Raw genomic sequence first — 136,021 nt, 5'->3', positions numbered from 1 at the left:
TGTTGTGGGGTAGGGATTGTCTATTTTGTTGCTGAATTGTACTTTCCAAGTGCTTAGTATAGTGCTCTGCACACCGTAAGCAATCAATAAATACGATTGAATGACTGAATGAAAATAGGAAAAAGAGACCCCTATGTAGGTGTTATTCTGGTTAGTTTCTATACAGGGCTCTCTGCTCCCCTTTCCCTCCCCTTCGCCCCGACTCCCTCCCTCTGCTCTACCCCCTTCCCTGCCCCCCAGCACTTATGTATATTTGTACATATTTATTATTCTATTTATTTTATTAATGATGTGTATATATCTATAATTCTATTTATCTATTTTGATGCTTTTGATGCCTGTCTACTTGTTTTGTTGTCTATCTCCCCCTTTACACTAGGAGTCTGTTGTGGGGCAGGGATGGTCTCTATCTGTTACCAAATTGTACTTTCCAAGCCCTTAGTACAGTGCTCTGCACATAGTAAGCGCTCAATAAATACGATTGAATGAATGCTTCGACCAGCTTTGCTGCTCAAAGAAGCAGGAACTACATGGCGTAGTGGATAGAGAACAGGGCTGGGAGTCACAAGGTTATGGGTTCTTATCCTGGCTCTGCCACTTGTTAGCTCTGTGGCCTTGGGCATGTCGCTTAACTTCTCTGTGCCACAGTTATCTCATCTGTAAAATGGGGATGAAGAATGTGAGCCCCCCATGGGACATCTACTGTGTCCAACTGGATTTGCTCGTATCCACTCCAGCGCTTAATACAGGGCCTGGCACACAGCGTGGCTCAGTGGAAAGAGCACGGGCTTTGGAGTCAGAGCTCATGAGTTCGAATCCCAGCTCTGCCACTTGTCAGCTGTGTGACTGTGGGCAAGTCACTTAACTTCTCTGTGCCTCAGTTCCCTCATCTGTAAAATGGGGATTAAGACTGTGAGCCCCACGTGGGACAACCTGATTCCCCTGTGTCTACCCCAGCGCTTAGAACAGTGCTCGGCACATAGTAAGCGCTTAACAAATACCAACATTATTATTATTAAGAGCTTAACAAATACCATAATTATGAATTGTATTTTCCAAGAGCTTAGAACAGTGCTCTGGACACAGTAAGCGCTCAATAAATATGACTGAGTAAATGAATTGTCTGTAATACATTTCTCTTCAAGGACCTTGGTCACATGGAGGCTAGAACATTTTCCAGAGGTCTGACACATTTTTGAACATCTCGGAGATAAATGTAACTGTTCTGTCAGAACATGTGCTCCAGCTACACATTTTATGAAGGAATCAACAGAACGAGGGGGACATTCTTTTGGACTGCTTGAGTCTTCTTGACAGAGCATGCTATAGTGTCAGAGAAAAGGTATTAATGATAATAATAATTGTAATATTTGTTTAAGCACTTACTGTGCTAAGCTAAGTGCTAAGCAAATAGGGTTGGGCAGAGTCTCCTGTCCCACGTGGGGCTCTCAGTCTCAATCCTCATTTTTCAGATGAGGTAACTGAGGCACAGAGAAATGAAGTGACTTGCCCAAGGTCACACAGCAGTCAAGTGGCCAAGGTCGGATTAGAACAAGAGTCTTCTCTAACCCAGGGTTTTTCAAGAACACACTCCTGTGTTACCAGAAAACTGGATCCATGAGTTAACGAATTGAGTTCCAAGGAAAAGTAGATTCTTAATCGGACCCCCAAACTTAAGGCATTCATTCTTTAAATGACACATAGAGGGACATTTTAAGGGTCAAACTGGCTACTGTAATGGAAGGTCTTCCTTAGCAACTCTGTTGCCTTGAAAGAGGGGTGACAAGACCCTGGGTTACTTGGCTTCTGAAGGACTGTACGTGTGAGACAGAGACACAAAAATCATCAATACACACAGTACGGTCAAGCAAGCATTTGATTTTATAATACTGCTGCTACTAGGATGCAAAAGGGATTTGTTAGGATAATTGCAGTCAATTCATATACATATAATTAGGAGAGTAGGTCATAAAGAGAGAGGTATAAAGGAGGAATAATACCACAGCAGCATTCTTCTGGCTTGAGGGAGCACCGGGTTCTCAAGTGCACTTTCTGCTCTCACGCTGTTCTGGGTTGCCTGACGTCAGCTACAGCAATTCTGGACCCAAGGTCAAGTCTCAACTCCCTAGATCTTTCCAAGGTCTTATATATCGTTTGGCTAACAAGAGTATATGAGCAGCTGGACATCCGGTGCTTATCAGCCTGTTACCTCCCTGCATGCTGAATCAATTGAGAAACATTTCATCCTGTCCTGGGTCCTTTCAACTGTGTGGAGGACTGCTCAGTGCCTTTGGGTAAGGCCACAAATCAAAGAGTTAGGTCAATTGTGTGTTGGGCCCTCAGGATGTGGGGTCAGCATTCAGGCACAACTCCCTTCTGAGTCACCCTAACTTGCTCCCTTTATTCAAAACCCCCTCCCACCAAGCCCCACAGCACTTATATACATACCTATCATTTATTTATATTAATGTCTGTCTGCCCCTGCAAGCTAGTTGTGGGAAGGGAATGTGTCTGTTTATTGTTGTATTGTATTCTGCCAAGAGCTCAATACAGTGCTCTATAGGCAGTAAGTGCTCATGTGGCTCAGAGTCTTGAATTCCATTTTCGGATGAGATAACTGAGGCTCAGAGAAGTGAAGTGACTTACCCAGGTTCACACAGAGGAAAAGGCAAGCCAGGATTAGATCCCAAGTCCTCTTGATTCTCAGGCCTGTGCTCTATCCACTGGGCCACGCTGCTTCTCCCAGGGATGTTTCCAGGACCTGGGGCGGAGGGGTAGGGTGGGTGGTGGCAGGGTATGAATAGAAATAGTAGAGGAAGGTTGCATGGCAAAAGGAGTCCTACTGAAAGGCACTGATTGGATCCACTGGGGCCGATTGAAAGCTGGGGACAGGAGAGCTGCAGTGAGACTCTCCCTCGCCCTTGGAGCCCACTTTCAGTAGTGACTACCAGCCCACCCAGCCGCCACCCACTGCCCGAGAAAGGCGGGAATGTGATCTAAAGCTCCAGTTACTGAAGGGAGGGCAGAGAGTCTCTGCTTCAAACCCACAAGCTGAGTTTCATGGCAGAGCAGAGGAAGAGGGCCTGCTTGACTTACTAACAAGTCGGCCGATGTTCCAGAGGCTTCTCTGGTGCTCTGAGGACAGATGGGAGACTGTTTCACATGTGCGTAGCCCCCCTGGTACTACCCTGAGCCCTGGCCTGGGACTCCCCATCCACATGTACCCAGAGATCGCCGTTAGGGTGCTGAGCCCGTCCATTTCCTTGCCGGTTTGAACCTTACCGACTGCTCGGGAGAGGCCGTTTGGGGTGAAATTAGACAAGGGACCTAGTTTACAAATCTCAGAGAAGAGGTTGCCATTGACCAAACTTGCAGAATCAGGGTCTCACCTATTGGAAAGGTCCTCAAACTCAACACCACCTCCCCAAAACACCATACACCTGCCCCTTTACTAATCTGGGGAATTTAGTCAAGAACCGGATATCGTGTAAAATATCCCAAATAGGATAGGAAAAAAAAAAAGCCACCCTTACTTTTAGCAATTCAATGTCAAATGCAACATCTGCTGAGAGAGCAGGTTGGGGGTTTGCACCTCCTGAGAACTGGCACCTGGAAGGAAATATTGCATGTTTAACATTTCTCAGCGCCAAATGGATCAGAAGTATTATAGAGAGGCAGTGGGGTCTAGAAGAAAGACCCGGGCCCGAGAGGCAGAGGACCTGGGTTCTCATCCCAGTTCCACCACGTGCCGCTGCATGATGCTGGGGAAGACATTTCACTTCTCTGTGCTTCCATTTCTTCACCTGTACCTGTTCTCCTTCCCTGTTAGACTGGGAGTCCCATGTGGGACAGGGACTATGTCCGTCCTGACTATCTTGCATCTACTCTGCTGCTTAGTAGAGGGCTGGACATGTAGTAAGCTCTTAAATAGCATTATTATTATATTATTACTGTGCCCAAAGAAATGGCTATAGATATGTCAGAAGAGGGCCACACTTCTGGCGTTTTTTTCATCCTGGCCCCACCAAGCTACCTCACAAGCCCTTCCCTCGCATTAAATGCAGATGTCCTTGAGGCAGCATAACCTATTTATTTTGTTAATGAGGTGTACATCCCCTTGATTCTATTTATCTTGATAATGTTGTCTTGTTTTTGTTTTGTTCTGTTTTGCTCTGCTGTCTGTCTCCCTCGTTTAGACTGTGAGCTCGTCACTGGGCAGGGATTGTCTCTATCTGTTGCCGAATTGTACATTCCAAGCGCTTAGTACAGTGTTCTGCACATAGTAAGCACTCAATAAATACTACTGAATGAATTAATAAACTCAATCATTAAAGACACGCCCCATAAAACAGAAAATGGCGATTTTGCAGCACAGTTAAAGGGAAAATGAAACTGGCAGACTGTAATTAACACTATCGGTACTTGGCCAAACTGCCACGATAAAACATGTCCCCGGGGGAACGCCCTGGGGCGTCTGGGAGGAGCCACAGGACCTCGGAGGATGAGTCCCCCCCACCCCCCACCCCCCAGTCAGCCCCAGACCTACCCGGCCCACCAAAATACCACTGCCATTGTTAGGGACCAAGTCATCCCCCTGGCTTCCACAATCCAACTCGGTTCTTTGATTCTAACTAGTATTTCTGGCTGCTCTCAAATCTCTAGAGCGCTTCTTGAATCTTGAGAAGCCACTTGTTTACAGGGACAACCTTACAGGTAGTTCAGAGAACCCATCAAGATGAACACTGGTTAGAATCCTTGTAAGACCAAGAGCCATTTCCTGCCCTTCTCGTCAGTGGAGCTTTAAGCGGCTTTTGGGAGCAAAAAGGGCATTCTAACCTGATGCATTTCACTTCCCGAGGTTCCTCCAAAATACCACCATCACCACAATAATGGCAATAACTCTTACTAGTAGACATTGCTGGCTGTGGCTGACCTACACCGGTCCCTTATGGAGACAAGTGGCGGCATGCCTGGAGCATTTGGTAACATGCTCTATTTCTGGAGTCTAGTCCTCCGATTCTCTTCCAGTTCCTTCTGCATCTTATAGAGCTTCTCGGATACCAGGTGATAGTACGCTGCCTTTACAATTTTGGGGGTGAAGGAGCAAAGGGAGGAAAACAGGTTAAACATAGAACATTTATTATTAAGTGCCGCCAAGTCGTTTCCAATTCGTAGCAACTCCATGGATATACTTTCTCCAGAACATCTTGTCCTCTGCCATAATCTGCAAACTTTCTCATGGTTCTTCCGTTATCCTTATTTTAGTCTCTATCCATCTAGCTGCTGGTCTGCCTCTTCCACAGTTTCCCTGGACTTTTCCTAGCATTAGTGTCTTCATCAGAGAATTAGTTCTCCTCATTATGTTTCCAAAATATGCTAATCTAATTTGGCCTTCCAAGGATCACTTTGGTTTAATTTGCTCCAAAATCTATTTGGTTTTTTTTCAGACAGTCCACGGTATTCGCAAAAGCCTTCTCCACCACCACATTTCAAAAGAATCGATGTTCTTTCTATCCTGCTTTTTCATTGTCTGGCTTTCGGATCCATACATTGTCACTGGAAACACCATAAAGTTGCCAATTTGCATTTTACGTGGAGATGAATTTACTCATTGGCTTCATCTGAGTAGATTTGCTGGCAAGGAGGAGAGGGAGATGAGACTTTGGCCTGTTAGCTTGTCAGTGGTCTCTCCATTTCTTTAAACACATGTTGGGTTAAAAAGTATTACACTGCTACAAGGTATCTGCTTTAACATTTCTTTTCAGCATTTTTAACGGTTACAGGAATGAAATATTTCAGCTAAACTACCCTCTCCCATGGAGCATAGTTCTAGCTTTTTCCAGTGAAAAAGATCGTATATCACAACTGTAATTCATTCATTCAATCATATTTACCCAGCTGGATTTACTACCATAAGCCATCATATCAGACAATCAGGCTCAATCAGGCTTAATATGACCACAGAAAGAGTGAAGTCTGTATGTGGAGAGCAGATACTTACTCGGCTATTTGTTGATTTGTATGTGTCATCTTCTATCTTTTGAGCATATGCAACCAAGTCTTCCATCCACCTGTCTTTCAAAGCTGCAGGATCAGGAGTAGAAAATACAGCTTGGACACTGAAATAGAAAAATAAGTGGTGTTTTCCATTATGTAAAAAAAATCTTCCCAGCTTGTCGCTAAACTAAATGGATGGAACCACATCTCCGAGATTTATTTTAAGAATGAGTTATACAAAGAACAACTTCTAGAGGGACAGATAAAGGGATAGCAAAAGCAGACATGAAGACATGAAAGCAGATACAATAACAACCACTTCATACACCCAACTGTTCTCCTTAATTCCATTCCTATAATTTCCCAAACCCATTAAGTAGTTAAAAATGGGTACCAGGCATGACTGTCATGAATACTGAAGCAAAATTCCCTAAAAATAATAAATTACTAATTTAATTAAAAAAACCCGACCCACTTTCTATTGCTCCCCAAGAAACCCCCAATTTCCATTTGCTATTTCTTAAGCACCCTCTCAAGAGGCAGAATGAAATACAATGATGTTTCCCTTGCATGGAGAACATACAAAGAGCCAAACAGGTCCTTGCAAAGCTGGGTGAGATTTTCAATTAGAAAACTGGGAATTTAGGGTGGGAGCAGGAAGGAAACAAGGATGTTGGGAGGGAGATGGAATAGAAGATAAAATAAAAGTAGAAGATAATAAAAATACCTACTTTTTAGGATTCACATCCTATTTCCTGTAGAGCAAAAGGGGGATGAGAATGAGGATCACAGTTAGGTACGAATGGAAGAGAGATGGGGAAAGAAGGAGAAGCCAAAGGAGGAATAGAAGGAGCAGCAGCAAGGAGGGGAACTAAATGTTGTTAATCAGGGTTCTATTAGCAGCATGCATGGGAAAGAATGAAATCATGCCAGTGCGCTTACAGTTTATGAACAAGGTGATTTCAGAGGGCCTGAGTAATATCTTCATGCCATGGTTTCTGATTTCCAGTACTGGATGGTGGGGCTGCTGTTTGCATGGCCCCCAAGTTGGCAACACTGGCATTTCGCTCAACACTGTGCTTTAAAAAAGGAGTTCAAAAAATAATTTGTCAAGTAGAGGTGGGCTAGAAAAAAGACTGAGAGAGAGGAGATGGTCAAACTAGAGTTCCCATAATATTCACTATGATTTGAGGCACAAAGGCTGACACGGCCATTCTCTGTCTGCAGCCCTAAAATGCCCAGAGATTTCTCGCACCACAGGACTCCCTAGCATTAGGGTTAAAGGTATAAGTTCACTTCCCGGCTCTGCCACTTGTCAGCTGTGTGACTGTGGGCAAGTCACTTAACTTCTCTGTGCCTCAGTTCCCTCATCTGTAAAATGGGGATTAACTGTGAGCCTCACGTGGGATGACCTGATTACCCTGTATCTCCCCCAGTGCTTAGAACAGTGCTCAGCACATAGTAAGCGCTTAACAAATACCAACACTGTTATTATTATTATTCCAACATCTGGGTCAAGGAACTACCAAGGCTTTTCCAGCATGTATATAGCCAGTCCAATTCCTTAGTAGATGGGTCCATGAAGTCTAGTTCAACAAAAGGTTAAATGACATTTTCCCTGGGGAATTATAAAACACATCTACACAGATCCCTGGCCAGAGCCTTTGGACTGAGGGAGGGCTCTTCAGTTTCTTCTGCCAGTGCAGGATTTCCTGTTGGCCTGAGGTCTGAGGCTGCTGACTTGGTCTTCCTCTTATCCCAGCCCTGCTCTTTCTAGTGTAATGAGAGAAATCATGTTGAGGGAAGGAAAAATCTTTCATTTTATTTTGGGGAATCCAATCAAGTATCAAAAAATCATCTCATGTATTAGAAATAGAATAGAAAACTTACTTCCAAGAATTCATCGCTGAATGAAATATTGAATCAGAAAGCAGACTGGGGGTTTGAACCCCCACTCCTCCATTTACTTCCATGGGATTGGCAACTACCTAACAAAGAGAAGACCTGCATTTAGACACTTTCTTTTCTCAAGACATTATTTTATACAGCACATAAAAATAACAAAGGGAAAAGCCATCCCCAAAATGTTACATTTGTGAAGGAACTATTATGTGTTTCGATTGAAGCGAATGATTCCTGTTTACTTCTTTTCCCCCCAACAAAGGAATTGTGAGGCTTGTCCTGCAGTGGTTCCGGTCAATTCAGGCTCACTTCCCTGGGTCCCGCTCCCCATCCCAGCCACCATCTGGGGTCTTGGCAAGGACCTGTTGGCATCCAGAATCGCAGCTTTGGTTTAATTCGTTAGCCACCGAGAGCTAGATGGCTCGCAAAAGCTACATCTACGGCCTGACACCTTTCACTGTTCTCTGCCAAATCGCCGGTAGACCCTTCTAAGACTGTAAGATCACTGTGGGCAGGGAACATGTCTACAAACTCTGTTACATCTTACTCTTTGCACTGTCCCAAGCACTTAATACATTTCCCTGTGCACAGTAAGTGCTCAATAAATGTGATTCACCACCTGATCACTGGGAGAACTCAGTTCTGGTGGGATGCCCTCCCCCTGAGGGATTCTGATCAGCACAGGCAGAAGCCGCTCTCCAAAGGGGCCCCATTCAGGCAGGCAGGACACCCTCCCCCTGAGAGACACCACTTGTCAGTGGTGTTCTATCCAGCCTTGCTGAATCCAAGCTCTGGAAGACTGAAACATCATGCCTGGCCCCCAGCAACCTTCCCTGCCAGCTCCAACTGCAAATGGCTTTCAGCTGCTCCATGTCAGAGGAGGGATCTCTTCCTCCCTCCCCAACCCCTCCGTCCAGAGTTTGTGTCTCGTCAATCTCAGGCAATTTCGTTACACAACCAATAGTTGGGTGTGTGTTACACCTACTTTGGTGGCTGGGGAGGGGAATCTCTCTCCTCTTTTCCCAGTCGCTCTGCTGCTCTGCTCTCTACTTGCTTGACCCAGACCTGCCACTACTCTGTACTATTCACTACGCTCCTACTACATCCCAGTCTGCCCTCTTTGTTCCTCTAATGCCAACTTTCTCACTGTACTTCAATCTCAACTATCTGGCTGCTGACCTCTCACTCACACCCTGCCTCTGGCCTGGAATGCCCTCCTCTTCATATCTGACAGACAATGACTCTCCCCCACTTCAAATCTTAATTGAAGACACATTTCCTCCAAGAGGCCTTCCCTGACTAAGTCCTCTTTTCCTTTTCTTCACCTCCCTTCTGTGTCGCCCTGACTTGCTTCCTTTATTCATCCCCCCTCACAGGCTGCGGCACTTGTGTACATATCTCTAATTTATTGATTTATATTAATGTCTGTCTCCCTGTCTAGACTGTAAGCTCGTTGTGGGTGGGCTTATTATGTGTCAAGCACTGTCTTAAGCACTGGGGAAGATACAGAATCATCAAGTCAATCACAGTCCCTGTCCCACACAGGACTCACAATCTGAGTAGGAGGGAGAACAGGAGAACAAAATCCACATTTTACAGATGAGATAACTGAGGCACAGAGAAGTGAAGTATCTTGCCCAACGTCCCATAGCAGGCACGAGGCAGAGGTGGGCTCAGAACCCAGGTCCTTTGACTCCCAGGGCCAGGCTCTTTCTATTTAGCCACACTGCTCCTCAGATGGCTGGAGGGTGCAGTGGGATTCTGAAAAACTTTCTTGGCATGGGAGAGAGGTGAGTGTGTTTGAAGGTGGGGGAAAGATCCAGAGACAGGGGAGTTGAAGATGGCAGAAGAGTGGGCATATGTTCTTTTTGGAAGATGAGAGGGGTTGGGATCAGAAGGGATATATTTTGTACAACGCAATAGTGGCCCACTTTTATGTCAGTGCTTAGACTGTGAGTCTCATCTGATACATGGACTGTGAGCAACTCGATTGACTTGTATCTACCAAAGGCCTTGGAACAGTGGTTGACCCATAGGAAGTGCTTAACAAATACCATAATTATTATAATTACAGTGCAGGATCTCTATAATTACAGACCAGAGCAGGGTCTCCAGCTACCAGCTCACCACAGAAATTGTCCCTTTCAACCAGCAGACTCACTCAATTTCCAAACGGAGCAGAAAGAGACGGGCATAGGCTGTGACTCACCTGACTCCGGGCTGATTCGGATCAGACCTTTTCCACTTTCTGAGCATATGCAGTGAGGCTGTTGTCTTGCGTGCGCTTCTCTAGGAGCTGAAGAGAAATGGTTAGGAATCATGGCTTGGACTCTGAAGATGGAAAGACACTGCTTCAATCAACGGTATTTAATGGAATCCTTACTGGGCACAGGACACAGCATTTGAGAGGAGCACAGGGTAAATCGGCCCAATATCTGCCCTCAAGGGGCTTATAAACCAGTGGATTGTTTGTTTGCTATTGCTATAAGATTCTCTCCAATCTCCTCCCAGCTGCTCGATCAATCAATCAATCAATCAATTGTATTTAATAAGTGCTTACTATGTGCAGAGCACTGTGCTAAGCCCTTGGAGAGTACAGTGGAATTAGCAGACATGTTCCATGCCCATAATGAGGGGTAACAGTATGTCAAAGATTTGTGAATTAAAGTAAAGAAAGAGCAATGGATTGGGCAGCGGGAGTTTGGGAGTCAGGAGAACTGGCTTCCAACTCTGCCGTAGCCTGCTGGGATATCATTTAACCTCTCTGTGCTTACTTCCTAATCTGTAAAGTGGGGATGATTATGGCTGCTTCTCTCTATCAATCAGCCAGTGGCATTTATTAAGCGCTTCAATGTGCACAGCACTGTACTAAGCACTCGGGAGAGAACAATATAACAGCGTTGGCAGACCTGTTCCCTGCCCATAGTAAGCTTACAATCTAGAGGATGTGTGAGGATGAGAAAAGTAATGAGAGAGAGCTTTAGAAAAATGGGAATCGTTTTTCGAGGTATTATTAATAGCAGTTTGAATAATCCAAATAGTCAATGCCTCGGTCTCATTTATCATCAATGAAGTATGCTTGGTTTATAGTATCATTGCACACTGCACTGAAAGCAAGTTTCTTCTAGAAAGGACTGATTCGGCAGTGGCACTTGGAGCACTAAGTTATTTCTTGAGCATTATTGTGAAATGGAAATTAGGAGGCCTTCTTGCTTTCACTCTCGCCCCTCTCCAATCCACACTTCCTTAGGCTGGAGGGTAAACGCCCAGGCCGCATGCAATAGTAATAATTTGGGTATCTGTTTAGAATGGTGTGTTCCCGAAGCCCGAATCGCCTTTCCGCCTCCATAAATTGGGGCATCGCCATCCCGTTCCGGCTGCCGGTTGCCGGGGCAACGGCAGGTCCAGCTCCGCTTCCGGAAGGATGGAGAGGAGCTGGCGGGGCCTTCGGCCTGGGCCTCCAGACTGTCAGCGAGCCCAGCCGCTCCTCAGACCTACCGCCGCCTCCCCTGCCCTGCCCTGCCCTGCCCTCCCCTCCCCTGCCCTGGGAGGAAGCTACTCACTTGCGGCAGCAAGATTTCCTCCCACTCTTCTCTTCCCCCTTTCCTTTCTCCTCCCCCTGTCCCTCGTCCTCCCCCCTTTTCCCTCCTCCTCCCCTTCCATCTTTCCTCCTCCCCTTTCCATCTTTCCTCCTCCCCTTTCCTCCTCCTCCCCGTTTTTCCTCCTCCTCCTCCTTTTTCCTCCTCCTCCCCCTTTTTCCTCCTCCCCCCTTTCCCCCTCCTCCTTCCTCTTTCCCTTCTCCTCCCCTTTCCATCCTTCCTCCTCCGCCTTTCCTCCTCCTCCTTCTTTCCCTCCTCCCCTTTCCATCCTTCCTCCTCCCCCTTTCCTCCTCCCCCTTTCCCCTTTTTCCCTCCTTCTCCCTCTTTCCCTCCTCCTCTCCTTTCCATCTTTCCTCCTCCCCCTTTCCTTCTCCTCTCCCTTTCCCTCCTCTTCTCTCTTTCCTTCCTCCTCCCCTTTCCATCCTTCCTCCTCCCCCTTTCCTTCTCCTCTCCCTTTCCCTCCTCTTCTCTCTTTCCTTCCTCCTCCCCTTTCCATCCTTTCTCCTCCCCCTTTCTTCCTCCTTCCCCTTCCCCCCTCCTTCCTACCTTTCCCTCCTCCTCCCCTTTCCATCCTTTCTCCTCCCCCTTTCCTCCTCCTCCTCTTCCCTTCCTTCTCCTCCTCCACCCTCTTTCTCCAATACCTAAAACCATGCATCTATTCAACTGTAGAGTCGGGGAAGGAAGGAGAGAAAGCAGCACAGCTTAATGGATAGAACACAGGCTTGGGAGTCAGAGGACCTGGGTTCTAGTCCCAGGCTCTCCCACTTGTTTGTTATATGACCCTGGGTAAGTCATTTCACTTCTCCGGGTCAGGTACCTCGTCTGTGAAATGAGGATTAAGACTTGAGCCCCATGTGGGACAGGGACTGCTTTGCTCGTATCCACGCCAGTGCTTAGCAGAGTGCCCATCATATAGTAAGTGCCTAAATTCCATTTTTATTACTACATGGACTGTGTTTAACCTGATTTTCTTCTATCTAGGCCGGTGCTTAGTAGAGTGGCTGGCACATAATAACCACTTAATAGATACCTTTAAAAAGGTGCGCGGGGGGGTGGGGAATGGAGATCCTTTGCATTCTCCCCTCTTTCTCTTCACTTCTTTATTTTTGTCCTTCCTCTTTCCTCTCTTCCTCCCTTGTCTTTTCTTTTCCCTCCCTATCTCTTAATGATCATAATTGTGGAAATTAAGCACTTACTATATGCCAAGCACTGTGGTAGATACAAGTTAATCAGGTTAGATACAGTCCCTGTCCACGTGGAACTGCTGGTCCTCTTCTCCCCCCCCCCCACCCTTCTCCTTCATGAGTAGTGCTAGGGTAGGTACAAACTAATTAGGTTGGATACAGTCCCTGTCCTACTTGGAGCTCACAGTCTAATAGGGAGAACAGGTATTAAACTCCCATTTTCAGTTGTGGAAACTGAGGTTCAGAGCAGTTAAGTAACTTGCCCAAGGTCATACATCAGTCAAATGGTGGAATTCAGGATTAGAACTCAGGTCTTCTGACTCTCAAGACCCTGCTTTTTCCACTAGGCCACACTGCTTCCTTAACAGCCAGGCTTTCCTCCTGCCCCCTGGTCAGTGTTGCCGGGAGATAGGGAAGGGCCAGGGGCTTGTCACTTGCGAACTCTGGCAGGAAGGAAGGGAGAGAGGGAGAGGAGGAGGAGGAGGAGACAATTTCTAGTTGCCTCCTGTGCTGAGGTTTTCATGCCCTGCAGATCTCTGCCCCTGTTTTCTGGACACTTGGCATTGCTTAACTATGGGCCAAATAGATGCCACAGATAATACCCAATTATATTATGCAAAATTGTTTGTTTGAAAATCAGTGATCTTTTTCATACTGCTTGTTTAAAAAAAAAGAGAGATATAACATGGCCTTGTGGAAAAAGCACAGGACCGAGAGTCAAGGGATCTGAGTTTTAATCCCTGCTTACTGTGTGATCTTGGGAAAGTCATTTAACTTCTCTCTGTTTGTCTCCTCATCTGTAAAATGAAAATTAAATACCTGTTCTCCCTCCCTCTGGACTGTGAGCTCCATGTGGAACAGGGATTGTGCCCAATCTGTTTATCTTGTATCTATCCCAGCACTTAGCACAGTGCATTGTAGGTAGAAAGTGTTAAATGCCGCAACCATCATTATTAGCAGCTGGCATCTCTGCTCTATTGCCGGGATACTTTTCTAAACATGTCGTCCTGCTCGCATCTCCCCACGTTCTGTGAAGCTGTAGGAACGAGAGCCTGCGTGTTTCCATGGCAACCCCTGCCAATGCACCACCTTCCCCTTCCCTGAGGAAAGGGCTTGTTCTCCTCTCTAAAATCTGCCTTTTGGCAACCCTGTTACTTCTATGAAAAATGAATGAGATTTTTTGAGACCATCAGGGGATGGAAGAAGGGGGACTAGGAGGGAAGGGCAGGGGTTCGTGGACCAGCCTTTTCCCCCAAATATTGCTGGGCCGTTTTTTCCATCCCCAGATCCCACCTTCTTCAGCATCCTCACTCCGACCCTGGGAGGAATGGGCAGGATTGGTCTCTAGATGGAGAAACGGAATCAGGATGGTGGAGGGACTTACTCAAGGTCACCTAGCAAGTGGAAGTTGAAAGAATCTAGATCCTAAAGGCTGCTGAGACTAACTTTGGGATATATATTTGTGTGTTTGAAGAAGGCAGCCTGCCCTTATCCCATCTCCCCTGATTAACCTCTCCAACCCTCACCCTATTTTCCCACCTTATCCCCTTCACCCTCGTATTTAGTCCCACCCACTAAGCACTTTGCTACTCCCCTGTTCCCACCTCACTTATGTACGTGTCCTTACCCTGTATTGCTTCCCCTACAGCAACAATAGTAATTGTGGAATTGATAATTTATTTTAGAGAGCAGGGATGGTGTCTACTAACTATGGTACTCTGCCAAGCGCTTTGAGCAGTGCTCAGCACAGAATAAGGGTTCAGTAAGTATCACTGATCTACTGATTGCTCGGTGGAATGCGACCGAACGTGGCAGGAAGCTCCCTGCGAGTCCTGCTGGGGAGGGGCCGGCTTCCCGGACCCCCCGCAGGAGGGGAGGCTGTGCTCGGACCATGTGCCCAAAATGTCATCTGAGCAAGTATGTGCGGGAATATCTTGGCCACTGCCACCTCATGACCCTTGGCCCAAAGCTTGGGTCGTAAGCCAGCATACCAGCCCACCTTTCTGGGACCTGCCCAGTGTCTAGGCAGAGCTGCCCCTTCGCCCCCCCCCCCCCCCCGCCCATCCCAGTTCCACACAAATGGTGGAGGAAGGTCTCTGGCTTCCGACGGAATGAACGACTTCACGGGTGCACGTTGGGCCAGGCCGGGCTGCCCTATTTTTAACAGGCGGCCTGCCTGGGGCCCAGCCTCCTGTCTTTCCCACTGGACCGACAGTAAAAGTGAAAAAAAAATGATGACAAACTGGTGACCGCCTCTTCCCTCCACCACACACCCCTCTGGTGACTAGAGGGCTTGGCGGGGGAGGATGTGGCTAGCCACACACAAAAAAAGACCAAATGGTCTACTCCGCCTACTTGAGATGGAGTAAGACTGGAGAAAAAAGTCGGGGCTGGGCTGAGGCACCATCCCTCCCCACTTCCACTTTGGCTTCCTCGCCACCACCCCAGAACGCTCATTCCGGGTCTACCCCATTCCGCTTACTTCCAGCCCCCACCATGGGTCTGACCCCTAGCTCCCCAAGTTTACACCAACCCACGGAGAAGCACCTCGAGGCCACCTTTGGGTTGGGCATCATTTTGTTCATTTATTATTCAACCCTCCGTCCTGCCTTCCGCTGCTGCGATAAGTGGCCTGCTCATCCGGGCTCCAGGTCACTTCACGTGATGAAAGTCCAGTAAGCGACGATCACGTCTCTTACTTCTCGAATGCAGTCTCAAGCTTTTAGACCAATGCCCCGTACCTAACCCATGCTCTGGATTATGATGAATAATAATAGTGGCATTTGTTAAGTGCTTGTGTGCCGAGCTCTACGCTAAGCCCTGGGGTAGACCAAAGATAATCAGGTTGGATAAGGTCCCTGGCCCACACTGGGCTTTCGGTTTCTAGGGGGAGAGAGAACAGGCATTTAATTCCCATTTTAAAGATGGAGAACTGAGGCCCAGAGAAGTGAAGGGATTCGCCCAAGGCCAGACAGTAGCTATATGGTGGAGCGGGGATTAGAACCCAAGTGCTCCAGCACCCAGGCTCTTTCCCCTAGGTAGGCCATCCTGCTGACCTAATAAACAGGACAGCACATCCTTAGGCGGAGAGGCCTTAACGCCTGACTCCGTCCCCTAATCCGCTCACCGTCACCCCCTCGGCCCTACTCCCGCACCTAAATAGACTCTCCTCCCAGCGCGGCAGCTCGGGCTTGCAGAGGTGGCATGTTTTGCGTGACCGGATTAGGATGCACCATCCCCTGCTGCCCCTGCTGCCCCTGCAAGGTGGGTTGCAGCTGCAGGCCCGGCTGCCCCTGTGGCATGCCAGGCTGCCCGGGCGGGCCCGGTGGGTTCTGGGTCCCCGCGTACTTAGCGGCTCGCTGACTGATGAAAGCAGTGAGCAGCTGGGGGTTGGAACGAAGGATGTTAAGCACCTGTTGCTGCTGCAGGGGAGAGCTGGGGGACCTGAGAGTCCGTAAGAGGTTCTGTAAGGCCGCCCGGGGCAGAGAGCCTTGCTTCGGCCGAACCACGCCGGGCACGGCCACACCGGGCACCTGCCCCGGCCCCTGCTGGGCGGCCTTGGTCACGGGCTGACGCCTTTCCTCTCCTACTCTGGGGGGCTGGCACAGCTCCCGGACCCTCTCCACCAGGCTCCCCAGCTGCTTGTTGGCTCTGAAGTTCTCCTTGCGGTACGGGGTCCGGCAGAGGGGGCACAGCTTGGCCCTGTGGTCCCCGCCCTTCGTGTGGCAGTGCCAGGTGATGCAGCGGCGGCAGAAGTTGTGCCCGCAGTCGACGGTCACCGGGTCGGACAGGAAGTCCAGGCAGATGGGACATTTGGCTTCCTCCTCCAACTTGTCCGTGAGCCCGGCTGTGGCCATTGCTGCTGGGCCCTGGGGCAGGGAGAAGAGATCAGGGGCCCTGTGCCAGGGACAGTTGGGCCCTCCGCTTGATAGGGGACAACTTCTGTCAGGGAGCGGGGAAGGTGGACAACTCCTGGGGAGTTCCCCTGCCCTCCCTGGAAGGGGAGATAGGAGACCCTCCCTTTCTACCACCACCAGAAAATGCTCGCCGGGCATTTTACTGGCAGGCCCAGAACTCCCTCCCCCTAGGCCTGAAAGTTAGGAAAATTCAATGTGCTCTTTCAGGCCACCCTGGCACTCTCCCTCGACCCCTCTGACTTCACGGGGGTTGGCTGGGCACGCATCACTGAAGCCCCTCTGCTCACCTTGTTTTCCAAGCTGAGGATCGGGGCTGGGGAAAGGAGGGAGGCAGGCAGGCAGGCAGGCCGGGCGGGGAGGGAAGTGAAGTGACGGAGCTTCTTCCTAATTCTGCAACGAAGCTCTTCCTGGCTGGGAGGAGTTGGGGGCGGGATCCTTTGGAGATCCCTCTCCTCCCTCCCCTCTTCCAACCAGCCTCTCTCCTGGGGAGGAGCCCGGGGGCCGAAAGGAGGATCAAGCGGTGGAGAGGAGGCATCCCTTCATTCAGTCGTATTTACTGAGCAATTACTGTGTGCAGAGCACTGTACTAAGCGCTTGGGAGAGTACACTCTAACAAGAGATTTTCTGTTGCCCCCGCTTAGGTCTGTCTCTTCTTTCTCTTCTCCTCTCTAGACTGTACATTCCTTGTGGGCGGGAATTGTCGGTTATATTGTACTTTCCCAAGCGCTTAGTTCAGTACTCTGCCCACAGTAAGTGCTCAGTGAATACGATTGACTGGCCTTTTCTTTTTAAAGGGTATTTGTTTAGTGCTTCCTATATGCCAGCTTCTATACTAAGCACAGAGGTACATATAAGCTAATCACGTTGGACACAGTATAAATTCCTTGTGGGGCTCACAGTCTTAGCTCCCATTTTACAAGTAATAATAATGATAAATGGTGGTTGTTAAGCACTTATTTTGTGCCAAGTACTGAACTAAACACTGGGTTAGATGCAAGCTAATCAGGCTGGACACAGTCCATGTCTCACTTGGGGCTCATGGTCTTAATCCCCATTTTACAGTAGAGGTAACTGAGGCCCAGAGAAGTAAAATGACCTGCCCAAGGTCACAGAGCAGATAAGTGGCACTGAACTCACGTCCTTCTGATTCCTAGGCCCATGCTCTATCCATTAGGCCATGCTGCTTCCCTGGTTATTGGGTTACTCTGTCTCCCAGAAGGGCTAGCTACCCCATCTCCGGGGTCTTCGGGGCCAAACTTGAAGTTTGGGGGACTTTAAACCAGGCCCCGGCAAGTGTCTGTGGCAGAGTGCCTGTCTGCAGCTGTTCAGGGGTGGGCACCTCTCCCTCCCTCCCACTCCCCCCCAAGAATTGTGAAGGGATGGATGGGAGCACAACACGGCTTTCCTCCATGCGGGATTCTCCAAGACTGCAACCTCCCCGTTCTTGTACAACCGAATTTCTAGCTGAAATTAATTCACCGGCTCCACTTCACAAGGCTGCGGCCTACGTTTCTGCAGTGACGCCGGTTACGATACCAGGACCACCTAGTTTGACGGGGCAACCCTCGAACAGCAATACTTCCCAAATTCTGACCAGTTTCCTTCAAAATGTGGTGCCTTCAGGAGCGGCAAGAGGCAGGGAGGTCATTAAGGACCTCATTCATTCATTCAAATGTATTTATTGAGTGCTTACTGTGTGCAGAACCCTGTACTAAGTGTTTGGAAAGTACAGTTGGGCAACAAATAGAGACAATCCCTACCCAACAGGCTCACAGGCTGTCTCACACAGTTTAGCAATGGGTAATAAGAAATCTATTTTAACAGTCCATACAGTGATTGAAAGTTTACATTTATTAGTAATCAACTCACTGCATGATTTACATTTGAGGATTTTTTTTTGTTTGTTTTCTATTTTCAAGTTTTACAGAAAGTGGAAGAGGAAGGGATGGGGTAAAGAAGAAAACTTTGGTGTGTTCAAATCATCCTATTGGACTCATTTCTTACCCTCTTTTTTATTTTTTACTTTGTTAGATGTAAAAATAACAAAAAGAAATATTTCAAGAAACAGAAACCACTATATGCTACATCCATTTGGCAGCTTCCCCCTGTATATTTGAAAAAGTCATTTTTTTCTCTACATACACAAATTTTAATACTTGAAGTTTACATGCCGACTTCACATAGAAAATTTTTGGAGGACAAAAGTGGATTTGAGGAGGGGGTTGGGTCACTTCATTTTTTTACATCTTTAAGAGAATTGACATCTTTGCATCCAAAGAGGAAAAATTGATATTTTAATATATGTATATATAATGTATAATGTAATAGATAATGTATTTTTAAAGCAACATTTACCCCATGTCCTCGAAAACATATTCATCTGTGAATGCTATTTTTTGTGCCACGACGAGGAAAAAAATAGGGGAAAATGCCCACCGTCTGCCTCGGTAAATAATATCTCGATACTATATATTTTCATTGATTAAAAACAATTATAAAACCTATTGGAAGTGCAGAGAGGGAGCAACTGAGATTAGAAAAGACTAACCGTGGCCCACCCCTCTAGGGCACACACGCACATGGGAGGATTAGGGAGGGAAAAAAACTAAAAACAAAAAAGAAACAGAAAGAGAAGACTAAACATTTCTGGTCATAAAAATATATTCTTTGTCCTTTATGATCCCTCAGGTTCATTTTCTGTTTGCTTCTTGTTTTGACCTCTAGACCATGAGCTCGTTGTGGGCAGGAATCTGTCTGTTATAGTTTATTCTCCCCAGTGCTTAGTACAGTGTTTTGCACACAGTAAGCACGCAATAAATTCAATTGGATTAATTAATGACCACAGTGCTATTGCTGCACTGTTCAGAATTGTTCTGGGGAAAATTGTCTTTTAGGCTAAGAAAGATTAATAAAAAATTTGTCTTTAGTACGGAGTCTTGTTAAGAGAAAAAAGGGGGTTGGGTTTTTTCCTCCAAAATTCTACAAGGTATCTCTAGTGTATGTCTAGTGTACTATGTGAAAGGCTTAGGTTCAAGTATGAGTTGTCGGTGTCAAGCTCCAGTTCTGTGGCGCTTGTACCATGGAGGCTGGCCAGGCCCGGATAACTAGCGAGCTGAGAAAGGGTCGAACTCTGGTCCGGCCCGTCAAAGCGCCCCTGCTCCATGGGGTGGGCCTGGGCGGCCTCCAGGCCGGGTTGCAGGGAGACGTGCTGCAGAGAGGCCTGGGGCTGCATCCCAGGGGAAGGGACCATCTGCGGACCACGCGCTGGGGTGCTGAGGACGGAGGGCTGCATGGTGGGTTGCAGCTGCAGGCCCAGCTGCCTCTGCATGATGGGTTGCGGTCGCAGGCCCGACTGCCCCTGCGGCGTGCCAGGCTGCCCGGGCCGGCCTTGGGGGTTCCGGGTCCTGGCGTAATTCGTGGCTCGCTGCTTGATGAAAGCCGCCAGCAAGTGGGGGTTGGAACGAAGGATGTTAAGCACCTGTTGCTGCTGCTCTCGCGATCTGGGAGACCTGAGAATCCTCAAGAGGGTCTGTAAATCTTCCTGGGGCAGGGAGCCTTGCTCTGGCCAAGCCTCGCCAGATACGGCCGTGCCGGATCCCCGTCCTGGCCTCTGCCGGAAGGCCTCTGTCACGGGCTGACGTCTTTCCTCTCCAACTGTGGGCGGCTGGCACAGCTCCCGGATGCTCTCCACCAGGCTCCCCAGCTGCTTGTTGGATCTGAAGTTCTCCTTGCGGTACGGGGTCCGGCAGAGGGGACACAAGATGGCCTCGTGGTCCCCGCCCTTCATGTCGCAGTGGTCGGTGATGCAGCGGCGGCAGAAGTTGTGCCCGCAGTCGACGGTCACCGGGTTGGACAGGAAGTCCAGGCAGATGGGACATTTTGCCTTCTCTTCCAACTCGTCCAGAGGCCCGGATGTGGCCATTGCTGCTGGGCCCTGGGGCGGAGAGAACAGATCAGGGGACTTGCGCCAAGGAAGAGCCACGCTTCTTTTAGAGCACCTCTGCTAGGGACAGCTGGGCCCTCCACTGGAGGTGGGGAGAGGGTGGGCAACTCCTGGGGAGTCCCCCGGGGACCCCCTGCCCTCCCTGGAAGGGGAGAAGAGGGACTCCCCTAGTTCCCTCCAATATTAATGTTTGCTGGGCATTTTACTACCAGGCCCAAAACTCCCTCCTCCTAGGCCTGAAAGTTAGGAAAATTCAATTTGCTCTTTCAGGCCACGTTGGCACTCTCCCTCGACCTCTCTGACTTAACAGGGATTGGCTGGGCACGCATCACTGAATCCCCTCTGCTCACCTTGTTTTCCAAGCTGAGGATCGGGGCTGGGGAAGGAGGGAGGCAGGCAGGCCCGGCGGGGAGGGAAGTGAAGTGAGGAGGTTTCTTCCTAATTCTGCAACGAAGCTCTTCCTGGCTGGGAGGAGTTGGGGGCGGGATCCTTTGGAGATCCCTCTCCTCCCTCCCCTCTTCCATCCAGCCTCTCTCCTGCGGAGGGGCCTGGGGACAGAAAAGGAGGATCAAGTGAGGGGGAGGAGGAAGAGAGAGTTTTTCTCTTACACCTGTCTGGGTCTGTCTCTTCTCTGCCTCTCTTCCCTTCTCAGAGTTCAGTGCGGGAGCTGGCTGGCCTGCAGCAGCAGGGACCAAGAAGCAGTGTGGCCTAGTGGATAGCACACCGGCCTGGGAGTCATAAGGACCTGGGATCTAATTCCAGCTCTGCCACTTGTGTGCCTTGTGACCATGGGTAAGTCACTTTACTTCTCTGTGCCTCAGTTCCCTCACCTGTAAAATGGGGATTAAGACTGAGCCCCAGGTGGGACAGGGATTGGGTGCAACTTGATTAATTTGTACCTCCCCCAGCGCTTAGAACAATGCCTGGTGCAGAGTAAGCATTTAACAAGGGTTTTTGTCTCCTGTCCTCTTTCCTGCCTTCTCTCTGCTCTTCTTCCCCTCTCTAGCTTTCTTTTGCTCTTTGCAAGGGCTGACCTGGAACCAGCCCCTCTCCTGGGCAGTGGAGGCAGTTGGGCACTGGGCAAACATGTCAAACAAAGCAACATGGCCTAGTGGCTAGAGCACAGGCCTGGGAGTCAGAAGGATGTGGGTTCTAATCCCTGCTCTGTCACTTGTCTGCTGTGTGACCTTGGGCAAGTCACTTAACTTCTCTGTGCCTATTACCTCATCTGTAAAATGGGGATTAAAACCATGAGCCCTATGTGGGAACTGGACTGTGTCCAACCTGGTTAGCTTCTATCTATCTCAATGCTTGGAACAGTGCAGGATACATCATTATTAGGTCAACCCTCCAGGCTATAGTCCCTGTGGGTACCCGGTTTGGTGGTTAATTTCCAATGGCCACGTATTATCCTTGGCATCAAGAAGCTCTCACTGTTGGTTTCCAAGCTCACTTCCAGCTCTCTCCTGACACAATCTGCCTTCTTCTCTCGTCAGTCTCCCGCTTGCACTCCGGGCTCTTCCCAAACTCACCTTCTTCCACTGTTTACCTCCCAACACTCTGGCCTCGGACCCTTTGCTCGCATCCGTCCCACTGCCCGGAACTCCTCCTCCAAGTCTGCCAGGCGAGCCCTCTTCCTCTTCAAAACTCTCTTAAATCCCACCCACTGCAAAATGGCAATTAATTTTCAACTTACAAAATCTCGTCAACCCAAAAGTCACCTTGGTAGTTGTGTATTATTGATCTATGTGCACTAAATATATGTATTTATTTGCCTTTGCGCAAATCACTAGAGGTTTCTCTTCACACTCCCACTACTCATAAATAATTTGTGTTTACTTGCTTTCCCACTTTGAATAGTAAACACCTTGAAGGCAGGGACTGTGGATATGTTCAGGCTGCACCACACTTCACATATGTGAGACTGCAAGCTCGTCCTCTAGACTGTAAACTCACTGTGGGCAGGGAATGGGTCTGTTTACGGTTATATCGTACTCTCACAAGCGCTTAATACAGTGCTCTCCACACAATATATGCTCAATAAATACGATTGTTTGAATAAATGAATGGATGCATGGCAGATCGACCCCTCAGATTCAACACATCATTGTCAGAAGCCTCCAGCTGACGCAGTTGAGTAAAAGCCTGAAAGTGAGCCCTTGGAAGATGATGCCATCTAATCAATTATTTTGTTAATGAGGTGTATATCTCCTTGATTCTATTTATCTTGATGATGTCTTGTTTTGTTCTGTTTTGCTTTGCAGTCTGTCTCCCCCGTTTAGACTGTGAGCCCGTTATTGGGCAGGGATTGTCTCTCTCTGTTGCCAAATTGTACATTCCAACGCTTAGTACAGTGCTCTGCACATAGTAAATGCTCAATAAATACTACTGAATGAATGAATGAATGAGTGAACGGAATCCTGGGCTTGGAAAGGGCAGCCCTACCATAAAGTGGCCCAATACATTCAACAGTTGCTTCAACTGTTGAGGCAACTAGAGAAACGCAGCTTGGCTTAGTGGATGGAGCACAGGCCTGGGAGTCAGAAGGACTTGGGTTCTAATCCTGGCTTCGCCACTTTTCTGCTGTGTGACCTTGGGTGAGTCGCTTCACTTCTCTGAGCCTCACTTACCTCATCTGTAAAATGGGGATTAAGACTGAGAGCCCCATATAATGTTGGTATTTGTTAAATGCTTACTATGTGCCGAGCACTGTTCTAAGCGCTGGGGTAGACATAGGGGAATCAGGTTGTCCCACGTGGGGCTCACAATCTTAATCCCCATTTTACAAATGAGGTAACGGAGGCACCGAGAAGTTAAGTGACTTGCCCAAAGTCACACAGCTGACAAGTGGCCGAGCCGGGATTCGAACCCATGACCTCTGACTCCAAAGCCCGTGCTCTTTCCACTGAACCACGCTGTGTCCAACCTGGTTTACTTGTATCTACCCTGGTGCTTACAGGACCTGGCACATAGTAAGCACTTAATACCACAATTACTATTATTAATTCCTTCTATCCCTTGCTCTTCAGGGCTCTCCCTTCTTCAAAAAGTTCTTTCTAATGAGGTCAGAGAAGTCAGCGAGAACATAGACTCCTTGGTTCAAGTTTGGAGCACGTGCTTTAGGGTGCTGGCACATAAAATAATCCATTTTGCACGGGGCTTACACATCTCAGCAACCTGGGAGGGTCTGAACCTCTGGCTCATAGCCCAACTTGGAAGATGGAGCACATCACAGCCGGAATGCTCCACCGTGGCCCAAACCGATAATCCTTTGGTGGCTGCATGACAGGCCATCTAAATGCTAGTTCTGGTCACACCCAAATCACTGTGGCCCAAAGATGCCAACTCAGTGGGAGACAAGAGCTCAGGCTCTTGAGTAATAATAGTAGTAATAATAATAATAGTATTCGTTAAGCACTTACTATGTGCCAGGGAATGTACTAAGCACTAAGGTAGATAGAAGCTATTTAGGGTAGACACTGTCCATGCCTCACCATTGGGTTTACAGTCTTAATCTCCATTTTACAGATGAGGTAACTGAGGTCCAGAAAAGTTAAGTAACCTGCTCAGAGTCACACCCCAGACAAGTGGCAGAGTTGAGATTAAAACTCAGATCCTTCTGACTCTCAGGCTTCTGCTCTACTAGGCTACTCTGCTTCTCATAAAATGAAAGTTTTAGTTTAACACAAAGCACTGATCATGCCTTTTACTCCTGTTAATAATGATATTTGTTAGGCACTTATCACGTGCCAAGTTCTGCACTAAGTGCTGCTGAGGAGAAGCGTGGCATAGTAGAAGGAGTACGGACCTGGAAGTCCCAAGACCTGGGTTCAAATTTCAGCTCCGTCACGTCTGCTCAGTGACCTTGAGCAAGTCACTTCTCTATGCCTCAATTACCTCCTTTGTAAAATGGGATTCTCAATACTTGTTCTCCTTCCTACTTAGATTGTGAGCCTTGTGTGAGATAGGGACTGTCTGACCTGATTATCTTGTAACTTCCCCAGTGCTTAGAACAAGGCTTGGGACATGGTAAGCTCTTAACAAATACCACAATTATATAGGATGAGTAGGTCGGTTCTCAAGCACTCAGACCAGTAATCTCCTATCTAGAAATCTGACTGACCTCCTGCTGCGCCTGGTTAAATGGATCCTCCTCTGAGCCCGGCACTACCACAGAAGCTTCACTAACATTTTTTTTTAAATTATTATTCCAGGTGGAGAGGGAAATAAATGCATTCTAAGCACTAGACTATTGTAAGTAGAGAGAGCCTCAGGCAGATGGAGCTTCTTGGAACTGTTTACCGTTAGCTTCTCCTTCCACTTCATCCTGGAGACTCAAGCCAGTCACCCACATGATCTCATTTTAGGTTTTATCCAACTCTGTGGCCCTGTACTCTTCCCAAGTGAATCCAGAGTGTAGAACACAGAACAGGTGTGACACTCCGGGGACAACCACCTGGATTTTTTCGGATCAACAGCTGCCTGCACCCAGCCCTTAGTTTACTCACACCTGAACATTTCCTCTGCTCTCAAGGAGCTGCACACAATTCAGCAATTTAATGATGGAACCACCAAATCGAGCAGTTATTGCTGTTGACAATCTCACCTATGATCTTTAACTTCTCTCCCCTCAAACCCCTCCCTCCCACCTTTTCCCTGTTATCCTATCCCAGTGCCATCTATCATTCCCCTCCCCCTGCACCAGTGGTCAGCTCACTCCCATCCGATCCCTCCTCCCACAGCCTCAGCCAAGTGTGGCTGTGGAAGCAATGCCTGCTCCATTATGGGAAAGATTCCCTTCATCCTAGACCCAATCACTCCTCCTCACCATCAAAAACCTGTCTCTCCCCAGATGATACTGTTTCCCCTGTTGCTCTCTAGGGGTAGGGGACTCATCCCTCCACCCACTGGGAAAGGGGGAGGAGTAGACTTCCTTCTTACTCCCGAGTGCCACTTATGCACCAGTCTTCCCCGCGCACCCTCTTTCCCTTCCTTTGAAGCCCATATCATCCACCTCTACCGCCCAGTCCAGTTACTAACTCATCTACCGCCCCACAGGCCCCATCTCCAACTTTCTGAACCATTTTGATCCCTTTCTCACATTCCTTCTTTCTCCATCCCTACACTGATTCTTGGGGATTTCAATATCCATTTAGATGTACCCGACAACCCTTCCGCTCCCCGCTTTCCAACTCACCTCTCCCACACACTCCATCTCCCCATCTCTGCAATCACCAACTCTGAAATTCCTCTAACCAATCACAATTGCCACACCTGCCTTCTCTCCCATCCACCCTCTCTCCACAAATGTGGCCCATTCCCCCATAAATCTGCAATTTCTGTCCCCACCCAATTTTCTCATCATGTCCCATTCAGTCTCCATACCTAAACTACCTTCTCTTGACACCCTGAATATAACTCTCTCCTGAACTCAACTCACTGCCTCCCCCACCCCCCATCTCTTCATCAATCTCGTACCACTAACAGCCCTGGATCACCTCAGCAGTCCACTTCCTTTGCTCCTATGCATGAGCTACAGATTGCTGCTGGTGGAAATCCAGATATTAGGTTGACCTTATTCACCTCAAGTTAATCTTTGCATATCTTAACTCTGCCCAGCAGAGTTCTCCATCTTTAATAACTCCCGTGCCCATTGTCCTCACCAGTTGTTTTGGATATTTAACTCCCTCCACAAACACCCTGCTTTCCCCTCATCTTTTGCCCCTAATGATCTGGCCAGAGTTTAAGAAAATGGAAATGAACAGGTGTGATCTCCCTAAAGCAGCGTGGCTCACTGGAAAGAGCACGGGCTTTGGAGTCAGAGGTCATGGGTTCAAACCCCGGCTCTGCCACTTGCCAGCTGTGTGACTTTGGGCAAGTCACTTAACTTCTCGGTGCCTCAGTTCCCTCATCTGTAAAATGGGGATTAAGACTGTGAGCCCCACGTGGGACAACCTGATTCCCCTGTGTCTACCCCAGCGCTTAGAACAGTGCTCGGCACATAGTAAGCGCTTAACAAATACCAACATTATTAAAATCTCCTCTATTCCTCTCTAGTCCCTCCTTCCTCCTTCCTCTCATCTTTCCTAAGCAGAATCTCGAGACATTCCACCTCTCAAAATCCACCCCTCCACCTTCACCTCCATATCCATACCTTCACACCTTATCAAAGCACTCACCCCCCAACCCCCAGATTGCCATCTTCTACTTTTCGCTTTCCAATGGCTTCTTCTCCACTGCTTACAAACATTTTCCTGTCTCCCCACCCTCAAAGAACCCTCTCTACCCCACGGCTCCCTCCAGGTATCACCTCACCTCTCTCCTATCATTCCTCTCCAAACTCCTTGAATGAGTTGTCTACACCTTCTGTCTCCCAATTCCCTCTTCCGTGCCCTTCAATCTGGGTTCTGGACCCTTCATTCCACAGAAACTGCCCTCTCAAAGGTCACAAAAGATCTCCTTCTTACCAAATCCAACAGCCTCTACTTTAAGTCTCCTCGACCTCTCAGCTACCTTCGACACTGTCAACCACCCCCTTCTCCTGAAAACATTAACCAACCTCGGCTTTGCTGACACTATCCTCTCCTGGTTCTCATCCCTTCTCTCTTGCCTCTCATCCTTGGTCTCTTTCATGGGCTCCTCTGCCTTCCATTCCCTAACTGTGGGAATCCCTCAAGGTTCACCCACTCTTGGAGAACTCATTCACCCCTATGGTTTCAAATACCATCTCTATGCAGATGCTTGCCAAACCTCCAGCCCTGATCGATCTCTTCTGCTGTCTCACATTTCCTGCCTTCTAGACTTCTCTGCTTGGATATCCCACCCACACCTCAAACTTCACATGTCCCAAACAGAACTCCTTTTCTTACCCAAACCCTGATCTCCCCTTGACTTTCCCATCACTGTAGACAGCACTACCATCCTTCTCTCAAAAGCCCATAACCTTGGCTTTATCCTTGCCTCCTTCCTCTCAATCAACCCACATATCAATCTATCACTAAATCCTGTCGGTTCAACCTTCACAACATTGCTAAATCTGCCCTTTCCTCTCCAATCCAAAATGCTTCCACGTTAATCCAAGCATTCATCCTATCCCACTTGGATTACTGTACCAACTTCCTTGCTGATCGCCCTGCCTCCTGTCTCTTCCCCCCCAAACTCCAGTCCATACTTCACTCTGCTGCCTTGATCATTTTGCTACAAAAACATACAGGCCATGTTTGCCCACTTCTCAGGAACCTCCAGGGGTTGCCCATCCAGCTCGGCATCAAACAGAAACTCCTCACCATCAGCTTTAAGCACTCAATCTCTTTGTCCTCTCCTTCCACTTTCCTACCACCACCGACCTGTGCACTTTGCTCCTTTAGGGCCTACTCAGTGGGCCTCACTCTCTTCTACCTCGCTGCTGGCCTCTTGCCCACATCCTCCCTCCGGCCTTGGAAGACCCTCCCTCTTCATATCTGACAATCGCTTTCTTCACCTTCAAAGCCCTTACTTAGAAGACTTCTCCAAGAGGTCTTCCCTGACTAGGCCCTCTTCTCCCACTCCCTTCTGCATTACCCTAGCACTATGGATTTGCACCCTTCCTTCACCCCTGCCTCCCCCCACAGCACTCACATACATATCTGTAACATTTATATTAAATGTCTGTCTCCCCCTCCAGCCCGAAAGCTGGTTGTGGGCAGGGAAAGGGTCTACCAGTTATATCGTACTCTCCAAAGCACTTAATACAGTGCTCTGCACAGTAAGTGCTCAATAAATACAGATGAGTAAAGGCTTAGTACAGTCCTCGCCCACAGTAAACACTCAATAAATACCATCGATCAATCTATCCAGGGCTTCGGTCCCACCACTTCGTTCTCCTGAGGTCCCAAGGGAACCCCAGCATCACAGCGATGGGCATCGACCTATGAGCAGTCCCTAGGCAGCGGCAGTTAGGGGAGCGGCCAACCGGACCGGTAACGAAACATAAGAAACCCAGCAGAAGAGCCGGTCTGGATGACCTCAACACATCTTTCCGCGATGAACCGGCGACCAACGCTCTTAGCGGTAGCCAGCTAATACGGCAGATTCCGTAGGGCAGGAGACACGGAGGATTGCAGTTCCGCCGTATCACTTCCTCAAGTACGCGTTTGAAAGAACCCAACGGTAGAATTCGAGTCCGTTGATGTGGTGGGAGTTGGGAATGGTTGCGTACGGATGCGTGGCATCGGACACGGTGGAAGCGCAACGCGGATCTCCTCCATGTGGCGTTCTCCGAGACTCCAACCTACCGTTCTCGTACAACCGAAGGTTCTACTGGGTAGGTGAAATCCATTCACAGGCTCCACTTCACAGGGGCTCCGCGGCCCAAGGTTTTCAACGACGCCGGTTACGGTACCAACACCACCTAACACATCTTGGCCGGGACTGCCGACATGGCAACCCTCTAACAACAGACTGCCCAGATTCCAACCGGTTTCCTTCAAGGCACCTTGCCTCCAGGGGTGGCAAGAGACAGGAAGTCATTAAGAACCAAGCTGTCTGTCTCACACAGTTTATTTAACAATGGGTAATAAGAAATCAATTTTAACAGTCTATACAGTGATCGAAAGTTCATATTTATAAGTAATCAACTTTAATTGCATGATTTACAACATTTGAGGGTTTGTTTTTTGTTTTTTTTTGCTTTCTATTTTCAAGTTTTACAGAAAGTGGAAGAGGGAGGGACGGGGGTAAAGAAAGCAAGCGTAAAGAAGAAACCCCAGGGACCTTTTGTGTGTTAAAATCATCCCATTGGACTCGTTTCTTACCCTCTTTTTTTATTTTTTCCTTTGTTAGATGTAAAAATAACGAAAAAAATTCTTTCAAGAAACAGAAACCACAATATATATACTACATCCATTTGGCAGCTGCCCCTGTATATTTGAAAAAGTCATTTTTTCTCTCTACATGTACAAATTATTTTAATACTTGAAGTTTTACGTTCGACTCTTTGTATAGAAAATTTCTGGAGGACAAAAGTGGATCTGAGGAGGGGGACTGGGTCATTTCATTTTTTTACACTTTTAAAAGAATTGACATCTTTGCACCCGAAGAGGAAAAATTGGTATTTTAATATATATTTATATATATATATAGAATGTATTTTTAAAGCAACATTAACCCCTTTGTCCTCTTTCTAGGAAATGTTCGTCTGTGAATGTTATTTTTTTGCGCCATGACGTGAGGAAAAAAATAGGGAAAAATGTCAGCCATTTGCCTCGGTAAATAATAACTATCAATATTACATATTTTCATTAATTTAAAAAAAATAATAAAACCTATTGGAGGTGCAGAGAGGGAGCATCTGAGATCAGAAAATACCAACCGTGGCCCACCCCTCTAGGGCACACACACGCACGCGAGGAGGAGGGGGGGAGGAGGGGGGAACAAAACAAAACAAAAAAACAAAAAAAAAAGGAAAGAAAGAAAAGGACGACTGGACACTTCCAGTCATAACAAAAATATATTCTTTGTACTCTATCATCCCTCAGGTTCATTTTCTGTCTGCTTCTCGTTTCGACCACAACACTACTGCTGCACAGTTCGGATGTGTTCTGGGGAAAATTGTCTTTTAGGCTAAGAAAGATTCAAAAAAATTTTTGTCTTCAGTACAAAAAGTCTTGTTAAGAGAAAATAAGTTCTGTTTTTTTTTCTTTTTTTTTTTCTTTTTTGCTCCCAAAATGCTACAAGGTATCTCTAGTGTATGTCTAGTGTACTCTGTGAAAGGTTTGGGTTCAAGTCTGAGTTGTCGGTGCCGAGCCCCAGTTCCGTGGCGCTTGTACCATGGAGGCCGGCCAGGCCCGGATTGCTAGCGAGCTGAGAAAGCATCGAACTCTGGTCCGGCCCGCCAAAGTGCCCCTGCTCCATGGGGTTGCCCTGGGCGGCCACCAGCCCGGGGTGCGGGGAGCTGGTCTGGGGGGAGACGTGGTGCGGAGAGGGCTGGGGCTGCATCCGCGGGGACGGGCTGGAGTGAGGCGGCTGGGACTGAGGGCGCGGGGAGGGGACCGGCTGAGGAGAGCGCACCTGGTTGCTGAGGGACGAGGGGATCTGCTGGCCCTGCAGGTGAGGGGACTGGGCCTGGCCGGGGAGCATGTGCTGCTGGGGGCTCATGGGGTTGGGCTGCGCCGGGGACCCCATCTGCTGCTGTAGCAACCTCTGCTGGAAAGCCTGCTGCAGACTGGCTCCCGGCTCCGCCCCCATGGCCTGGGGAAGCTGGCTCATCTGTCCCATGGTTCCTTGCTGCATCTGCTGCATGTGATGCTGCATCCGCTGCTGCTGCTGCTGCTGCTGGGGGTAGCCGACGCCCGGGGGCTGCTGGAACTGGCTGTGGTTGGCCAGGCCGGGGCCCAGCCCCGGGCCCGCTCCCTGCTGCTGCTGCTGCTGCTGGTGGCGCTGCTGCTGCTCGAGCATCTGCTGCTGCCGTCTCATTAAGAGTTCCCGGAACTGCGGGGACATTCCCGAGTGATTCATGTTCATCTGCTGGGCCTGAGGGGCCAGCCCCGCCATGGCCTGCGGCGGCTGCGGCGGCTGCGGCGGCAGGCCGCTCCTCTGGACCCCGGCTGGCATGGGCGGCAGGTTCTGCATGGCCGGGTTCGGGTGCACCACCCCGGGCTGCCCCTGCATGGCGGGCTGGGGCTGGAGGCCCGGCTGCCCCTGCGGCATGCCGGCCTGCCCGGGCAGGCCCTGGGGGTTCTGGGCCCCGGCGTACTTGGCCGCTCGCTGCTTGATGAAGGCCGCCAGCAGCTGGGGGTTGGAGTGAAGGATGTTGAGCACCTGCTGCTGCTGCATGGGCGAGCTGGGAGACCTGAGAGTCCGCAAGAGGTTCTGTAAGGCCGCCTGGGGCAGGGAGCCTTGCTTGGGCTGAGCCACGCCGGGCACCTGCCCCATCCCCTGCTGGGGGGCCACGTTCATGGGCTGCCCCGGCTGGGGCACCGACATCATAGACGAGCGCTGCATCCCCGGCTGCAACTGCTGCGGCTGAGGCAACCCGCCCTGGGCCCAGGGCGGGTGCTGCTGCATTCCCGCCGGCCCCATCCCTTGATCCAGGTGCCCGCCGGGCCCGCGGGCCATCGGGGGCGGGTTCATGCCCATGGGGCCCATCTGGGGCATCTGGGCCATCTGGTGCTGGATCGGCCTCTGGAAGATCTGCACCTGGGCCATCTGGCGCTGGGTCTCGGCCGCCCGCTGGATCTGCATGGCCATCTCCACCGCCGCCGGGGGAGGACCCTGGACCGGCGGCTGGGCCACCTGCGGGGGGGTCGGGGGGGTCACCTGGCCACCGGCCTTGCCCTGGGAGACGACGCCGGGGGGCTGAGTTCTGGGGAGGCTGTAGGGCGGCATGCTGTTGGGAGGAGCCGGCGGGGGCTGGGAGGCGGGCTGGGGGGGAGGCTGGGGCTGCGGCGTCTGCGGGGTCGGAGGCTGCTGGCCCGTGGGGGTGGTGGGGGTGGCCGGCGTCGGGGACGGCAGGCCCTGCTGCTGGCCCACCACGCCCGTCCGCTGCATGCTGGCCATCCTCCTCCGGAGCATCTGGGCCTGCTGCAGGCGGTGCTGCAGCTGCTGCTGCCGGAGCTTGTGCTTGATGTTGAGGCAGAAGGGCACCGGGCACTTGTTCTCCTGGCAGTGCTTCGCGTGGTAGCAGCAGAGGGCAATGAGCTGCTTGCAGATGGGGCAGCCGCCGTTGGTCTTGCGCTTGCAGCACTTGGTGTGCAGGACGACCTTCTTCATCTTCTGGCAGGACGGCAGCGAGCAGTTGGCGTTGCGGCACTGGCAGGCGTGGACCAGAGACTGGATGCAGCGCTGGATGCTCAAGCGGCGGGAGTCTCCGGGGCTCTGGGTGGCGGCGGCCTGCTGGTTGTTGCTTTCGTCGTCCAGCCCGAGGCCCAGTTTCTCCATCTTGTGATCGTGTTTCTTAGTGTTATAGCAGGTGATACACAGGTCGTAGTCCTAGAGACGAGACGAAAGAGTGAATACCCCACGTTCCAACGGTCTGACCGAGCTCCCGCTTCCGACCCGCGGCAGCGACGGAAACACAACGCCGCTGACTCGCAAAATGTACACACGAAGCCCCTCCATCCGACTCCGTGATCGACGCTTTCGGCCCTACCTGCCGTCTGGCCTAGGCGCTGAGAGGCTTTGGGCCCCTCTGGAGAATGGACTCATTTAGTTAAATGTCTCTAAAAAGAGTACCGATCCTGCTAGTGACATCGCTATTTTCTCTTTTGGTACACGAGGGATGAGGGGCTAATGTGGGTTGACTGAAATGGCGGGAGGCGGGGGTGAGGTGGGGATCTTCAGCTGGATGCTACTAAAGTTTCTGCTCGTAAGCACGATCAAAAACCAGCAATGGAACGACAGTGATGGCAAGCGGGAAAAACCTAGGCCGATATCTGCCCTCAATGGATACATCATTCACCAACTTGGAATGTGGGGGTTGGGCCAGAGAGCCTCTCGAGGTCCCTTCTGGCTCCTTGAGTTACGATTCCACAAGCTCGTTTTCTGGATGCTCCAGTCACACAGCTGGTCACCCCATCCAGGAAATTTAAATTCCTGAAGGCACTGAAGTATTGAAACGGGATTGGGAGTCAAGAGACCGGGGCTTGGGTTTCGGCCGCACATCTGTGAAATGGGGACAAAATGTCGGTTCCCCCTTCCTCAGACTGTGAGCTCCTCATGGGCAAGGGACCCATTACCTTGCATCTATCCCAACACTTAGCACATAGTAAGCCCTTAATACCATAACTACATATTTTCTCATCACCTTTCCTTACGTGTTTGTCGCCAAGTGCCTGGGCTCCTCCCGTCTTACTCCTCGGATTGTGGCCCCTCGAAGGCCAGGGACTGTGGCTAATTCTCATCCGTATACTTTGTCCCCCAGTGCTTAGTACAGTGCTTTGCACCCAGTAGGTGTGAAATAAAATACCACTACTAAGAATGGCCGCCTCAGAAGGAATTAAACTCATCTCTTCCTAACTATCCTTGGGGAGAGCACCTCCCTCACTCCCCTCCCCGGTTTCTATGTCTTCCCCATTGATACCAAAGGCGTGGGTGGCCCAATATAAATAAGAGCAGTGTAGCCTAGTGGAAAGAGCACTGATCTAGGAGTCAGAGGATACGGGTTCTTATCCCAGCTCTGCCACGTATCCGCTGTGTGACCTTGGGCAAGTCACTTAACTAATCTAGGCCTCAGTTCCCTCATCTCCAAACTGGGGATTCACGATCTGTTTTCCCTCCTACTTAGACTGGGAGCCCATGTGGGAGCTGATCATCTTTCTACCCCAAGGCTTAGTACAGTGCTTGGCACGTACTAAGCGTTTAAAGAATACCACAAAGATTACTATTATTATTATTATGAGTGGCTGGATTCAGATGGGCCACACTGCCACCTGTAGAGTGAAAGCTGGGTTTTTCTCTCTCCCCAATTTCCGGGATTGGGAATAAGGTCCTCCCCAAGGATGGGTGTATACTTTTCCTCTTTTCCCCCATCCCGAGGCTCTGAGGCTGGCCTGCTCACCTCACAGACTGTGCAATGCCATCTGGTCTCCACGTGGTGCTTGCATTCATTGCAGGTGTAGACGAAGCGATCCTGGCTCTGCGTATGCAGCTCCACCAGCATGCACATGGTGGACCACTGAGCCCTGCGCAGGGATGAGAACTCCAGGTGCTTGTCCCTGGCGAGGGTGAGGAAGGCATCGCGACCGTCCATCAGGTCACAGGGGATGAGCGGGTCGGGTTCCACGATGGGTGGCAGAGAGTTGGCAGCGGGGCCAGCGATGAGGCGGATCACGAAGAAGACCTGCAACACAGAACCCAACTCTGACGCCCGTCCACTGCTGATCCATTACGGTTACGCCTGGGATGCTGCAAGCCGGGCCCCTGGAATTCACTTTGATCGATCCCGCACCAACTTGGAGTTTACTGATCCAACTGTCTAAACTTCATATCCCACTACACTTTCACATAAGTACGACTACATGTTGGCTTTGGGCTTGAATGTTCTTTATCTCTAGTCACCTTATTGTGCCACCAGCACAGTGGCAAGCTAACAAATGCCGAGTAAACGTGGCTTACTTTATTCAAAATCTAGTTCGCTCTTAAGTATTACACAACAGCCAAAGGATATGGGAACCAGTTTAACTATCAGTCACCAGAAGCCAAAGGAGGTGAGATAATAAAAGGAGTCTTTTTACTCTCTCCCTCTCCTCCTCTACCTCCCTTCCCTCCCACTCCTTAAATCACCTCATTAGAACAATGATCCAAGAAATTCTGGCACTCAATCCCAGCTACTTCTGTCCGAGTCTCCCCTTCGCTTCCAAGCTGGCCCCTGTGGATCGCCAGGGCAGTGGAGCATCTAAGTGGAGGCCTGCACTGCACTTCAGATGCACCCGTGCTACTACCAACTTGCAGCTCTCCTCCTTTTGCTCCCTCCCACAGTCCTAAATACCATATGTCTGCCTGCCTCCCCACTTAGACCCAGCGAGCCATACCCCTCCAAGCACCCCTCAGAGTGCTCTGCACACGGTAGCCACTCTACAAACACTAATGAAATGACCAAACCCATGATTTCCAAGAAAACGTTTAAGAAGGAGAAATTGGTCTAATTTAAAAGCACATCTTTTTGTGTAGCTCTGAGACAAGGGCCACTTTGTCCCTGGCAGCCCTGACCTGAGGCTGGGAGCTACCTGGGAAGAGGGGCCGCAGATCTGTGCCGCCTGTACTGAGGCAGCAACAGAGATCCTGCAGGAAGTGAACCGACTGGTTTACAGAGTTCTGTCGACTCTCTCAGTAACACTATTTGTTGAGCACCCTGTTTCTGTGGAGCTCAGATCTCCAGAGGGGCTTTCTGAGTGCCATGGGGCTTATCTTGGAGCTAGGAGCATCAGGTGCAGGGAGATTTTCAGAAAAATAGACATCACATTATCTGAAATGTATACCAATCGGGATGGCCACATTTTCTTTATTCGAAGCAGCAGCTCTTAGGGACTCCCTCCCCTGATACAGTTACTGATGAGAGACTGGACAAAAGTCAAATCTTTGCATTTAGTTGATATTTTTAGCACTCTTCCCTTGCTCCTCCAAATCCCCCAAGAAGAGGTCATCCAGTTACTTACGTGTGCACAGTTCCAATTAGTTAGAAAAGAGGAACACTGGGGAATTTTGCTCCAGCCCTCCACTCTCTTCACAAGGGCCAAACCACCCTATAGATCCCGCTGAGATAAACCCCCAACGTCCCTGCTGCTTTCAAGGGAAATTGAAGCCAGCCTTTCTGAAGTGGGTGCTTACCTCTTTGTGCTTCTCCATGGTGGCATACAGCTTTTGGGAGAGATCGTTGGAGACATTGGGCATGCCTGGCTTCTTCTTACTGCCACGACTCAGACTGCTCTTATTTTTGCTCGTCTTCTTATTATTTTTCTTTTTGGCATTTTTGCTGTCTCCCTTGGTCACCTGCAGATGTGTTCAAAGGGGGTGAGCGATGGTTAGTTTTTCAATACTGTCCATGCCTATGCCACACACCATTTCAGGGGAGCATCAGAAACTTCCTCATATATCAATTTCAAGACTTCTTTCACCCTATGCCTTCACATCGGGTCTGGCCGGGATAATTCATCCCAAAGGTAAAAATTTTACATTCATCTTTGTGAGCTTCTCAGAATAGGAATCCACTAGGCCAAATCTGGACTGCATATGTTCACGAGCCCCAAGGAGACCACAACTGATAAAAACCCCTGTCATTTCCTTAGCGGGATGTCTTGGTGGTGATCCCACTCATGTCAAGATAGAGCTGGAGGTCGGCATCTAAATGACCTCTTAGGCTTTAGAACAGTCGTTCCAAACTTTTCAGTTAAGGTATCATTTTACTGGCTTCAAAGTCCTAACAGACCACCTCCAATGCAGAACTGGAACTGCCAGCCATTTCCTCAGGGGAATCAGTTTTATGAAGAGCCTTCAGCAGCCACCCCACTGCAAAAATAGCACTTCAAGTGCCCTGCAAGACTGCACTCTTAAGCAAAGGGACAACAGGCAAGGTAGGGGTGTGGTCTGGGGCCACGAGTGACCCAAAGATGACAAATTGACAAATCTGCTTCAAAAGGATCTCCATTACACCTCACCGAATCACCCACTGTACACACACAGACACATTCAGTAATATTCAGTAATCAGTCCAATTTCCTAGTTCCTAATGATACTCCTCAGTATTACATTAGTCTCTCAGGGGACTGGGAGAATCGGGCTCATTACACCCCGATATTTCTCCTCGTACCACTTCATACCCACCCCAGGACACCTCAAACTCCAGGATGAAAAAAGTCTCATTAAGGCTGGTTGAGAGAATGACAACTTGAGACAGTCGAGAAAAACAGGATGAGATCAAGCAAAGGAAAATTGCTCAACACTACAAGTTAAATTCTCAGCTGCATTTTGGCCTGTAGAATAATCTCTTTCCTGGTTTGAGTTGCTGCAAATTTAACTCCCTGACATCAACCTAATAAGGAATAATCCTACATTTACCAAGGGAAGAGAAGGGGGATAACTAAATGGCCACCAATGTTCACTTCATAAACCCTTCAGACCTTTCTTAAGCAGAGTGGTCTCCCCCTGTAGATTGTAAGCTCTATGGGGGCAGGGGATCTATCTACCAACTCTATTGTATTGTACACTCTTCGCAAGCACTTTGTAGAGAGCTCTGACCACAGTAAGCACTCCATAAATAACATGGATTGAGCAAGCCACAATTTAAGTACTTTTAAGCCCACTGTGATAATCACCTCTTTCCGAAAGTATCTCCTACTCTCATATCTTATAGTAAAACATTCTAAGTGAAGTCCAATCTTTAAAATTTTGAATTCAACTGCTGCTAACAAATGAGAGCTTTCTCAGCAAAGATATCATGACGAGAATGATAAAGGAGTGTGCAAAGCCTATTCTTGGTGGACCCAGAGGATTTCTCCTAGCAATATTAACACCGTCCTGGCTGTCCCACATAGGGGGAGAGGAAAAAAAAAAGGCAGATTGAGGGGTTGGAAATTTTAAAACTCAGACTGACCAGATGAAAAGTGGGGAATCCCTGAAATGTAGCAAGCAAAACACCCGCTTTGTCTCTCTTGTTCCTCTGAATGACATAATTGATAGGAGAGGAAGAATACTAGGGAATTATCTTCCCCTTCTAATTTATTAATATAATAATAATAATCCCTCAGTTTAAAAAGTCAAACCCCCAAAAGGGTACCTGGTGATATTCTTGGCACTTATGACGCTTACAAACAACCTAGGAAGTAGCTTACTCTTTTTCACATTATTAACACTATCAGAAAGAAGGCAGAAATGCATCAGAATGACTATATTCAATCTTAATAGGAATCAGGTATAAAAATTGTTCAAGGCTTCACTGTAGATACAGATCTGATTTCCAGTCACATAAAATTAAGGAGGGTCTTCAACTGGAACTAGTAGAGGGTTACTGGTGGGTTGTATCTGGAGTCAGGAAAGAGTAGTCATTCACCACAAGAAGAGTTCTGCTCTAAAAAGACAAGTTACAGGGGCAAATTTTTTCCTTACATCTGTGCTCTCATTGCTAGTGTTTTCTTCTCGCTTTCTCTCTTCTTCCTCTTGCTCCAGTTCTTTGATGCTCTCCTCTAGCACATTAGGCCAGAAGTCCCCCTCAAAGTAAGGCAGCTCCTTTGCGCTTGTTAATCGGTCTTCTGTTGCTTGTTTAAAGATATCCTGGGAATCCCCCCCCAAAAAAAAAAAAAAAAAAAAATCACACACAACTTAATCACAACCATCACCCTTTCCAGCACACCTGCACCAAGGCAGACATAACTCCAAATACAGGATTAAGATGGATTTATAGTTCAGAATGTGTAAAATCTTTAAATTTACCATTGCATTTTAAAGCAGCCCAACACAAGGCAAGGTGACATTTCCAGGTGAAATGGGTGACTATAAAACTTTTCGTGCCCTCCCTTGTGTTCCAGGAAGCAACGAGGACCACCCAACTGCCACCAAAGCCCATGTGACAGGGACTTGAGTACCTTATGTACTATTGGGGGGAGAATCTTATTTCCACTTGAATATCTCAGCTCAAACCGACAGCCCAACTCCACTTGATGCAGAAAAATAATACTTCCCCACCTCTACCCTGCCCTTCCACAACCAGGACCATAAGGCGCCTAAGACTTCATCTATGGTTCCACCTTCTATATCGGACTGGTTTACCTCGAAAACAAATCCTGTTTTCTTACGGATTCAGCTACGCTGTTTGTGATGGTTTTTAGAGTGGGGAACTTTCCCTCTTTGGCTGTCCAAAGGAGTAATTCAAGGGACGCCCGTGTTGACTTTTTTTTTTACATCAACACCCAGCCAACAGAACGAACCCGTCACTTTTCAACCGACCTTGTAGTCATGGACGATGCGTTCTGACACGGACTTATCCAACATCTTTTTGTACCACTCTTGTAGTCGCTTGGGCTTGGGTATCTTCTGGTCAGGAGGATGGCAGTGGAAGATATAGTCATCTCCTTCGCTTGGCGGGCAAGCCCAGATATGCCCAGTTGTGTATCTAACAACCGGGAGAAGACATTAGTCCAGGAAGATGAAGACGTTTTAAGGTCTTCATGCACGCATTTTTTGGGGGGTGGGGGGAGGAAGAGGTGGTGGAGGAGGAGGAGGAGGAGGAGTAACTATTTTCTCCTAGAAGGCCTGACATACTACAGGAAGCCACCAGGTGGGGCCATTACCAAAAAACATGGCCACTATCACAAGATAACAGCTACCGCAATCACGTTCCGCATCTAAATGCTAGCACTGCAGCTGCGTATGAGCAACCAAGAACCGATGACATTTTGGTTGCCGCTTTACATACATACAAGAGGAGATGGGGAATGGACTGGAAGGGGGCGGGGGCGGGGTTGTATTCATCTTTCATGCAGTTTTCTTATATTTGAGGGGGGAATGTCACACACTCACAAACGAACCGCTGTATTAAACTGACAGAGCTGCAAATTCTCACAGTGGAGGCAAATGGAGGATATTGAGTCAATTTCACAGGATATTCCCACAACTGCCAAGCTGATGAACTGTTGGTCCACCAGGCAGATCAATTTGGGGAGATGAAAGAACATCACCTGGGATCATCACCTGTATACCAAGGTGAAGGGACTGAATACAGTTCAAGGCCCCTAAACCTCGTGTGACAAATAAGGTCATTCTTCTCAAACAGCATTCGCTTTAGGAATTCACTGACGCTTACTCATGCAACTTGCAGGTAGTATTTTAAAATCTTTTTATTTCCTTTTGGGAACCTTAGAATATGCCCCCAAGACTGTGTAATGTGAGGCGTCCCACCAATCCTCCCCTTCCATGGTAATATGACATCACAGAACTGTAAAAGCAAAACAAAACAAAAACAGAAAACCCCTCCAAAATCGAGGGTTAAGAGGCCCCCTCCCCCGGGGATGATGACTGGCTGCACACAAGACAATCCTAGAATCTCCTGGTGCCAGCACGAATATAGATGTCAACAGGTTTGAGCTAGCAATAGTGTACGGTAACCAGGAGACAAATTTGCAACCCTCTTTTCTGAAGGAGCACCTGGTTACAGGTCAGTTTCCCTTTCCCTTCCTGACTACAACTAGTTTAACCATTAATCAACCTGCAGCAATCGACACCTAAAAAACACACAGAAAAGGGGGGCGGGGTTGGGGGGTGGAGGGCAAGGTGAGTGCAGTAATAGGCTTACCCTAATTTCTTGACATATTCTAGGTAGCCAATTAAGATTTCGTGATAAACCGCAGTCCTCAGGCATTTTGGGCGGAAGAAATGAACACTGTCGAGGTAAGATATGTAAACTCTCCTAGAGGGAAAAGGAAAAGCAGAAAAGCGGCACATGTCATTATGTAAAGTTTATATGTTAATGTTCACGTAGATACACACATTTTTTGGCACCCATTACATGAGAAATACTTCAGAGGGTATTTGATCACAATCCCACCTCTTTATGAGATGCTACTGCTTGCTAATTGTTTCTGAAGAGCTCCTATATTTTTTCTTCTTGAAGGATAGATATCTCATCCTCAGCACAGATATTACTGCATCCCTCCTTGCCTTTAGCAGATTTTTGTCCCTCTTGTCTGCCATCAGTTTGCTACAGTTTCCACTTCTCATTCTTGCCCTTCCTTCTCAGCTGGCCCCCAAACTTTATCATCCAGCAGGCCCAGAAATGGCAACAGAAATGCCTGCGAATGAAAACAAAACACCCTTCCCCTAGCCCTCAATTCCCTCCTTCCCAGGACCCCCATGAGGGCTTGGACCGTTCATCTCTTCTCCAAACCTCACAAGTTACCCTTCCCACAGCCGGAGCTTCCAAAGTCAGTCTCACCTCTGATTGGGTGGGGGGCAGTCAGATCCATATTCTTGAACATGCATGCCAAAGAAGCACAAGTCAACCCCATCGATCTCTTCAAAGGCAAAGAGTGCTTTTGTTCGATAAGGAAAGGACTCGGCCATCTCTCCACTATCTACAAACCTAAAAATTACAAATGGGAAGGAAAAGTCACAAAAGAGTCAACTCTTGAATTCCTGGGGTTAATAGGGAAAAGTGTGAATAACGACGACTGGGGAGGTAACTTGAACTTCGGTGCTGAAACAGGGGACCCGACTCAGTGATGGGGAAGACGGTCTTGGGTCAACAGAGCCTAGAAAAAGCTACTTTTGTAGACCCTGGTTGCTACAGGACTGGAGACAGTCAAAAGGGAGGTGGGTGTGCAGCTGGAAAGACATTTAAAAATACACTTGCTTCGGATAAGCCACTTGAGGACCATTAAAAACTGACACACCACACACCTGTGACCGAGTGCATGCACCCTGAATACACAAAGGATTAACTATCTTGTTCCCATTTAAGCATACACTGGGAGCCTGCTGGTCTCTTGCCCATCAGACCGTTTACTCAGAGGGCAGGAAATGAGACTTTTACTGAATGCTCCTAAATGCTTAATCCAGCGCTTTGCACACAGTCAGTGGTCAATACAGAAAACCAAACGAAAGACACTACCTAGTACAGGCAAGAGAAGATCATGTTATTCTGCTGGAGAGTTTCGGTGCTAACGGGGAAATCCTTGGGAGGTAAAACAGGAAAATTAAAAGCCTAAGAAAGAGAAGAATACGCACCTTGCTTTCATTCCAGGTTTAACTTCCACAGTTTTGTCAGAAGCATGAACTACCCGAACAGTGACTTCTCCTGACTCAGGGTGATTTTGCCTCCTAAGAAAGTCATTCACTCGGTTCTCCAGGAAGGTGCCAAGCCTGGTGGATGGTAGCCCTACACATACAAAAACCCCCCATTTCATTAGCATTTCCAATATATGCTATCATCCAACATAATACTTTTCCTTATAGGGGATAAACCCAGTTAAATTCTATTTTGTTTTCAGAGGCAGGTTCAATTTCCAAGGCTGAATTCACAACAGTCTAATTATTCATTCCAACTACTAAACTGAAGTTAAAGTGTCTGACAAACTCCGGGACCGGTTCTAAATATTTGTCAAAGGCGAATGCATTCCAGAGCCTCAGAGAATGCATGCTGCCCATGTGCAGGTAGTGGTTGTAAAAAAGCCTCTTGCTGCTTTCTCTCCCATCTGTCTGGAGCCAAGGCTACCTGGGTGCCTGAGGCTCCCTGAGGTCCTTTTCAAGAATCAGAATTCCACCCAATGAAGTCCCCAAACCAGAAGCCCTGTCCACAGATGGCACTCTTACATGGCATTATTCAGAAAGCATCCCAGTGACCGCCTCTGAGAACAGGACAAAACCACTTCTTCCTTTACAACTCCCTCAAGAAACTTTTTCTTCTCAGCAAATTCAGAAAACCTAAACCGTGGTGGGGCATAACTCTTCAACCTTAAAAAGATTACATGACTATTCGGTTGTCACCCAGGTAGACTTTTCCATGTTTTGAGGTAATTAATAGAAGCCTAGCAAGGTGCAGCAATCCACTCCAGCCCCAGAAGGGAACAAAATGAGTGCTCCAGCAGGTTTTGTTTTGAAATTAAAGATTTGGCTGGTATCTACACAACTAGAAAGAAAATGATGTAATCAAGCCATATTCATTACCCGTTCCTTACTAGTGACAGTACATTTTGGTCAAAGAACTGGGGATAAAGGGAATTAAAATCCATCCCCTCTTTAGCCACTTCTCTGCCTGAAGAAACCTCTCAAAAGGAAAAATGCAAAATACTTTTGTCTCACCCACTGCCTTTTGTCTCACCCACTGCCTTTTGTCTCACCCACTGCCTTTTGATATATGGCCTGGGTGGTAGTTTACAAAAAAGGTATTCTGAACTAAGCCTTGAAGTGACGGCTCTTATCATAAAGTCCATAAGCAGCCATTTCACACTGGAGTGGATATTATTCAAATAAGTTGAGATCATATGCCTTATGGTGAAAGGCTATTTGTCTACCCATCAAGCTCTTCAGAGGTCTCCCTCTAATATACGAGATAACAGGCTTTAAGCTAATGGTCCGAGCTCAAAACGTGCTCGGAATAAGGAAACTTACTTTTAGCAGAGAACTTGTTTTCTTTCCTAGTTCGCCCCGTTTTCTTCAGACATCCATCACAGACAAAGCTAGAGTTGAGGGGGTGGGGGAAGAAAGAAAAAAACGATATATCTCTTCTGCATTACTGGAAAGTACAATTCATGATAGGCTTGAAAACTAAAACCAAGAATCTTCTATAGTGAGGACCTATAGGGAGAAACTAAAATCAGGTGGTCACCATACCTGAATATGTAAATGACCACCAAGCTAGCCAGGAAAGAATCTTCCTCAGGCATGGGGACATTTTCCACAAGTATAAGTCTTCTTTAGACAGTTTTAATGTGAACTCAAGAATACCCAGATGGGGCATCCACTTCCTTCTCCTGCAAGGGTGGGACTAACCGGACACATTCAGGTGCCTGCATGTATACGAATGGCAAATTTTGCAAAAGCAAGATCAGGAATCTGCTTAAAAGTCATTTTTCCCTAAATTTTCTGACGAAATAATCACTCTAGTGCTTAGAGTTGAAACCTTTTGCACACCAGGCAGGAATGAAGTTGAACTGGGACAGGAGCAGGGGTTTTAGGCTTTTCTATAAAACACTACACATCATCATTGCACCCCTCTGATGGTGCCTTGTTAAACACAAATGGCTTCAAAAGGAACTTTTGTATTTAGTTCAGACACCACAGATCACTCCTTACAAAAGGTGACAAAACAAAACTCCTGGTGTCAATCACTTTAGAGAAACCCAAAAAAATCAATAATAGTAAAAAAAAAAAAGTCATTTTATCAAACGACTAATAAAATCAAAATAATCTTAAGTTTGGCAAAGAAACTCTACAAACTTGCAGGCATTTTGTGTCATACAGGAATAACAGTTTTAGAAGCTTACAGAACCAATATAAAAATATGCCCAAGACTGTACAATGTTTGGAATAGAACCAGAACCCTTACCCGGATGGCCAAATGATCTCATTGTGGAGGACACAAATCTGATGCATCTTTCGGCCACACTCAGTACATTCGACAAACCTGAAGGGGACAGAGCATACTTACAGTTATTAACTCAAAATAACTTGCATACCTCACCATCAAACCCATCAAATCTCTTGCACTTCCCTTCTGCTCTGAGAGGATCCATTTAAACAGAAAGAAATACAGGCACAGCAATTTCTAGGGCCCGGGAAACAACAAAAAGATCGGGGATGGGGTGATCACGGAATTGCTATGAACCTAATTTCCCAGACATCAGGAGTGGGTGCTCCTAATAGAGCCTGATTTTGACGGTTCACAACAAGCCAAAGGAGATAATTATAAGCTGAGATCCATAATGATCTTTCAAAATCTGGAACTTACAAGCCTCAATTTTTTAGTATGCCAACCCTTCTGAACCTGTTGAACTAGCTAGTCCAAAGAGCAATGCTCAGTCACTGCAGATGTAAACAAACTTCTAGACGGAAGGATGTCAGAAGGAGAGGGGCGTATGGCTGCTCAATAGGAAAGTCCAGGCCTACTGCCTGGCTAAACCACCGACTGAGCTGCCTGTTAACCAGTTACTATTCAAAGCTTTCAGTTCTGACCATGGTTTCAGCCAGTCACTCTTCCTTCGGATGACCTAGAACACATGGCCGTTGAATAAATTCTGATCCTCTGCGTCACAACGCTATAAACCAGGACGTTACACAATCAGTCCCTCAAGCAGACTGGTGTTCAGTTACTCAAACATTCAGGTAACAGCATCAATGAGAAGATTTGTTTCCCCCTGTGTCACACAATAACGGAAGTGAAATACACTCCCCGGAAAAGGACGATGCAGCTTGGTGCTGAGAAAGGGTGCGGGACTACCTGGTTGACTGACCCCAGCTGTTCAAATAATAAATCAGTACCAATTCTGCCTTTCAACAAAGAGAATGAGACCACTGAAGCAGGTTGGAGGGGGAAAGAATGGGTAGAGGAGAAAGTTTCCGGCAGTATGAAAATGGGAAAACACGTCCAGGCCGTCCAAACGGATTCCTGAGTTACTTACAATTCAGGGTCCAGTGTATCATTTTTTCTTTTGGAAAACTGCTCTTTATTTATTGTACTATGGAGAGAGGAAAAAGGGTGAGTATAAGTTGGGGGGGTGGGGGAGAGACAAAAACACTAGCAATACACATTCCAAAGCCTAACAAAAAGTTCAAGAAGAATACTCTAACTAGAATTTTTTAAGACTGCTGTTCGTAAAAACAGTTTTCACAAATGAAAGAAGCTAGCATAAAATGCATAATCATGGTTGCTGTGGTATTTGGCACTTCCAGTTGTTTTTACCATATTTTAGAAATGACTTGGTGCTGGAGAAAGTTTTAAAAAATCACTCCTGTCCACCATATCAGGGTCTGATGTTTTAATACCCCTCCTTCCCAGCCATCTTTGCTCAGATCTTATAGTCTCACCCATATAAAAAATTCAAAATGGTTCCTGGAGTGAGGTAAGTCAACTAAATTCGATTAATTTTAGTGGAGTCTGTCAATTGAAATGGCTGCTTTTCGGGGGGAAAAGTTGGTCTGTTGGTAACATGCTTATTTAGGGTTTTACTATTTCCAGTACACCAAGTGCTGATTTGGGGGAATAAAATTATGCAGCTCAGTTTTAGTTTACTTAAACAATAATTTTACCATAAATCTGTATTCCCACTACATTACTGACCAGTTTTGGAAACACCAATCCCTCTTTAGATCATGAAGATCTAACAAAATCCCAAGTCAGATGTGTCCCTCTGGTTTTTTGTGATCCATCACGCCCAGTGACTTAGAATGAAATTCTGGACAGTTTTACTACCTTCCTCCCTGACCATTAAGGTCCAACCTTACAGCCAGATGCAACAGACCCTCACAAGGGCTAAGATAGAATGATACCTCCATCAGGATGATTAAATGATCTGCTAAGTGGAGATGTGATTATGCAAACCACTTTCCCATCCAGATTCTGTCACAGTCTGCATGTCTCATACACGATACTTAAAACATTTTCAGCACCGACCACTCCGAGCACCCTTCGCTACTGCTTTTCCTAAAATGGCACTGGCCTGCCTAATGACCAGTCATTAGAAGTCAACACTCTGCTGGCGGTGGCCTTCCCCTATAAAACTCAGGAGAGTGAACATGTCCTGACTCTAGTAATAACTGTTAGCCACAGTTCAACATCAAGCACTGCCTCGACAAAAGGAACAGAAATTCCTCAGAGCTCCTGAATGTGCACATTAAAATCCTAAAATCCTTCACCTGGATGAGCCCTTGAGATGATTTGGCCCTGCCAACTGCCTCCCAGGTAACTAAATAATTCTTACTGGTCTCATGATTACCCATCTTCCTTTTTCTTTAGTTGTTCTATTTATTTTTATAGATTAAGCATGAAGGAAAGGCTCGAGGCCAGAATAAATCAAACTCGATATCAGCAAACAGGTTCAGCTCAAGTCTGGAGAGACTAAGACTTTCAGGAGCTGTTTTAAAGTCAAATCCATTTTGGAGGCTCCCCCACTCTCTGAAACACGCAGTCCCTGCTAGAGAGAAGTAACCTTTGCAAGTTCTTTCTTTTGAGTCAAATCTCAAAGACTAAAGATGGGATGGTCGGGCACTGTAGATGTGACAGGGGAAGCTTTTAGAAAGGTTTCCAAGTCTTTCCTTATTTTTTTTTTTTTAAGGTCAAATTATATTCTCGGGCATTTCAGTAAACTCAACTCCACCACAGTGGAAATGGCTTGGGAGAACGAGAAAGGTCAAATCAACCTTGCCCACAATGATTCAAAGGAATCGCTCGATATTAAACTGACAATTATGAAAATGAATTGGGATAAGAAAAATGCTGCCTCTTATTTATGGTGTTAAGAGGAGCGACATTGTTCATACAACAACGTGACACTGTTCTCTAGAACAAGAACTTGTACAGTTCTAAAGGCATCTAGAGAGAGCTGAGTTGGGATGTGGAGAAACTGAACTGAGGAAGAAGGCCAAACAAGGTAAGACGAAAGCTTTCAAAATGATATACAAGCCACAAGCAGACACACGGTTACTTACGTTTGAGGCTGGGATGGATCATCCCCCAGAGAAACGCTCTCCCCCTGGATTTCATTGAAACACTTCTCACAGAAATGATACCTGTCGGCAAGAAGGCCATATTGGGGTGAACTGTTCCGTTCACACAACACAGCCCAAGCCAAGCAACGGAGCCACCAATCACAGCAGGCCAAGGAGGGGGACGGGAGCAGAGAGCAGGTCATCAACGGCGACAAGGACATTCAATGATGTAGATTTATGGGCCCCCACAGTTTGTGTTTGGATTGTTTGGTTTGTTTTTGTGCAAAGCCAAGTGCAGACAACGACAAGCATGAGGGAGAAATAAAAAAAAAAACAAAACACACAAAAACAAACGAAGAAATGAGGGATTGCAGGACAACAAAAAACACAAAGCAAGACAAGACAACACAAAGCAGAAAGCCAAGGCAAAGCACAGATTAGCATTAAATCTCTTAAATGGGATCACAAGCAGCAAATGATTACAGCAAATAAAACAAAAGAATATTCCATTTAAGCATACCCACACCCTCTCATTTTAATAATCAATGCCACTTGAAGCAAAGAATCAAAATGAGGAAGGGGGAAGAGTGCATCGGCAAAGGGAAGAATTGCGACTTCAACAGTAACTTAAGCCTAGCCATCCTATTTTCCTCAAAACCATCTGCGAGATGAAAGGAATCATCTGTCTTTTTCAAAAATCAGGGATTGGAAAGCCACAGAATTCTCTCTTCAAAGAAGGGAGTAAAGCTTGGACTATTGACGCTTTCACCAATTTAATGGCCAGAACTAATGGTGGTGAAAACCACTCTCATGCATTGACTTGAGCTGCGGACAATTTCAATAGTCAAAAGGCCAAAGAGAAAGGGGGGGTGGTGTGTATGTACATGCTCACACTCACTTCAGTAAGTTGCCAAATAAACAAACATCGGAGTGATCCAATTTAGAAGGAGGAAATAAGACAAATGTCAAGATGGCAAAATGGGGGAGATTTCATGCCAGATACTTCTCGCATTCCAAACCCAACATGTTTTAATGGCTCAATTAAGTAAAACACACCAAAAAAACATAAAAAAAAACAAATGAACAACAAAAAAACAAAACAAAAAAAAAAAAAGGAAAAAAAAAACTGTGGCCCCTCAATCACCACAAATCATGTTTAACTATAGTGCACATAACATCCAAAAAACCCTAATTTTTTTTTTTAAAGGAAAAAGCGACAGTTTATCAAAGCCAGAAATGCACCTATAGCACACAGGTTCAACACAAACCAACAGTAAGGGGTTGCCATCACTAAGGGGATGACAGGTTACTTAATGGAATTCTCCAGCCTTGTCTTCACTTTATTACAGCATGAAAATTGAAACAATGTTTACACTTATATTGTCTGCTAGCTCTTGAAAATGGAAGACAAATTAGAGGAACTAGGGGTGACAAATAACTTCTTTGATTTATTCACTAAAGGAAGGGAGGAAGACTATTTTGGACATAGAATATCCGATTAATTGCTATCTACCCACAGCCCAGCTCCTGGAAGGTGGAACGCATTTAATAAATCCTAAAATTATTAGAGCAAGTCACCAGTTGTTAAGAGAGAAAATAATTTCAACATGTGCACATATAAAAATCAGAATACATCACACACTGCATTGCAACAATCCTCTGGGTAAAGTTCCATTCCTGGAACTTCTCAATGCCAACAGTTTGCCAGAAGCCCCCCTCTACACTCCTGGTTTGAGTTTACAAAGACCCACTGGCTCCACACCCTAATTACTTAAAAATAATTCTAAAAAAAAAATTCAGGCCGTCAACAAGCTTTGAATGAGGATTGCTGGGCACTCAGAGAAAGGAAGAATTGTGCCTGGTACGGTACTAAGTGTTCAGTACAGTGCTCTGCATATAGTGAATGCCCAATAAATACGACTGAGTGAAAAGGAAATCAGGTCAGCATCTTTATTTTGGTGCTCAAATCTAATTCATTTTGAAAATGTCAAACTGCAGAACAAACTGAATAGAAAAACAGAGCTAAACCTCTCCTCTCCCCTCTGCCCCTCGCAGAAAAAACACAGGGCAAGGGAATAAAGGTTCCAAAAGTTTGGCCATAAGGAAGCTACCTGTCTAGCAGACAATATAAGCTAATGCTTTAGGTTTGTAGCACGCATAGGCATGCCTGGCCTCAGACTCTCACAGGGCACAGGAACACTTGCTTTTTTGACCAGAGGTCTTGCTCACCTGTTCTGGTAACTGTAATAAGTGGCATCTCGAGGAATTGTGCATAACTGTTTGCCGTAGCAACAAAGTGTCTGGGGAGAAAACTCCAACTGCAAGAGAAACAGAATTTTAAGTCCCACATTTAGGCATGAATGGCAAATGCTAACACGTGACAAACCAATTTTCTATTTGGCATATTACTTTGCCAAGGCAAGTCCCTTTTCCACAATTATGTAAAGATAGAACTATAATTTTCCCCCAACGAGAGGAGGATAACGTGGGAGAAGATAAGAAATACATTCGCCATCATTCATGTAATCAGAGTTGCTCCAAAATCTATAGGAATGCATACAAAAAGGAGCTCCATTTGAGAAGCACACGATTAAAAGAAATATTATTAAAGGACAAATGCCAAGGGAGTTCAACTTTAGAGCCACATCGGAAGTTTCTCCAAGTCTGAGAGAAAGCTGCAAAGGAGGGGCTGGACCAGCAAGGCCACTTCATCCACAGTGGTGTAGGGTTCACAAGACTGTAAATGCACGGACGTGGTATCCCAGGACCAGGGGAGAAGATGCTCCAAACTCTGGGCCACTTGAGCTACTCGGGTTCATGGAAGTGAACCAACTAGATCCACAGCATTTCCCTTAAAGCTATGGCTCAGGGACAGGCTGGGAAAAAAAATCCTTAGCCAGCCCAACTTGAGCCACATTTGGATGGCAGGTCACATTCTCAGGTGGTGAACAGACTCATGAGCCACTCCAGAAATGCCAGGTGCATGAGTTTGGCTAGGGGTTTTGTATGATCATCACTGTGCCAGGATTTTGGAATGAAAGGCCAGTCTTGGGAGAAGGGGGCAGGGGGGCACGACTAAAAAAACCCTCACAGCTTTATCCCTTGAGGAGAAGAGAAAAAAAAAAAGCATCAAGAGAAATTTCTAAAATCTGAAATCACTGGCAGTTTGAAATGGAGATCTTACCTTTCTCCCACAGCAATAGCCCAAGCTCTGCATTACTGGGTCGATTTCTTGCTCAAACACCTCAGCCAATTTGGAGCAGTATTTATACACCCGGGACGTCTTGCGGTTATACAGCCAGGCGTTGTTGAACATGAGCCAGATGTCATCCACGTACTGCCACGGCTCCTGATACTGCCCAGTGTCTAACTTCCTCTTAATGGTGGAGAGGTCCATGGGGCTCTTTACTATGTCAAAATAATCCTACAAAAACCAAAGGGCACAAAGAAAGACAGTTGGAAGAGGAGACGAGGCGTACTCCCGGAATTCTGGCTAACTTGCTGGGAAACCCTTGGATCTCCTATCTGAAGGTCTCGTCACAGAAGCGATCACATCGACGACTTTCTACTTTACACTTGTGACAATCCAGTAGAGACTGTTTATGCTCCGAAATCCCCACTGGCCATCATCCCGTATTGCAGCCATTTCAGATTCTAGGCAGAGTACCTATGATATTCTGCAGGAAACTAACTGCTTGAGCTCCTCCCTCTGCTGTATCTTTTTACAAGGCATTAATCCCTTTGTCACTTCAAGCTCCACTTGGCCACAGAGCTACCTCTTTCTGTTCCTCTAACAGCACTACCAGCTTCTCTAACAAGTTTGCCCGACCCCTGCAATAAAACATGGGGTCAAGGTCTTTCCACTAGCCAAATACAGAGTCTTTAGGGCTGCTCTCGAGACTGGGGGAGGGGGGGCAAAGGTGAGGGAGACAGCAGGGAAAATGTCAGGGGATGGTTTTGCATCGATTAATTCTTCCAAGTACGGCACCCGAGAATCCTACTGACAAACAGGATATCCTGTAAATGAGGACATTCGTAAGGCTAATGATTTACAGTACTCTCCCACCCAGCCCCCAAAGGGGGGCTTAAACAGTATTGATCAGTTGTATTTATTGAGTGCTTATTATACGTGGAGCACTGTACTAAGCGATTGGGAGAGTACAAAGCAATAGGATTAGCAGACATGCTCCCTGCTCACAATGAGCTTACAGTCTAGCGGGGGAGACCGACATTCGTATGAACAGATACGTAATTGATATCAGAAAAACCTCCACACACTTACAGGAATTCCTAGAAGCTGGGGGTCCACGGGTTGGCGGAAGGGAAGGGATTCCGGATCCTGACGATAAAGTGCCTCCAGTGTTGGCATAAGTGCCTGTCGTAATTCTTCCGGCTTAAAAACTTTGGAAGAACATAAAATGAAATGAGTGGAAAAGCATACAAGCAGGAGTGCCTTTATTTTCATTTATGATCACCGATAAGCGCTTACTAAGTTCCAGGCACTGTACTAAGAGCTGGGGTAGATCATCTCGTCTTCATCCAGGGTATTTACTAAGTGCTTATTAAATGCTGAGCACTGTATTAAGCATTTGGGAGAGTAAGATACAACAGAGTTGGTGGGCACGGATCGTTTACGGTCTAGAAGGAATACAAGACAATCGGGTGGGGCACAGTCCTTGTCCCAAATAGGGCTCCATAGTTTTAATCCCCATTTTATAGATGAGTTTACTGAGATTCCCCCAAAATTAAGCAGCTTGCCCAAGGAGCTGAAGTTCAGTAATAATAACTTTGGTATTTGTTAGGTGCCGTTCTAATGCTGGGGTAGATAGAAGGTACTCAGGTTGTCCCACATGGGGCTCACACTTTTAATCCTATTTTACAGATGAGGTAACCGAGGCACAGAGAAGTTAAGTGACTTGCCCAAGGTCACCCAGCAGCCAAGTGGCGGAGCCGGGATTAGAACCCCTATCCTCTGACTCCCAAGCCCGTGCTCGTGCCACTAAGCGACACTGCTTCTCTAAGAATCTCGACTCTAAAATCTCCAAGCCTCCAAGAGAATTCAGGGAGGCCTAACAAGCTAAGTCAGTAGGGGTTTGGATGTGGCAATACTGCGTTGTGTATAAGGCTCAAATACGCGGTGATATGAACAGTGCCCTCATAGATGGTGCATGGACTTTGGAAGAGACAACAGAAACTGATGGACCACAATAGAACAAGACACCCAGTGGACCCACATCTGCAGATGATAAATTGCCCTGCAAAGGAGGTGTCCTAATTCAGTCAGGCCACTTGGGCACCACTTAGCAAGTGGCTTTGTCAATACTATATTTACACACTAGTGTTCTTTTGTAAATACCCCCTTTCCCCCTGTTTTACTAATAGGGCATAGTAAATCTCTCCTCAAAATCACTAGAGGAGGACTGACATCTCTGAATGCCCCACCCCCTGAGATCTGACACCAGGTATTTTTGAGTGGTTATGTATCAGGGCCTTCTGATCCGTCATCTATCCCTGTACTGCAGCCTCCCTGGCCTAGGTGATCTGAGGGCTGTCCTCAGAGCCCAGGGAGGCTGGAGCAGTGTCTTTGAGCATCAGCTGTGAATTTTGCAGACCGCCCAGGCCAAGCATTAGTTCAGTGCCCTTGACTTTTCTCCACAAACCTGAATGACAGTCTAATGACTCCTGATATATCCCACTAGTCACTAATCTCAGTCGTACGGCTGCATCCCTTGGGCTGTTGAGTAGGCACAACATTTCCTCACATTTCTGCACCTCCGCCTTGCTGGTCCCGCCCACAGACCATAAGCACCACGTGACTCAAATGAGTGTCTTGTATCTGGCACACATTTAAGTACTTAACAAATACCACAATTACTATTACCGGGCAATATGCATAAAAGAGTGTTCCCAATGGTACCTTCGGGGCGATACATATAAATATCTAAGAGTGAGTTTTCTTTCTTCACTCCAACAGGCTCAACCCAATGAATACCTTCACATTTATTTAGAGCTCTACATTTCCCTTTCAAAAACACATGTTCCACGAGACGGTTCTTTCCCTTCCTCCGAGCATACAATCCGGACTGTAAGCACGGTGAGGGCAGGGATTGCTCTTTTTTATTGCTGAACTGTACTTTCCAAGCACTTACTACAGTGCTCTGCACCCAAGCGCTCAATAAATACGATTGAACGGATAAATTAATGGACTTACTTTTTTTCTTGGACTGTCCTGGGGCTGGTGAAGACTGAGTGGCTGGAGTACTTGGTTGGTCTTCCTCTTCTTTTATTTCAGTCTTCCCTTCAGCTGCTTTCTCTTCAGATTCCATAGGTTCTAGCTTACAATCTTCTGCCACTGATGCCACTTTTGCCTAGCAGACAGATAAAAGAACTCCTTTGCAAATAGCCTTATAAACTTTGCTTGGAAGCTCCCTGGTGGAGAAGGCAACCAGAGAGTTGGATTTCTGTGAAGTGACCTGTTAAGGTTTTTGACATGCCTGGTTAAGCAACTCAGGTAGCTATTGGAACACTTTACCTGGCAAATCACTTACTCTGGATTTTTTTTTCCAGGTGCACTTAGGTATCTGAGCCCCAATTCAATTATGATACACACTTTAAATGAGGTAGCAATCCCCACTAAGAGAATGTAAACTAGAAGGTGTCACGGAAATCACAACTCTCCCCACAAAGCTGATTTTTCTAGGCAACTTTTTACCTAAATCTGGACAAAACACAATATATTTTTTTTTTTTGGTCTCCTCACCTCCTGTTTGTCCTCTGACTGGGCATCTGTGGTTTCTGGTTGCTCATCTTCCATTTTAGGCTCCATTTTCACTTCTTGTGAGGGCTGCTGCTCCGGAGCAGTCTGAGAGTTTACTTCTGTACTGCTGGAGGATGGGGGGTTAGATACCTGCCCATCAACGCTTACAGCTGGTTGAGAGAGCTGGGTGAAAGAGGGAAGAAAAATGCAAGCATTTAACTGATAGCCAAGTCTAAGCTATGGGGCACTCAGAAAAAGTTGCTAACATTTGCTCAGGGGTTACATTTGATCTTTATGCTCGTGGTAGCTGATGAAATCCTAGAAAACCCCTTATTAGCTCTCTAAAGAAAATTTCTGGAGAACAAATAAGATGTTTTACTCTATAGGTGTGAAAATTCTAAAATCCTTTGAAACACTACGAAGTAATACTAAGACTATGTATTAAACTGCACATTTCTCCCATTGGGATTTTTAAAGGCATTTACTAAGTGCCCTACCATGTTCTAAAAACTGAAGGATATACAAGGTCATGAGACTTGACAGTCCCTGTCCCAGATATATCCCAGATGAGGATGCTAAGGTTCAGTGAGGTGACGTTACTTCCCCACGGTCACACAGCAGACTAATGGCAGGGCGGGGACTCAAACCGGAGTCTTCTGACTCCCAGTTCCATGCACTTTCCATCAGGCCAATGCTGCTTCTAAAGAAACGGGCTAGTCGGGAAACTTGCATTTGAGGGCAGAGGGTTCTATTACTTAGAACACAATTCTTTTATCCTTAATTTTTTGATTCGAATTTCAATATCTGTATGTAGGCCTATTATCTTATTAAATGCCCAACTACTCAATTATCTGTGGTAATGGGGGAGGTACCAATAAAGTTCACAGATTATCAATTGCATTTATTGAGCAGTTACTGTGTATGGAGCACTGTACAAAAGTGCTTGGGAGAGTAAATAATAGTTGGCAGACATGACCCTTGTCCTTAAGGAGTTTACCATCTCAAACCCTCAATTCGGCCTCTGTTTCACACTACCTCCCTCAAGAAATGTTATGGCTGTCAAAAAGTACAGAATTGACCTGTCCTACCACCAAAAACATGAAACAATGGCAGTAAATTGAAAGGAGAGCACAAATGAAAAATATAACTTAGATGCTTGGTTACAATTGCTCTTTTATGGTTTTTGTTAAGCGCTTATTATGTATCAAGCCCTGTTCTGAGCAGTAGATACGCATTTACCTGGTTGGACATAGGGACTGTGTCCCACATAGGACTCTCAGTCTAAGTCAGAGGGAGGAGGATTTAATCCCCATTTTACAGATGAGGTAACTGAGGCACAGAGAAATGAACCAACTTGCCCAAGGTCACACAGCATATAAAAAACAGAGCTGGGATTACACTCGATCCTCTGACTCCCAGGCCCATGCTCTTTCCACTAGGCCACACTGCTTTCTCTCATCTTCAGAATAAAATTTAACTGACCTAAGCAACAAGGACCCCAATCCATTTTATATGACATGAACCTGAGAAGCAAAGTCACATAACTAACTGGGCTACCACAGAACACAATGAAGACTTTCCACAAATATTCCACCAATAATTCCTTAAAAGGGCTTGGGGCACTTTAAATTTCCTTAGGGACAGGCCGTTCTTTCCAACAAATGGATAAAGTTTGAAATTATTTAATTATTTGTCGACTTCACTGTCAGCAGCCAAAGGACTGGAAAATAAGCACGAAGCTGTTCCAGGGCCTCATTCAGCCATGAACATCACATTACCAAACTGAAATATTTTTTGCATCATTAAAAAATAATCATTAAAAAAAAATTCAGAAAATTACAGACTCAGCAAGATTCCGGGATGTAAAACGCTGCAAAAACTGCCCCCAACAAAACTACTGACGGGCATCTCATTAGCAAAAACACCAAAGAAAGCAAGGTCCCAAATGGGAGATGGTTTTCTTGGAAAGGTTTACCAAGGGTTAGCCTAAATCTTACTGCACGTGGCAGTGCTCACCAGAGTGGTATGTTTCAGACCCACAACTTCTTCCACTCTGCCATCTCTACATAAAACAGGGCCAAGGAGAAAACTGGGTCTTTCATATGATTTAATCATCCATTTAATCGCCTCCTCTTATGGCCAATAAAATGGCCATTCAGGTGCACTACCGGAGTGAGACACAAAAGCATATGGCCACTCAGTCTCAGGTAGAGGCCAATTTATGATTCTGCTACCAGAAGGACTGTTGGGGGGTAATTTGGCACACAGAGACCACCCTTTAGAGAACGATTATCGAAAGGAGGTGCAAACTCTCCACAAAATCCAATCAATCGTGCAACATTACACCCCAAATTGAGGGCTCTATTCCCCCATCAACTATGTCCTCCGGTAGGGCTAAATGCGCTTCTAACCCTTTCTGCATGAAAACCCCCGGACGCAGTAATAACGAAAGAGGCTGGTTCTTACCGGCGTCGTGGGTTGCTGAGGCGGCAGTGGAGCTGTTGGAGTAGGCACAGATGCCGTTGTGCTCTGCTGCGAAAGAGGTTGCTGCTGGGACTGTTCAGCTGCAGGCGGAGCGGGAATCGGAGGCTGGACTTGTGGAGGCAACTGTGCCTGAGGTGGTGTGGGAGTCTGCCTTGGAGCGGGGTGCAGGGGTTGGGGCTGTGGACCGGGGGGCATCGCTGGGGGAGTCGGGGCAGGGGCCGCAGGAGCCGGAGCCGGGGCCTGTTGGGACCCCATGCCCGGAGGGGTGTGGTGAGGCGTAGGGGTTCGACTGGGTACGGGAGAGGGTGAATTCCGATGCAGAGCTGTCTGTGGGAGAGGCGGGCAGTGAATATGGCTCCCTTGAGAGCCCGGGGCCATTGCAGGAGAATTCCCGGAGCAGGAAGAATTAGACATTTGTGCCTACAGAAAAACCGGGAATATACAAATGATCGTCAAGCGCAAACTGGAGATCAAAGAGGGCGATGTTTCTACACGTGCCTGTTGCAGGTCTCAAGATATTTAACACCTCTGTTTTGTCAACAGTTGAAAACCAAGTTTGGTGGGTCTTTTGCTAAAAAGCAAATGGCACCACCATTCAACCATCTCAGGGATCGCTATCCTACAAATCTGTAATTACCCCAATTTCTAGAAAAATCCACATTTTGCCCCTACCCGCCTTTATCAGTTCCCACTTTTCTGCCATTTCCAACAGCCCAGTTCCAGAAAGCTTTACATGCTTATAAAACACCTACTTGAGACACTGGGGTCTGATTGCTAGGCTGAGCCATAGGCAGGCTTGATGGATTCATTCCTTGAGCGGAAGCGGAAAACTGATTCTGCAGGAATTGGCTCTGGCTAGAAGGTTGTCCAGCCCCTGGCTGTTGCATCCGAGAGGCAAATCCCATCTGCTGTTAACAAACCACATGTGCCAAAAAGGACTTAGTCATATCTTCGTCCCAAAAGCAACAACTCGATGAAGCAAATATCAATACATTTATTAAACTACCTTGTTTACCACCCCCAGATTCTATTATTGTTGTTGCTGAATTGGACATTCCAAGCGCTTAGGACAGTGCTCTGCACATAGTAAGTGCTCAATAAATACTATTGAATGAATGAAGTATCGCTTCCCCACTGATGGGTGCAAAAATGTTTGGGGGGTTCAAGGGTGTGTACTGAGATTTTCCATCTGCATACATTTGCCTACTGGTCCAACCGTTACATCAGTCTTTCAAAAGCAACTGAAAATCCCCACTGACCCATGGTAAAAGAAAAAGGACACTGACCTGGTTCATGGCCCCGGGCTGGCTTAGCTGTCCAGGGTGCTGAAGGGGAGGCGTCTGCCGCGGGCCAATGGATGGCAGCTGCATGTTTATCTGGCCAAATTGATTCATCCCTGGGTTTAGAGAGGCAAAACGTCAGGGGGAAATCATTTCACGGAATTAGGCTTCAATCCACTGCTCTGTATTTCTGGATTATCAGGTGTTTTGCTTTAAGCACATCGTTATAAAAGCTGAAGCCCTCCCTCCAGCTTTGTGTGTTTACATAAAGCAATGCCCTTTTGACCTAACACAATTTCAATCAGGTTCACACCTTTGGGAAAAGGCAAGTATCCCACTTACAAGAGCTGTTCTAAGTGTTTCTATGACAGGATTGGGGGGGGGCGCTTGCTCATATTTCTGCATTGCACTCCTTCTACCCTCCAAGGGCCACCAAAGTTTGGACACTAGTCCATAAAGTTACATTTCTTATCCATTTCTCTGGAAAAGTCTCTGTGGAGTACTTTCCAAATGAGTCTGGAATAGTAAGAATGCTAATAACGCCCAAATTTCTTCAGGTCCAACAAATAAAAGCAAGGCGACATTTACTGAACTATGGAGTTGGAAGATTTCACACTCCCATACAGTCAACCCGTACTAAAATATCATCTTTCGGTCAAGTTTCTGAACAGCAGTTCTAAAATGAAATACTTCATCTAGTTATCCAATCGCCAGTAAAGTTCCCTTTTGGTCAGTAATCAGGCCTCTTGGCGACAGGAGGAGGAATAAGATACTCCCTCAATTCCTTCTCCCAACCACCTCCTTCTATTTGCCCAAGAGCAGGACTTTGATGCCCTGAAGTAGAAGAATACCCAACTCAGTTTCAATCATATTGGATGATTCTATTAAGTCAACTTTCCCTTTGACTTACCTGGCTGTGGGGGCATTCGATTCATCATCTGGCCGGGCACATTGGCACGGATCATACTTGGGTCAGGTAGAGGACCATCTGAAGGAAAGTGAAAAGCAAGGGCTGAGTCAACATGAACCTTCAAGAATGAAGTTCAGAAATTTGGTTCTGCACCACCAAAAACAGAACTTTGAGTCTAGTCTTGAATAGAACACAGCATAACTAAGTAGTTTCCTATTCAACGTGGCTCAGTGGAAAGAGCACGGGCTTTGGAGTCAGGGCTCATGAGTTCGAATCCCAGCTCTGCCACTTGTCGGCTGTGTGACTGTGGGCAAGTCACTTAACTTCTCTGTGCCTCAGTTCCCTCATCTGTAAAATGGGGATTAAGACTGTGAGCCCCACGTGGGACAACCTGATTCCCCTATGTCTACCCCAGCGCTTAGAACAGTGCTCGGCACATAGTAAGCGCTTAACAAATACCAACATTCTTATTATTATTCTACCCACACAAAATAGCAGTGTGATCTTTCTACATGCTAGCGCAGAGAGAATCAAATTGAAAAATCAGACACCTCAACTACCACTTCATACCTTCTTCAACGCTGTTTGCATCTACATATAACACATTCTATAATAAAAGTATTGATGAAAAAACAAAAATACATCATTCAATTCAGGATAGTAATAGACTGCTAATGCTCACGTATCTGGCAAATGATCCAACCTGCTGGTTTCAGGGGGCAAGTGATATACAACGGATTAATCCATTCCACACTGTTCAGTAATAAATATGGTAAGAAAAAGTGGTTCAATTTGAATTGGGACATATCCTTCTGAAAAACTGTCCTCTTCCATTTTTGTTGGATTTTTGGTTTCACAGAACAGTTTCCTTTTGGTTGGAATGTATCAATATTACAGAAAACATAAAAAATGGATTCAAGCAGTGTAAAGGAAGGAAGATGTAAAATTAGCACTTTGTATTAAAAAGAGAATATTAGATACTCTGTTGTAGTGTACACTCTCAATTACCTAGTTCAGTGCTTTGCACATAGTAAGTGCTCGATAAATACCATTGATGATAATGATATTAGATGCCTATTCTGAGAAAGGAAGTAGCATAAAAAAGAGGAAACATTTCCTTAACAAAGAAAACTTCTTCCATTTTATAGAAAGACAATGGAAATTAAATCATGAAAACATTGCTCTTTTTCCAATTTGGTATTGAATGAAATATTTAAAAAGCAACGTATCAGTACAAAGGAAATGGTTCAAATTTAAATAATACACACAGTGAGTATGAGCTCTAATCATAATTTAAAAGACTGCTTAATAAAAAAAAGAAAGCAGCCCATATTGACACCAATCTCCAATAAGATAGAGAGACCCCTCCACCCTAAACAAATTTGTCTTGGGCTCATAATTTTCAAAAAGAATTCTGTGTTTCAACAAAAGTAGAACCAATACAATCAAATAAGGACACTGATAGAAGCTTTTCTAAGTCGGGCACTCTAAAGAGCAGCTTCTACACGCTTAAATCATGTTTCTAGAGGTTTTTGAGACAAAGAATGTGAAACCACTGCATGAGTATTCATTATCACAATGCAATTTTGTTTGACAGAGCATGTTGGAAAGGTACACACACGGCGTACACCCTTTAAAACCCAAAACGTCAATTTTCTAGCAAAGATATGGAAAATGAAATACTGGCAAAACATAATTGCCACCACTGGTGTTTGGCCAAAGTGCCAAGATAAAAAGATGTACTGGGGCATCTGGGAAGAGCCACAGGACCTTGGAGGATGGGTCCCTCCCATCAGCACCACATCTACCTGGCCCACCAAAGTAATAATAATAATAATGGTGGTATTTGCTAAGCGCTTACTATGTGCAAAGCACCATTCTAAGCGCTGGGGTGATACAAGGTGATCAGGTTGTCCCACGTGGGGCTCACAGTTTTAATCCCCATTTTACAGATGAGGGAACTGAGGCACAGAGAAGTTAAGTGGCTTGCCCAAAGTCACACAGCTGGCGAGCGGCAGAGCCAGGATTCAAACCCATGACCTCTGACTCCCAAGCCTGGGCTCTTTCCACTGAGCCACGCTGCAAAGTACTACCGCCATGATCAGGGGCCAACTCGGTCCCCTGGCTTCCATAATCTAACTCAGTTCTTCAAATCTAACAAGTATTTCTGCTCTCAAATCTTTTGACCTCTTCTTGAATCTTGAGAAGCCACTTGTTTATGTGGACAATCTCAAAGGTAGGTCAGAGAATCCAGCAAGATGAACAGATGCTAGAATTCTTTGAAGACATAGAGCTGTTTCAAGCCCATCTAGCCAATGAAGATTTAAACAGCTTTTGGGAGGGGACAGGGCACTCCATCCCGATACATTTAACCTCCCAAGATTCCTCCAACATATTAGCACCACCACCAATCACAACAGCTCTTACTAGCAGAAATTCCTGGCTGTGGCTGCCCCATACTGGGTCCTTGATTCATGGAGGTTGGCGGCGGCATGCCTGGGGCATTCGGCATCATGCTCTGTTTCTGGAGTCTAGTTCTCCGCTTCTCCTCCAGTTCCTTCTGGATCTTATAGATCTTCTCGGCTAACAGATGATAGTACTCCGCCTTTACAATTTTGGGGGTGAAGGAGCAAGGGGGGAAAACAGGTTAAATGTAGAACATTTAAGTGGAGATGAATTTACTCATGTAGATTCGTTGGCAAGGAGGAGAGAGAGACGAGACTTAGACCTGTTAGCTTGTCAGTGGCCTCTTCATTTCTTTAAACACATGTTGGGTTAAAAAGTACTACATCGCTGCAAGATATCTGCTTTAACAACTCTTTTCAGCATTTTTAATAGTTATAGATATGAAATATTTCAGCTAAACTTCTCTCTCCCACAGAGCGTAGTTCTAGCTTTTACTAACCAGTCAATAAAGATCTAACATAACTGTAATGCCTCCAACTAGATTTACTACCATAAGCTATCATATCAGACTAGCAGGCTCAATCAATTTTAAGATGATCACAGAAAGAGTGAAATCTATATATTGAGAGTGGATACTTACTCGGCTATTTGCTGATTCGTACATGTCACCTTCTACCTTCCGAGCATATGCAACCAAATTTTCCATTCGCCTGTCTTTCAAAGCTGCAGGATCAGGAGTAGGAAATATGGCTTGGACACTGAAATAAAAGAATTAGTGGTGTTTTTCACCATGTTAAAAAAAAAAAAATCCTCCCAGCCTGTCATTAAACTAGATGGAACAAAATCTCCAGGATTTATTTTAAGAATGAGTAATACAAAGAGCAACATCTAAATGGACATACAAAGGGAGAGCAAGAGCAGATGTGCAGGTGTGAAAGCAGATATATAGTGATCACTTCAAATACCCACTGTCCTCCCCAATTCCATTCCTATAATCCCTCAAACCCATTAAGTAGTTAAAAATGGGCACCAGGCATGATTGTCCTGAAGAAACATTCACAGAAGGAAAATTCCCTAAAAATAACCAATTACTAATTTGACGGAAAAAACCCCCCCACAAAACAAAAAACAATGCACCTCGTTTCTATTGCTATCCAAGAACCCCCCAACTTCAATCTGCTATTTCTTAAGCACCCTCTCAAGAGGCAGAATGAAATCCAAAGATGGTACCCATGCAAGGAGATCACACAAAGAGCCAACACAGATCCTTACAAAGCTGGGTGAATCTTTCAATTAGAAAACTGGGAATACGGGTGGGGGTGGGTGGGAGGGGAGAAACAAGGGTGTCGGCAGGGAGATGGAGTAGAAGAGACGACAACTACTTTATAGGATTCACGTCCTGTTTCTTATAGAGGAAAAGCAGGGTGGGAATGAGGATCACAGTTAGATAGGTAAAGGACAAGAGGTAGGAGGCAAGAGAGGGAATGCAATAGAAGCCAAAAGAGGAATAGAAGGAGCAGAAGCAAGGAAGGGGAACTAAATGTTGTTAATTAGGGTTCTATTAGCAGCACGCATGGGGAAGAATGAAATCATGCCAGCGTGCTTACAGTTTATGAACAAGATGGTTTCGGAGGTCCTGAGTAATATCTTCATGCCATGGTTTCCGAATTCCAGTACTGGATGGTTGGGCTGCTGTTGGCATGGCCCCCAAGTTGGCAACACTGGCATTTTCGCTCATCATTGGGCTTTAAAAAAGGAGTTATAGATATAATTTACCAAGTAGAGGGGGTCTTGAAGAAAGACTGGGAGAGAGGGTTTTGTCAAACTAGAGTTCCCATAATATTCACTATGATTTGAGGCTCATAGGTTGACAGTGCCCCTCTCCGTTTGCAGCTTTAAAGTGCTCTGAGATTTCTCACGCTACAGGATTCCCTAGCACTAGGGAAAAAGGCATGAGTTCACTTCCAACATCTGGACCAAGGAACCACCAGGACTTTTCCAGCATGTATACAGCCAGTCCAATTCCTTAGTAGATAGGCCCACCTTGAGGGCTAGTTCTACAAGAGGTCAAATGACGTATTTTCCCCAAGGAATGAAGAAAACCCAACTCCACCCACTCTCAGGCCAGAGTGTGTGGACCGAGGGAGGGCTCCTTGGTCTTTTCTGCCAGTGCGGAATTTCCTGTTGGCCTGAGGTCTGGGGAGGCTGACCTAGTCTTCCTCTGGTCCCACCCCTGCTCTTTCTAATGTAATGAAAGAAATCATGCTCAGTGAAGGAAAATCTTTCCTTTTACTTTGGGGAATCCAATCAAGTATCAAAAATCAACTCCTGGATTGGAAACAAAATAGAGAACTTACTTTTGAGAATTCATCGCTGAATGCAACATTGAATCAGAAAGCAGACTGGGGGTTTGAACCCCCACTCCTCCATTTACTCCCATGGGACTGGCACCTATATAACCAAGAGAAGATCTGCATTTTAGACAGCTTCTTTTCAGAAGACATTATTTTATACACCACATAAAAATAACTGAGACTAAAAAACCATCACAAAAATGTTACATTTGTGTAAGTATCATGTGTTTCGATTGAAGCGAATGATTCTTGTTTCCCAGAGAGTGCACACGCGCGGCTCTCTCTCTCTCTCAGCAGATGGATACTATGCAGTGGCGCTTCTGGAATAGTCATTCTCCCATAAAAAAGGGCCCTGCTTGCCCACAATCCTGCATTTGTCACCGGAAACACCCATATGTGTGGTATCACTTTTGGAAAAAATATTGTACCCCCTCAAGACAGTTTTATTCATAGGCAAGGGAAGCAATAGAGTGAAAGGTGTGGAACAGATTGACTGTACAAGAGAAGGCTCTGCATGTCTTATTTGCCTTCTGTTTCCACATGGAAACGCTATGCTACTGCTGCATGTGGTCTCAGCCTCCTGCATCCTCGGCAGCAAAGCAGGCTCTCCACCAAGTAAGCAAGCGCCAACAGCCCAAGGCTACTGGGACTCAGGGCAACAAGATCATCCAGTTGTCTCAACTGGGCAGAGTGACCACTCAGGGATTCACATCGTACACATAACTCTAGACCAAGGGGATGAATTGCTCACAAAGGCTGTAGGAATTCTGGAGAGTTCAATAAATGGGGAGGGGAAAAAGAGGAAGAGGACTGAGAGCGCAGGAGACACAACAGCAGACAAGGAATGTCTTTTGGCCTTGTGAGGTCAACAACTAATGAGCGGCCGAGATTCAGTCCTTCAAGTGGTAGGAGAGAGAGAACCTGTACAGCAAGGAAAGTAACACAGGAACATTTTCTGGACAACATTTATGTGTCACAATCCTGAAAGGCATGGTACAAGACAAAAGGACCGCCATTAAGAAAATGAAATTCTAATGGCCCGTCCCTCTAATCAACGATTGAGTTGAAAAAGCGGTAAGATTTCGTGGTCCTTCTGAGGAGAACATTAAGACTAAAACCTGGAAAGGAGTCTTTACCATTAGCCATACCAAGATCTCAAATATGAACTAGTAGCTTGAGTGACCACCACCAATCTACTGCTGAAGATTGACAGTTCAAAAGGGGATCCAAAAACAAAGATGGAGAAAACAGTGTGGGGCTGAATAGGAGATTCTGGTTGAATAGAGAGCGGGAGGTGGGGAGAACGCTACCTTCCCACCCCTCCAACCAATGAGCAGCAGGTCAACGCATGGGGCATTTCCTACCTTGCCAGTGCGGGTCCCACTATCAATTTCCAGTTATTGCTGATCCAGAGCCAATGCTACCATGGTTAAAGGGCTGTTCCACCACCTAGAAAGAACCCCCTTAGCCTTACTAAGTGGCACGCTGGACTAATGAGGTTGCTAGCATATATAAAAGCCAAAAACACCAACAAACCCTGCCCAACAATACACTTCCAACCTGGCTAGCCCTGCAACTAATACTTGCCCTACAAACAACCAGACACCAAAGGAAAGGATGGCCACTTCAAAGCAGCATTTTCAGTTTGCAAAATCATGCAATGATGCTCTAATTCAGAAACAAACCAAGCTCCGGTAGGGTGGTAGTCCAAGAGACAACCATTCAGCTACCTGGAACAAGACGTAGCTTGCAGGCAATATAGACCACAAGAAGGAGAGGGAGTGGCAAAGGCCATATTCAGTATTATAATCTAAGACATTCTGACTGGAGGCACCCTCCTCAGGTGTTCTCCCATGTCCTAAAATTAGGGCAGTCGTGAGAAGAGAATGAAATGAATGCTACAGAAGTGCTACCTAGAAACTGAATGTACTATCATGCACCTCCCTCTTCTCCTGTTCTTTAGTAAGTCCAGGCCTTAATGGGGCGGGGCTGTGGACCGTGGCACCTCCTGCTCACTTCCTCATTCTCCAAGGTGAGCAGCCCCTAAACTATCCCAAACAGATGGATGCCTTGGCCCGTTTTTGGTTTTGGTTTTTCAGCCTTTAAAAAGGAGATTTCACAGTATCCCAAGAGGCCATTCATGTGCCTCAGAAAGTGCACAGCCAAAAGGAAAACCCCAGGGCTGTGGTTTAGAAGGAAACCAATTCCAAAGACCAGGAAATTGTCATTATCCAGGACCGCCTCGGATAGTCACAGCCAGCCTGAGTGGCTTAAATGCCCAAGAATTAATTCATTCTTGGATAAACTAGCCTCGTTGAGGGTGTGCCGACTCCAGCTCCCCTTGCTCACTTTCAAGACTCAGATTCCCACATCCAGGCTGAAGCATGCTCAGTTTAGGTTCTACAGCATCCTGGAATTTGCACCACACATCCTGGGAGGCTAATTTCACCCCTCTTTCTCCAGACCTTGCTCTGCCTGCCCCAGAAAGGGAAGGAGAAAGCACACAATGTTGGGGTTGCATTCATATGTCGTGGCCATCATATGTCGTGGCTATCAGCTTTTTACATTAGTAGAGGAGGCAGCAGATTCAGAGTCAACCTTTAAGCTACTTGCCTTTTCAGATTATCAGAAGGGTAGAATGATTCCACTCACATAATAGGAAAGTGAGACCTCTATTTAGGTTTTATTCTAAATCATCAGTTTCTATATTGGGCTTCGCTGCTCAAAGAAGCAGGAACGACATTTTTGTCAGTAATCCATTTCTCTTCAAGAAAATTGATCACATGGAAGCTAGAACATTTTCCAGAGGTCCGACATTTTTGTTCTGTTCTGTCAGAACATGTGCTTTAAATTACACATTTTGCGTAAAAGACAACAACAGAAAGAGGGGGGCATTCTTTCGAGCACTCGTGTCTTCTGAATACAGAGAGCTATGGTATCAGAGAAAAGAAATTACAGCAAGAGTCTTCCTTAACACTGGTTTTTGCAAGAGCATTCCTGTGTTACCGGAAAAGGGGCTCTAAGTGTTAACAGAATTGAGTCCCAAGGAAAAATACATTCTTCATCTGGGTCCCAGGCTTAAGGCATTCACTTCGATTCTCCTTCCACTAAATGACACAGATTTTAGGTCAAACTGGCTACTGTAATAAAAGGTCTTCCCTAGCAACTCTTTATTTAGAAGATTGCCAAGTGCTCTGAGAAATCAGTAGACAGCTAAAGCCTCTTAACTAGAATACTCAGTTCCACAATAACTTTTTTGGCTAAAATATTATTAGGAAACTAGAGAACACTGGCCGGCAAGGTGAGTCTGTTTGGATTTGAGGCTCTGAAGTGTCGGACAAGGGTACTAGTTAAGAAATTCATCCCTGCAATAAGAAGTTAAAATTTAAGAAAATTATTTAAAACGATTATACCAGAGGGGAAGTACATAAGACCTTCACAGAAGAAATGCATACCCTAAAAGGCTATTTGAAGGCTTATAATAAGGCTGAAAAATTAGTTTTAAAAGTCTCTTGCTTCATTTACAGTTAATGAACTAAAGGAAGAAAATTAAACACATAAAACCTTCTAAGAACATTTTTCAAGCAGCCGCTAGTGATCAAGACTTGCTCACAGAAGAAATGTGTTTGGTGGGAAAGGAAAATTCAGGTGTTTTACAGCCTTGGAAAAGGGCCTAGAGTTGGAGACTGACAAGTAGAAAAGAAAGTTGACAAATGATCTTACCCCAGACCTCTCTCTGAGGAAGGCTAGATGAAAAATTTGGTGTGAATTGAGGCAATTTGGGTATTTTTCAAGGAGGGATATACCTGGATGGGACCTCTAAAGTGGAAAATGAGAAAACACACTGATCATAAATGCAGAGTCATGAGTGAAAGACACACAAACTTACTCATGGTGTTCATGGGGCGCATCCCCTGGGGGGACTGCCCTGCCGGCTGATTCTTCACTTGAGCTTGGGTTTGGGACTGCATCTGGTTGCCTTGATAGGTTAGGCCAAGGGCTGCGTAAGCCCTCTCGATAGAACTGGGATCAATCTGACTGGTCGTGTTGAGGCTGGGGGTAGTTTGTTGGCCCACGCCTACGGAGCCAGGATTCCCTAGTCCTACTGCAGCTCCACTCAATAATGCTAGATGCGGGGGAAAAAATAGCAAAACACATTAGGAGGCCAGTGGAAGAAAAAAAAGGTCCCAGGCATATCCAAATACGAGCTCAAAGAAAGGAAAAACACAAACATTTCTATCACAGGTTTTAAACAACCAGTTTGCAAGTGCTTTCTCTCTACTACCCTTCCGCTAGTGGTCTATGTCTTTTAAAATACCAAACATAATGGAGGTGCAAGGCTCTGGTATTTTTATTAAGTAACAGTGAGGTAACCCACAGCTATAAATGGGGCAAAAAGAACTAAAAATCTGTAAATACAGCTGTGACCTCAATTAAAATCAAATATACTGTATACCAGAAGCCTAGAGTATTAGAAAAGTCTCACTGTCAAATCAAGAGTGCAACCTAACACGCTATTATTATTATATTCTCTCACTGTCACAAATATCTCCTCTACAGAATTTTATTGAGCTTCTTGAAACGAGGCAGTCATAACCCCATCATGTGGATATATATGCACATATGTACGTACACACACACACACGCATGTTCAAGGCTTACATTGCTGATTTCTCTTATCTCCTGCATTTTTGAGGGGCAGGCAGACAGGACAGTCATGTCGTGTACAATTCTTCCAGTGAGAGATGATTTGTCGTGAAGATGCACAGTGTGCCACTAAAGAGTGAAAGGAAGAGGATAAGCATTTTTTCAAATGTTTTCTCATTTATTCTTACAGTTTCACTCAGAGAGAGAAAACCATGATCTATCTTTTCTGCAAAAATGTGAACAATGGTTTAATCACACACACGTGTATGTGTGTGCACATAAGCAAAAATACAACTATCACCTCTAAGATTCTTTTGTCTGGCTCTTCCCTAGTGGACCTAGCAGGTTTAAATTGCCTTGCAAAAACTTGGAAAGTAGAGGCCCACAAGGGTTGATTTTTCCCCACCTGACAGGGCTTTGATTCAGCAGGCGCTCAAATATTCTGGCTGATGATGATGACAAACTTGGTCCACTGGGAACGGAAGGGGACCTGGCCTGCACTTTGGGAGGCTCTGCTGAGTTTTCACATGCACCATGATCACCCTCTCGTGGCTATGTCCCAGAAGGGGACTGGGTGGTAGGACTAAGCAGCACCCTAGTTATCCCCTAGTGCCCTCCTCAACCCTCCAGTCGGTTGCACTCAGGACCAGCCCAGTAGGAGGTTGTGGAGTTGTATTAGAGCAGCTTCACTCGGCTCACCCCAGTGCACTGAAGATCGGAGGGGGCTGGCGCAAAGGTCAAGAAAGGGGCTGACTGACCATTTGGTTTTCTTCCTTCCTCGACTGACTTCATCAAAGATCAGTACAAAACAAAGGTTGAAACGTTCCTGGGAGAGAGTCTAGATTAAAAAGCTCTGGGTTGTGGTCAGGATAAAGCCCAAGCTGAAGGACAAAAGCCTCATTTCATATAGGAACAGGTAAGGTGGCTTGGGCCTTTTCAGGATCAGAGTCTAGTCTGTAACAAGGTAGAGACTAATTGTGGTGTTTTACCTGAATTTATATGGGGGCAGGCAATTCAAAAAGAAAGGGCAGGATGGTGGTGGTGGAGGAGATGGGAGCAGAGGAGTGGGAAAGGGAATGGGGGCTTTAAACTCTCCAGTCCAACCACCACCTGCAGTGGCCCCATCTTGACCAGGAGCCAGCTGCCTATAATCAGTAAGTAGTCTTCATGGGCTCCAGGTCTGAGCGACGTGGGAAAATAACACATCTGTGACACCTTTTATACTGGACTACCAATATCAGGAAGTCTTTCCTAGGGACTCATCATTGTATAAAACTCTTTTTCGGTTACATTTTAATCACACTTTTCCTCTGAGGAACCAAATGTTTGATAAAAGCAGAAATCATCACAATTGATAGAAGCTGATTTCTTTCTTTCCAGCCACACATGACCAAAATAGAGATCAAGATGAAAACCAAAGGTGTTTGTCTAAATTCTGATTCAACCAAAGAAAATTGAACCACTTTCTATTCCTCTTCCCCGATCCCAAAAGGCAAAAAAAGTGGCACATTGATTTCAATAAGTTAAGTAGTGAGATACTGTTTTTTCCACTGAGGCCTCATTCGTTGCTTGGTTTTTTGCACCCATTTTATCTTTTGCTTCTCCAGCCACTTACCCTGACAGGACTTGCCAGCCTGACAGTGCGTCATATGGTTGAGGACATTCTTCATCGTGCGGCAATGGGGAAGGTTGCACTGTCGGACTTCACCATTGGCCTGCTCCCGCCGCTGACATTTGTGGGCATGCAAGAGGAGAACAAGTTGCTGCTGGATGAGCTTCCGCTTCTCTGGATCGGCTGTGGGGGCCCCGGACCCCATTCCCTGGGGTGTTGTTGGCACCATCCCAGCTTGTTGAACTGGGGCCTGTTGTTGGCCCTTAAAAACACAAGAACAAATGCAAACTTGATATCATTTCACTTCCCCACACTAGCATTCCATGTAACCATTGGGTAGCGAGATATTTCATAAAACTCTGCTGCTAAAGTAGGGATTTCTGAAGGTTATTTTAGGAATCTTTTGGTAAGTGAACACTTTTTTTTTAAACACACATTTATTTTTACAAATCAGTTCTATATTTAAGCTGTAAAATCCTTGCATTACATTGAAAGATACTAGAGCTTATAAAAAAAATTTGGAAATAAAAATTCTGTCAATTCGAATAGAACTTTTACTCCAGGAAATTAGGAGCACTATTATGCAAAGGATATATGAAACTACTAAAAGGTTCGTCTACACTTAAGTTGCCAAGAATTTCAATGTGACCTCAGAAAGAAAATTACTTTTCAGTTTAACAGGAAGAGAAACTTTATAAAATATCTTCCTAGCGAAATGGGTAGTGAAAGCACACTTGCCAATGAATTTTTGATGGCTCAGATAATGAGCAAGTGCCCTTTATTCATGTATCTTCTGAAAACAAGGTAAAGAAGAAAAGTCTATGGACACATTTTTTGCTCTCTCTAGGGCTGGTATGTAAAACAAAGGAAACCTGATTATCCCAACATCACCCAGGCAGCCAAACCAAGGCATGGCTAGTTAACAACACTGAGTATTCAAGAGGGTCCAGCATATTATTGAAGAAGTAAACATAAAGCCACACCCCATTTCTGGTGACAAGGTGGTACAGGGGTGTAAAGGCAGCATTTGAGAGATCTCTCTCTTGTATTTGGGCTAAATCAGTAACTGAAAAAATATTCGATGAATATATGCCAAAACCCCTCCCACAAAGCAGCACTTTCATCATCTTACTGTTTTGAGTGAGTGCCTGCTTCTGGAAGCACACGAACTGTCATGAGCCCCATTTTCCCCTGGAAAGTTGAGTGTGAGCCAGGTGCTATCTTAGGCTCAGTGGGGAGATGAAGTTTCTCCCACCCAAAGAACTCCTCACCATTCATGGGTATCACTCCATTAGGCAATTCCAAGCAGGGTATGCTTTCTCCATCCAGGGAACTGGAGACTTCTAGACAACACACCCATGTATTCTTTTCCCCCAGATTTTTCGCATTACCTTTGTGGTGAAAAATTGCAAAACTATTTATTTTACTAAAACTGTTTCATTTATATTTTATCCATTTTTGCTAGGGGTCTGAAGCAGCCCCTACACCAAACTAAACCCTGACCCCCTACAGTAACACAGTTTAAAGGAGAACAGTACCCACCATGTTAGTCATTCCTGCCCCAGGAACTGGCTTTTTGTCCATTGGAAATTGGGGTAGGCTGTTTGGTATCCCAGCCTTATTCTGCATCTGAGGACCAAGGGCACCAGGTCCAATCTGCTGACCAGAATTTTGACTGTATGGTGGACCATAAGGATTAGGGTTGCTCATCATTCCCATCTAGTAGTGAAAGAAGAAGATAAAACAAAATTTAATAGCGGCACACATCCACTAAATTATTTTCACCCTAATGTTGCTTTTTGCGTTTTATACACAAAATTCCTTTAGTCAACCAAGTTCATTAACCATGCAAACACAAAAGAAGATATTATGCATTAAAGGCATTTTTAGTGACTTGGGAAAACAATGTTATAAGGATTTTCTTTTTAAGCTGATATGGAATTTTTATACAACCAACTTTGCCGCTTTATTTTTCACCTGGAAATAAAAAATTAGCACTATTTTTAGTAGACAAGAGAGACGGCTGCAGTTTAATGCAGTTAAGTGAGAGTTGGCGGGCATTTAATCCATTACATAGTATCCAAAGTAATTAATGAATACGACACTGCAATTTCCAGAGCATATATTCTAATTCCAACCTATGCAGTTTTACTGTGGATTAGGTGTTAGGGAATCTTATTCTTATGATCCTCAAAAGTCTATTTGGAAGTATTGCCCTGCACACTGAAGGAATGAATCAACAGTTCAAAGACCAAAGATAAGTATTAAACAGTTTGCCTCCATGTTAGAATTAGGGAACATCAAAAGTCTCAGGGTATCTTAAGTGATGAACTGAAGCACTCTGCACAGTTTATGCAACATCAGTATACAATAAATTAACAAGCAGGATCTAAACTCAGAAACCGCAAAAAATGACTAGCCAATAAAGAGCAGTTTGCTGAATAGGCATTCAGACCCTTGCTCATCTGTGAAAGGAATTAAAATACAGGTTTTGAAAACTGATTTCAGGTAACTGGACTTTCGTGCCACAGGGTAACAAATTACAAAACCAAAAACACTCATAACAGCATATTTTCTGCCAAATATTGATTATTTGTAGTGGACCTTTTGGCGCTCTGATATTTACAAGCCAAGTAGGTAGATGGGCAAGTAAACTCCACTTTAGTCCCTGAAGTAAACCCTAGGTGCATAAATTACCTATAGCACCAACTCAACTGTCAGCCTAAAACCTAATACACAGTTGTCCAGATTGGATGGTTATTCTGAGGTGCCTGAACATCTCAGTTCCTTCAAACCCTGGCCCGAAGTTACCCATATTCAGGAGACGTAGCCTCAGCAGCAGGTGAATGGATTGTCTGCCCTTTCTGGCTAATCCAGCTATTGCTGGAAAGAACGGTTCCTCCCTGGTCTTTTCAGCAATCGCCCAGACCACCTCCTCCTTTGTGGGGTGATGGAAGAGAGGTGGACAGATAAGGAAAAAAAAGAAATTTGGGATACTAATCTTTGACTCCCTACATCACTGAAAAAAGAAGGCAGTGTAACCTGACCAACGGGAAATGGCAACTTTATTTTTCATTGGCCGGCCGGTTTTGGCCATAGCTACGGATGCAGATTGAGCCTGAGTATAACAAAGGAACACTGTGTTTTCCAATAAATGTTTATCTTGCCTTCGCTTGCTCTAGAAACTCGTCAAGGTCAAGGACCTTGCCTTCTTGAGAACTCTCCATAGTCCCTCACTTCAGGGGACTGCACACCCTGTGTATAGCATTGTCAATTAACATTAGATTGGGCAGCCTAAATTCAGAGATGGAACACACACCCAGGAATGGATTCTAGAGGGGGAAGAGATGACCCAGTCATGAGTTAAAACGATGCCTAAATGATTTAAATTCCCCATGATCTGTAACAGAGGCAAGGGGCTCATCTTCATGAATGGCAATAAACTGTCGACCTTAATTCGTGGCCCAGTGAGTCGAGGTAAAGCTCACTTTGGGCTCAATCATATTTATTGGGTGTTTACTATGTGCATAGCACCATACTAAGCGCTTTGGATAATACAAAATAAGAGTCAGTAGACGCTTCCTTGCCCACAACGAGCTTACATTCTAGAGGACTGTACTGTATGCTATCGTATACTACTCTCCCAACTGCTTAGTACAGTGATCTGCACTCAGGAAGACCTCAAATAAATACCACTGTCTGGGGCATAGTCATGTGATTTTACCAAAGGATGGAAAGCCCATAATCTCATTGTTCTGACTGTAAATTATGATCTTGGGTGTTTCTATCACTCTTTAAATTCACTCGGGAAGACAGAGTAAGAGACTCCCCCGTAAGAATTGAAGAAACCTATCTTGGAACGGTGAAGGATTTAATATAATCCATCAGTGGTATTTACTGAGCGTTTACTGGGACCAGAAAAGAGCGCTGTACTAAGGGCTAGGAAAAGTGCGATACAATAGAGATGGCAGAAGTGTAAGGAGTTTACAAACTAGGCACATACAAAATTACAACCACCCTTGATAAAACCATCATGGAGATACAGCCCTCAATGTGTTGATGCTTTACCCAACACACACGCACATTCATTAGCCCCAAAGTTCCAGCCTGCAGCTACACACAAGTAAATCCTCCTTCCACTCCTCTCCTCCCTCCACTCCTCTCCTCCCTCCATCTTGGGCTGAGAATAAGCAATCAGCAACCAAGAGATCTTGGGGGAAGTTCTGCCCACTGTTTGTGCTAGATTTTCAAGATGTTCTAGAAACAGACCCCTGAGCAGATAACCAAGGAAGCTGTTCAACTGGACAGAACTTAATTTAGAAATGGATTGTGAAGATTAGGAATTCAATTCCATCTCATAGACAAGACAGAGGACTCCAAAAATCTGATGCACCACTCTAAGGGGCTGAAATAGATTAAGTAGCAGTTAGGATTTATCCACCACCAGCTACATTCTTGGGATTAAAATGTCTTGCATCAATTAAGAAAGCAGATTAATTTATAAAAAATGATCAGAGCCCTTAATGGAGGGTTCAAAGGTGCCCAGGGGTTCATTAAATCATTTTCTTCCACAAGGTGATCCCGCAATAAAAGAACGCCTCTGTTCTACCTAACCCGGACAAATTCTTCACTGAAGTTGAAAAGTCACTACATCAGCAGAACAAGCTTCTACTACTTCTGTGGCTTCTTGCAAAAACTCTGTCACATTGCAACTCAATTAAAATGGTGACGCGATGCTTTCAATTACAAAGATTAAACAATTTGGTGACATTTATCACTACAATATATAGCACGCAAAAGAACTCATTACTTCTTCAGTGGTTCTGGAATGGATCCTAATTTTTGCATGCCCGCCCATGGGAAAACAGATTCCCAAAGATACCAAGTGATGTTTTCAAGGAGTATGTCCACACTGCTTTGAAATTTTAAAGGGGCCAAAAATTCAACCAAATGTTTGGTTAAAAACCACTTGGGTTGCTCTCAAATACTGGAATTTCCTTTAAAATGAAAGGTAAAAAATGATTGTGGCTGTAACTCAAAGCAGTCTCCTCTACGAGAGATTTAGAATATTTACAATACTCTTGAACTCAAAAGTACTTATATTGAGGTGAATTATTGAAGGACTGAAAAATCCAAAATGAATCCCTCCGTATCACAGAAATGGTATTTTGTTCCTATTTTGGGATGAGCAGATTAGATGTAACTTAGTGGTTTTTATTAGAGAATGTAGAAATTTCATTAGATTTCATTATACTACCACCTTGCTTAACAGACTGCCAAGCAATAGGTTACTCTAGGTTTCTCCCGTTCCCTGCTGCATCACCCCTTGCACTGGATTTGCATCCAATTTTCATCCCCACAGCACTTATATGAATAACTGTAATTTATTTATAAATATGACTGCACGCCCCTCTACACTGTAAGCTCTCTGATGGGCAGGGAACATGCCTACCAACTCCATTATCCTGTGCTCTCCTAAGCCTGTAATATGGTGCTCTGCACACAATAGGTGCTCAATAAATACAACTGATCGATGCATCAAGACCATTACTGGTGCCTAATGAATATTCCCTTAAAATAATGCCATGTGTTCAAAAAACATGCTTAAGAAACACTAGGTAAGGAATTCCCTCTTCAAAACCTTACTTAAAAATCACCTCCTCCAAGAGGCGTTCCCAGACTGAGCTCCTCTTCCCCCTCTACTCCCTCCGCCATCCCCCCTTTACCTCTCCGCAGCTAAAGCCTCATTTTCCCCTTTCCCTCTGCTCCTCCACCTCTCCCTTCCCATCCCCACAGCACCGTACTCGTCCGCTCAACTGTATATATTTTCGTTACCCTATTTATTTTGTTAATGAATTGTACATCGCCTTGATTCTATTTAGTTGCCATTGTTTTTACGAGATGTTCTTCCCCTTGACGCTGTTTAGTGCCATCGTTCTCGTCTGTCCGTCTCCCCCGATTAGACTGTAAGCCCGTCAAACGGCAGGGACTGTCTCTATCTGTTGCCGACTTGTTCATCCCAAGCGCTTAGTACAGTGCTCTGCACATAGTAAGCGCTCAATAAATACTATTGAATGAATGAATGAATGAATTGGGAAAATAAAGCATAGAATTTTGAGTTTTGAGGTTGTAAAAGCTTCTATATAAAAAGTTAATGTCAAATAATGGGCCCAATTTTGAAATTTCTTTTCAGTAAGCAGTACGTATTTTTGCTCACCATATGAGGCAAAATTATCTTAGTACTCCTACTGGTTTTGAACATGCTCAAAAACTAGGTTAATAAAAGTGTAAATTCCACAAGCCATTAAAAGTGATTGGCAGGAAGAGAAGGAAATACAAATTAGGGCGCTTCCATAAGGGTAAGACTATCCCGAATCTCTGCTCTGCTTATCTCCAATGGATTCTGATTAATTGAAACCAACTGTAACAGAGGGGTAAGTTTTATCTTCTCTTCTAAACCTCCCCAGAGACTTAGTACAGAGTGCTGCATTAAATATACAGTCGGCAAATATCGTTGATGAAGAAAATCAGTGGCTCTCATTTTTGCTATTTGGCTTTAATGGAGTTTTTGTTTTTTTAAAATACATCTATCCCACCCCTCTTTCATGATGGGAGGCAGCATTGCCTAGTGGAAAAAGAACTGACCAGGGAATCAGAGGACCTAGTTTTAATTCTGGCTTTACCACTTAACTTAAATCATTTAAGTTTTATATACTACACTTTAAAAAAAAAATGGTGTTTGTGCTGTGTGTCAGGTACTAAACACAGGGGTAGATATATGCTAATCAGGTTGGACACAGACCATGTCTCACACGAGTCTCCTTTTATATACTACACTTTAAAAAAAAAAAGGTGTTTGTGCTGTGTGTCAGGTACTAAACACAGGGGTAGATATATGCTATTCAGGTTGGACACAGACCATGTCTCACAGCTTAATTCCCCATTTTACAGATGATGTAACTGAGGCACAGAGGAGTGAAGTGAATTGCCCAAGGTCATAAATGGCAGAGCCAGGATTAGAACCCGAGTTCTCTGACCCACCAGGCTCGTACTTTTTACAGTAGACCTCACTGCTGCTGCTTTTTTCCCTTTTTAAGTGAGTTTTAAGTTTTTTAACTTAAGTTTTAAGGTATTGGTTTTTTTTTTAAATGCGGCACAAAGAAGTTAAGTGACTTTTCCAAAGTCACACACCAGGCAAGCTGTGGAGCAGAATTAGAACCCAGGTCCTCTGACTCTCAGCCCTGTGCTCTTTCTACTAGGTCATTGTGCTTCTCTAAAAAGGAAGCATTCCCTCTCCCTCAGACTGAAAGTCCCATTTGGGGCAAGGGCAGTGCCCAATCTGCTTCTATTGTATCCACTCGGTCCAAACTTCTACCACATGGATCCAAGAACTTATACCCTGCCTTGCATCAGCCCTCTTGCAGACCTCCTTGCATCTCCCCACTCCAGTATTTACTTCACTCTGCTGCCCAGAGCATTTTTCTAAAAATATTCAATCCATATCTTCCTACTTAACAGCCTCCAGTGGTTGCCCATCCACCTCCATGTCAAAAAGCCTTACCCTCAGGTTTAAGGCTCCCAAATCAGCTCTCCCTTTCCAATATTACCTCACTGATTTACTACAACCAGCCTACACGCTTCACTCTCTTCTAATGCCAACCCAGTCACTGTACCTTGATCACAGCTAACCCACCCCCGACCTCTTGCCGACGGCCCAACCTCCCCCTCCACATATAACAGACCACCACTCCCCCCACCTTCAAAACTTGATTAAAATCACATTTCCAAGAGGCTGCCCCTAAGCCCTCATTTCCCCTACTCCCTCTCCTTTCTGGGTTGCCTATGCCCTTGCATCTGTACCCTTTAAGCACTTGATAGTCACCTAACCCTCAGGCCCACAGCACTTCTGTACCTTGCCCTAATTTATTTTACTGTCTCCCCTTCTAGACTGTAAACTCCTTGTAAGCAAGGAATGTTTCCACCTACTCTGTTGTAGATACATCCTCCCTGCCTCCTGAGCCCGTAACCCAAGTATTATCTTTGCCTCTCGTCCAACCCACGGATTCAATCTGTCACCAAATCCTGTCAATTCAACCTCCACGACACCATTAAAATCCACCCTTTCCTCTCCATCCAATCTACCACATTAATCCAAACACTACCCTCTCCCACCTAGCCTTCTGTACCAGCCTCCTTGCTAACCTTCCTGCTTCCTGGCTCTCCCCACTCCAGTCTATACCTTCACTTTGCTGCCAGGATCATTTTGCTACAAAACCCTTCGGCCCATGTCTCCCCACTCATTAAGAACCTCCGCCTGCTTACCATTGGCTTTAAAGCACTGAAATCACTTTGCCGCCTCCTTCCTTAACTCTCTGATTTCCTATACAATCCGGCCAGCACACTTCATGCCTCTCATGCCATCCTACTCGCTATACCTGGATCTCATCTATCTCACTGCCAGCCCCTCACCCTAATCCTGCCTCTGGCCTGTAAATCCCTCCCCCTTAATATCTGACAGACCATCAATCTCTCCACCTTCAAAGCCTTATTAAAAGCACAGCTCCTCCAAGGTCTTCCCCAACTAATCCCTCATTTCCTCTTCCACTCCTTTCTCAGTTGCCCTATCACCTGGATTAGTCCCTTTCATCCACCCCACCCTCAACCTCACAGTACTTACGTACTTACCTGTATTTTTATTAATGTCTATTTCTCATTCTAGATTGAGCTCCTTGTGTGCAGAGAACATGTCTCCGTGTTGAACTGAACTCTCCCAAGTGCTTAGGACAGTGCTCTGCACACGGTAAGCACTCAATAAACACTAAGCCCCATGTGGATCAGGGTCTTGTATCTACCCCAGCATATGAAGCAGTGTTTATGTGCCTAACAAATAACATCAAAACAAAAGATCAACCCCAGTGCTTGGCACCCAGTACCATTATACCACAATTCTATCACTATCTATCACTATCACTATCACTTCTATAATGCTGCAAACTTTTGTTACCACAAAAGTTTGCGCTTTTCAGTTAAATGAAAATGGATGGTTTACACCATTTCTGAGCAGTTATAAGATCTCTTACTTGACAAAAGCTAGCAGCAATAATTTTCTGCTTCTTTTCCCCTTGTCACAAGTGGAGTATGGATTTTTGATGTTGTATTATAAACAAACCCAATCTCCCTTGATCTCCATGAACTTTTTAATCCTATTTTTTAACTAGAATAAACCTACCATCTTTTAAAAATTTTCTTAGGTGTGACTCTCTCTCTCTGCCAAAATATCCTGACAATGATTTAACACAATTATGGGATGAATTGTGTTAAATTCATCCACGGAGAAGCAGCGTGGCTCAGTGGAAAGAGCATGGGCTTTGGAGCCAGGGCTCATGAGTTCGAATCCCAGCTCTGCCACTTGTCGGCTGTGTGACTGTGGGCAAGTTACTTAACTTCTCTGTGCCTCAGTTCCCTCATCTGTAAAATGGGGATTAAGACTGTGAGCCCCACGTGGGACAACCTGATTCCCCTATGTCTACCCCAGCGCTTATAAGAGTGCTCGGCACACAGTAAGCGCTTAACAAATACCAACATTATTAACTGTCAGCATTTCCACTGGCCTAGGAAAATGAACACTATTTTGAACTACTTATATCTGTATGATATCTGATGAATATATATATTACCTTATCCCCATTTTTAAAAAACCCTGCAAACAGTCTGAACAACTGGTCCACTTGATCAGTTTTTGCTTTTCCCTTGGGTGTATCATCATTATTCTTGTTTCCTTAAATCCCAAGTTTGGATATTGATGTGGATGGACTCTGGACTCAAATTTCTCAACTATCCTAAGTTAAGCAAGGCTGTCTTAAAACTGCTATGTATGGCTTTTCATAACTATAACACCAAGCCTTTTTAGCCATTTGCTCAATTTATAAAAATTGACACTGAGTACCATTACTAAAAAAACACTAACTTGGCAGGTGTTCTACATGATTTGGGAAGATGGAAGTAAAATGCTAAAATTTAAAATTTTTATGGTTTTGAAGTTAACTATTAATAAAAAAAAAGAAACCCAAATACACTCTTTTTAAAAAGCTCCAGAACCAGAAGGGTCACCATCTGGGTTTCTCCCCAGTCACTTCATGACCGACTCGATATGCTTTTTGGCATGTTTTGTGTGCTTATGGCTCCTACACAACAGAGCAATATGTTGAGCCCAATTCTTCAATCAATCAATGGCAGTTGGGCACTCTGTGCAGAGCACTGGGCCAAGCAATTGGGAAAGTTCAATAAAAATGAAGATGGCACTCACAATCCCTGCCCATGAAGAGCTCTCAGACCACAACCTTACTCCTTTTAGACCCTAGGGGGTCTGTCTGTGGAGTGACTGCAGTCATATCATTATGGCCACGGGTCCCTTTCACATCGGTGCTTATGGAGGGGGGACACTGAGGGAGGGTGGGAAAAGCAGCTGTACCATTACCATTTTCAGTTCCACCTTGCAGTCTTCCGTTCAGGGTGCTATCTTTAAGCAAAGACATAGCTAAGTATGATTTGTCATTTCCCCAGTGTAACCATGGATATTGTTTTGTCTATGACTGAAAAATTCATTTTTCTTCTCTTTTACATGCTCTAGAAGCTCAAAGGAAGCTGCAATAAGAGCAGTAGCTCTTTGCCTTGCAGGCAACTGCAGAAGGGTGTTCACTCTACTAGAGATGTTAGATAAGGGGTCGGAGGAGGAATGGGGGTCCAGCACTTAGAACAGTTCTTCGCACATAGTAAGCGTCTAACAAATGCCATTATTATTAATACACCACACTGGAGAAAGTGTCCTGAAATTATTTAGAACCTCGCACTCCTCCATTTTCCCTATCTGCAATTACTTTTGTGAAATGTCTCCCCCTCCTTGTACATTTCCCCCCCATTGTGAAATGTAACCTCCTTGTAGACAGGTAACAGTGTCTACCAGCTCCGTGGTATTCTCTTCTCCCAAGTGCTCAGTACAGTGTTCTGCACATAGTAAGTGTGCAGAGGAGCACAGAGAGAAAGAGTGTGTCCTAGTGGAAAGAGCAACAGGCCCGGGAGTCAAAGAACCTAGGTTCTAATCCCGGCTCCACCACTTGCCTGCTGTGTGTCCATAGGCAAGTCACTTCACTTCTCTGTGCCTCAGCTACCTCATCTGTAAAATGGGAATTAAAAATGTGAGCCCCACCTAGGACAAGGGCTGTGTCCAGCCTGATTAGCTTGTACCAACCCCGGAGCTTAGTACAGTGCTTGGCACACAGTAAGCACTTACATAACCATTTTTTAAAAAGCACTCAAACACCACCAAATGATTATATATAGTTTTACATGCTATACTATGAGCACTTCCTCCTATTTGCCTGTCAACTTAGCTGTCTCTCCAGTTATATTATAAACTCGAGATGGGTAGAAATCATGTCATCTTCACCACACCTGCCCAATTTCAGGTAGGCAGCCAGTTAGTACTATGGACTGGTTCACTCTGCAGAGCTGCCCTGAAGCCATTAACTTCCTACAACCAGAATCTGTTCTGAACCTTTGCTTGAGCTGAACTTACATCAAACCACCTCACATAAAGACGAGAGAATACACAATACAAAAGCCTCATGAATGGGAACACTCTATTATGCAAAAACGATCCCATATTTGGGTTGGGGAGGGTGGAATCAGAGACTACTATTTTAGGGAAAAGTTTGTCAACTGTTAGCCAAGAAGTCAATGACATCACCATGAAGGGTTTGACATTTTCCATTTGAAAACCTTTAAAGGGGCATGAGGAAAGAAAGCAAAGAGAGGAGGCCTTTACTCTAGTCAGAAAGCCAACAGGACACCTGAACACCAAAATCCTGAGTTCTACCAAGTTCAGATAGACCCCATTTCATTAATGAACTGCTATGTTTATAAATACACTGCAACAAACACACTGCAAATCCAATAGCTAAAATAAGAATTGAGCCCCTTGTTTTGCGTTTTATTCAGCAGAGCGTATGGCCAAGGCATTCCAACTCAAGTGCCACTAAGTTTGAAACCCTCTAGGCCTGCAAAAACAACAGACGCAACTGAAATTCAAATAGAAAGGAGATGAACTTATGACATTATCTCCCTACTCCAAAATGCAAACTCATCATAGACCCAAAAAAGCGGACTCACGCACAGTTCGGAGCCGCCCCACCCTCTTCTGGGCCTCCCCCGGCCTCCCCTCTGCAGACACGAGCCTGTTCTGAAAAGACGACATTCCACTCCGTCACCGAGTTGAACTTCACTGAGGAAGTGTTTGATTTTTTAACACCACCGGACAACGATGGCTCACTGCTGCACAGAACACGACCACTTCCGCTATCGAAGAGTGGCCAAAAGAGCATCGGCTTGTGGGTTAGAAACAGCCAGACCCTACAAATGATGCTGCTTTGTTTCATTAACAGAATTTTCCATTTCCAGAAGACAGAGATTCTCGCTTAAAGAAAAAGGGGGTGGGAGGGGAAAGAACCCTACTGTTGAAAAGACAGAACTGTTGTCGGCTTCTGCTAACCCGCTGCAAAAATTGAAACACAGGCTCCCTGCCAACAACCAAACCAATTGAGGACATTCTGGAATTTCGGCCTCCATTTCAGACCGTTCCCTCTGCTTTCTGAACAATGTACTTTACAAATGGAAAGGAAGAATAAGCAATTAAGATGTAATTCTGAGGTGGCGTTTGCATTTAACTCATGCAACTTCAAATAATATACTAAATACACCATAGGCCAATTAAGCCTTCTGTACATTGAAACAAAACAGAACCACTCTAAACAGAAAGGCCTGAATTTATGTAAACAAGCATAGCTTTATTCATCAGATTTACTGTCCAACCAATATTAAATCTAAGCAAAGGCCACTCATTAGCACCTCGTGGAGGACAATATACACCTTAGGTAAAAGGAACAGGACAAGTTCCCACGAAGGTTCTTTTCCCCCCTTTTTAACACATTAACAAATATGTTTACACAATTCAATTTAGAGTTTCCTTTCAATGATGCTCAAACAAGCTAGTTATCACTAGTAATTGAAGGAGCCTTCGTAGTGTGAAAATTGCAACCTCCAAGCACAAGATGGGGTAGGAAGAGAAGGGTCAAAGGCAATCTTAGCCTTCAGGTCACCTCAGAGAATGTGCAACCTCAAAGAGGATTTCCATTATAATATAATCGTGGAGGTTTCTGAAGCATTTTCAAAACCAGCTAAGTTGAAGTGCACTTAAAATCCTTGAATGTAAACCAGATGTCTTTCCCGAGAAATGATGAACTTGGGTTGATTCAACGTGCACAGATTTTCTTCAGGGTATTCCTTTAAGTTTTCTGCCTTCGAGCTGTTTACGCCCACCCCGCCTCCCGCCCCGACCCAAACAGACTGCTCACAAACTTGGATTCAATCAATCTAATTTATTGGGGGCTTAATGTGCTTTGGAAAGTACAAAATAACAGAGTTGATAGACACACTCCCTGACCACAATGAGCTTACAGTCTAGAGAGGGCGATTCCTTTTTTTTCCTATTGAAACACACCAGAGACTTCATTCTCCACGAACTGTGCTAAAGAGAGTTGTTTTTTAAAGAATGCATTTTTCCAAGGGGCAAAAAGATGCCACGGAAACACACAGATGTGCAACAGAATGCATTTATCTAAGCCAGAGCTTCTACAACTTTTTCCATACTTACTCATATAATTGCTCCACATAATAAAAGATACGTAATGAGAGCAGTGTATGCTGAGGCAGGAAGAGGAAAATGGTCAGAATGTGATAATGCAAGAGACGCAGGCTGATGCTGAGGTAGGAAGAGAAGAGTCACAACAGGCTGGGGCAGATCTGAGGAGGGGGAGTAACTCACCCAGCTCCTACTGGATGGAGCACTTGAGAGTGTTTTAGAAGAGAAGCAGTTTTCCCTCCAGTGCCCTTTTACCTCTCTCTTCCAACTCCTTTTCCCCCTTATCTCCTTAATTCAAAATTTTAGTCATAACCTGTTATAGCCCGTCGTGTTTCAACGTTACCAAACTTAAAAATTAGGCCATTATGGCAATAAATGAGGTTTGTAAGTATATTCTGTATTTTCGGGGTCGGTCTCCATTAGGCTGTAAGCTCCTCGTGGTCAGGGTGTCATGCTTTTGTTGGGTCCCCCAAACGCTCAGTACAGTGGTCTACCCACAGTAAGTGCTCAATAAATACAACTGAATGAATACACTGCAACCAGGAGGTACTCAAAAAGTACCATATGGACATCTCAATTTGGTGCCCCACCAATCCCTCCAACTCAAATGTCCAGAACCCAATGCACCTTCCCTCCCAAACCCTGTCCTCCTAAACACCATTCCCCACCACTGTAGACAACACCACTATCCTCCCTGTCTTACAAGCCTGTAATCTTGCCAATATCCTCAACTCATCTCTCTCATTCAACTAGTCTATTCAGTATGTCATCAAATCCTCTAAGTTCTTCCTTCCCATCTCCAGACTCCATCTCTTTTCCATCCAAACTGCTACCATGATGGTTCAAGCAGGACTTGGACTCTCAGGGGAGGTTGTTCTGCCTCAACCACTGCATCAGCCTCCTCTTTGACCTCCGAGCCTCCAGCCTCTCCAGCTTTATTTCAACCCAGGCTCGCTTTATCATTTTTTTTTTATTTTTCTCTGCACATCCCCCCCAACCCCCACAACTCTTCAAGAATCTCCAAAGGTGCCATCTCCATCTCAGGCAGAAATTCATCACTGGCTTTGACATATTCAATCGGCACTCTCTGCCCTAACTATCCTCACTCCTCTCCCACTGAAACACAGCCTGCACACTTCACTCCTCTATCTCCAAACTCCTCACTGTGTCTCAGTCTTGTCTCTCTTTGTCAATGCTCTGCCCCTCCTGTAACCCCCTTGCCCTTCAGAGCTGTCAGACCACCACTCTCCCCATCTTCAAAACCCCTACTAAAATCCTATCTCCTCCCCAATCGCTCTCCCCCCGCCACTGCATTTATGCAGTTGCCCCCTAACTCCAGAGCACTTTTGTATCCCCCTGTGATGATCACACTCACTAGCCCCCACACTTAGGGTGGGGAAGAGGAACCCAGGACGTGGGCTCCTAACTGCCCCTTCATGAGGGAAGTTGGACTGAGAGCCGCTACTAATTCCTTAAATGTTATTAACCTGGAACCTATCCAAGCAGAGAAAAGGTAAAAGAGGAAGGGAGGTCAGATAGTTGCAGGAAGACTCTCAGCCATTTTGGAGTGGGGGGCTTTGAGTACTCATTGTGGGCAGAGAAGCAGCGTGGCTCAGTGGCAACAGCCCGGGCTTGGGAGTCAGAGGTAATGGGTTCGAATCCTGACTCTGCCACTTGTCAGCCGTGTGACTGTGGGCAAGTCACTTAACTTCTCTGTGCCTCAGTTACCTCATCTGTAAAATGAGGATTAACTGAGAGCCTCACATGGGACAACCTGATTACCCTGTATCTACCCCAGCGCTTAGAACAGTGCTCTGCACATAGTAAGCGCTTAACAAATACCAATTAAAAAAATGTGTCTGTATTGTTGCATTGTAATAATAATAATAATAATGTTGGTATTTGTTAAGCGCTTACTATGTGCCGAGCACTGTTCTAAGCACTGGGGTAGACACAGGGGAATCAGGTTGTCCCACGTGGGGCTCACAGTCTTAATCCCCATTTTACAGATGAGGGAACTGAGGCACAGAGAAGTTAAGTGACTTGCCCACAGTCACACAGCTGACAAGTGGCAGAGCTGGCATTCGAACTCATGAGCCCTGACTCCAAAGCCCGTGCTCTTTCCACTGAGCCACGCTGCTTCCCATACACTTAGTACAATGCTCTGCACACAGTAAGCGCTCAATAAGACTGCTCTCTCTAAGGTCACCCATGACCTCCTTCTTGCCAAATCCAATGGCTCCTACTCCATTCTGATCCTCCTTGACCTCTCTGCTGCCTTTGACACTGTCGACCATCCCCTCCTCCTCCATACCTTATCTCACCTTGGCTTCACGGACTCTGTCCTCTCCTGGTTCTCCTCTTACCTCTCTGGCCGATCCTTCTCGGTCTCCTACGCCGGAGCCTCCTCCCCCTCCCATCCTTTAACTGTTGGAGTTCCTCAAGGGTCAGTTCTTGGCCCTCTTCTGTTCTCCATTTACACTCACTCCCTCGGTGAACTCATCCGCTCTCACGGCTTTGACTACCATCTCTACGCAGATGACACGCAGATCTACATCTCCGCCCCTGTCCTCTCCCCCTCCCTTCAGGCTCGCATCTCCTCCTGCCTCCGGGACGTCTCCACCTGGATGTCGGCCCGCCACCTAAAACTCAACATGAGCAAGACTGAGCTCCTCATCTTCCCTCCCAAGCCCGGTCCGCTCCCAGACTTCTCCGTCACCGTGGATGGCACGACCATCCTTCCCGTCCCGCAGGCCCGCAATCTCGGTGTCATCCTTGACTCGTCCCTCTCGTTCACCCCACACATCCTATCCGTTACCGAGACCTGCCAGTTTCACCTCTACAATATCGCCAAGATCCGCCCTTTCCTCTCCACCCAAACGGCTACCTTACTATTACGGGCTCTCGTTATATCCCGGCTAGACTACCGTGTCGGCCTTCTCTCTGACCTCCCTTCCTCCTCTCTCGCCCCGCTCCGGTCTATTCTTCACTCCGCTGCCCGACTCATCTTCCTGCAGAAACGATCTGGGCATGTCACTCCCCTTCTTAAACAACTCCAGTGGTTGCCTATCGACCTCCGCTCCAAACAAAAACTCCTCACTCTAGGCTTCAAGGCTCTCCATCACCTTGCCCCTTCCTACCTCTCCTCCCTTCTCTCTTTCTACCGCCCACCCCGCACGCTCCGCTCCTCTGCCACCCACCTCCTCGCCGTCCCTCGGTCTCGCCTATCCCGCCGTCGACCCCCGGGTCACGTCCTCCCGCGGTCCTGGAACGCCCTCCCTCCTCACCTCCGCCAAACTGATTCTCTTTCCCTCTTCAAAACCTTACTTAAAAATCACCTCCTCCAAGAGGCCTTCCCAGACCGAGCTCCTCTTCCCCCTCTACTCCCTCTGCCATCCCCCCTTTACCTCTCCGCAGCTAAAGCCTCATTTTCCCCTTTTCCCTCTGCTCTTCCACGTCTCCCTTCCCATCCCCACAGCACTGTACTCGTCCGCTCAACTGTATATATTTTCATTACCCTATTTATTTTGTTAATGAATTGTACATCGCCTCGATTCTATTTAGTTGCCATTGTTTTTACGAGATGTTCTTCCCCTTGACGCTGTTTAGTGCCATCGTTCTTGTCTGTCCGTCTCCCCCGATTAGACTGTAAGCCCGTCAAACGGCAGGGACTGTCTCTATCTGTTGCCGACTTGTTCATCCCAAGCGCTTAGTACAGTGCTCTGCACATAGTAAGCGCTCAATAAATACTATTGAATGAATGAATGAAAGCACGACAGAATGAATGAGTGCTGGGAGGGCAGGGTACAGATAAGGCTTGGACCCTGGAAGGACACATGGTGGTGGTGGGGAGGTGAGGGAAAGGGAGAGAAGTGGGGAAAGGGAGAGAGAAGGCTCAGAGAAACCCTGGCACTGGAAAGACGAGGGTGATATTGGAACCAGGGATGTCCCAAGAGAAGAGGGCAGGAATGTGTGCACTAGGACACTCATCAGAAAGGACAAAAAATCCTGGGGTGAAATGTATTAGATATACAGATTAGATAGGGTGGTTTTGGATCAAAATTTTGTTCAGTTACTTAAAGCAATAAAAATACTTGCCAAAAGTCTGCTTAAATTATTGAGGTCTTGAATCCTTGTGTCTACCTGGTTTCTGCTATGTACTAACATCTTTTCTGTGACCTCCTTTCCCTCTTTTCAAACCCCAGTGACCTTCCAGGGGTCACGCTGAGAATCAATCAAACTAATCAATGGTATTCATCAAGCGTTAACTATGTGCAGAGCACTGTATTAGTGCCTGGGAGAGTACAATACAATAGAATTAGCAAAAAAGTTCCCTGCCCATAATGAGTTTATAGTTTAGAAGGACACTGTTCTAAAATGACTGAACACTACTAGGCTGGGTTTCCACATGTAGATTATATTCATAATTCCAAATGGGTACCTCACTGTTTAGAAGTCAGTTTAATGGGATTTCATTATTTTTAAAAAATCTAAAACAATCAGATTTTCCAATAGCCTAACAAAATTTTCACCAATCCCATACCCCAGAGTCAATTTTTACTAGCATAAGTATGAACCTAATTATGCCTAGAAAAAATACTATTTAATTCCTATCAACAAATATAACAAACAAAACCCTTCACCCTTCCACTCATAAAATCATATGAAGGTATTATTATTTTAAATCAGCCTATCTCTTCAATATTGAAGCAGCGTGACTTAGTGGAAAGGGCATAGGCTTGGGAATCAGAGATTGTGGGTTCTAATCCCAACTTCACCTTTTGCTAGTTGTGTGACTTTCGGCAAGTCACTTAACTTCTCTGTGCCTCAGTTACCTCATCTGTAAAATGGGGATTAAGACTGTGATCCCCACCTGGGACAACCTGATAACCTTGTATCTCCCCCAGTGTTTAGAACAGTGCTTGGCACATAGCAAGCACTTAAATACCATTATTATTATTATAACTATTATTTACTAGGCTAGTAAAATGACAGATAAAGACATTCTTTCCCAGTTAAAACATTCAAATAACTCCTGAGGGAAGAGGCTCTCTTTTCCTAAACTTTTTTCTTTTTTTCATATTTCTTCTTTATTGCTATAACCTGTTTTCTTAAAACCTACTTGAATCTTTTAAGTATTGAGGCAGAAACTAGATCTGAGGCGAGTGACTGCTTATTTTCCACAATGGTGGAGGAAATTATTCACACACACGCACAATTTTGCTTTCACTTTCACTAAGCTAAGATTACAGTAGATGACAGAGCATTATATAATATCTTAATCTACAAGTCTGTCTATTGTTTTTGAAGAGGATGTGTTTTAAAAAAAAGTGCTAAAATGAATTAACAGAAAGCAGAGGTATAAACTGACAAATTTACTATTGTCATAAATCTCATAATAGTTTCCTAAAGTAGGGTTAGCTGTGAATTGCACTGAGGGAAAAGGGGAGTCTCCAAACTTAAATGGCATGGGAATAAGATAGGAGAAACCTTAAAAAAGTGTTCTAGCATTAGATGCAGTTTGTGACAGGAGCAGGAACCAAAAATACAAAAATAAAAGCGAGCACCAAGTGAAAATGAAAGGCTTCCTTAAGAGTTGTGACAAAATGAGTTCCTGACAAAGCATGCAAGCTATCACTAAACTACAAAATGTTACTGTTTTATGGAACTTCTGGCAAGGTTCCACAAAGCTCTACAGTAAATACGATGCTTAAAATAGTCCCACCTTGAAACGTACACTGTACCCTTGTTGTGGGCAGGGATTGTGTCTGTTACATTGTACTCCTTCAGGCGCTTAGTACCGTACTCTGCACACAGTAGGCACTCAATAAATGATTGATTGATTTTAAAAATAAAGGTAAAAATACAATTTATATGAAAGGACATATTTGTGGAGGAAAAAAAGACACAAAAACTTCAACTCCTTCCTCAACCTCAATTAAGAAAATTTAAAGCATCGGTTTGAGAGAGTGCAAAATAGCATACCAGTTCAATCACGTGCATGCTTTGGAGGCCCATCAAAACCTCCAAATGGATTCAGAAACAATCGAGGACTTTCATAGGTAACGCCTAGGTTTTCTACAAATGATTATTGAGCGCTGAACGAAAAGGAATGAAGAAAATGCAAAATAAATCAATCAATAGCTTTTCTCACCTTATTCATTGCTCCAGGTTGTTGGCCTCTCAGTCCTGCTTGTCCTCCCATCTGGGGTGACCCTTGCTGTAGTGTCTCAGCAAGCAAGTTGCCAGCGTTGCCCATTCCTGGGTTTGGGTATGGCATATTAGGTCGTCCCCTGCCTGCTCCAATAGAACCGTTCATGACTTGACCCTGCAACATCCCCTGTCCATTGCCTGCGGCTAACATTCCAGGATTCATGCCAGCATTCATCCCGGTGTTCATTCCCATTCCGGGCTGATTAACTGGACTGTTTACCCCTGGCATCATACCGGCAGTCGACTGGGCGGGTGGACCTTGATTTGGCCCACTGGCGCCCATTCCCATGTTGGGGGAAGTCAAGCCTGCCTGTGCCATGGGGCTTTTGACCATGCTGTTTATGATTCCCATTCCAGGACTGTTCTGTTGAGTTTGGGGGGCTATGCCCTGGCCTGGGCCACCAACGCCCATATTTAGGTTAGGGGAACTACCAGCCCGTAGCAACTCAGATAGCTGTTTATGTTTAGAGGCAGCATCTTGAACCATGCCAAGACTCGTCTGTAACTGACTAATATCACCACCGTTGGTAAGTCCCAATTCCGTAGAGTTGATCAATTCATCTGGTAAGTCATGTTCCAAGTCGAAGAGAGACCCAAAATCTGAAAAAGAAGGGGGGGGGGGGGGGAGAGGAAGAGATTAAGTTTAATATGTCAACACTGAACTACAGAACTAATGTAGTTTTCAAACCCCACTTTAACAATCATGAGGTTTTTTTTAGAACTTCCAAATCAGTGGAACCCAAACCTAATCTATGCACCTAAATTTACTGTTGTTGTTGCACAGTATTTTTTTTAGTCATAAGAAATTGAAACACTCCATGCACTTAAAGAATAGTTACTAAACAACAGTTGTGTTTAATGTAATGTTAAGAGTTCTGCTAAGAATTTCACAGGATAAAGGGTAAGCAAAAATGAAATTATACTGGTTTAAACAGTAACTTGGACACTACTACTTTTTAAGGGAAGTTTTGGCAAAGTTCCAAAAAATTCCATAGTAAATAGGGTGCTTAAGATAGTCCTAAGTTTAAAAGTAAAGGTATAAATACAAAAAAAATTAGCAGTACTGAAAATCCAAAACCCGGTAGTTGAGCATTACCAGATTTCATAATGGAATTATATTAGCAGCCAAAAAAGATCTGGAATACTTACAATCTCTAAAAGTAAAAGCTGCTTAAAAGGGCCCAGTACAGTAAGGTCACTTTTCCAAACTAATTGAAAGCAAAGCTCATTTAGATAGTTGAGCATAATTGGGTCTGATGATCACAGGCAGATGTCCACCCAATTTTGTTCCAACAACCACTTTTTTTTTAAATTATTATCCAGACTAAAACTTGGTTCAGATAAAATGTTGTTCAGGAAACTAAGGTTTGGATGATTGCTTTTTTTCTGTAATCAAACTAACCAGAGAGTTTACTAAAAATGTTCAGTGGGCCCAGAAGACCTTTGGCTGTCAAAAAATTGGACCCGTTTTAACTACCCCCTTTTAAAGTCAATAATGACTTAAAGTGCATAATGACTTTTTCTTTCTAAAGGCAAGGGCAAACAATTTGAGTTTTTAAGATGTTTGCAACTTATACAAGGCAAAGTTTCCTCACGATTCCCTAACATTAGGAGACTCCATCCATCAACTGTACTTATTGGGTGCTTTACTGTATTTGGAGCACTGTACTAAACGCTTGGGAGAGTACAATATAACAATATAACAGACACAATCCCTGCCTACAACCAACTAGATAAGAAAATACTAAATTTAATGAGCAATAGCAATAGAAATCGGTGGGCAAATGGAAATTGACAAGAGTTATAATGAGGAGTTCTGAAAGTGACAGAGGAAATAATTAGAATAAGAATAGAACAGAATAGAAAGGAAGAATAGAAAGAGTTCCATCAAGGTATGAAAGTTTATCTTGGAGTTGAAAAACAAGTTAATGTTAGAAGACAAAAATAATTAGCTACATAAAGATTATGCTTTAAAACTGAATACCTGATCTAAAACAGAATGTCCTTGTAGTGTATAAGATAACGTTTAAGCTAAAAGCTTCTTTAAGGTCTTTTGGGGAAGATCAGTAAATTTGAGAACATTTTCTCTATCATGAACACGTTCACGGTAAAAATTCATTCAATAGTATTTATTCATTCAATAGTATTTATTGAGCGCTTACTATATGCAGAGCACTGTACTAAGCGCTTGGGATGAACAAGTCGGCAACAGATACAGTCCCTGCTGTTTGACGGGCTTGCAGTCCTTTCTCCACAAATTTAGGTGTTGGCCTTGGGTAGAGTCACCTGAACATATTTTTGTCACAATATAATTCAAAAGCAGCTCAAATGAAAACTATCCTTCCACTATGAAAGTACATCACCCTTCATGGCTTGTCCAATCTAGGCTTCGCTTCCCTCCTTTGGTTCTCACTTGGTTCTTGTGTCTTTCTGATCACTGCTTCAATGTCTCTCTGCTACGGAACTTCTCTCCTCTTCAACTGTGTTTCCCTATTTTTGATTTTGTCTTACTGAGGAACTCAATATCTTCTCTAAATATCTCCAAGTAGCCTCATTACATTACATATTTCACTCCAGGCTTTCTACACTCCCCATACCTAATAAGTTCCCCTCTCAAGCTTTTAGACTTGTCATTTTGAGGTCATCAGTTTCCTCTTTCCTTCGGATATATTATGGGTTCATGAACCAGAAAACTGGGGCTTGGCCAAGCACCAGGTCTAGTCCTCAGCGACAGCAAAGCCGGCTACAGGTCAATTCTGCAGTACGCCTCCAAACAGGAGGGTGCTCCTTTCTTAAATTCTGTGCAAATGCCCAAATCAATCGGATTTATTAAACACTCACTGGGTGCAGAGCACTGTACTAGGTGCTTGGGAGAGTACAATATAACAGAGATGTGTTCCCTGCCCACAAGGAGCTTGCGGTCTAGAGGGGGACAAAGACAATAGCATACATCGACTTGGATATGTACCTAATTGCTGGTGGGCTGGTGAAGGGGTTAATAAAGGACACAAATCCAAGAGCAAGGGCCATAAAGAAGGTAGAAGGTGGGAAGGATGGTGGTCTGTCGGATATGGAGGGGGAGGGAGTTGCAGGCCAGAGCCAGGATGGAGGTAAGACAGATGAGGCAGAGGTACGTCGAGTAGGTTGGTGGAAGAGGAGCCGAGTGAGCGTACTGTGTACTGGTAGGAAGTCAGCCGTGTAGATAGGAGGGAACAAGGCGAATGAGTGCCATAACGCCTTTGATTAAGATGTTTGATGCAGACCTGGATGGGGAAACACTGGAGGTTTCTGAGGGATAAGGAAATATAGATAGAACATTTTTTGGAAAAATGATCTGAGAGACCAGGTGAAGAATGGACTGGAGTGGGGAAACACAGAGGCAGGGAGGTCAGCGAGGAGGCTGATGCAGTGGTCAGGGCAGGATGGGATAAGTCCTTGGATCAGCAAAGTAGCCGTTTGGAAAGGGCAGATTGTGAAGGTTGAACTGAAAGGATTTGGTGGGTATAAAGAGAGATGAGTGGAGGATAGTGCCGGTGCTATGAGTCTGTGAGACACAGAGGATGGTGATGCTGTCTACAGTGATGGGAAAGTCAGGAGGAAGACGGGGTTTAGGTGGGAAGGTAAGGAGTTCTGTTTTGGACATGTTAAGTTTGAGGTGTCAGTGGGACATTCCAGGCAGAGATGTCCTGAAGACAGGCTGGAGAAATAAGGGCTGAAGACAGGCTGGAGAAATAAGGGCTGAAGATGGGGAAGCAGAATGGCCTAGAGAATAGGGCTCAGGCGTGGGAGTCAGAAGGACCTGGGTTCTAATCCTGACTCCACCACTTGTCCGCTGTGTGACCATGAGCAAGTCACTTCACTGGGCCTCAGTTCCCTCATCTGCAAAATGGGGATTGAGACTGTGAGTCCCATATAGGACAGAGACTGTGTCCAACCTGATTAGCTTCTATCTACCCCAGTGCTTAGAACAGTACTTGGCACATAAGCGTTTAATAAATACCATTTTAAAAAGTGTCTTCCAACTCTGCTATATTGTGCTCTCCCAAGCGCTTAGTACAGTGGTGTGCACAAAGTAATGGTTCAACAAATACCACTGAATGATTTCAATCATGACAGTTTAGGTTTAGCAATGAAGCTTATGGTGAAAATTTTCATTTTTGAGCATACTAAGTATCAACATTTTCTTTTAATCTGTTGCAATTTATTTTTTTCAAAACCCTAAGCTGCTTTCAAAAAAGCATCAGAAATAAAACAGCCAAATCTTAATTACACATGGTAATGAAGACAGAGCTAGTATGGAAAAATCTAGTATGGAAAATTGAACCCCATAATCTCATTTTAGCCAACCCCTTCACTCTACTCCCCCTCTAAAACATTTTAACAGTCCTCCTAACAAGCAGAAAAACTGAATGGTTTGACTTTCATTTCCTAAAACACTAGAGTATTTCCCCACCCACCCTATGATGGAGGTGTTAATGAGCTGTCCACCGGCCAAATGGCAAGTAACAGAAGGGAGAAAGACAACGGGTCTGGATATATTGAAGACTAAAAAGTCAACCCTTACATGATCAAGAATTGGCTGTCAAAGTCCTGGTTCTTAGACTCATCAACACCTTTCAGGCAAACTATTTAAGGCCTGATTTACCAAATCTGTAAAACTAGGTTCACAAAGTGTTAGAAGATTTGACATATAGATTAGAGTCCTCACAAACCAGGGTCAGCCTGGACTGTGAGAAAACTAGACTGGGTCCTTGTATTCCCAGGTGAATGCAACAGCAGTGGGGTTTTTTTGTTTTTTGGGTGGCATTTAAGTGCTTACTCTGCACCACTGTACGAAGTACTGGGGTAGATACAAGCTAATCAGTTTGGACACAATCCATGACGCTTATGGATTAATTAATCTCTATTTTACAGGTGAGGTAACTGAAGCCCAAAGAAGTGAAGTGATTTGCCCATGATCACACAGCAGACAAGTGGCATAGGCGGAACTAAAACCCAGGTCCTTCAGACTCTCAGGGTTGTGTTCTATCCACTAGGCCATGTAGCTTCCCAAAGAGGTGCCACTATGCATGAGAGATGAGTTAAGGGTGCACAAAATCCTTGTTTCCACTAAAAATAAATTCCAGCAGGCCACAGGAACAACTGTGCATACCCAGTTGCAGCCCGGCACTCAGCAGAAATAAGGCTGGGCCTAGCCAGGTGTCAGGGCAGGTATAGGCCGTTTACTCCCTGGGCTTACCTCTCAATTTGGGCTATATTAAAGATATGCAGCCCATTTTATACTACACCAGCCTTTACTTTATATATCCTCTTCATGAGAATATCTATGCAAAGACTTGTCAGTGGCTTTATGCATGGGGGGGGGTGGGGGGACAGAGAGTAAAGCTTGCAACTTTCCTGAAATTAAATGCCCATCAGAAATCACTTGATCACCTGGGTTAAGTAGTACACAAAAAAGAGACCTAGGTTTTTGGTTTTTTCAAAAAAGAACTGTATGATTTTCAAGGACTCTTTTTAAATAGACAAAAAACTTTCCTGAAAGCAGAAATTTATTCACTCAATTTAAAAGAGCAGGCCAGAAAATAAGTGGCTGGGGAGGAAGGGGGGAGCAATCCCCTCACTAGGTAAAATATTTAATGTAGTTTGTTTTCATTAACATGCTTACCCAGACTGTTGGAACTTTTTACACACATATGGGCATTTCCCACAAATTCACTGTTCTGAGGGTACAGGGGTCTGTGCAATAAATGCTCTCCATATCCTCTGAAATTATATTGGTGTGTAATTAGGAGTGTTCTTACTGGTCTTAAAAGTTCCCTGGTTCTACTCAAAAGGAAGGGAAAGAGGGAGAGTAAAAGAAGCACACCTATTTCCTACTTGATAAAACAAATGCTTGAAAATAAATGACTTTGGAACTGACAAAGTATAAGCCTTACACTGAATAAGAAATGAATAATTTCGTAATAAAACTACGAGAACTATCTAGCTTGTGAGCTTTAGGCCCTATAATTGACATGGATCAGGGGATATTTTATGTCGGCCACACGCAACTGCTGTCGCCTTTCAGACAGTGCTTTGAAAACTCACATCCTCTGAGAAGGGGAGAAGTGGTTTAAGCTATCACGTAAACGCTGCAACAAAATTCCTTTATTTGCTAAATAAAACCTAAAGGACTCTTGGCTGAGTATCGGAGAGGTTATAGGTTATTGCAGTTGGTAATATTACAATAAGATTAAATAATTAGTACTAATATCAAAGGTAGCACCCTCTGTAGGACCTGAAAACCACATTCTCTAGACTGTAAGCTGGTTGTGGGCAGGGAACATGCCTACCAACGCTGCAATATTGTGTGCTCTCGAATACCTAGTTCAGTGCTCTTCATGCAGTAAATGCTCAATCATTATGACTGACTGATATGTGAACCACAGAAAGACAATGAAAGAGCAATTCGGATGGCAAAGGCTCCATCTTACCATCTACCTGGGGACTCAACCTTTCTCTATCATTCATAATACATATGCTCAGATGGTTTTCCAGACTAAAGTCATTCAAAAGTTCTTAAATCTTGTGATTTTAGTCGATGTTTACCAGTGTTGCTTAAAAACCAGAACAAGAAGCACCCCAAGTTCAATGGCAGTACTCTGGGCAGGGAATGTGCCTGTGTACTGTTGTACTGTACTCTCCCAAGCGCTTAGTACAGTGCTCGGCACACAGTTAGCACTCAATACATACAGCTGAGTGAATGAATGAATGAATACTCCAAATGTAGCAAACTTGTCGGCAAGTCATCATTTAAATTTAAATATGACTCAAATTGCAAACTGCTGACTTTTTTCTTCGGCTTCATGAGCATATTTTTAGCCCACTATGTACATAGTATTAACTGAAAGGACAATTCAACTAGGTTTCAAATTTTAATAAGTTTACTGTAATATTTTGTATGCTTACACAATGCTGCAATCTGTCAATGAACTGGATAAAAAATCTAAGAAATTCTTGTCAAATTGAGATTCTTTCCACTATTTACACTAACTTTGTCACTAAATCATTATGATTATATAATCTATTCCCCAAAGTGGCTAGACATCAAATCACCCAGGGATGAACTCCAACTTTCCTCTGCTTTCCTGAGGAACTGAGACAGGATAGTGCCCTCTCTAACCCTCCAAGGTTCACCTGGCCTCTGAGCCCAGCTAAAACGAGCACATATATTTCTTACTTGATAAAGCAAATACTTAAAAAAAAAAAAAAGATTTTGGAACTGCCAAAATTGTTTCCTTCTGGTGCGTCTAAACCAAGGTTAGTGACCGCTATCTTTCTTTCTTTAAATTTCCCCCACTTAACCAAGACCTCACCTGGAAGAGAAGAGGCAAAGCCTTATAGCCTATAGCCTTAATCCTTCCTCGCTCACTCCAGCATAACTGTACATGCTCTCTGTAACCAGGGCTAGGGGCCCATCCTCACCCCAGCCCAGATTTCCAACACTCTCATCAAACACACCCTCAAAACAAACTACTGATAGGAATTCTGGGGAGGGTATGTGATGGGAAATATTCTGCAACTGTCCTGGAGCCCAGCGACCCTGGGAAGCTTCCTCTAATGCCTCTCTTTCCAATCCCCTGCTTAATTCGGGGTTAATGGAACGGTGTCATCCCCTCATGCGTGGGAGAACAGATCTAAAAACATGCAGCAACATAGGGACTGAACCCCAGGAATCACCCTGCTCTCAACTTTGGCCAAAAAAAAATTGTAAAAATTATTTCCTTTCATGACTATGCTCATTTAGAAGACAGACCTAAATTCAGCTGCCATTAGGTACTTCATATATCAGCTCTGAAGGAATAATCCTCAGTCCTACACTTCACTCAGACACAGCAAAAAGCAACTGCAACAAAGAACAAAATATGAAGAAGAATACTTTTACCCCAGAGGCTGGGATAGTTGATTGTGAGTCACCCTTACAGCACACTTACATACATGAATAAAACCTCAATGCCCAGAACACCTTCAGTTATATCAGCTATCTTTATACTATAGTAATAACTGTAGGAAGCAGCATAGCATAGTGGATAGATGGTCATGGGTTCTAATTCTGGCTCCACCACTTGTCTACTGTGTGACCTTAACTTCTCTGTGCCTCAGTTACCTCATCCTGTAAAATGAGGATTGAGACTGCGAGCCCCACATGGTTGGTGTTCAACCCAATTTGCTTGTATCTACCCCAGTGCTTAGTACAGTGTCTGGCACATAGTAAGCACTTATTATATACATTATTAATAATAATAATGGTCATTTTTAAGTGCTTACTAAGTGTCAAACACTATTCTACAAATATAATAATTATATATTATATACACACATACACACACACATATATGTGTGCATATATGAGAAGCAGCGTGGCGCAGTGGAAAGAGCACGGGCTTAGGAGTCAGGGCTCATGAGTTCGAATCCCAGCTCTGCCACTTGTCAGCTGTGTGACTGTGGGCAAGTCACTTCACTTCTCTGTGCCTCAGTTCCCTCATCTGTAAAATGGGGATTAAGACTGTGAGTCCCACGTGGGACAACCTGATTCCCCTGTGTTTACCCCAGCGCTTAGAACAGTGCTCTGCACATAGTAAGCACTTAACAAATACCAACATTATTATTATTATTATTATATATAAGTGGCTTTAAAGTTAAGCGCCCTCTAGACAGACGCTTTGGTGATGATCTGGCAGAGAGCCTTATTCTTCAAAAATTGGTAGTTACTAGATAGGATTATGGGATGAGCTCTAGTTCAACCCTGATCCTGATCACTTTCAGTCTCTCTGCCAGCAGAAGTCATTGACCTAGGCACATTCTGGCAAGAATCTGACTTTGGCACGCAGCCAGTCAGCTCTACCTTCACTTCCTTCTCACCAGAGAAGGATCTACACGGGCTACCACCGTCTCTCTCCTCCACAGTGGAAACCTGACTGAAAGAGAAGGAAGCAGGCTATGGCCTGGTCTTAACTTCTGGAGAGTCCAACTCAACCTCCAGATGAGCCCAGAAAGAAGCAGAATGGCAGCACCCACAGACACCACAAAGAGTTCAAGCTCATACCAAATTTTGTAATTCTGACCGACTCTAGTCTCTACAGTGATTATACTGAGGTAGTTGACCCTAATGGAAAACGCCTAAGTTTGGAAGTCAGGGATTCTAGACTTCCTTTACCAGCTCTTCCCCTGACCTGCTGGATGCCCTTAAACAAAATATCAACCAATTTTACTTCTTATATATTCATCTGTGAAATTGGGATACTATCTCCTTTTTAGTGTTGTATAAGGAAGAACTACTGAGGAGAAACAAACTAAGAAATGTTAAACACTTGGCTGAACCCACTTAAGAAATGACTAACTTGAACTCAATTTTTACAGTTAGCCCTCGATATTAGTATTATCATAATTATAGGCTGATGTAAACCCTAGATTTCCACTGCCCATCATGTTATGCTGCCATTAGTTTGCCAAGAATTTTCATAGGTAATGAGTTTGTGATTCCACTTAAACTTCCTCCTACCGACAGTACAAAAATACTGAACAGAATTGGACAGTTTGCTAAAACCCTGAAAGAGCTGCAAAACCCACGGGAGATATCAACTGTTCTTACTGATAAGAGCTCAATAAATACACTTGATTGATTATTGGGCGCTGTGCAGAGCACTCTACTACATGTTTGGGTGTGTCCACTCTAACCAAGTTGGTAGGCACATTCCCTGTCCACAGGAACTTACAGTCTAGAGGGGGAGGAACGACATTAAAATAAATTACAGATAGGCATAAAACCTGTGGGCCAAAGGTGGGGTGACTGAAGGGTACAAATCCCAAGTGGAGAGGGCTTAGTTGGGGAATGCCTCATGGAGAAGTTGTGATTTCAATTTGAAGAACTGAGAATGAGTGTCAGATATGAAGGGGGAGAGAGTAATAAGAAATATTTTGAGCAAAAATTTTAAGCAACTCCAAAGGTTTTCCACATTTCCAAATTGACAGATGTCTACCACCTAAGAAAAATCAAGTTGCAAACATCGCACTGCCTTTAAAACTACACAAATCTATAAAGAAATTAGAGCTTTACTTTTGGAAACATTCTAAAAATCTTCATCATAAAAGCTTCACATAGGGCAGTGTGAATCAAAAGTGATTTCTACTTGGAAAAATATTATCGCTTTCAGCTCAAACTCAACGTTTTCCATCTTTTTTCTCCCAAATCCAACAAAGCCTACTAACGTGGTGTTAACACGTTAGCAGTTAAAAAACAGTGACTTGGAAGATCAACTCAGTGTCATTTGGTGAGAGCATGAAAAATAATTTTTTCAAGTGACAGCCTTCCCTCATTTAAAAATTAAAAGTAAAAAGTCCCTCTAGGCAATAAGTTTGTTGTGGACAGGAAATGTGTCTACCACCTCTGTTATACTGTCCTCTTCAGTAACTGCGCTAAATAGAGACGAAACTGTGCTTGAAACTACCTTCTCCACAATTTAAGTCAGTCATCTTTTAAATGGCATTGTCAGTGATTTGAACCAAATAGTAAACACCAGTTCAAACTGTTACTTTTCCTCAAAGCCAATTTGAGGCTGGCAATTTTGATGATCTCAAACTGTACTGAGTGGCAGTAAAAATTTCCAGCTCGAGTAAAATCTGACTGTTGTACTGGACCCTCCCTAACGCTTAATACACTGCTCTGCACACAGTAAGTGCTCAAAAAATACCACTGATTGATAGATACATCGCTAGGTAGCACTTATGATCTATACGGCGGAGTTTTCATTTACCCCTGCGGTGCACTGCAAATTTTTGCCTTACTTCATGCAAATTCATAGCTCAAAAATACTCAAATATTTGGAACTATAAGATCCCCAGACAGCTTTTAACCCAATGATGTACACTGCATACACTGAGACCCAAGTATTTACATATGAAACAAGAACTTGGAGGAGTTACTGTTCACTCCTTCACGAGAAAATACCAATTCTCAATCTCTTGCTTTCCTTCCCATCTCCTGGACAGCAAAGGATAGAAAAGGAATAGCAAAATTAAGCTGACAGAAAACTACACCGCACCAGGCAACACGGGCTATTGTACATGTCCGTATGGAATACTTTGTACACCACCTTTTATCCAAAAATCCACTCAGGGGCTGCCTCACTCTAGCCTCGAACGTGGACTGGGAGGAATGAGAAGCTCTTCCCAAGGCTGCATTTCTAACTAGGAACGGGGTTCTAATAGTGTAGCTCAGGCAGACTAAAGTGACTTCATACAAAGTGCCACTGCTTACTCATTCTCAACCACGGTGGCAAATTACCTGCAAGTCACAACTTAAAGAAAAAAGCCCAGTCTGACGAGCCTAAAGAAATAATAAAAAATGCTTTGAAAGGTAATACTTAGGACAGAAGAGAGCCTTAGTGGACAAGTATCAAGCCTAGGGAGTCAGAAGACCAGGGTTATAAGCCGAGCTGCGCCGCTCAACGTGCTGGGTGACCCTGGGTGAGTCACTTAACTTCTCTGTGCCCCAGTTCCCTCATCGGCAAAACGGGGTTTCAATACCCGTTCTCCCTCCTTCTTGGACTGTGAGCCCCATATGGGACCTGATTCTCTTCTACCTACCTCACTTAGTCTTACTATTGTCATGTTGGACGTTCTCCAACTCCCTGGATCTATGAATTCCAATTCTAACCACCCATCATCCTTCCAAAGAAAAAGAAACAGAGAGGAAGGGATAGATTCTGGAGATGTTACGAAGATAGAACCGATGGGGGAGAGGAGAGTCAAAGACAGAGCCAAGGGCTGGGTGTGGTGACAAATTTAACAGCAGGTTGAAAAAATTCTTGGATTCTGGCACTGATGCTATTTGATCCTTTAGCCAGTGTACATTACAGAAATTTGATACTAATTTGTATTGCACTTCTACACTGTAGGGCTCAAAAGTGTCATGGTGTGCTCTGGGGGACAGGGCAGTTTATGTGAAATCAGGTCCTCTTGATTGGCCCAAGTGCCCACCCAGGAAGCACTGATAGCAGCACAAGCCCTTCTTCTCAACCCATCTCTAAAATGCCTGCGCTCAGGCAACCAGTACATTGTGGGGACAGGACTGAAGGGAAGAAGTCCGGATGCCAGGACCCATCAGGCCACCGGGACTAGTGGTATGTGCCATCAAATACGCTGGTCCTACCTATACGGTTGATAATAAGCTGGAGCTTGCCATTAGTTTTGCCTCATGGGTGAAAAAAAACATAAAATCAACCAGTGAGTACTGTGTGCAGATCACTGTATTAAGTGTTTGGGAGAGTCTATTACAGCAGTGTTTGTAGCACGTTCCCTACCCACAAGGAGCTAATAGTCTAGAGGGGAAATCCAGACCAGACACCCACAAGTTACTCATCCGTATTACACCCATTCTCCTACAACAGGGGAGCTGCTTTCTTGCAAAACCCCAGAGGAGAGGTCTCCTCCTGTATCAGTCACCCACGCATACAAAGCGTATGCGTTTTTCCGGCAGCCCCCTGAACCTAAATTGGCTCATGCTGCAGGACCAGTTCCCTAATTCCATACGGGGCTGGCCAAATGCAGAGTGAAAACACATGATGTGGCAGATCTGAACCTAGTTTTACTCCAAAAGTATGTAGCACCTGATCTGATGGCTAACCACTTTTGGGGCATTAACTTTCCACCTGAAAATTTTCTAAAAAATACACCTACATCATGTAGGCGCAACAAGAGTCTTTTTTTTTTCTTTTTAATGGCAGTTGTTAAGTGCTTACTATGTGCTCGGCACTATACTAAGTGCTGGGGTAGACAGAAGTGAATCAGGTTAGACACGGCCCATGTCCTACATGGAACTCACAGTCTTAATCACCATTTTCCATATGAGGCCCGGAGAAGTTAAGTGACTTGTCCAAGATCACACTGCAGACGAGGGGCAGAGCTGGGATCAGAATCCAGGTCTGGGCTCTACCCGCTAGACCACACTTGGACATCACTTCTTGGTTGACACCTCGAACAGGTCCAAAGCTGAACCCCTTATCTTCCCTCCTAAATGCCCTCCTTTCTCCAGCTTTCCCATCACCACTGCCAAATCACCATTCTTCCCATCTCAGAAGTCCGCTAACTTCTGCATTCAGGTAATCACCAAATCCTGTCGATTCTATCTTCATAACATATCCAGAATCCATCACTTCCTCTCCATCTAACCTGCCACCCCACTGGGCCCCAGCACTTGTCATATCCTGCCTACTCCTGCATCAGCCTCCTTTCTAAGACCTCTTTGCCTCCAGCCTCTCCCCTCTCCAGTCCATACTTCATTCTGAGTACACTGGTCTGAACAAGTCTCCTCTCTTCTCCTCCAGCCCTTCCACATCCACTTCAAGCAGAAACTTCTAACCATTTGAGACACTCGGTAAGCTTCCTCTCCACTGTTTATTCTAATTATTCTGTTGCAATCAAGGCCAAGCCTTTTGCTCCTCTAATCAGGTCTCAGCTCTGTAGCCACTGATCCCCCTTGTTCACACTCCCCTTCCTGTCTGGAAATACCTACGGCTCCACATCTGCCAGGCTCCTACTTTCCCCATCTTCAAAGTGCCACATCTCCTCCAGGAAGCCTTCCCAGACTCATCTAATTCCCCTACCCTTCTTTCCCTCTCTCCTGCGTCACCCAGGCACTTGAGTCTGCACCCCTTAAGCACTTGGGCATTCACCCCACTGCCCACCCACACAATACTTATGTACAAATCTTTCTATTCCTTTGCTTTCCCTACCTGTAATTTCTTTTAATGCCCATTTACCCCACTAGATTGTAATATCTTTGAGGCCAGGAATCACATCTAATAACCCTGTTGAACTTTTCCAAGCACTTAAGTGTTCTGCAGAGAGGAAGCCCACAATACCATTGAGTTCCACAAAGCAAACCTCAAGGGGGTTGGCACCCATTTTTATAAATGTTACCCCCTGAGTATCACCGCTCACCAAGCCTACTAAATTTTACCAAAAGAATGTTAATCACTCCTGTTGGGTTCTAGTCAAAAGACTGTAAAAGATTTTTTAAAAGTTGAACTCAAAATGGTGTGCTAAAAATTAGGAGCCAAAAAATTGAAAAAAGAGGGGCAGAGGACACTTCAGTTAAAAGACAATCTGTAGTTTCATTTTGGGTCAGTGTCTATCAGCCTGGAAACTCAAAAGCTGATGAGTTTCAATATGGCTTTAATAGACTCTGTGCCCTTTGATAAGTCACCTACCAACTTGGAATTCAGTTTCTTCATCTGTAAAAAATAGTGTTCTAATCAAAATATTGGGTGCTAGTGAAACACCTTCTAAACAAGGCTTTACTTTACCAATGGGAGGCTATCTAAATCATTTAATAGAAAATCTCCTAGAGGGACTGAAGAATGCAATAAGGAATCTCCAATGCTACTATAGTCAGTTTCTCAAAAACAGAATCCTTGCCTACCTTTATGAAACATTTTTTCAATTCAGCAAGCCCAGATTTTAAGTTATGAAGAACCTACAATTTTTAAGTTATGAAGAACCAATGAAGCACTTCATAACCAATTTGAAGCAGTATACTTACAATCTGCCATTCATTTTCGGACAATAGGTAAGTAAGCTCACAAGTAGCAAGTTTTTCTTCCCTGTCTCCCCTTCCCCCTTTCCCCTGACCACACACACAAAAAAGGGGATAGTTTTGGGGGGGTTTAAGGCAAAAGTTATTTGTACGTTTGCAGTACACTCTGACATCAGGAGGGGGAAAAAAAATCTATTCTGACTTCAACATTGGAAAAAGCAGTTAAAAGCAAAAGAAAGGTGTAGTATTATGAACAAGTGGCTTTCAATTCATTGATGAGCAAACAACATTTATAAAAACTCACTTTAACACATTTGGGATTTTCTCCCTTATCCAAATGTATCTCAAGGGGTAACAGTTTGTGTGGGGAAACAGTAGTCTGCAGGCTTAAATCTTGAAAATTCAATGGTGTATCGCCCACAGTATCATTCAGGTGGTGAAGTAATCTATTGAGGTTTGGAATTCCCAAAACCAGAATAAAGCAAGCTGAAAATATATTCAGTCCTCTATATAATGGGTGGAGATTGCCATATACACAATGGGTAAGTCTGCGAATTCTCACCTGCTAAATAGTAAAGATTTAAAAATAGACACTTTTTGCTCACACCTTTTATCTTGGGAGGGGGAAGACCCTAAATTCGTACAGATGAAATAGGTGGATTATCTAAATAAATGAAGGTGCACTGCACCAAAATACATACTACGGTACCAGAGAAAGAGCAAAGAAAAAGCTCGGAATAATGAAGGAACAACATGCTGAAACAACATGACAAGACTAGCTGAAGGAAACCTGCTCCATAAGAGGCAAAAATATGTCGGGGTAGGAGGGAATTTTACCGTTTTCAATTTGCTAGAGACCCGTCTTCACACCCCTCAGTAACGAGTTACAATGTTACCTAAAATTTCCAAAACCTAGATAGTACTGTGACAAATTTCTGCTCGCCAAGTCACCTGTGATTAACCAGCCAACTTTCCAAAAACATCTGCTATTTTGTTCTTTACCACCTGCATTCTGAGGAAAACTTGTACAACTCATATCTGCATTTACTGACTGGGAAAACACCATTTATCCAAGTTTAAACATTCTTTACCGCTCCCCAAGCTTGTTGCAAGTCAAAATACTGCATGCCCTTACGGGGGGGGGGGGAATATGGATCTGTTTTCTGATTTAACTACTGCACCTCATTTCCCCAAATAAAATAATCGGGAAGGAGGGGGAAAAATTGCAACTGCCAACATACATAAACTGATCCTCAAAGCCAGTCTCCAATGAACCCAGAAGGAAACATTTCTGCAGCCTTATTAATACCACCATCTCCAGAAGAAACTCCAAGCCCGTCATCTCACCATTCTTACCCTATAAAATGGTGCCTACTTACAAACGTGATTAAAGTTCTTTGCAAACTTAAAGGGTAGATTCGGCTAGCCAATTCATGCATATCGGTCATTCAGAAAGATCAGTCTAAGAGAAGACGGTCTAAACTATTTCTAGGGATATCCTGGCTACTCCCAGTTAAACCAGTGCCTAAATGAGGCCGAACATTCATAGTGGGCAGCCAAAACATCTTGTTTACTGTCAAATGGCCAGCCATTTTTTCCCCTTCATTTTCCTGGCAGCTCAAACCACTACAACAACGAATTAGGAGGTTGGGGACCATCAAGGATAACAACACTATTTAACTAAATGTGCAGTGGCGGGGGTGGGGGGTGGCAAGAAGAGTCCCTGAAATTCTCCTCCGGTCACGGAAAAGAAAGAAAAAGTCCAAAAATGATTACGCTGGTGTGCTTCAGAGAGACGATTTAACATTTCAAATAAAATCTGAAATTCTCGTCTTCAAGACAGTCGAGGCATGAAAAACACCTCACTGTTAACTTCCAGTACAACCAGTACAGGTTTGTTGGATAATTGGGACACCTACAACTTCTATCCTTTGGTGTGATTTCAAGGCAACTATGGCGTTTCCACACAAACCGGTTTGTTCCTCTCTAGAAAATCATGGCCAAAAAAAAAAAAATTCTGCGTGTGTGTGTGTGTGTGTGTGTATGCGTGTGTGCAAAGAAAACCCCTCTCCCTCTCCCCCAACCTGATAAGCCTACATGGGAGTTTCAGACATTTTGGTCTCGCAGCAAAGAAATGGGAGATGCAAAATGAGCTATGCTCCATATTGATTCTGAATGCAAATAAGGGGGAAAAAAACGCTATGTGTTTGTTGTTGAGACAGAAATAATCTTCCCAAAACCCACGGGTAAACCCTAATCCACAACCTTTAAAGAAAACTAAGTAAACAATTTAAACCAAAACAGCCTAACCGTACCCGAAATCCTTAGGCAAGGGGAAGAACCACGGAAAGGCCAAAGTAGAAAGTAAGGGAAATAAGCCTACGGGGAGAGAGGTGCCGAATCCCTCCTTTATCAACTGAATTGAAATTTTGAAACTGAAAACGAAATGGAAGGCCTTAGAGAATTTCGAAAATAAGTCATAAGGGGGAGGGCCGACTCCAGCCCCCGATTCCACGATTTAAACTAGGAGGCAGGCGGTCGAGGCATCCCTCCCCCCGTCGAATTCAAAAACAAACAGGCCGAGATGACATAGCGCTGCCATGATCTATTAGAAAAGTGGGGGAAAGGAGCGGGGAATTTGGTGTTTTCGGTAAGGACCTCGGCCGTATTTTTAAGGTGCACGCACCTTAAAAATACCGGAGTTTGGGAGGGAGAGGAAGCCATGGAGAGAAAGGAAGAAGAGGAGGGGAGGCGGGGAGGGGGAGTTAAGGAATGGGGGATCACGGAGCAGGGATGAAGGGGAAAGGAAGGGTGGGGACCCCCCACCCAACACCCAAGGACTGACCTGTGCCGTCGCTGGCTGCCACGGAGAGCGCCGGGGATGAGAGTTTGGGCCGCTTGGCTGAAGGCGGCCCCGGCTCCACCACATTCTCGGCCATTTTTAATTCTTTTCGAGACCCAAACAGAGGGAGGGGGAGCGGCGGCTCTTCCCCCCCCCGATCTCTCCTGCGGCTCTCAAGTCCCCGCCGGGATCCCGGAGGGGGGGGGGGTCGGACCCCCCCGCCGCCCCCTTTTCCCCCACCAGAAAGCCCAAGTTCCTTTTTTTCTTCTCCCCGGTGCGGGCGGCTCCGGGGGTGGAGGAGGAAAGGGGAGGATGCGGATCGGGGTGGAAAGGTGGGGGAGAAGGTGCGAGGGGGCCGGGCCTTTTTCAGACTCCTAGGCCGGAGGGGGGGGGGGGGTTTAAAAAAAAAAATAGAAAAACTGGAAAACAAATCCACCCAACGGGTCCGGTGAATTTTCCGCCGGATCCCGGCTCTAAGGCCGCTGGTGTTTGGCGGCCATCCTCGGCCTCTCGGGGGTCTCCTGGTGCCTCTTCGCCGCCGCCATCAGCCTCTTCCTCCTCGGCGTCGTCCTCCTCCTCCTCATCGCCACAAGGAGGCGGGGGCGAAAAGAGGGGAGAGGAGGAGGGGACAGAGACACACAGAGACACACAGAGACAGAGACACTCACCTCCTCCTGATCCCCTCCGCCCCCCGGGCCGGGCCTGCGACCCCTCCTCCCCCCCCCCAAACCCAACAACGCCGACAAAACCCTCCTCCTCTTCCTCCTCGCCGGCCCCTAATGGCCGCGGAGACCCAAGTGGCCGAGGGAGAGGAGCCGCCGCTTCACATCGTGCCGCGGGAGGGCGGGGAGGTGCGGGCCGGGATCCCTCCTCTTCGGGGGGCACCAGATGAGGGGTGACCCCCCGCGCGCCCCCCCCCAAAAAACACCTACTACAGCCCCCTCCCCAATGGGGCAAAAAGGCCTTCCGGAATGGGGGGGAAGAGGGTTATGTAATGGTGTCCCCTCGGCGTCTAGTCCGTCTCCCCGGGGCTGAGGGGAAGGGGTGTGTGGTGGCGGGAGAAAGAGACGGCCTCCTCCGGCCTCAGCTCCCCGTTCCCCCTCTCTAGCTCTGTGTCTCTCGTCTCTCTGGCTCCCGCCGCGCTCTCTGCCCGGCGCCGGCCCCTCTTTCGTCGGCTCCCTTCTCGCCCCCCCCTTCGTCTCGCACACAAACAAAATGGCGGCTGTTGTTTCTTCCCTCTCCCGAGTCCTCCTCCCAGGGTAGCGGCAGCGACGGCGGCGGCCGGAAGTGAGCCAAGAGAAAAAAAAAGGGGGGCGGGACTACGGAGGGGGCGGGGCCTCGGCTCCTCACACAATGGGAAGGCCGAGGCCGGCAAAGGGGCGGGGCCGAGGGGCGCGTCACGTGACCCGCCTGGGAGCCCCCCGACGCGGTGGGTTCTTCCGCAAACTCCCTCGGCGGCCGGGCTTTAAAGGGGAGGTGGCGGGGGGGGGGGGGGCAGCTCGCTTTTCCGTCGGAGGGTAAAGCGCCCCGGGCTGGCTAAACTGTTCTCCGGGAATTCATCAATTCTGTTGACATCGATTAAGCGCTTCTCTGTGCCAAGCCCTGTTCTAAGCGCTGGGGGGGGGGGGGAGATACCAGGTCATCAGGGCGTCCCACGTAGGGCTCCCAGTCTTCATCCCCATTTTCCAGATGAGGGAACTGAGGCCCAGAGAAGTGATGTGACTTGACCAGGGTCACACAGCTGACGAGCGGCGGCGGAGGGATTCGAACCCATGACCTCTGACGCCCAAGTCGGGCGTCTTTCCATTGAGCCGTGCTGCTTCTCAATGGGGGGTTGGGGGGAGGGGATCCGGGTCTGCAGGTGGCCTGGGGAGGTCGACGCCTGTCTCTTTTCCCGAGCTCTGTCCGTCCAGTTGATCCCCTTCATTCATTCAGTAGTATTTATTGAGCGCTTACTCTGGGCAGAGCACTGTACTAAGCGCTTGGAATGGACAAATGGGCAACAGAGAGAGACCATCCCTGCCCCATGACGGGCTCACAGTCTAAACGGGGGGAGACAGACAGCAGAGCAAAGCAGAACAAAACAAGACAACATCATCAAATCGATAGGATGGAGGAGATATACACCTCATTAACAAAATAAAGAGGGTAATAAATAATCTATACAAATGAGCACAGTGCTGAGGGGGAAGAGCAGAGGGTGGGAGGGGGAGCAGAGGGAAAGGGGGGGCTCAGTGTGGGAAGGCCAGGCCCTCCCCACCTCCCCTCCAATGCTCACGAAATAATAAATGAGGCCATTCGCTCAGCAGAAAGGCAGCAAGCGTTTAGAGGAGCACCGTGGCTTTAGAGGTCTGGGTTCTAATCCCGACCCTGCCACTTTGCTGCCTGACCTGGGGCAAGTCACTCCGTTCCCTCCTGCACATCTGTAAAATGGGGATTTTTACATTTAGTTTCGTTTAGACTGTGAACCCGCTGTTGGGCAGGGATGGTCTCTCTCTCTCTGTTGCCGAATTGGACATTCCAAGCGCTTAGGACAGTGCTCTGCACATAGTAAGCGCTCGATAAATACGATTGAATGGATTTGGGGACCTCGGACCGTGCCCAACCGGGTTGGTTGGTCTCTCTCCCGGCGCTTAGTATAGTGCCCGGCACGTAGTAAGCGCTGAACCCAATGTCATAATTACGATGATTATCTGTAAAATGGGGATTGACTGTGAGCCCCATGTGGGACAACCTGATTACCTTGTGCCCGCCCCCCCCCCCGCGCTTAGAACAGTGCTTGGCACGTAGTAAGCGCTCAACAAATGCCATTATTATTATTATAGTGACCGGGGGTGGGGGGGGGCACATAGCGTTTAACCAATACCATTAAAAAAGAAAAAAAAGCATCCCTCGCCCATCAAGCCCCCACTTCGACACGGAGATTTGTGTTTGCTGCACCGGGTGGGCTTGCAGTGCAATTGAAAAACGCTTAGTACAGTGCTCTGCACGTAGTAAGCGCTCAATAAATACTATTGAAAAGATTAACTGCGCAGTCTCATGTGAGCACGGAAATCCTCCCCTCCCCCGCATCCAGTTTGTCTAGATCCTTGGAATATTTTTCTTTTCCGAGTTGTTGTTGCCTCCCCCCACCACCCCCGGCCACTTGTTTCTTTCTTCCTCTCTCATCGCCCCCATCGCATTCTCTCGGGGAGTTTACTTTCCAGGGAGATGAGAAGCCAAGTGAATTCTCAATCGCTTTTCGTACAGCTTTTAGATCTACGTTGGTGGGTTTTTCTTCCCCAGATCTAGACCTGATTCTCGGAGAGGCTTTTAAGGTGATGCTGAAGTGAAAGGTTCCTCTATGGGGAGAGTGAACGTTAGGTTTCCTGCAGTGTGGAACATATCGAAGAGCTGGTCCCAAACTAAGAAGGAAAGGCATCAGCCTCCCTCTCCAAACCTCGTTTGGGTCGATGGTCCTTATAAGACAAATAGCGTCTGGGTGGGGTAGGTGCTGAGGTAACTATCACCAAAAGAAAACAAGTGGAGATTTGAAGCCACAAAAAAATCCGGTTCATTTTTAAGTGGCCGATTGTCCCACCGAGGGAAAAAAAGACAGCAATCTACAAAAGTTAAATTCAGCGGTGAGCTAGTATCAAGTCGCTTGTAAGAGGGAAACCCACTCATGAAATGCTACCACGTAAAACAAATAAAGCATATAAAGCAGGCAACCAAGCCAGGCTTGCATAGGTAGGCCATCAAATGTCATGGATTCCCCTGCTGATTTTATACTGCAACCCAGCCCGCTCACTTTGTTCCTCTCATCAACCTCCTTGCTGTACCTCGATTTCTTCCATCTCATCACCCACCTCTTGTCCACATCCTCCCTCTGGCCTGGAACTCCTTCCCCCTTCATATCTGACAGACCCCCTCACTCTCCCCACCTTCTTAACCTTCCCTGACTAAGCCCTCATTTCTCCTACTCCCTCTCCTTTCTGCGACACACTTGCAGATGGATTCATAGCCTTTAAATATTTGATATCCACCCCAGACTAGCTCCACAGCACTTAACATACAAATCCGTGATTTATTTTAATGTCCATCTCCTCCTCTAGACTGTAAACTCCATGTGGACAGGGAATATGACTCAACTCTCTTATACTGTACTTTCCCAAGTGCTTAGTATAGTGCCCTGCACACTGTAAGCACTAAGTAAATATGATTGATTTTGCCCCTCGCAGATTCAGAGCTGGAGATCGGCTTTTCTTCCCCCAAAAGATGGAAAGAACATGGGCCTGGGAGTTGGAGGACCTGGGTTTTAATCCTGGTTCCACAATTTGCCTGCTGTGTGATGTTGTTCAAGTCACTTCACTCTCTGGATCTCAGTTTCCTCAACTGTAAAATGAGAATTCAGTACTATGTTCTCCTTCTTACTTGGACTAAAAGCCTCATGTGGGACTGTGTCTGATCTGATTAACTTGTTTCTAGGCCAGTGCTTAGAACAGAGCTTAACACACTGTAAGGACTAGGATACCATAATCACACAAAAAAGTACGCTTAAAAAAATATAGTAATGATGGAATTTGAACAGAGCTTAATTCACTGTAAGGACTAGGATACCATAATCACACAAAAAAGGTACCCTTAAAAAAATATAGTAATGATGGAATTTGTTAAGCACTTAATATGTGCCAAGCACTTTTCTAAGTGCTGGGGTAGATAGAAGGTAATCAGGTTGTCCCATCAGGTTGGATACAGTCCATGTCCCACATAGGGCTCACAGTCTTAATCCCCATTTTACAGATGAGGTAAATGAGCCACAGAAAAATTAGGTGACTTGCCCAAAGTCACACAGCTGACAAGTGGCAGTGCGGGGATTAGAACTCATGACCTCTGACTCCCAAGCCCGTGATCTTTCCGCTAAGCCATGCTGCTTCTCCAAAAATTATGCTTCTACTCTGCAGAATGTGCATGAAAGGGGTTGCTTGAAGTGGTGGCCAAGATGTGTGTGCTACACCAGACGCCACAAATGGTAGAAAGGGGATTGAATTGGTGATGGAAATAAAAAATTTTTTTTTTAGGGAAAAAGCCCTACTCGTTCATTAAAAAGGACATACAAAAATAAAGGCAGCCTGAAAAAGGAAACTGCCTGTAGAAATGTATAAATTTGTATTTGTTCCACAAAATAACTCCAATAATGGAACTAGACTACAGAGATTTTTCACCATACATCACATACTCTGACCTATTCTATTTGAGCTTTTATTTTTATTTTAAAGATGAAATATGGAATCAAAGAAGTAACAGAAGAAAATAACTAGTTCTGTAATAATCAGCGATAGGGCTAAATTGAGGACTGTCAATGGCCTATGTAAGATAATAGTAAAAACTCAAAGTTGGGTACCACCTTCTGATGAACTCAAAAGGCCTCTTACAAATATATAATATATAATTAGATTTCATTTATTTTACCTTCCAGCGTTCCCCTAGGTCAGTCAAGGAAAATGTATTATTTCAATTTTGTAAATGAAAAAATCTGCCCCCTGCCCAAAATAAATAAATAAATAGCGGTCTCAAATTACTCAGCACAATAGTGGCAGAAAGGGGATTCAAATCCAAGGTTTTCACCTCTCATTAAAGAATTCTTTTCACTCCAACATCTCTTGGTGGATTTTTTTTCTGTTTCCTGAATAACTGAAACCCACAGGTTATATAGTCATCCAGTTCATAATCTTTTTAGGTCAGAAAGTTGATTTGAAAATGAATTCTCTTCTTACCCACAGAGGTGGTCTGTTGTCATCAGGGCTGAGGTAAATTGGCAGAGTCCTGGGTACGTGGTAAACCGGTACAGTTATCGAATTCTCATCTGCTCTGTACAGCAATAGAACCCTGTTGTTTGCAGTGTTACTGATATATCATCTTTCGATCAGATTACTTTGCTTATTTTTCAAATTGGTCATATTTAAGATTATGCTACTGATGGTGTTGCTATACACTCTCATTCTCTCCTTCCCTATTTTCCCTCCCTACTGTCTCTTTCTCCCCAGTCAATCAAAAGTATTTGTTGAGCACTTACTGCATGCAGACCACTATGCTAAGTGCTTGGGAGAGTATAATACAATAGCATTGGTAGACAAGATTCCGGCCCACAAGAAGCTGACAGTCTATTTGGGTAGATAGATATTAAAATAAACTACAGGTAGGGGAAATAGTAGAGTACAAGGATGTGGTTAGGTCCTTGGTCCCAAACCCTAAATACTTACTTAGCTGCTCCACATCATCCCCACTCCTTCAGCACTAACATAATAATAATAATAATAATAATTGGGGTATTTGCTAAGTGCTTACAATATGCCAAGAACTGTAATAAGCACGGGGGTGTAGAAACAAGTTAAACATGTTGGACACAGTCCCCGTTCCACAGAGAAGCAGCTTCGCTTAGTGGAAAGAGACTGGGTCTGGAGGTCAGCAGACCTGATAAAAATAATTATTATGGTGTTTCCTCAGCACTTATTATGTGCCAAGCACTGTTCTAAGCACTGGAATAGATACAAGTTTCTAATCCCAGCTCTGCCCCCTGTCTGTGGTGTGATCTTGGGAAAGTCACTTAATTTTGCTGTGCCTTCAGTTTCTTCATCTGTAAAATGGGAATTAAATCCTACTCTCTCCTACATAGACTGCTTACAAACTCTGTAGTAGTGTGTCTCCCAAGCACTTAGTACAGTGCTCTGCACACAGTAAGTGCTCAATAAATACCAATGATTGATGGATATATGGGGGCAGGGACAAGAACAGGAACTGTTTCCAACCTGGTTATCTTGTTACCTGGTTACCTGGTTACTCCTTTGCTTAGAACAGTGCTTGGCACATAATAAGCACCTAATGAGTACCATCGTAAATATTATGGGGAGTCTAAGTGGAAGGGAAAAGATTTATTGAATCCCCATGTTACAGATGAGGAAAAGAAGGCACAGAGAAGTGACTTGCCCATAGTCACACCACAGGCAGGTATGGAAATGGGATTAGAACCTAGGTCCTCCAACTTCCAAGCCTGTGCTCTTTCCGCTAGACCAAGCTTCTCCCCTTCATGAGAAGGATATGTACATGTCCTTATACACAGTTTTTTCACCTACCTGTAATTTATTTTAATGCATATTTCCCCATTAAACTGCAAGCTCCTTAAGTCTGGGGATTGGGTCTCCCAAATGTGTTATACTTTCCTTAGCACTCAGTACAGTGCTCTGCACAAAGAGGTCAGTAAATACCATGGAGTAATTGATTGTATATGTAAAAGATATATATGTGTGACTAGAACTCTTAAAACACACACACAAGGACTGTCCTTTGGTGACTTACTCCAAATACTTTATACCATCCTCTCTCAAGCGCTTAATACAGTGCTCTGCACACAGTAAGCACTCAATTAATATGATTGACTGACTATTTGTGCCTCTACCTAAGTGGTTAAAAGCAACGGTAAAGCCTAACAAACATATTCAAGAACCAAAGTAACATCCTAATTTTTAGTCAGTCAATAGCAAACAAAAAATAAACTAGGATGACTCTGTAACTTGTGGGTTCCAGCTAAGCAGGAAGTAGAAAAAAGCCATCAAAAAATATTACAGTAAAAAGAGGCTTATAATGAGAGATGAAAGCTTTAGTCTTCAGTCCATGTCTGCCGCTATTTCACTGTAAAATTTTAGAACAAGGCATTTATTTTATTTTGGCAAATTCTTCATCTACAAAATGGAGCTCAAGTCCTCTCTCTAAGGAAGATTTCTTTAGAGCATGAAAAGTTGGGAAGATGTAAACAAACAAGGAAAAACTTTAAGTTGTTCTTCAGTTGAGCAGCACTCTGTAGGCACATGCATCCCACACTTGTGAAGAGTCCAAATTCTGTTAACTTCCCTAAGGGTCACCTTCACATCTTCAGTGTCGTTTTGGCCGCTGTGTCCACATTCTCCTCTTTCTCAGCAGTCCCCCTAAAAGTGATATCCTGTCGACCCTTAAAATCAAACCTCTGCGGACCTCAACCCACTCAAACACCTACAAAACACTTGCTCCCATCCTTCTCCCTCCCCTCACTGCTATCACCAACTCCTTCTACTCCTCTGCCTTCAAAGAAGCCCAAACTCATTCTACACTCCCCCGGATCTTCCAGCTATTGCTGTGTCTTTCTGCTCCTGAGCAAACCCCTCTCACGGGCTCTAATCACCTACCCTTTCCACTTCCTCTCAACCGACTTTTGAATCAGCCTCTTCACTGTCCTGTTTACAAGCCAAGGTTTTCCCTCCTTCTGGCTAAATTTAATGGTCTCTACTCAGTCCTAATCGCCTTCAACCTCTTGGTTACCTGTTGATCCCCTTCTCTTGCTAGAAACTCTCTCTGTTTTTAGTTTCCTGATATGGTACTCCCCTGGTTTTCTTCCTAATCTAGACTGTGAGCTCCTTGCGGACAGAAAACCCGCCTACCAACTCTGTGTATTGTACTCTCCTGAGTGTTTAGTGCAGTACTCTACACACCGTAAACTCTCAATAAATGCCACTGATTGATGGACTGATAATCTACCTTTCTGTCAGCTCCTCATCTGACCAGTCAACTGTCAGCTCCTGGCCCCCTGGCCCCAAGCTCCACTTTTTTCTCCACTCCACAACTCTTCAAATCCACATCACCTCCCAGCTGAATTACGGAAACAGCCTCCTTATTCATCTCTCCTGTAACCAACCCCACTCCACTTTTACCATAAGTTAACTATTTTGCTATAAATTCAGAATGTTTTTTTAAATGCTGTTTGGAACACATCATTACCCTCCTCAGAATCCTCCAACAACTCCCAGTTTATTCTCACTTGAAAGAAAAGCTCCTCGCAATTGGCTTCAAGGCCCTACATCTGCCATCTCACTTTCCCCATCCCCATCCATTCCCACACTCCCATGCCCCAGCTAGCAAAATTAATCGGATTGTATATCCTCTGTCACTTTCCTATCTCAGGCCCATTGCTCACGCCTTTCTTTCCGCATTGTGCTTCCTTTCCACATAAACTCACAAAACTGTGTCTCTCTCTTCCTTCAAAGCCCCTCTAAAAATTAAATACCCGTTTTCCCTTTCCCTTGCACTGTGGGATAGGGACTGGGAGGGAAGTGGTTAACTTATATTAATCGTTGATATATTTATTGAACGCTTACCGTGTAAACACTGTACTAAGCGCTTGGGAGAGGACAATTGGTAGACAAAAATCGGTAATCAAATCAGTAGAAATGTTCCCTGCCCAAAAAGGGCTTACAGTATCGAGGGGGAGACAGACATTAAAATAAATTACAGGCAGGGAAAATAGGAGAGTGTAAGGACATGTACATAAGTATTGTGGGGATGGGGTGACTATCAAGCACTTAAGGGTTACTGATCCAAGAGTTTAAATTACTTACAAGGACAGGGAAATAGGGGAATTGAGAGATTCGTTGGGGAAAGCCTCTTGTGGGAGATGTGATTTTACTAAGGGGTTGAAGAGAAAGATGGTCTGTTGGACAAGAAAGGGGGGTTCCAGCCCAGAGCAAAGATACGGGCAAGGGGTCGGTGGTCAGATAAATCAAACTGAGGAACAGTGAGTAGGTTGGCATTAGAGGGGTGAAGGGTGGGGGTAGGATTATAGTAGGAGCTTAGCAAGGTGAGGTAGGAGAGGGAGAGCTGGTTGGGATCTACCCCAGTGCTTGGCACAGTACGTGGAACATAGTAAGCACTTATATATGCCATCATTATTAGCAGTACACACACTTCACACACACTTTGTCTGTGGGACGAAAGCCCCACATAAAGGTGAACGCCACTCCAGAAAATCTGGCACAACTTCCTCCCCTTCCCAATCATTCCTACCTTTTCAGGGCAAGTGGGGGAGGTTGGTGAAGGACAGATACAGCACCATGTCATTTGTGTATGTGTCGTGGATGATTGTCCTCTCTCCCAAGGAAGACCTGTGATCTTGCATGGTGTAGTGGATAGAGCACAGGCCTGGAAGTTAGAAGGTCATGGGTTCTAATTCCAGCTCGGCCACTTGTCTGCTCTGTGACCTTGAGCAAGTTACTTCACTTCTCTGGGCCTCAGTTACCTCATCTGTAAAATGGAGATTAAGACTGTGAGCCCCGTGTGGGACAGGGACTGTGTCCAAACCGATTTGCTTGTAACTACCTCAGCACTTAATACAGTGCCTGACACATAGGAAGCACTTAACAAATACCACAATTATTATTATTATTACAATTGCCTGCGCTCTCTATCCCAGGGTGGATTTACCTGGGCCTGGGAATCCTTACTCATTCTGGGCTCATTCTGAGACCTCAGTTGCTGACTGAGGAAGGGAAATCGGTAGGGCAAATCCTCAGAGCATCTTCTGTAGAAAATGTACAAGTTGGGGTCTCAGTTTTTTAATGTGCCAGCTTCTTTTCCTAAGGGAAAGATGAACAAAGGAAGGGCAATGTCCCTGGACCTTCTTCAGCCCCAAGATAAAAGTCAATAATTAAGAAACCCATTGAGAATTTAAAATTTGTCTTACATATATGGAGTTAAATTTTAATTGCCATTTCCACCCCCATCACTAGAACTATTATCCCACCTGCCTCTATTCCACTTCATATCACTTGCTCCACCGTGGCGGCTGTTAAAAAGTTTCCGCTAAGGTTGTGAGAAGCCTGGCATCCATCAGTTTCATTTCTTCTTCCGAGTTTCAGAAACAAATCGGGCCAATCACTTTGCTTCTTCGAAGAAGTAAAGATGGGATTTACTTTGTTCATTTTACGAGCAAGGACCCATCTATATCTCTAGCAGCTAAAAATGGCAAAATTGACAGAAACCAATGGGAGTAATGTCCTAATTTGTTAGCTGTTGGAATTAGTAACGCAAGGGGTTCACCAGTCAAAGTCATCTCATTTAGTGACTTTGTAAGCTAATTTGATGTGTTTATTAGATCATTCAATTAGGGATCCAGATGCTTTTTCCTCCATCGTAGCAGTAGCCCGGAGAACTCCATCACAGAGGGAAGCTGACAGCATTTGGAATAATAATCTATTATTAATACCTTGAATTTATAGAGTGCTCTACTGCTCCGCTCAAAGCACTTACCTTATTTCACTGACTACTGCAGTTTTTCGGGGAGCGGGAGATGTTAGGATTGCCATAGGCAGATGGTGGAATGGACAGAGTTAGTGATAGTGATCGTGCTAGAAAGGTTAAGTGACTTATTCAGCATCGCATGACTGGAACGTAGAGCTTGCAATTCCCAATTCAGGGCTTCTTGGATGCATAAGAATCAGCTTTTTAGCTTAACTGAAACATGAGTGAGCTATTTCTCCTGGGTGGCAACAACCAGTCTCAAAGTGTGGCCTAGTGGAAAGGGGACCTGGGTTTTAATCCCAGCTCCACCACTTGCCTGCTGTGTGACCTTGGAGAAGTCACTTCACTGCTCTTTGCCTCCGTTTCCTCATCTGTAAAATAGGGATTCAATTCCTGTTCTCCCTCCTACTCAGATTGTAAGCCCCATATTCTGGGAAAGGGACTGTGCCGACCTGATTAAATTGTATCTACCCCTGTGTTTAGAGCAGTGCTTGACACATAATAAGTGCTTAACAAATATTACAACAACAATAATAACAATGATAATAATCACAACCTGGAGACCAATGGTCTTCTTAGTGTGTTTCAGCTCTGGATTTTTTTATCTTTAGTTTACCATTTCTTGGATAAATGATACTAATAATAATAACCACATTTATTAAGTACTTACTATGTGCCAAGCTCTGTGGTAGAAAAAAATCAGGCTGGACACAGTCCCGGTCCCACATTTGGCTCCCAATCTAAGTGGGAGGGAGAACAGGTATTTAAGTTCCATTTTACAGCTGAGGAAACTAAGGCACCGAAACATTAACTGACATGCCCAAGATCACCTACCAGGCTAGTGATGGAGCTGAGATTAAAACCCAGGTCCTCTGACTCCCAGGTCCATGATCTTTCCCTTAGACCATGCTTCTTCTTCTTCTTGATTTGGCCCACTAAAAGATGATGATGGTATTTATTAAGCACTTCCTCTGTGTCAAGCTGTATGTAAAGTACTGGAGCAGATATGTAGACAATTGTTGGAAGAGAACAATGCTGTGCAGGTTGTGATTTTTAACAGTCCCAGGATCATAAGCTAAGGAGTCCAGTACATAGTGCCTAATTCACTAGTTGTAGTAAAATGATCTTTGCTATGTATGCTTTATATGCACATTATTTGGGGAAGTCACTACTCATCTGCCAGTGGTATTTACCGAGTGCTTACTATGCACTGTACACTGTATTAAATGCTTGGGAGAGTAAAGTACAACAGAATTAGCAGTCATGTTCCCCGCACATAAGAAGCTTACAGCCTAAAGGGGCAGAGAAATATTAATATAAATAAATGTTTTCATATTAAATGAATAAAGAAATTGAGATTAGGGGACACAAAAAAGACCTAAACAATTTCTTTTTTAAGGTATGAGAAGTCACATTTGGAACTTGGGACTATCAATTCATTTGAATTTACTAATTTGTTGTCATTTGGAATCTTATTTAGGGAACTTAACAATCCCCCACTTCTCACTATGACAAACTGCTGTGTCTTCTCTTCCAACCGTTTCCTTCCTTTCTTTCCAATATTTCTTTTTCACCCTCTTTCCCCTTCTTCTGTTTTCTCCCACTCAACTACTGATCTTTGCTACACAGAAATGCTTTGAGAGCAGGAAGAAAACTAAATCGTGATCACTTCAATTAATGCAGAAAAAAGTACTAAGAAATATGTTCATTAATTACCAATACATTTAGGATTTATATCCTTTGTAGGCCCTAACCAACTGCAGTTGACATTTCATCTGAGGGACAAAACCTTATTTAGAATTCAAAGAAAATTTAAAAATGTCTGATTTTTTTTCCCTAAACAGGCTAGAAAGCAGAATAAATTTTAAGCTGTAGTTTACTTTCCTAAGTGCTTCATACAGTGCTCTGCACATGGTAAACACTCAATAAATACCATTAGGTGAGTGAAGTGAAGCACTTGCTTTACCTTTGCAATATCAGGAGAGAAATTGGTTTTATACAAAAACATTAGCTATGACAACAAAAAATGCTCAATTCAATGAAGGGACAAATGGAGAAATCCTCTAAAGACTATTAATAAGATAAGATATTCTGAATTTCTCTTCTTCCCCACAGAAGGTGGATGGAGCACCTGGTAGCCATATTTCCCATTTGCTAACCCCCTTTCATTCAAATGCCTCCTTCCTAAAAACAATTTCCTAATTTGGAATTACCATTGCATTCCTGGTTTGATGCCAAATGTTACTAAATATTCAGATCCTGTAATCAGAATTAAATGTTGAACTTTATAAACTACTTATTTCAACTACCTTACCAATTAAGGGAAAAAAACAGATCTAAAAAGTGAGTCAGAAGAGTGGGTTATTAGCACAAGAGCATAACCTGTATGGAAAATTTTAAGGCTAATTCTTACCATTTCATTGGCGATTTGGACTCTTTTAGAATAAATGCTCTTCACTCTGAGTTTTCACATGTGATGTCATGAAACAGCTGGAGTGTTAGGTTGATCGGGCTTAATTCCAAAGGCTGTGAAACACACACTTCATATTACTGAATTTAAAAAATACTTTTGAAACTGAATGTCTCCATAGCTTCGATCTGAAAAATAGGTATTGCCTTTTAATTGTCTTGAAATATGCAGAAGCAAATTTATGTTCGTACTAAAGTTCCTCAGGAAGTCATTCATTCTAGGTGAATGCTAGTGAATTTGAGTAGTTTTCAAGTCAGAGAATTTAATAAATGGTGTACTGTAATAATAATAATAATAACTGTGGTATTTCTTAAGTACTTACTATATTCCAAGTGCTGTAGTAAGCACTGGGAGTAGATAAAAGACATTCAGTTCCCATGTACATAAGGCTGATAGTCTAAGTCATTCATTTATTCATTCATTCAATCTTATTTATTTAAGTGCTTACTGTGTACAGAGCACTGTACTAAGTGCTTGGGAAAGTACAAGACAATAGAACAGAAATTGAATCCCCATTTTGCAGATGAGGGAACTTAGACACAAAAAGAGACTTGCACAATGTCACACAACAGGTACGTGGTAGAGCGGGGATTAGAACCCAGGGCCTCTGGTTCCCAGGCCCTGCTCTTTCCACTAAGCCACACCACATCCCACCCTAGGTCAATGGGGCAACAAATGGAGCTGCATATATGTTTTTAACACTCCTCCCTTCCCTCCACCACCATCTAGGGCTGATTTTGCATGTACTTACACCATGTCTTGACATCATATTCATTTTCATCACACACCCACAAGGTTTTTCATTCTAACCGGTTGACTTGGCCTGTGAAGACAGGCTGCTGAACCTCTCTTGTATTCCTCTTGATTGACCGGCACCCCAAAAAGTTTCCTGAATGGCGAGGAAGGACAAAACCCAAGAGATAGATGTGGTCTATCCCCTGAGATTTCTGGGACTGCCCCTGAGGCAGGATTAGAATACAGGCCTCAACCAACTCCTGGAACTGTGAAGACAGGTCACTGGGTGAAACCGTGTGGTTTTCTCACGTAAACGTGTGCTCCAAACCACCAAGACGGCAACCAAAATTCAATGTGGTTGAACCTGTTTGCCTCATCGAGATACGGTTACATTTCATTCCTTCCCCCCATGCCCCATTTCCTCTGAAGTCATCAGAATTTCGATTCGACTGACGTTTTGACTTACCCATGAATCTACCATCACCACTGGGAGCAAAGCAGGAAGACATTCACAGCGAGGGTTTGGTGCTTACGATTCGATCAGTCAGTCAGTCAGTCAGTGGTATTTACTGAACACTTGCCATGTGTAGAACACTGGACTAAGCACTTGGGAGAGTACAATTAAACAGAGTGGATAGATGTGTTTCCTGCCCACAGTGAGCTTACAGCCTAGAGTCCTTCATTGACTTTACTCGGCAAAGCTGAAGGGAAAACTGGAGACAAAGGGACAGATAAGAGCAATTCCATCGAGGCCTTTCCTCAGCACTGGGATTGACAGCAGTTATTGCTGCTTACTATTTTGAGTGCAGTCCCCGTTCCTGCAAGGGAAGGCAGAGCAAATCATAATTGGTATTCCCGCGTCAGAACTAACTTGGGTTTATTCTATTTTGAAACGGGGGGAGAGGGAGTAGGAAGAGAGAGACAAGAAACCCAGAATGGTGAAGATAGGAAATGAGACCGGTGGTAACAGGGTTTTGACATGTTTAGTGAGTGAAAACTCAGTCTGCCTTTCTAGGTAGGTACAGCCCAATTCCATTCTGCGGAACACTCTTCAATTCTCTCTATCAGAACACCCCCCTCTCCCTTAGATTTCTTGTGGGGCAGTCTATTCTCCTAGGTTATGTCTTTATTGAATTGATGAAGGGTTTCCTGTCTTCCCTTGAGCATGTTTAGAAATTCGAGGTCTTAAAGTTACAGAGTTAAAAAGTTATGAAGTCATGCTGGCCAGTGGCCTGGTCTCCTTGGGCTAAATCCTTAGAGATTAATTAGGGTTTCAAAGAGAAGTCTACTGTATTTTACCTTCCAAACACTCGCAGCGGGGTCTAGTGGGAAGAGCAGGGGCTTGAGAGTCAGAGGACTTGGAATCGAATCCCGACTCTGCCACTTGCCAGGTGTGTGACCTTGGACAAATCACTCCACTTCTGTGTGCCTCAGTTTCCTCATCCATCAGATGGGGATTAGATGCCTATTTTCCCTCTTATTTAGACCATGAGCCTTATTTGGGACAGGGCCTGAGTCTGACCAGATCATCTTATATTAAACCCAGCACTTATTACAGTGCTTAATGTGTAGTAAGTAATTAAGAGAAGCAGCGTGGCTCAGTGGAAAGAGCCTGGGCTTCGGAGTCAGAGGTCATGGGTTCGACTTCCGGCTCTGCCACTTGTCAGTGTGTGACTGTGGGCAAGTCACTTAACTTCTCTGTGCCTCAGTTTCCTCATCTGAAAAATGGGGATTAACTGTGAGCCTCACGTGGGACGACTTGATTACCCTGTATCTCCCCCAGCGCTCAGAGCAGTGCTCTGCACATAATAAGCGCTTAACAAATACCAACATTATTATTAATAAACACCACCGTTAATATTAAATACCACCAAGTGCTTAGTACAGTTCTGTGAACACAGTAAGTGCTCAATAAATATCAGTGATTGATTGATTCATTGATTGGATGGCTCTGCCATATAGTAGGGAACATTCATTCAATCATTCAATCATATTTATTGAGTGCTTACTGTGTGCAGAGCACTGTACTAAGCACTTGGGAAGTACAATTCAGTAACAAATAGAGACAGTCCCTGCCCACAGCAGGCTCACAGTCTAAATGGGGAGTTGGATAGGGAGACCTCAAGGAGGTGAGGCAGTGTGGCCTAATTCAATCAAATTTATTGAGCATTTACTGTGTGCAAAGCACTGTACTAAGCGCTCAAGCAATTGAGCCTAATGAAAAGAGCACAGGACTGGGAGTAAGGCAGCCATTTGCCTGCTGTGTTGACCTCTGGCAAGTCACCTAACTTCTCTGTGCCTCACTTTTCTCATCTGTAAGATGGGGAAAGATACCTGTTCTTCCCTGATAAATCTTCTATTTATAATAATAATAATGTTGGTATTTGTTAAGCACCTACTATGTGCAGAGCACTGTTCTAAGCGCTGGGGTAGACACAAGGGAATCAGATTGTCCCACGCGGGGCTCACACTCTTAATCCCCATTTTCCAGATGAGGTAACTGAGGCACAGAGAAGTGAAGTGACTTGCCCACAGTCACACAGCTGACAAGTGGCAGAGCTGGGATCCCCGCACTTGGTACAGGGTTTGGTAAATATAAATGCTTAATAAATACTACTGAATGAATGGGAGCTTTGTAAGGAGTAGAGGGGTCAGGTTCTCCCTACTTCAGTAATGGGGGCAGGGCAGGAAGAAAGAGGCCAGCAGAATCAATCAGTCAATGGTATTTATTGAGCACTTATTGTGTGCAGAGCATAGTACTAAGTGCTTGGGAGAGAAGAAAACAATAGGTGTGATAGACATGATCCCCTGCCCTCAAGGAGTCTACAAACTAGAGGTGGAGAAAGATATTAAAATAAATTACAGACAGGGGAAATGGGAGAGAATAAGGAAATATACATAAACTCTATGGGGTTGGGGATGGGTGAAAATTAAGTGCTTTAAGGTGTATAGGCAAGAAGTGGCATGGCCTATTCATTCATTCAATAGTATTTATTGAGCGCTTACTACATGCAGAGCACTGTACTAAGCGCTTGGGATGAACAAGTCGGCAACAGATAGAGACAGTCCCTGCCGTTTGACGGGCTTACAGTCTAATCGGGGGAGACGGACAGACAAAAACAATGGCAATGGCCTAGTGGATAGAGCTTGGGCCTGGGAGTCAAGAGGTCATGGGTTCTAATCCCAGCTCCCGCCACTTGTCTGCTGTGTGACCTTGGGCAAATCACTTCACTTTTCTAGGCCTCAGTTACCTCATCTATAAAATGGGATTGAGACTGTGAGCACTGTGTGGGACAGGGACTGTGTCCAACCGGATCTGCTTGTATCCACCCCAGCATTTAGTACATACAATGCTGGCACATAGTGATCGCTTAACAAATACCATAAATAACAACACCACAGAAGGGAGGGCAAAAAGGGAAAGTGAGGGCTTAGACTGGGAAAGCCTCTTTGAGGAGATGTGATTTTGGTAGGGCTTTGAAGGTGGGGAGAGTGGTGGTCTGTCAAATAAGATGGGGGAGGGAGTTCCAGGGCAGAGGAAAGATGTGGGGAAGGGGTCGGTGGCCCGGATGGACAAGATCCGGGGTTCAGAGAGTAGGTTGGCGTTAGAGGGGTGAAGTGAGCAGACTCGGTTGTAGTGGATCAGCCTCTACACTGTCTTTGGGCCAGCTCTCTCCCTAGCATTCCTGTCACTCCTAGGAAGGAATGCTAGGACTCAGGTTAGTTCGTCAAACATCTCTGCTGCCTCAGTAGAATAGATGCAAGTACGTGGGATCGAGTTTCCATTTGGTTTGGTGCCTCCTGTCAGTTTGGACTGCCGACATCTGATGTGGAACACCTTCGAGACTCCTGGCCGTGGTGGTGGTACAGTTTTGCAGCTGTGAGAAGCCCATCTAGTTCCCTTCAGATCAACTCAGGACACTCCTTTCCATCACTGGTGCTTTGTGGTCAAATGTAAAGGCTCACCACAAATAATATGAATGCCATTTAAAAGCAACATAAAAAAATGGAATCATTTTCAAATTCATATGCAGGTGAACCAGATATCAATCAATCAATCAACTGTATTTAATGAGCACTTACTGTGTGCAGGGTACTGTACTAAGTACTTGGGACAGTACAATATAACAGAGTTGATAGACACATTCCCTGCCCACAATGAGCTTACAGTCTAGAGGGGAAGGCAGACATTAAAATAAATAAATAATGGATATGGGATAAATGCTGTGAGGTTGAGGTGGGGTGAAAAAAGGGAGCAAATCAGGGTAATGCAGAAGGGAGTGGGAGAAAAGGAAATGAGGATTTAGTCAGGGAAGGTCTCTTGAAGAGGGAAAGGGTTCCAGGCCAGAGGCAGGACATGGGTGAGAGGTCTGGACCCAGGTTGATGCCCCCATAGTATGGGATCATGACCAGCTCCAGCTGGGTTTGTGCTCCTCCTCTTCTTCCTTATCCTCCTCCTCCTCATCTTCACTGTGGCTGCCCTCCTTCCCCCTGGCCTTCGTGTCCCGTGCATAAAAACAGTGTTTATTTTATAAGAAGCCCTCATTCTATGCAACAACCATACAGCCATATGATACACATGTACTGCATTTATAGTAACCAAATAGCCTTCATTTAACAGTGTCCCACCAACTATTTCAGACCTTTAAACCCTTCCTGAAACCACTCAGTGACTTCCTATTTGAGTGACGAAAATTGAAACCACCAATAATGAGCTCCCTCCAAAATCTCCCCCTCCCTTCCCCTGCTCCCTCCCACCCATACATCCGCTTTCTCCTCCTTCTTAGCCATCTTTCAAGAGATCTATCCCCTCCACCTGCACCTCTAACCCCTCCCTTCTCACCTTCTAGAAACACTCTGTGACAACTCCACTTCCCTCCCTGATTGCTCTTCAACCACTTATTCTCTGAAAGCTTCCTCCCTTCTGCCTTGAAATACACTCATGTCTCCCCAGTCCTAAAAAAAAGCCACCAAAAAACAAAACAAAACTTGTAGTTATTGCCCCATTTTCCTCCTCCCTTTTTTGTCCAAACTTAAGCAGGCTGTTTTCACCACTGCCTACACTTCCTCTCCTCCAATGCCCTCTTACCTTAATTACTGTATCAGCCATTGCACTGATCTCTCTTTTTTTAATAGTATTTATCAAGTGCTTACTATGTGCCAGCCACTGTTCTAAATGCTGGGGTAGATTCAAGATCAGCAGGTTGGACATAGTCCCTGTCCCACATGGAGCTCACAGTCGTAATCCCCATTTTACAGATTAGGTAACCGAGGCAAGTTACAAGACAAGTGGCGAAGCCGGGATTAGAACCAGGACCCTGGACTCCCAGGTCTGTGCTCTATCCACTAGGCCATGCTGCTTCTCCCTGTCACTAGCCTCCTTCCCACTTAAGGAAAGACTTCACTTTGCTGTCTGGATCGTTCATTTTTTTAAAATGTCATTCTGCACACACTCCACACTCCTCAAAACCTCCAGGAGTTGCCAGTCCCTCTCTCGAACTAGCAAAACTCCTGACCTTTGGCTTTGAAGAACTCAATCAGCTCTCGCCTGCCTATTTATCCACTCTCTCTTTCCCCACTATACCCTAGCTCATACTCTTCATTCCTCTCAAGATAACCTATTCACTGTGCCTTTTCCTTGTCTCTCTCACCACCAGTCTCCCATTCATGCTCCCCTCCCCATTCTTTTCCAAAAATCAATCAATCAATCAATCATATTTATTGAACACTTACGGTGTGCAGAGCATTGTATTAAGCATTTGGGAGAGTACAAAATAACAGAGTCGATAGACACATTTCCTGCCCAGAATGAGCTCACAGTCTAGAGCAGAAGACAGACATTAATACAAATAAATAAATTACGGATATATACACAAGTGATGTGTGGCTGAGGGAGGGGTGAATAAAGGGAACAAATCAGAGCAGAAGCAGAAGGGAGTGGGAAAAGAGGAAATGAGGCCATCAAGGAAGGCCTCTTGAAGGAGATATGCTGTCAATAAAGCTTTGAAGGTGGGGGGAGTAATTGTCCAACAGATCACTACTCTCTCCCACTTCAAAGCCCTGCTGAAATCACATATCTTCCAGGAGGCCTTCCCTGTTTAATCTGGAATCTCCCCACTTTTATTCCCCATCTGCCACTTAAGCTCTTCCCTAACACCCTAAACCCTTAAGGAGCACTTATGTACATGTCTGACATTCTCTATTACTTCCTCCTCTTTGTAATTTTAGTGCCTGTCTCTCCCCCTAGATTCTAAACTCCTTGAGGGCAGGGATCATGTCAACTAATTCTATTGTACCCTCCCAGGAATTTAGCTCAGAGCTTTGCCCATAGGTGCTCAATAAATGTTACTTCCTCTCTCTTTCTAATGAGGCTCTCACACTGGTTACATCAGGGTTTTCCTTTATGGGCCAGAAAGAAACAGGCATGCATAGAATCAGCATTTGCATCATTTTAAGTGATTGCCAACGCTATCTCCTTCCCTTGATTCACTGCCAGAAACATCTGGCATCTGGATAGTGGATACACACCCAGAGATGCAGAGTGACCCAGTGAAAAGATCATGGGCCTGGGAGTTAGAAAGACCTGGGTTCTTATGTCACCTCTGTCACTAGTCTGCTGTGTGACTTTGGGTGAGTTACTTAACTTCTCTGCGACTCAGTTACCTCATCTGTACAATGGGGATTAAGAATGTGAGCCCCATGTGGGACATGGACTGTGTCCAACCTAATTAGCTTGTATCTATCCCCAGTGCTTAGTATAGTGGTTGGCATAAAGAATGAAAGACTAAACTTTCATTCAATTGTATTTTTTGAGCACTTACTGTGTGCAGAGCACTATACTAAGCACTTGGGACAGAATAATACAATAATAAGCAGACACTCTCATACACTTAACAAATACCAAGAAAAAGAAACCCCCCAAAAAACTCGAGTCCCTCTAGTCTTACCTCCCAAGGGCAGCCTTGTTAACTTATTTCACTTTTTTCTCTACAGCTAGATTACTGTAAAATAGCAGACATGTTGGGCAGACCACCAGTCTTTGATGTGGTGTGGATAGAGCTGTGGCTTCTCAGAACCATCTCCAACCTTCTAGCATTCCCTTAGTCCCTCTAGACTGTAAACTCACTGTGGGTAGGGAACATGATGACCAACTCTACCCGTCAAAGGGCAGGGACTGTATCTGTTGCCGACTTGTACATTCCAAGTGCTTAGTACAGTGCTCTGCACATAGTAAGCGCTCAATAAATACTATTGAATGAATGAATGAATGAACTCTATTCTACTCTCCAGAGCGCTTATACGGTGCTCTGCACACAGTGAGTGCTCAATAAATACAATTGATTAACACTGCTCTGTGAGAAAAGAGGGTAAACGAGGCCTTATATGGCATTCAATGAACAAATCTTCCTCTTCCCATCGGGGATCAATGGGACAAAAACTCCCCTGGAAGGGTCAGCCACAAAACGGGACACTGGTCACCTAGCACATTTTAGAGCTGATCCTGGTGTGAAAGACTTGTTAACCTATAGCGCACGATACAAGTTTATTTTTTTAAGCTCACTCCCTCTGTCACAGAGACAACAGGAGGCCAATTATTTTATTTATCTAATTTTGCAGTCGGTTTTTAAATATTAATGGACTCAAGGTGGGAGATGGGCCCACACTCTGTTTTGGAGGGGAAATGTTAAGAATATTAAATGGTCTCTTCCTAGTCAGGATGATGGATGTCAAAGAGGACTCTCATTCCACAATTCCTCTAATTATCCTTTGTTGCCCTGTGGAGATAGAATATCTGGATGGACTGGATTATTTCTCTCTAGCCCGTCAGCATTTCTTTTGTTCTTCAGTATTCAGTCAAGACTATACCAGGCCCTACCTGATGATCACTAGGGTAAGTTCCACTAGTTTCTTTTTCCTACCAGGCACCAGTGATGCTCCTTAGTCATTCGCAAGATAGAGGGCCTTGATCACAAGAAGACTTGATGACTTTTTCATCATCATCATCATCATCATGATTATGGAACTTGTTAAGCACTTACTATGTGCCAAAGACCCTTCTACGTTCTGGGGTAGATATAAGTTAATCAGGTCGGACACAGTCCCTGTCCCAGTTGGGGCTCACGGTCTTAATCCCCATTTTACAGACGAGGCAAATGAGGCCCACAGAAGTGAAGTAACTTGCCCAAGGTCACATAGCAGATGAGTAGCTCGTTATGGGCAGGGAATATATCTGTTTGTTGTCATACTGTACTCTCCCAAGTGCTTAGTACATGTTTTGCAAACACTAATAATAATAATAATAATAATGTTGGTATTTGTTAAGCGCTTACTTTGTGCAGAGCACTGTTCTAAGCGCTGGGTAGTAAGTGCTCAGTAAATACAATCGAATGAATGAAGTAGAGGGGCTGGGATTAGAACCCAGGACCTTCACAGTAAGCACTCAATAAATATGATTGATTCATTCATTCACTGATTGATCCTCAATGGTATTTATTGAGTGCTTACCATGTACAGAGCACTGTATTAAGCAATCAGGTGAATACCCTACATCAGAGTTAGTAGAAATGTTCCCTGCCCACGGTGAGCTCTGTTCTGCTAGGCCTCTCCCTAGCCACTCCTTTTCTCCTGATTTCCATCGAGCACCACCTTCCTCCAACAGAATGGACAAAGGCCAAGGGCAGAATTTTTACCCACCTACAACTAGTGGTGTTTTAAAAACGCCCTCTTCTCCTCCTAGAAAAGCCCATTTTAAAGATAAAAGGGACAGGAAATGCCTGCTGACAACACCCTCTAGAGAGAAGCAGCATGACTCAGTGGAAAGAGCACAGGTTTAGGAGTCAGAGGTCATGGGTTCTAATCCCAGCTCTGCTACCTGTCCCCTGTGTGACTTAGGGCAAGTCACTTAACTTCTCGGGGCCTCAGTTACTTCATCTGTAAAATGGGGATAAAGACTGTGAGCATCACATGGGACAATCTGAGGAACTACCCCAGCGCTTAGAACAGTGCTCGGCACATAGTAAGCGCTTAACAAATACCAACATTATTATTATTATTATTAGACTCTAAGCTCCTTGTGGGCAGGGAATATGTCTGTTATATTGTACTCTCCCAAGTGCTTAGTACAGTGTTCTGCACACCATAAGCGCTCAATAAATATGACGGATTGATGGATTGGTAGACGCAATCACAATCTCTAGATAGGCAGAAGGGGATGAAAATGGGAGAAAGTGGTGCCTCAAAAATGATTGTTTGCAAGATGTCAAAGCATTTTATTTTAAACCTTCCGTTGGTTGCTGGAAAATTATTAATGCTCGTCAAGAAATATATGACTATCCAGGCAGTCATATTCTCTCCTCTCAAGACAAACAATAAAGGGAGATATGAGCTGGTTGTGTTGTTTCAATTCATTAGAAACGTTGAGCAATTGTGCAGTTGTGCAATTGCCATCTTTAAATCAAAGGACAACTCTACTTCCCAACTTTCCAAAGACAATGGAACACACCAGACAAAGAATCTGGGAGGTTGTGGAATTTCCATCTGTGGAGAACAGACCCCATCTCCCCTCCCCCAGATGCCCTTGATAATTTAGGCAATAGGTTGCCAGGAGGTGGGGATTGAGCCAGATGACATACTTAGGACCGCAGATTTTAGGATTTCTATATTGGTGAGAGTAGCTGGCTGGAGGAGCATTCATTCGTTCATTCATTTATTCACTCAATCTTATTTATTGAGCACTTACTGTGTATAGAGCACTGTATTAAGCGCTTGGAAAGTACAATTCGGCAATAATAATAATGTTGGTATTTGTTAAGTGCTTACTATGTGCAGAGCACTGTTCTAAGCGCTGGGGCAGATACAGGGTAATCATTTTGTCCCACGTGAGGCTCACAGACAATCCCCATTTTACAGATGAGGTAACTGAGGCACAGAGAAGTTAAGTGATTTGCCCACAGTCACACACCTGACAAGTGGCAGAGCCGGGAGTCGAACCCATGACCTCTGATTCCGAAGCCCACGGTCTTTTCACCGAGCCACACTGCTTCTCCCTACCTGACAATGGGCTCACAGTCTAGAAGGGTGGGGGAGATAGACAACAAAACAAAACAAGTGGACAGGCATCAATAGCATCAATATAAATAAATATAATTATAGATATAGATGCATCATTAACAAAATAAATAGACTAAATACGTACATATATACATGAGTGCTGTGGAGCGGGGAGGGGGGTAGAGCAGAGGGAGGGAGTAGGGGCGATGGGGAGGGGAGGAGGAGTAGAGGAAAAGGGGGGCTCAATCTGTGAAGGCCTCCTGGAGGAGGTGAGCTTTCAGTAGGGCTTTGAAGAGGGGAAGTGTGCTAGTTTGGTGGATGAGTGTGGAAAGAAAAGGACCAAGGCCTAATGAAAAAAGCATGGTTCTGGGAGTCAGAGGACCCAGGTTCTAATCCCAGTTGCACCACTTGTCTGCTGTGGGTAAGTCACTTAACTTCTCTGTGCTTCAGTTCCCTCATCTGTAAAATGGGGATCGGCACCTGTTCTCCCTCCTACTTGGATTGTGTACCCCATCTGGAACCTGATTATCTAGTGTCTACTCCAGTGCTTAATACAGTGCTTGGCACATAGTAACCACATAACAAATACCACAGTTACTGCTCGTCTTTCCATTTCACTCAATACCACAAAGGGGTTTAGGGCTCAGGCCAGGGTTATACCCCACTTCAGTCAATGAGTCAGGCTGAGAGAAGTCTTGATTTCCATTCCCGGTGGTCCATGAGACCCCCCACTAACAGAAATTCAGAACTGCAGCCTTTATGATGTCAGTTCCACCCCCTAACTCCTGCCTTAAATTCACATTTTTATTTTTTAATGGAAGAAAAAAGAAATCAAATCATTAAACTTTTCTTTTACCACAGGAACCAACTGTTGCTTACTGTCTGGCTGAACTCTAATTGGGATAGGAGTGGGTTTTGAACAGGAAACTATTCAGGAAGCTAAGAAGCAGTGTGGCCTAGTGGATAGAGTAGAGGCCTGGGAGTCAGAAGGACCTGGGTTTTATTCCCAGCTCCACCATTTGTCTGTTGTGTGACCTTGGGCAAGTCATTTAACTACTCTGTACCTCAATGTCCTCATCTGTAAAATGGATATTAAGTCTGTGAGCCCCTTGTGGATCACTAACTGTGTCCAACCTGATTAGCTTGGATCTACTACAGTACCTAGCACATAGTAAGCACTTAACAAATACCTTAAAAAAAAAAACTAATTTCACACAAATAGTTGTGTCTCCAGATTAAAGGAATAACTGTTTGGGCACCTAAGAGCATAGGTTTCAACTGAGGTCATTTAATAAGCAGACAAAACCTTAATAACAAGTGTTTTCTCAGACTACTTTTCAGGTCACCCTACGACTGGGGCTGATTTTGGAGTCAAATCATTGCCCTTCCGAGACAGAAAGAGAAGGCTTTACCTCCAGCATCCCGATCCAGTCTTTCTCGACTAGGATGGGGAAGGAGCTCAGCAAGCTCCAGACGCGATTCAAAAGAAAATTAAGATGTCAAAAAGGCAAAATCACATCGGCCAGGTGACCTTTCCCGCTTCCAGGTGACCTTTCCCGCTTCCAGGTGACCTTTCCCCCTTCCAGGTGACCTTTCCCCCTTCCAGGTGCCTGTCTCTCAGCTGCCTTTCGCCACTTGGCTATATGAAACTATTCATTCAAGCATTCGTTCGTGTTTTATTGAGTGCTTTCTGTGTGCAAAGCACTGTACTAAATGCTTGGAAGAATACAATATAACAATAAGCAGATACATTCCCTGCCCACAACGAGCTTATAGTCTAGAAGGAGCATTTCCTCCTGCTCAAGTTTCCTCTTTTGAGGCAAGGGCTACAGAGACTATTGATGTCCCAGAGAAGGCTCCCATCCCACCAAAAAAGACCCGACCCCAACCAAAAGAAAAACCACCTCATTTTGGGTTTTCACACCTCAGGCAGAAGCATCTCCCTTCCTTCTGAACTTAAATGTGGGGCCTAGGCTGTTTGGCAACCATCCATCCCTTCCAGGCCTAGAATGTCCCTTTGTGTGTGCCCGGCGTGGGGGCGGGGATGGTACGGTCTCTGCCGGCCGCAAAGGCCGGGGCAGGCCGGCCCTTCCTCCGCTCCCCTCGGTCGGCCTGGAATACTCACCTTGCCCCCATCCATTCCTCAGGCGGCATCTTTGCCCAGCCTGGGAGAAAGCAGATGCGCCTGGGTTACTCAGTGGCTTTTCTCTGAAAGGCGGGAGAGGGGGGAAAAAAGGAGAAAAAAGGAAGAAGGATGGGGGTGGGGGAGAATCTGTTATTCACTGAGCTTGGGCTCAGCTCACCAGCTCAGAACACACACACACACACACACACACACACACACAACACACATGCACACAGGCACACATGCACATACACACATATTTTAACCCTAGCCAATTGTCCTTCTGCTGAGCTCCAGCTCAGCCAATTGGACTCTTCCCCTGAGCTTCTACGTTTCGGCAGGGGGCTGGTTAATTGTGGGTTGTGAGCTGCCAAGCGCTGCGAGCTGCCTGCCTGTTTCACCAATAGAGCAGTGTTCGCTGGAAGCCAATCCTGTGGCTTCCCCCCCCACCCAATCCTCAGCCCCCCATCTCCTGAAGAAACCTTCGCCTGGAAACAGGCACGTCGACACTAAAGCCAGCCTTCCTCGGCTCCCCCTGCATTTTTGGACTTGAATATGAACGTACCCCAGGGATTTTAGAGCTGAGAAAGCCGACAAGCTGGCCCTGTGATGAAATACAGTGCAGGTAGCAAGCTGGAGAAGTTTAATATCAGAGACAATTGCCCCCCTCTACAACCAAATACATAGCGAAGAGGGGGCAGTGTTCCCTTACGGCATTTTTTGGTGTTGTATTGATAGCGCTTACTATCAATCGATCGACTGTATTTACTGAGCACTTACTATGTGCAGAACAATGTACTAAGCGCTTGGGACACTACACTCCAACAGATTTAGCAGACACGTTCTCTATCCATAAAGAGCTTACTATGTGTCAGACACTGTACTAAGCACCTGGGTAGCTACGAGTTAATCAAGTTGGACACAGTCTACAACCCACATGGGGATCACATTCTTATTCTCCATTTTACAGATGAGGTAACTAAGGCACAGAGAAGTGAAGTGACTTGCCCAAGGTCACACAGCAGGCAAGTGGCAGTGTCAGGATTAGAACCCAGGTCCTTCTGACTCCCAGGCCCGGGCTCTATCCACTAGGCCATGCGGAAGGCAGCTCAAGGATCTGGGCCTAAGGATCAGTTCTGACTCTGTGACAGAACTGCCCCACAATTATGTGACAGGATATTTTTTACAAAAGGTCTACTTGAGATTTTGGTTGAGCCTCAGAAGGTAGCAAGGAGGAGAAACCCTGACTTCCATCAAAGAGTTAACCGTCTTTCTTTCACCAAGTTAAGGGCTTTGACTTGGGGGCTCCCCTTTCTCTTGGGATAGAAAAGTGCCTTGTCGTTTTTAATAATAATTGTGGTATTTATTAAGCACTTACTATGTGCCAACTACTGTACTAAACGCTGGGGTAAATAAGAGATCATCACTTCCCTCGTGGGGATCACAGTCTAAGGAGGAGGGAGACGGGAACTGAACCCCCATTTTACAGAAGAGGCCCAGAGAAGGTGATTTGCCCAAGATCACACGCTGGGTACGTGATGGAGTCGGAGTACGTGGTGGAGTCGGAATTAGAACCCAGGTCCTCTGACTCCCAGGTCCATGCTCTTTACACTAGGCCACACTCCAGGTTTTTGCAACCTGTCTCTTCCTGGTGAAAGTATGGGTGTCCTCACCAGATTCCAGTAGCTAGCTTGATCCGATGAGGTTTTCCCATGGCATGATGCACTGGAATCAGAAAGGATGGACCGTCCCCCAGGCTATGTGTCGAGGATGGTATTTGTATTTGTTAAGCACTTACTATGTGCAGAGCACTGTTCTAAGCGCTGGGGTAGATACAGGGTCATCAGGTTGTCCCACGTGAGGCTCACAATCTTAATCCCCATTTTACAGATGAGGGAACTAAGGCACAGAGAAGTGAAGTGACTTGCCCACAGTCACACAGCTGACAAGTGGCAGAGCTGGGATTTGAACCCATGACCTCTGACTCCCAAGCCCATGCTCTTTTCACTGAGCCACGCTGCTTCTCTGGCCATTAGATGCTTAAAGAGAGTTGCTTGAACTATGGGCTAGAATTCATTGGACCAGATTGCTATTCCAGGGAATCAATCAATGGTATTTATTGAGCCCTTATTATGTGCAGAGCAGTGTACGAAGCTTTGGGAGAATACAGTACAACACAATTAGCAGACCAGTCTCCTGCCCATAATGAGCTTACAGCCTAACAACCGGACCGGAGCAACTGCCCCTTCTGCTCTCATCCCCACCAAAATAAGACACAAAGTTTATTTCAGAAGAGGAGAACCCAGCATAATCGGGGGAGCACGGGCCTGGGAGTCGGAGGACCTGGATTCTATCCCTGCTCCCAGGTTGCCTGTTGTGTGACCTTGGGCAAGTCACTTCCTCTGTGCCTGTTTCCTCATCTGTAAAATGAGGATTCAATCCCAGTTCTTCTCCCTACTTACACTGTGAGCCCTGTTTGGGACAGGGACTGCATCTGATTTGATTATCTTGCATCAACCCCAGTGCAGGTAATGGTTCTTGACACATAGTAAGTGCTTAACAAATACAATAATAATAGTAAGAACAATAATACTTATAATAATGATAATTCTATATAGGTAAAAGTCTTGCTTG

General features: G+C 45.2%; 3 protein-coding genes and 2 long non-coding RNA genes across 6 annotated transcripts; 1 reads left to right on the top strand and 4 right to left on the bottom strand.

The window, feature by feature from the left end:
- Positions 1 to 5,445: 5,445 nt before the first annotated feature.
- Positions 5,446 to 10,422, bottom strand: LOC103170816. Its single transcript, XR_486411.3, has 5 exons — positions 10,109 to 10,422; positions 7,888 to 7,985; positions 6,940 to 7,076; positions 6,002 to 6,119; positions 5,446 to 5,634 (listed from the first exon to the last, which is right to left on the bottom strand). It is a non-coding gene; the product is annotated as an uncharacterized LOC103170816 (long non-coding RNA).
- A 5,100-nt stretch (positions 10,423 to 15,522) lies between these two features.
- Positions 15,523 to 16,993, bottom strand: LOC103170815 (histone acetyltransferase p300-like). Its single transcript, XM_007670228.4, has 2 exons — positions 16,887 to 16,993; positions 15,523 to 16,551 (listed from the first exon to the last, which is right to left on the bottom strand). The coding sequence occupies exon 2, from the start codon at positions 16,537 to 16,539 to the stop codon at positions 15,838 to 15,840; it is 702 nt and encodes a 233-aa protein (XP_007668418.1). The 5' UTR covers positions 16,540 to 16,551; positions 16,887 to 16,993; the 3' UTR covers positions 15,523 to 15,837.
- A 1,437-nt stretch (positions 16,994 to 18,430) lies between these two features.
- Positions 18,431 to 21,081, bottom strand: LOC114805401 (histone acetyltransferase p300-like). The gene is made up of 2 exons (XM_007670227.3): positions 20,893 to 21,081; positions 18,431 to 20,533 (listed from the first exon to the last, which is right to left on the bottom strand). The coding sequence occupies exons 1-2, from the start codon at positions 21,064 to 21,066 to the stop codon at positions 19,592 to 19,594; spliced, it is 1,116 nt and encodes a 371-aa protein (XP_007668417.2). The 5' UTR covers positions 21,067 to 21,081; the 3' UTR covers positions 18,431 to 19,591.
- A 7,388-nt stretch (positions 21,082 to 28,469) lies between these two features.
- On the top strand, positions 28,470 to 30,200 carry LOC114816654. Its single transcript, XR_003764450.2, has 3 exons — positions 28,470 to 28,844; positions 29,707 to 29,787; positions 30,058 to 30,200. It is a non-coding gene; the product is annotated as an uncharacterized LOC114816654 (long non-coding RNA).
- Positions 29,063 to 107,158, bottom strand: EP300 (E1A binding protein p300). Of its 2 annotated transcripts, none has more exons than XM_029079319.2 (31): positions 106,929 to 107,158; positions 89,450 to 90,108; positions 71,142 to 71,318; positions 69,603 to 69,861; positions 68,003 to 68,116; positions 67,230 to 67,466; positions 63,344 to 63,437; positions 62,594 to 62,731; positions 61,627 to 61,744; positions 61,008 to 61,185; positions 58,581 to 58,658; positions 57,677 to 57,786; positions 57,143 to 57,298; positions 56,373 to 56,810; positions 53,910 to 54,089; positions 53,361 to 53,517; positions 51,432 to 51,550; positions 50,334 to 50,573; positions 49,379 to 49,467; positions 47,150 to 47,230; positions 45,124 to 45,180; positions 44,052 to 44,129; positions 43,115 to 43,182; positions 41,732 to 41,882; positions 40,941 to 41,087; positions 40,302 to 40,415; positions 38,957 to 39,122; positions 38,120 to 38,284; positions 35,846 to 36,007; positions 34,077 to 34,358; positions 29,063 to 32,509 (listed from the first exon to the last, which is right to left on the bottom strand). In XM_029079319.2, exons 1-31 carry the CDS (start codon positions 107,020 to 107,022, stop codon positions 30,263 to 30,265), a joined length of 7,353 nt encoding a protein of 2,450 aa, XP_028935152.1. In that variant the 5' UTR covers positions 107,023 to 107,158; the 3' UTR covers positions 29,063 to 30,262. The 2 variants fall into 2 exon arrangements, with proteins under 2 accessions (XP_028935152.1, XP_028935153.1); XM_029079320.2 differs by having other exon boundaries at positions 57,143 to 57,295; positions 106,929 to 107,157.
- Positions 107,159 to 136,021: the final 28,863 nt, after the last annotated feature.

Source organism: Ornithorhynchus anatinus, chromosome 14 (genome assembly GCF_004115215.2).
Source record: "Ornithorhynchus anatinus isolate Pmale09 chromosome 14, mOrnAna1.pri.v4, whole genome shotgun sequence".
Taxonomy (NCBI): Eukaryota; Metazoa; Chordata; class Mammalia; order Monotremata; family Ornithorhynchidae; genus Ornithorhynchus; species Ornithorhynchus anatinus.
Note: the sequence above shows the minus strand (reverse complement) of the source record. Positions and strands in the feature narration are given on the sequence as shown.

Bases quoted from the DNA above. Each gene is read 5' to 3' on its own strand.
- LOC103170815 (XM_007670228.4), bottom strand. From the start codon at position 16,539: ATGGCCACAGCCGGGCTCACGGACAAGTTGGAGGAGGAAGCCAAATGT.
- LOC114805401 (XM_007670227.3), bottom strand. From the start codon at position 21,066: ATGGAAGAGGGGAGGGAGGAGAGGGATCTCCAAAGGATCCCGCCCCCA. The intron at 20,534-20,892 runs GTGAGCAGAGGG...TCTCCGCCCCAG, and splicing joins TCCTCAGCTTGGAAAACAAG to GGCCCAGCAGCAATGGCCAC.
- EP300 (XM_029079319.2), bottom strand. From the start codon at position 107,022: ATGGCCGAGAATGTGGTGGAGCCGGGGCCGCCTTCAGCCAAGCGGCCC. The intron at 38,285-38,956 runs GTCGGTTGAAAA...GGGGATTCCCAG, and splicing joins GCATCGTCCATGACTACAAG to GATATCTTTAAACAAGCAAC. The intron at 34,359-35,845 runs GTAAGCACCCAC...TCTGTGTTGCAG, and splicing joins CCATGGAGAAGCACAAAGAG to GTCTTCTTCGTGATCCGCCT.